Raw genomic sequence first — 134,209 nt, forward strand, 5'->3', positions numbered from 1 at the left:
CACACACACACACAGTTCAAGTTTCCGCTTCTGAGGGAAGAAGGGATTTGAACAGGGATTGCTCCCTTCCACGGGATTGCCGTAACCATTTGGCTATGGACCCATCTCTCTCCAGCTCAATCAATATGTAAATATTGCATTTTAACAAAGTGGAACAACTTCACCAGGAGAGCTCGAGGGAGATCCACCTCCAACTATTCATAGGCTAGTGGTCCGGGCAGTCTCCTGCTATGTGGCAGATCCCTGTAAAAATCCCCTCTCTCCTCAGGCAGAGGTGGGACATGAAGTGGGGGTCTCCCAAATCCCATGCGAGTACCCTATCCACTAAGATGAAGATTACAAGGGAGCAGTTCCTCTTTCCACCCCACCTTGTTTTGTTTCAGGTCCTGCACCTAATGTCTAACTTCCACCAGTTTATGGATCAGTGGCAGAGCTGCACGTAGCCCAGACTTAGGCTCCTATCTTCAAGAGAGGACTGGGGCTTAGGACTTGCCCCTCTGGTCAAAAGAAAAGGAGTACTTGTGGCACCTTAGAGACTAACAAATTTATTAGAGCATAAGCTTTCGTGAGCTACAGCTCACTTCATCGGATGCAGTGTCTCCCATTGGGTAGCTGAGGTAATTTGCATGCTAGCTTTGTGAATCGCATTCTTAAGTGCCTGTCTCTCCCCATTCAGTGTATAGGCACCTCCGCACCTAACAGGGCTTTGTGGATCACAGTGTTGTTCTGGTGATTGCCTAGGCAACTAATCACTAGGCAGTGTGACCCCGAGCATTGCAACATCTAAGTCCCTTTGTGAATCCTGCCCACAGTATCTTGTGGGATATACTCAGCACCTCGCAGATTAAAGACCTAAGAGGCACCCATTGCATTCAGTGAAATCCCTAAATGATGTCAGCTGGACCAGGACTGATCCCTGCTTCCTTCGCAATTGGTTGAAACAGGGAAACTGTCTTCAGACAAAAAGAAAAGGAGTACTTGTGGCACCTTAGAGACTAACAAATTTATTAGAGCATAAGCTTTCGTGAGCTAAAGCTCACTTCATCGGATGCATTTGGTGGAAAAAACAGAGGAGAGATTTATATACACACACACAGAGAACATGAAACAATGGGTTTATCATACACACTGTAAGGAGAGTGATCACTTAAGATAAGCCATCACCAACAGCAGGGGGGGGAAGGAGGAAAACCTTTCATGGTGACAAGCAGGTAGGCTAATTCCAGCAGTTAACAAGAATATCAGAGGAACAGTGGGGGGTGGGGTGGGAGGGAGAAATACCATGGGGAAATAGTTTTACTTTGTGTAATGACTCATCCATTCCCAGTCTCTATTCAAGCCTAAATTAATTGTATCCAGTTTGCAAATTAATTCCAATTCAGCAGTCTCTCGTTGGAGTCTGTTTTTGAAGCTTTTTTGTTGAAGTATAGCCACTCTTAGGTCTGTGATCGAGTGACCAGAGAGATTGAAGTGTTCTCCAACTGGTTTTTGAATGTTATAATTCTTGACGTCTGATTTGTGTCCATTCATTCTTTTACGTAGAGACTGTCCAGTTTGGCCAATGTACATGGCAGAGGGGCATTGCTGGCACATGATGGCATATATCACATTGGTAGATGCACAGGTGAACGAGCCTCTGATGGTGTGGCTGATGTGATTAGGCCCTATGATGGTATCCCCTGAATAGATATGTGGACAGAGTTGGCAACGGGCTTTGTTGCAAGGATAGGTTCCTGGGTTAGTGGTTCTGTTGTGTGGTGTGTGGTTGCTGGTGAGTATTTGCTTCAGATTGGGGGGCTGTCTGTAAGCAAGGACTGGTCTGTCTCCCAAGATCTGAGAGAGCGATGGCTCGTCCTTCAGGATAGGTTGTAGATCCTTGATGATGCGTTGGAGGGGTTTTAGTTGGGGGCTGAAGGTGATGGCTAGTGGCGTTCTGTTGTTTTCTTTGTTGGGCCTGTCCTGTAGTAGGTGACTTCTGGGTACTCTTCTGGCTCTGTCAATCTGTTTCTTCACTTCAGCAGGTGGGTACTGTAGTTGTAGGAATGCATGATAGAGATCTTGTAGGTGTTTGTCTCTGTCTGAGGGGTTGGAGCAAATGCGGTTATATCGTAGCGCTTGGCTGTAGACAATGGATCGAGTGGTATGATCTGGATGAAAGCTAGAGGCATGTAGGTAGGAATAGCGGTCAGTAGGTTTCCGATATAGGGTGGTGTTTATGTGACCATCACTTATTAGCACCGTAGTGTCCAGGAAGTGGATCTCTTGTGTGGACTGGTCCAGGCTGAGGTTGATGGTGGGATGGAAATTGTTGAAATCATGGTGGAATTCCTCAAGAGCTTCTTTTCCATGGGTCCAGATGATGAAGATGTCATCAATGTAGCGCAAGTAGAGTAGGGGCATTAGGGAACGAGAGCTGAGGAAGCGTTGTTCTAAGTCAGCCATAAAAATGTTGGCATACTGTGGGGCCATGCGGGTACCCATCGCAGTGCCGCTGATTTGAAGGTATACATTGTCACCAAATGTGAAATAGTTATGGGTCAGGACAAAGTCACAAAGTTCTGCCACCAGGTTAGCCGTGACAGTATCGGGGATACTGTTCCTGACGGCTTGTAGTCCATCTTTGTGTGGAATGTTGGTGTAGAGGGCTTCTACATCCATAGTGGCTAGGATGGTGTTTTTAGGAAGATCACCAATGGACTGTAGTTTCCTCAGGAAATCGGTGGTGTCTCGAAGATAGCTGGGAGTGCTGGTAACGAAGGGCCTGAGGAGGGAGTCTACATAGCCAGACAATCCTGCTGTCAGGGTGCCAATGCCCGAGACAAACACACACACTTCGGCTGGCATGTGTCAGTGGCTGACTGAAATGGGAGGGAGTGCTCACTGTCCCTTTGCTGAAGTATGCAGGTGCCAGATCACCAGGTTTCTAATGACCACAATCAGCTTCTATCTCCCCAATTACTCTACTTGTGTTTTCCAGGAAGAGGCTCCTCAGTTTGACTATGAAACAGTGATGCTGCAGTGCACGGAGACCTTTGATGATGAAGATTTGTAAATACAGGTGTCTCCGTTAACTAAAGTATTACAGAGCATTGTTTGACGTGCCTGGCCCGTGAAGAGATGCTGCACCTATGTCAGTGAGCTGCTTCAGGGCATGGATGGAGAAACTGTGTTGAAGTGATTTGTTACTGTTTGCTGTACATTCCCTCATCAGTGCTTTTGTGCATCAGTTATATAATTTATATGTTAAAAATATTTTAGATTGCAGCTATTTATAAAGTTTTAAAGAAAAGATGGTGTAGTGCATCTGTTTTCCTATGATACTTTTTGTTTGGGTATTTTTTTTTTTTTTGGTGTACAGCGGAATTTGCATTTCCTCAGCAATAAGGTTTTGTCAGATCTCTCATTTTTACAAATCAAGGACCAGCGCCAGAATAAAAAAGTATTACATATGCAGAAAAACTTCCAAAGGGGGGGAGGGTAATTTATACCGATCTAATATATCAACTTGACCACTAGTCATGTCTCTCATATTCATAGCATTTATGGCCAGAAGCGACCATTAGATTATCTAGTCTGACCTCCTGTGTATCACAGGCCATTAAATTACACCCATGTAACCCTGCATTGAGCCCACTAATCACATTTGACGAAAATATAATTTGTGTTTGGTTACGAGGCGTAAATTCTGGAAAGGCATCCCGTCTTAATTTGACAACATGAAGAGATGTAGAGTCCACCGCTTCCGTTGGTAGTTTGTTCCATGGTTACTTACCCTCACTTAAAAAAAAAGGTGCCTCATTTCTAATTCGAATTTTTCTGGCTTCAGCTTCCAGCCCTTAGTTTCTGTTATGGCTTTCTCTGCAAGATTGAAGAACTCTTTAGTACCTGATACTTTCTCCCTGTGCTTATACACTATAACCAAGTCACCTCTCAAGCTTCTTTTTGATAAATTAAACTGATTGAGCTCTAAGTCTCTCAAGGGAAGGCATTTTTTTCAGCCCTCAATCATTTTTGTGGCTATTTTTTGAACACACGCAAATTTTTCAACAGAGTGGAAACATATTTTTTTTGGAGGGGCTGGGAATGAAGCAGTAAAAAACTGCAGCCAGTGATAGTTGGGATAGTAAGCAATCTGACTTAACAATGAGCTATAAGCAAACAAAAACCAAAACAGGATTGGCCAAATGTGCTCAAGCAATCGCCTCTGCTCGGTGCATCATGGACAGGTTGCTAAAAGAGGACAATGTGTAGAGATCTTCTCTAAAAATAGTGAAGAAATAGTTCTCTTTTGCACTTACAAAGCACCTGTCAGTCAGTGAACTCAAAGTGCTTTACCAACATGTGAATTAATCACCATCCATTTCATACGTAACCTAAGGCCCAGAGCAGTTAGGTGACCTTGCCCACAGTAAGTCTATGGCAAAACGTGAAATAAAGAACAGCAATGCCATCTCCTAGGTCCCTACTCTAACCAATAGATTAGTCGTTCCCAAACCATGGCCCACAACAAGCACAAGGCACATCATAATTTGGAGACCCCCCGTGGCTCCACATCTCTCTCTATGCCCTCCCTCACAACTTGGAGTGGCAAGGGCCCCGCCCCTCCTCTTCCAAAGAAGCAGCAGCATAGGGCCCTTTTCCCCCTTCAAGAGGGACAACAGCTGTGGTCCCCAACTTTCCCTGAAGAAGCAGGGGTGATAGCATGGGGGATCCTCAATACCTTAACAACCAGAGTGCATCAGCCTGGGGGGGTGAGCCAGACCCATTACGCACATCTGCCACACATGGTCCTGTCTGCTGATGTTGGCAGGGGCACCCCAGAGTAGTGGGGTCTTGGAGTTAACATCCCCTTAGGATAAACAGGGCCACTCACAACTCAGAGCTATTGTTTGAGACCTCTGCAAATTCAGACAAATGTCACTCAGTTTACATTTTTGAATTTTTCTTTGCAGCCATGAAGGCTAAAAATCATTAAAAATGAAAGAAAGAAAAAGAAAGCTGATAGAGTTTACTCCTGGGGGAATTTTGTGCCACTGCACAAGTGCAGAATTAATGTCCCCCACAGATTTTCCCTCCCCTCCCCCTGCAGAATAATTGATTCTGACAGGGAGATGAAGGGAAGCTGCAATTACACCTTTTGCCCACCAAAGGCTGATGTGGTGCCAGAAGAAAGGACAGTCAGCTATGGGCCAGGACAGCCAGCCGCTGCAAGGGCGGGGGCAGAGGCTGCCTTCCTCACAGCACCCTGCCTGCAGGGCTAGATGAGGCAGCATGGGCTATGGGGGGGATGGACTCGGTGGGGCACACAGGACTGCTGTGGGGGTCATACAGATGGTTCACTAGGGCTTGTGGGGGGGCAGACTGGGGCAGAGGCACAAGAGCTGCTGGGATGACAACACTGAGCCAGAGCTGAATGGTAGTGGGGGGTGCAGAGCCACAGACAGGGACAGCTGTGTTTGGCTGAGAGAGGGTGCAGGGACACCTGGATACAGGAGAGGTGGGAATGCAGGGCCACATGGGGACAAGGGCAGATGTGCCTAGCTAAATAGGACAGGCTAGGGGTCAGCCAGGGGCTGCATGGTGGAGGCACCCCCATTCCCTAACAATCCCTCTTTCCGTCCCCTCAAAAAAACCCTGTTACATACTTCTCCCCCCACCAACAAGCCTCCAGATTCACCACCAGGCTCCTTCCCAGCAATTACTTCTCTCTCCCTCAACTCCTCCAATACCCCTGACTCCCCCAAGCCTTTGCACTGCTTCTGAGCAGTTCAGGAAATACGGTTCTGTACTGTAGTTTAAATGAATTATTACTCAAAGTTCTGTATTAATATGCCTAGTAAGGAATCTAGTTGTCAAAAAACATTTCCTGAATCTTTTTTGTTGTCTGTATTGTTACAGACATACTTGCTGGCAGGTATTTTGAAATAAATCACCAACATAATTGAAACTAGTGTGATTATATTGTGTTATTTCTACAAATAAAATATACAGAATTTTGCAGAATTTTAAAATATTGTGCAGACTTTTTAGGCCCAGAATTTTTAATTTTTTCGCACAGAATTTCCAAAGATGTTCCTGCTTGACAACAGGAACAGGGACCTATAGGGCATTGACCTATAGGCCTAGATGCACAAAGGTACTTAGGCATGATACTGAGCATTGCACCACCTAACTTTGGGGGCCTAGAAACTCACAGCGACACACTGATTCACAAAGCCTGAGTTAGGTGGCTAGGCTCCCTATATACTGAATGGGGAGATAAGTGTCTTAGGCTGCAATTCACAAGAGCCAACACCATAGGCACGGAGCTGCCTAAGCTAGCCAATGGGAGTTGCCAACCAGAGAAATGTGTCCTAAGCCCCGTGCATGCCCAGAGATGGGCACCGAATTCTGGGCAACAGGGATGCATCTGTTTCTGCTAGTGATTCATGAACAGGAGCCTCTCTCCTGGAATCAACTTGCTTAGGCATCTAAATCATTTCTTGAGGGAATGAGTTAGGCTCCTACCTCACATCACACAAAATGGCCGTGGGAGGGGGATGTCCACCTCATAGCTTTCAGCCCAGCTGTTTGAGCACTCAGCTGGAACGTGGGACACCTGGGTTCAGATCCTCTCTCTCTTCCTCAGGTGGAGAGAGGAGGAAATTGAAGTGCTCAACTGCTGACAAGTGCTCTAACTGCTGGGCTGAAAGACTAAAGCAGGTCCCGCATGCGACTTAGGCAGACAAACGCCTATCTTGCCCCTGTTCATGGATCACACTAGGGTTTAGGCAGGAGATGGACACCTGGCTGCCTAAGGGGAGATAGCAGTGCACATGCCCAGAGGCAGAAACTTAGGCACCCAGGGAATTTTTACCCTGGGCGAGTGGGCGGAAATAACTTAAGTGCAGAGTGAGTTTAGGCACCTGAAGGGTTAAACAGTTTTGTAGATCAAAACAGAGCCAGAACTGGTACTTAGGTGCCTAAATCCAGACTTAAGCAACTCAGTACCCTAGTGAACCCAGGCCACAGTGTGTGTGTGTTAATCCAGCACTGAAACACACTGCATCAACAAGAATGGCTCGCATTTTAGTAGCAAGTGGAGAAGTTCTATCCCTGCTTTTTTTTTAAACACAGAGCATCTTACATACATAGCACCACACACTGCTTTACAGGGACAGGATCAGTTTTAAGGTAATGGAGACTTGAAGGTGAAGTTTAAACCAAGGATGGACCTGGGTAGGGTTGTCAGCTTTGTGGAAGGAGGCTAGAAACAGTAATGGACACAGAAAAATGAAAAGAAGGTTATTTTGTTCCTCCAACTGAATGATTATCTATTGAGCACCAATAGTGTATGGTCTGTATCACACAGACCCTACAGTCTAAACGGACAGTGCACAGTGCTAACATACAATGCACCAGGTGAGATGAGGGTCACTATCACAAAGCAGGAAAGGATTTTTAGTTTCTGTCATGGTCATTTTAAAATGTTTTACAGTGAGTCTTGGTTTGGCAGATGCAAGGTGGTCGATTTCATAAGAGATGCGCGAATCTGAGAACACAGGGTGGCAGCCTGGGACACTTGGGGAGGAAGGGAGTTTGAGGCAGACGGACAGCAGGGAAGGAGACAGGAAGAAAAGAGTGGGTGACGCAAACAAAAGTAGGAGGGTAGGTTACACAGCTGCAAGAGGTTATAACTGGGGCATATGATGATGGCCACTAGAAATTAAACACAAGGCAATAGTAATAATGCATTACAGCTCTGCTACAGATTTACAGTGCTGAGATTTCTCTTTGTAGATGTGAGAATTAGCAAACAATAAGCCATAGAGGCTAGAGCACAATATGGGGCAGCTAGTTACATGCAAACACACCTCATGGCCTGTGTTATACGGGAGGTCAGACTAGAGGATCACAATGTTCCTTTCTGGCCTTGGAATCTATTTCTACAAGGCCAGCAACAGCCTTTGCCTATAGCTCATTTACTAGAATCCAGTCCAGTGCCCAATGGGCTCTCACCTGGCTGAGGCCCCTAGGCATTACTACAAGATAAAATGATAAACAAGAAGGGGCAATATGTTTGACAGTGAAACTGGTGTTTCACAGGCAAGCTAAAGGTCTGGTCTAGATCCCAGGAATTCTGTTTTACTCTGAGGATGCAAATTTCAATGTACAAGATGTATCATAGAAACATAAACTGAGATTTTGCTGTGAATTGAAATCTGTGTTTATGAACCTCAAGTCATTTGAATCAATAATAGGGAGTGTTTTTGACACAGTCTACAGCTGGCAGAATTTGATTTTCTTAATCATTTGGATGAATAGCATCAATGTTTATTTATAAAGCATTTTTATTTTTATCAATCACTTTTCACAGTTGAGGAAAATTATGTGGCATGGCAGACAATTATTTAATGACAATAGAGCTTGAGATTCAAAAAGTTAAAGCTTTATAAACCATTAAAACACAAGTTTTCATCATCACACCAAAATATACAAATTAAATATCCTTAAATCAAACTCTAATAAGTTCTCAAGCAGCATTTTTCTTACGTTGCCTATCTGTACATTTCAGTTAATAGAAATATTTTGTTGTTGGCTTTTGTGTGTATGGTGAAATTCACATTTACCAATAAAAATCTAATCCTTCCAAATCTAGCTCCAACAAATATAACATCAGAGATTGAAAATGAAAAATTTATTGGTTTTACTCTGAACTAAGAGAAGAGATTTTCAGAAAACACCACACTAAATATTAATAGGACCAGATGAAATTCTGAAACCCTCTAGCATTCCATACCAAGAATTTTCTGCCTCCTCTTGAATTCTTTTAAATAAGATCTAGGTTACATTTATTATTTGTAGTGCAGTAGTTCCTTAAAGGCCCAATCAGGGATCTGGGTCCCATCATGCTAAGTGTCATACAAATATAACAAACAAACAAAAAAAACAACAGGTGGATACAACAGACAGAATGGGGAAGAACAAGTTAACAGTGAGACAGTAATGCTAAGTGATATGCAGTGATCACAGCAGTGTTCATACAATGAAGACTGACTCTCTCATGAACCTCCTATATCATATTTTCTTTCCATCAGATCTAAATCAAATCTGTATCAGAGTTTTCTTTCACATCATGCTATATATAAGGTCATTTAATTAATGTTGCCCACTTCATGCCTACACTGCATACATAATGTGCCTCACTAAAACACACTCTTCAAACTCTAGACTTTCAGCCCAATGAATTGTTAGGAAAACAAACACTCATACCTGCAGTCTCCAATATTACAAGGAGCTTATATAAACACTGAATCCTTACAGTACATTCCTCTTGTTCTATTTCCACTATATGGTGATCCCAATTTAAACAATGGCAGCCCTGTAGGAAAACATCTCACACTGAAGCTTCCAAGATGATAGTAGATAGTCTATCTAATATATCAGTCCTGGTCTCCCACATAGCTGTTTATATCCCGCCTTCATGATCTGTAATACACCCTTCTGTTCTAGTCTTGGGTTCCCCAAACAACTTTGCCAGTGCACCTCAATTTTGACCTGCAGCACCTCTGATACTCCATCCTGAGCAAAGGCTTTGTGATGTTCATAGATTTTAAGGGCAGAGAGGACCACTGTGATTGACTCATTTGACCTCCTGTTTAAGACTGGCCATAGGATTTCACTTTATTAATTCATGCATCAAATTCAAGGGCAGCTTTTTAAAGAAAAAAAACACCCAATCTTGATTTTAAAGTTTTCAGTGATGGAGAATCTACCACAAACCTTCAAAGATTAATTACCCTCATTGCTTAAAATTTGTGCCTTATATCTAGTCTGAATTTGTCTAGCTTCAACTTCTAGCCATTGGTTCATATTATATCTGTCTGCTAGATTGAAGAGCGTACTATTACCAGATTTGTTCCTCACGGAAACATCTATAGATTGATCAAGACATCCCTTAACCTTCTCTTTCATAAGCTAAATAGATTGAACTCCATAAGTCTTTCAATATAAAAACATGTTTTCCAATCCTTCAATCATTCTTGTGGCTCTTCTGTGAACCTTCTCCAATTTAGCAACATCCTTCTTTTAACTGTGGACACCAGAAGTGGACACAGTATTCCAGCAGCAGTGGCACCAGTGCCACATATATAACCTCCCAACTTCCTTCTAGAGATTCACTTGTTTATACATCCAGTGACATTAGCCCTTTTGGCCATAGTCTTACACTGGGAGCTCATGTTCAGCCGATTCTCTTCCAGGAACCCCAGGTCTTTTTCCAGAGTCACTGCTTCCCAGGATACAGTCCCCCATTCTGTAAGTATGGCCTGCCTTCTCTGCTCCTAGTCTAGTCTTGGGTCCCAGTTCTGCAAAGACTTATGCATGTGCTTAACTTTACACACTGTGAGAAGTCCCATTTTTCAATGGAACTAGTCACAAAATTAGACAGTTGCATGTGTTTTTGCAGAATCAGGGCCTTGGACTGTAAGATCTTCAGGCAGAGTCTGCCTTTATTTTACGTTTCCACTCAATGCTGCAATGCCTCACTGATCTTCAAATGAGATTTAGACCTGCTCTAAACTGAAAAATTAAAATCAACCTAGCTATATTGTTTAGGGGTGTGAAAAATGTACACCCTGGAGTGCTGTAGTTAGGTTGACCTACCACGCCCTCCCCCGCCGTGGTGACACTGTTAGGGAAACAGAAGATTCTTTTCTTGCCCTTTCTATTGTCTCTCGGAGGGGTGAAAAACCCCCTTCTGTCACTGCAGGAAGTGTCTACACTATGGCACTTCAGTGGCAAAACTGCAGCGTGTAACTGTGCCGCTGAGCTTCTGTAGTGTAGACATGCGCATAGGCTCCTAAGTGCCTCTATCACTTTTGAAAGTGAGACTTAGGCACCTAAGGGTCTGTCTACACTGCAATCAGAGGTGTGACTGTAGCACATGTAGATGTACTGGAGCTAGGTTTGATCTAGCTAGCACCAACAAAACTAGTAGTGAAGCCAGGGCAGCATGTGGTGTACAAAACCTCCCCATGGGCACTGGGCATATACTCAAGTAGCTAGCCCAGGGATGGGCAAACTTTTTGGTCTGACGGCCACATGTGGGTATGGAAATTGTATGGCGGGCCATGAATGCTCACGGAATTGGGGGTTGGGGTACAGAAGGAGGTGAGGGCTCCGGCTGGGGGTGCAGGCTCTGGGGTGGGGCCAGAAATGAGGAGTTAAGAGTGCAGGACGGGACTCCAGGCTGGGGCAGGGAGTTGGGGGCAGGGCGGGGCATGGGTTCTGGCTAGGGGTATGGGCTCTTGGGTGGGACTGGGTATGAAGGGTTGGGGGTGCAGGAGGGTGCTCTGGGCTGGGACCAAGGTGTTCAGAAGGTGGGAGGGCTGGGGCATGGGGTTGGGGCACAGGAGGGATTCAGGCTCCAGGTGGTGCTTACCTCAAGGAGCTCCTGGAAGCAACGGCATATTTCCCCTTTGGCTCCTACACGGAGGTGAGACCAGGTGGCTCTGTACGCTGCCTCGTTCACAGGCGCTGACCCCGCAGCTCCCATTGGCCTCAGTTCCCAGCCAATGGGAGTTCCAGGGGCGGTGCTTGGGGCATGGGCAGCATGCGGAGCCCCCTGGCTGCCCTACATATAGGAGCCAGAGTGGGGACATGCCACTGCTCCCGGGAGCTACACAGAGCCACGGAACACGCAGAGCAGGACAAGCCCCGACCCCGCTCCCTGGCTGGAGCGCCAGAGTGGAGCAAGCCCTGGACCCTACTACCTGGCGGGAGCTCGAGGGCCAGATTAAAACATCTGAAGGGCTGGATGTGGCCCCCGGGCCGTAGTTTGCCCACCCCTGAGCTAGCCCACGGTGTCATGACTTCACTGCTATTGTTATTGGAACTAGCTAGATCCATTGCCATTCAGAGCGGCAGGTCATAGTCTTTCATAATTCAGTCAGCCAGTTATTGAGCCGTGGAAAAATTGAGAGTGACTCTTTCCTGGTAGCTGGGGCACTCACCTGGGAGATGGAGCCCCATAGTCAAGTCCTGGCTCCAGTGATCAATTATTTATATAAAAGTGGGACAGCTTCAAGAGGAGAAACAGAGAGAGTCCCATATCAGAATATGCCATAGGCCCTTGGTTAGAACCTGCTTCTGCAGTACAGGAGACCCAAGTTCAAATTCTGCCTCCCCATCAAACGGGGGCAGGAATTAAACTTGGGTCTCCCACAAACCAGGTGAGTACTCTCACCACAGGGCTAAAGCTTATAAGGGAGGTGGTGGAAGGACCTCCTCTGGCTATTTTATGTCTCCTTTGCTTTTGTCAAAACACTTGAAAGTCAAACTGAAAGGTTTCATTTCTGTATCACCAAAACATACTGCTCATCTGCTTGACTTTTCAATTCATCCCAAAATTTTGAAAAATGTCATTTTCGTTTCCCTTCCCCCAGCCCAATTTTCAAAACTGCTTGGAAACTGAAAAGTCTCCTCTTCAGCCACGTCGGTCACAAGGCCGCCTCTCTCTAGAGCAGTGTTTTGGAACCTTTTTGATACCAGAGACCAACTTGCTGCCTCCTAAACTGTGTCAGGGAGATCTCAGGGACTAGTGCCAGTCAGTATATTCTTGCTACATCTGGATAAATAGAGGCAGAAAGAGGTGAGGTGACTTGCTCAAGGTCACACAAGGAGTCAGTGACAGAGCTGGGAATAGAAAAACGTTTTATCATCTATTCTACTGTTCCAACTTCTGTCAGGATGTCTGTAAACCTGGTTTTCATGGCACGTGCTTTGTAAACGAGATCACCTCCTAACCATGAGCTTATATTCTTGTATCCATGTCTATCTCTAGTTCTCTTTCTGAGCTAGTTTTGAAACTGTTTTCCTGTTTAAGGTTCTTTGGTTCTTCCTTTCTCTTGGATACAGATAGCCTTTTGGGGCAAGTTGGGAGGTACTGAACCCAAGAGAAGATGCAGAACTTGGTGCCTATCCCAAATGGAAGATTGTAGACTTCCATAACACGAATCTCGTCACACTCCTCCTGGTGGGTCTCTTTCCAGGCTAAGAGTCCTCGCTCTTCCTGGCTTCCTACCGAAAGGAAATGAGAGGAAAGCTACTGAGGAACCATTAACACAGACTTAAGCACATATATAGTGCAGTTCCCTAATTACACACAGTTCTGGTATCGTACTACTCCCAGCATAGTCTTGCAGTGCAATACGATATATTGATACTTTACACTTCTTTCTATGTTCAAAGCATTCAACAAACATTAACTAAGACTATTGGAAAATACTTTTCTTCCTGATACAACAGCATCATAAGCAGGATTCTCCATTGATTACAGTGTGGATCTATCACATGCAATGCATGTTGACTACAATTAAAATAATCCCTTTTAAAACTAGCCTGAGTGCACATTTGCTCTCCCCTCTCCTCATGTCCCCAGCTCCCCACTTAAGCTTGCTCAAAACAAAAGCCTTTCTGTTATCAGTAGACATTACAGCCTATCTTGCCAGGGCTTTGCACACAGTAGGTATTTCTCTTAACATGTCCCACCATTTTCAGTGTAAACCCCTCGTGGGGGTGTGTTACAGGTCCCCCTTTGTGCTGGTGCACAGAGAATATGAGTTGTCACAGCCTCCTAGCTGTGAAGGTTTGACTTTTTAGCTCAACCTGTAGGTCCATGGTGTGTCAGGCAACTCTGGAGGTCCCTGATGTGTCAGGCAAGATGGCAGCCATGATCACACCATCCCCAGCTCTGCCTCAAATGACTGTTGACATTTTAAATGCCAACAGCAACCAGGGCCCTGTCTACACAAGCACTCTCACTGTTATTGACACCAGTGGAGCTTAATAGTTGGTAATTATGGTGGGAGACGGTAGGAAGCAGAGCGTTAGACCGCCATAGCTGATCATACCCGGAATCGTGTTATCAAGGATAAATGCCAGGAATCCACCCACAAACATGCCAGTAGTGAGGAGCACTTGGATCATTTGGTCAAGCTGGAGAATTCCTAAAAGAAAAATAAAACTGCAGTAAGGGACCCAAAGACATATTTGACCAACAACAGAACCAATGACAACCTGCCACAAGTCACTCACTCGCCAAGGAGAGACATGCAGCTCAAAAGCAGAAAGTACCATGCTCCTCCTTCCAAACCAGGGCATGAGATTTTGCTATTTTACAATTTAAAATAGCTTCATCCTGCTGATAGTTTCATGTGTATGTTTTTATTCCATGTTACTAATTTATATAATGGCCAGAGCATACAAGGTGACTTACTAATTCATAAAACGACACTTGTAAGATCTTTGGGGCAGACACATTAACTGCAACTATGTGTGGTACTAACCGTTCAAGGACAAGAAAGTGACTAGAGTCACCCTGTTGTAATTAGCAGGAGGTTCTGGCCCTTTGTTTTTCCAAAGGCAGTATTTTACTGCAGGTAGATAGCCACAAGGATGCTCCAAAGACAGAGATTCCAATCAGAATTCAGACATGATAAGAAGCCAATTCTTCCTCTAATTGCTTCTCATACTGGAACATTCCAAAATGAATGGGAGCCATGGATTTCTTGCATTGCAAAGTCTATATTTGTTAACATGTATTCATTTAGCAGCGAGAGACTGCTACATCTTAAAGATTCCTTATAATGAAAATGCTACAGCAGCACGTCCAAAAGGTAGGAGTGCCAGCCACTAGGCAACTTTCATGGGTTTAACCCCTAACATTCGTAGGCAGAATTTCAGGTGACGTTTCTGTATCTGTATTGACTTCAGTTTCATACTTGGGAGGATGGTCCCAATAAATGAGGATGCTCATTGTTACCTGTTTCTAGCACTTGAGAATTTTTGTTTACCCAGTTGGGAATTGCCAGACCCGCATATATAGAAAATCCAAAGATAAACAGGTTTCTTGAGGAGTTCATGTCCACATACTGTACAGAGAGATTACATGTGTTAATACATACTGCTCAAAATGATCAAAATCTATAAACTGCTTGAACCTGCTGATGAATCTTTGTACCTGCACACACATATGCAGTGATAGTTACTAGGGGCAGAATTTCATACGCTATTGCAGAAACAGCTGTTTAAAGTAGAATTGAAATTAACAAATGTATACAGAAATACACTGATATACACAGAGCCATATCAGCAGCTGGCATTCCTTAGTACAGAATCAGAACTGTAGGGCTGGAAGAAACCTTGGGAGTCCAGCTCCCTGCACTGAAGCCGGACCAAGTAAACCTAGACCATCCCTGACAGGCGTTTGTCTAGCCTGTTAAAACCTCCAGTGATGGGGATTTCATAACCTCCTTTGGTAACCTATTCCAGTGCTTAACTACCCTTACAGTTAGAAAATTTTTCCTAATATCTAACCTGAATGTCCCTTGCAGCAGATTAAATCTATTACTTCCTGTCCTCCCTTCAGTGGATATGGAGAACAATATCACTGTCCTCTTTATAACAGCCCTTAATGTATTTGAAGGTTGTTATCAGGGCCTCCCTCAATCTTTGTTCCTCAAGACTAAAGATGTCCAGTTTTGTTTTGGTTTTTTTTTATAAAGTCTTTCCTCATAGGTCATGTTTTCTAAACCTTTTATCATTTTTGTTGCTCTCCTCTAGACTCTCTCCAGTTTGTCCACATCTTTCCTAAAGTGTGGCACCCAGAACTGGACACAGTGCTCCAGCTAAGGCCTCACCTGTGCTGAGTAGAGCAGGGCCGTTATCTCCCTTGTCTTATGTACAACCCTCCTGTTACTACAGTGCAGAATGATGATAGACTTTTTAGCAACTACACCACATTGTTGCCTCATATTCAATTTGTGATCCACTGTAACCCCCAGATTGTTTTCAGCAGGACTACCACTTAGCCAGTTATTCCTCATTTTGTAGCTGTCCATTTGATTTTTCCTTCCTAAGTTAAGTACTTTGCATTTGTTTTTATTTAATTTCATCTTGTTGATTTCTGACCAATTCTCCAATTTGTGTAGGTTGTTTTGAATTCTAATCATATCCTCCAAAGAGCTTGCAACCCCGCTGAGCTTGGTGTCACCTGCAAATTTTATAAGCACGCTCTCCATTCCATTGTCCAAGTCATTAATGAAAATACTAACTAGTATTGGATCCAGGATTGACCGCTGTAGGAAGCCAGCTAGATACATCCTCCCAGGTCAACAGCGAACCATTGATAGCTTTTGTTTGAGTAACCGTCGTTCAAGTGGTGGTGCACCCACTTTATAATAGTTTCATCTAGAGCACATTTCCCTAGTTCACTTATGAGAATGTCATGTGGGACCAAACCAAAAGTCTTACTAGCATCAGGATATACGATTCCAGTGGAACTAATGGAATTAACCAGAAAAAAAAAAAAAGATCACAACAGCAGCAATCCAGGCCTCCCTCCTGCCTACACCAATGTGCTTCAAATCAACCCATCAGGAAAGACTGCCTCTGGGGTGACAGTAGAGATCACCAGGTGGTATAACCATGCCACGGTAACTTTGACATCACTGGCCTATTAGCAGTGCTGCAGTCCCATGATAAGTTAACCAGGGGACTCAGTTTCTGGTGACCCCACTACAGTTGAGCCTTCTTCTGATCCATTCATTGGCCTCTTGGATGAAATTGCCAACATGACTGCTAACTAGTATGAATTACAGCAGTGGTTTTTGTGATGAGGCACTTGTCTCAGTAAACAACTGCACTGAACAGGAACTGACTGCCAACCAAAATTCTCTCTCGAGAGTATTTGGTCTTGTAAATTAAATCCTTTGAGGCCATTACCTGCAAATTGGAAACTCCCACAGCAGTGATGATTCCAAACATCACAAGGAGCAGTCCTCCAATCAGGGGTGTTGGTATGCTGGCGAACACAGCGCCGATCTTCCCAAACATGCCTATCACAAGCAACACGCAGCCACCAGCAATGATTACTGTTCTACTTCCTACCTGTGTCAAAGGGGACAGCACAGAATCACTATTTAGAATATACAGAACTTGAGAATGGAAGGCTGTAGAGATTGCACAGTCTTACCATGTCCAGATTTACAAATTAGATTACATTGTTCAATATCAGGTCAAATTCCAGTACTCAAACAACAGCCTGAGAGGTTTTTACTGTCATAGCAACCTCACAGGATCTGGTTGGTACACAAACTGCACAGTGATTGCAGATTTCTAAAGAATACTGTTTAATTAACACATAACCTGGACTGAGAACAATCATTGATTTACCTTGCTGCATGAGATCTTTCTCATTATCTACATTGTCTTCAGCTTAACTATCAATGCTATAAGAAAAGGAGTACTCGTGGCATCTTAGAGACTAACAAATTTATTTGAGCATAAGCTTTCGTGAGCTACAGCTCACTTCATCGGATGCATTCAGTGGAAAATATAGTGGGGAGATGATTTATATACACAGAGATCATGAAACAATGGGTGTTATCATATACACAGTAAGGAGAGTGATCACTTAAGATGAGCTATTACCAGCAGGAGTGGGGGGGGAGGAGGAAGAAAACCCTTTGTATCGTAGAGCTTGGCTGTAGACAACAGATTGTGTGGTGTGATCTGGGTGAAAGCTGGAGGCATGTAGGTAGGACTAGCGGTCAGTAGGTTTCTGGTATAGGGTGGTGTTTATGTGACCATCGCTTATTAGCACCGTAGTGTCCAGGAAGTGGATCTCTTGTGTGGACTGGTCCAGGCTGAGGTTGATGGTGGGATGGAAATTGTTGAAATCACGGTAGAATTCCTCAAGGGCTATAGCCAAGCTCTACGATACAACCGCATTTGCTCCAACCCCTCAGACAGAGACAAACACCTACAAGATCTCTATCAAGCATTCTTAAAACTACAATACGAACCTGCTGAAGTGAAGAAACAGATTGGCAGCTCCAGAGAGTACCCAGAAGTCACCTACTACAGGACAGGCCCAACAAAGAAAATAACAGAACACCACTAGCCATCACCTTCAGCCCCCACTAAAACCTCTCCAACCCCTCCTGAAGGACGACCCATCACTCTCACAGATCTTGGGAGACAGGCCTGTCCTTACTTACAGACAGCCCCCCAACCTGAAGCAAATACTCACCAGCAACCACACACCACACAACAGAACCACTAACCCAGGAACCTATACTTGCAACAAAGCCCGTTGCCAACTCTGTCCACATATCTATTCAGGGGACACCATCATAGGGCCTCATCACATCAGCCACACTATCAGAGGCTCGTTCACCTGCGCATCTACCAATGTGATATATGCCATCATGTGCCAGCAATGCCCTTCTGCCATGTACATTGGTCAAACTGGACAGTCTCTACGTAAAAGAAGAAATGGACACAAATCAGATGTCAAGAATTATAACATTCAAAAACCAGTCGGAGAACACTTCAATCTCTCTGGTCACTTGATTACAGACCTAAGAGTGGCTATTCTTCAACAAAAAAACTTCAAAAACAGATTCCAGCGAGAGACTGCTGAATTGATTTGCAAACTGGATACAATTAACTTATGCTTGAATAGAGACTGGGAATGGATGGGTCATTACACAAAGTAAAACTATTTCCCCATGTTATTCCTCCCCCCACCCCCCACTGTTCCTTAGACGTCTTGTCAACTGCTGGAAATGGCCCACCTTGATTATCACCACAAAAGGTTTTCTTCCTCCCCACTATATTTTCCACTGAATGCATCCGATGAAGTGAGCTGTAGCTCATGAAAGCTTATGCTCAAATAAATTTGTTAGTCTCTAAGGTGCCACAAGTACTCCTTTTCTTTTTGTGAATACAGACTAACACGGCTACTACTCTGAAACATATCAGTGCTATAATGAAGTAATGACTAATTGCCTTATGTGAATGAATGCAACTAGTTTACCTGTGTATGCATAGGAAATAGGAGATGAGCTTCAAAGAAAAGATCTGCATTGTCTATTCTTTTCTCAGGGGAAGGCCCTGTTTTGACAATTTCTGCGAGGAGTTTTGTCAGCCTGCTTAGAAGAGCTATAAAGGAAAGCTTTGGGCCTGATCCTTTCACCTGCAGTCTGCTTAAACTTTTAACAGGGAAAGTCATAAGACAGAGATCGTCCCAATTATTATTTGGAATAGCCTGGAAAATGCATGGAAGGACTAACAGACTGTACACCTGGGTTGCTTATTGGTCTATAACCCTTTAAATTGATTCCAGAAAGACTTTTACAAATCAGTAGCCTCACCATTTCGCCGATGACACAGACCTATGGACTGTACATGTATATTGATCTTTTAACCATTTACAACTCTCTTCTTTCTTTTTCCTTTTATTATTAAACCTTTAGTTTTTATTTACTAAAAGACTGGCATCAGCATGATTATTGGGTAAGATCTGAGACTCATATTGACCTGGGGCTAAGTGTCCGGTCCTTTGGGATCGGTAAACCTCACATATGGTGAATCAGGTATTCAGTAACCCTTCACTATATTCCTTAGCTGTCTAGGTGGGAACCAAGGGCTGGGATGCCTAAAGGGGACTGTGTTTGCCCTCTTGTTACCCAGTGTGGTACTGCAGAAGCTGTATTGCTACTAGCTTGGTCAATCCAAGTATAGAATAATCTACCACTTTTAGGAACTGCCTGCCCTATTTCTTGCAGTCTGCCCTGAGTGAGGCACTCAGTATGGCCCATCCACACACCCCGGTCAAACTACAATTATCGGGAACCTAATATTTTTAATATACTCCAGTGACAAATTATACTGACACCGAGGTCAACAATCTACTTCACTGGTGCCATGGGCTGGAGATCTTGATTCCAAAGCTTGTAGTTAACAGTCTGTTTCAATCGCGTCAGGGAAAGAAAAGGAAGCCCAATTATCTTGCTTAAGTTCATATTTTAATGGGGTGAAATATATCTAGTTTACTGTTTGTTTGTAAGGTGATTCTGAAGTCTTCATCAAGACTCTGAAATCCTATTTATGCTTTGTTAGAAGTTATGGCTTGACATTGATGTCTTGTTTCTATATTTATTACTGAAAGATATTTCCTGTGAAATGATAAACAAATAAAAACCAAAATTCAAAATATACTTTAAGGGCCAGCTCCAACTCCCACAGAAGTCAATAGAGCTTTTCTACTGACTTCATAAAGATTTGGATCAGGCTTGAAATTAAACTGGTCCCCAAATTTGTGGAGCTGACTAAACTTACAAGAAATGGGTCCCAAAGGAAATTTCTGTCCTAACTCAGAAGGACTGATGTTACTGCACTGAAACTAGATCATGCTTATGAAGAGAGGGAAAGTGGGCTACTTGATAATATTGAGTGCATTTTCAAATATGTTCATATCCCATATATATGAAGTATGCACAAATCACACATTTAATGAATCATTTAGCCAATGCATAGGAAACATCACTGCATTGACCAGCTAGTAACCGTGTACACTGGATTACAGAGCAGACTGCCTTCCATGCATGTGCCCACATACCAGCTATGCTGAAAACAACCAGCAGTTGGTATCTGTGGAAATGAGGATTCTTCATGGGGTTTATAAAATACAGTGAAATAAACTAGTTTGTGACTGCCAACTTCTGCCTCCACTTCCCCTATGCAGCTCTCCTGACAACATTACATAATTTGTTCATGAATGATTTAAGTGTGGTCACCACAGCCAAAGCTTTCTGATTGGCTGTCAGATGTATCAATCCCATAAAGTTGTGAATAACTCAGAGCTGACCGTTAAAGTGAAATTTATACACACAAATGAATTTAAGAATGCAGTGTAGTTGTAGCTGTGTCAGTCCCGGCACATGAGAGATGAGCTAGGTGAGTAATTGGACCAATTTCTGTTAGTGAGAGAGAGAAACTTTCTTTCTAGTCACACAGAGCTCTTCTTCAGGTTAGGGAAACATACTCCTAGCATCACAACTAAATGCAAGGTGACACTTGGAGTACTTTTCCCTGACCTGAAGAAAAGCTCTGTGTGAGCTTGAAAGCTTGTCTCTCTCACCAGCAGAAGTTGGTCCAATAAAAGATATTACCTCACCCACCTTGTCACTCTATAAGAATGGGAGTAAAACAATTCAGAAAATAGTGCAAGTTCAAAATGATTAAAAATGCTTAACCTTATGGTTTGACATTTGTAGTTATCAAGAAGTATGCCACCTTTAATATCCCTGTCATTGCTTACTTCTAAGCATCATGGAACATGAGCAGCTTTTAAAGACTATATATTTCTTATTTCCACTTTTTCCACAATATTTTTGTTGAATTTGGCTCTCAGAGAAGGTCCGAGCTTGCCAGCCTCACAGCATGAAGGCCTCTCGTTATCCCCAGAAGGGGTGCAGAGCAGATAATCACCATGTATGCGTCTCATGTATCACCCCAACAACATGCCTCCCCCAAACTAGAGCAACCCCCCGCCTCTAGGAATGGAACGATAGTTCAGGTCACGTGGCCCATTTGAGCCTTAATCTCCCTGAGAGCCAATTAGAAATGAATGTGGTAATGTTTTTTGTGATGAGGACATTTGTACTTGAGATGGACTGAGATCACTTCATAGACCCAGCACTAAGACATGTTGTAAATGTGTGTAATATATTTATAAAAACCACAAGTATAAGCAGTCTTTGAAAACTATTGCACTTTTCCGTACTGGTGACCTAACCCAGCACTCCATTGCTGTGGGCTGGTGGCACTGCAGTCAACCTTACCCGGGTGATTCCCAGCGCGCCAACATTCTCACTGTAAGAAGTGGTGCCATTCCCTGTTCCCCACGCCCCAGCCAGAAGACAGCCAATTCCCTCAATTCCAATTCCACGGTTGATAGCATGCTTCGGAGGGGGTGGGGCACCAGACAGTCGGGCGCAGGCATAGTAATCGCCTACTGACTCCACCATAGAGGAAATCACTCCAGCAACGATACCAAATATCCCAGCCAAACTGATTGTTGGAACTCCCCACTGGCCTGCAAATTTAAAAAAAAAAAGAGTGAGTCAGATAACTTGGGCTAGTTTTGCTGTAAAATCCATTTGAGTAAATCACTAATGACTTCTCTAAGTGTTGGCCTGTGCTTCTAGGCCAGCCCCACCTGAGCTTTACCATTTGGGTTCCTCAGTGTCCTTATTTTCCACTGTCATTCAAGATCATTAAAAGCAAAAAGCATACACACAAAACAACAATGAGAAAGAACATCAAATAATTCACAACATGCTACTAAAACTATACCTGGGTACGGAAACCGGAACCAGGGTGCTTGGGAGAGAACGTCTCCTTTGATGTCAGTCCGAGCCAGATAGCCATAAACTGCCGGGTCCGAGGGGAAGGCATTGGTAACAGTGAGTGCAAAACATATCAGCCAAGTAATGGCGAGGCCAAGAAGAACCTAGACAGCCACATAAAGTGTATTCTGATTAATGGCCATCCTCATTTCCATGATAGAAGTATTCTGCCTCCTGGAGCACAGACAAACAAAGCCCCATTGCATTCTGAAAGCATATTCTCTTTTTTGTTCCCCCACTTGCTTGTTCATTCAATAAGATGAAGGTGAAATGGCAGAGTCTCCCCCCGTGCAGTTTTTTGTCTGGTTTAGAAGCTTAACTGAAACAGTGGCTCTCAACCTTTTCAGACTACTGTACCCCTTTCAGGAGTCTGATTTGTATTGAGTATCCCCAAGTTTTACCTCACTTAAAAACTACTTGCTTACAAAATCAGAGATAAAAATACAAAAAAGTGTCACAGCCACACTATTACTGAAAAATTGCTTACTTTCTCATTTTTACCATCAAATTATAAAATAAATCAATTGGAATATAAATATTGTACTTACATTTCAAGTGTATAGCATATAGAGCACTATAAACAAATCATTGTCTATATGAAATTTTAGTTTGTACTGATTTAGCTAGTGCTTTTTATGTAGCCTGTTGTAAAATTAGGTAAATGTATAGATGAGTTGATGTACGCCCTGGAAGACCTCCGTGTACCCCCAGGAGTACATTAACCCCAGGTTGAGAACCACTGCACTGGAGAATCCAATTTTCCCTGTTATCCAGAAAGTTTTGTTGGAAGCAGCTGTGAATACTGACAAGCGATTACTAGCCAGGTTTACCATCATCACCTTGTAACAGACTCTCAGAATCCTTAACTACACTGCAGTGCATTATGTCATTACTCAGACTTGGTAAAAACATCAGTCTTGTGAGCACAGTCATGGCAATGAACTGCTGCTGACTATTGTTTTAGAAAGAAATAGAAGTGCCCTTGGTTTGTGGTACACACCAACTGGGTTCAGTTACTCGTAAGGGCCAGTGTCCACAGTATGGTGACCAAATATCTCGAGTCAAGAAGTAGGAAGCACCTATTTTCACTATGCATGCGCACTTACAAGGCCAGGATAAAAACACCTACGCTTTGGGGAACTTCTACCACAAAAATGAGTTTCTAACAGACTAAACCAAATGCAAAACATAGTAGGAGTCAAATAGTAGGAGTCAAACTGTGAAGCTCTTTCTCCCATTGGGGAGCAGTTACTCAGCCAAGCAATCTCACCGACTCCAGTGGAAGTGAATGGGAGGAGGATTATTTGGGCGTCTAAACTGAACATGATTTAGTCCTGTTCTAGTAAAAGTGGATCAACTGGTCACCCAAATCCAAAAATGATAACTCACGGGGAAGATCTGGAAGAGGTAGACCTTAGAGAAGTGGCACTTCCTGGATCCTTGGTACGATGGCAGTGGCACAGGCACATTTTTCAGGTACTGAGAGAACAGAACTATGAAGAAAATGGCCCTGGAATGAGACCAAAAAAAAAAAAAAAAAAAAAAGATCTGGGCAAAAGAACAACTGCCTCGTTTGCTTCACCACACTCAGAGGACCCGACTTTCAGAAGTTCTGAGCATCTTCAGCTCCAACTGATTTCAAAGCGCCTCTGACAATAAGGCTCTAAGCGCATGTCTTCACTAGAGCTCAAACGGTGTCAATTCCAGCTCAAGACGACACTGAGCCATTTGAGCTAGCGCACTAAAAACGGACGTGTAGTGCTGCAGTGGTGGGAGCAGTGGCAGAGGCTAGCTGCCTAGGATCTCAGACGGGATCATACATGAGGTGGCTAGCCCCTCCCACTGCTGTACCACCATGACTTCACTTCTATTTTTGGCATGGATATGTCCCTTTGAGATGTAATTTACATCATCCACCCCTAGTTTAGACATTCCCTTAGTGTCACGGGAAGACGCAAACCAAAGTTGAGGTTGAAACAAGCCTTCGGTTATATTTTAAATATAGTTTTGTCAAGGGTTTTGTTTTCAATTCTGATTTTTTTGCCTCAAAAACCAGCTAAACATAATTACATACAATGAACTACTGAGTATGATATCTGCCAGAAGCTTAAATGTGATGTTAAATAGAATAGAGGCAGAATAGAGAGATCAGTTATGTCCAGGCAGGTTGTATAGGAAACTATTCTTGGGCCCCAGTATTGTCATCAGAAGGAAAGGACATTTGTTTCATAATTTAAAGTTTATTCAATGTCCATTTTTTTTTAAATGGCAAAGTGAACCCATATGGAAAGGAGAAAAAGATCAGTTGAGAGATAAATCTCAGGTTTTCAATTTCCCACAACAGGCAGGTAAGGCCCAGTTCTGATATCACATCCAGATGGTCCAATAATACCTGTGCAAGTTCTTGTTTTGAAAGAAACACAAGAACGAAAAACAAGTGTCCGTATGTTCTACCCAGTTCTCGTTTTTCTTCAGAGAGTGATTTTAGTTTGATTTCCAATTTTTAGGTCTATATTTGTGATTACTGCCCATTTATAGCTGTTTCCTACAGTGTGATCTGTACTGCTGGATTTATGTAGCTAATTCTCCACTGGGGCATACAACCTTGCAGGCCATAACTTCCCCAATTAGATGAGAATGAACAAACAAAAATATTTATCAAACAGATGCTGAGCCGATGGGATATACTGGTAGACAAATGAAGACATTCTATTACTGTGTGTTAGTTAAACCTTTGAAGAGCCATGCAGTTTTTTATACCCAAATTTAATGTATGTAAAATTAAGGGATTATTCCAAATAGGAATCAGTGGGGAGTTGATAACAGAACCTGGCCCCAGCACTAGCACCTGCTGCAGTTGAATTATTGAGGTACTATTAGGACCTGCAGTTGTGATGCAGCAGCATCAAATGGCCTGGGAAGGGAACAGCCAAAGGGACAGTAGTAGCTCAAGCTGTGGCAGGGGCTCAGATGATGGTGGAAGGAGAGGCAGTTGAGACATGCTGTTGGTAAAGGAGAAAAATCTAGCTGTGAGTTAGCAGATGAACTGGAGTTTAGGAGGAGGTGAGGTGATAAAATAAAAACAGGAGAATAGAAATTGGGGACTTGGAAATGAGATGGAAAAGTAGGAGAGGTTTCAAGTCAGTAGAAGCTGAAAAAATTTGAATAGGGTAAGCGAGCAGACACTATTAGAAATGGGAAGTAGTGAGAAATAAAATCTACAGCCGTACTGGAGAGAGCAACTCAAGGGAAAGAACTGATTTGGACACAAATCAGACGTCAAGAATTATAACATTGAAAAACCAGTTGGAGAACACTTCAATCTCTCTGGTCACTCGATTACAGACCTAAGAGTGGCTATCCTTCAACAAAAAAGCTTCAAAAACAGACTCCAGCGAGAGACTGCTGAATTGGAATTAATTTGCAAACTGGACACAATTAATTTAGGCTTGAATAGAGACTGGGCATGGATGAGTCATTACACAAAGTAAAACTATTTCCCCATGTTATTTCTCCCCCCAACCCCACCCCCCACTGTTCCTCAGATATTCTTGTTAACTGCTGGAATTAGCCTACCTTGCTTGTCACCATGAAAGGTTTTCCTCCTTCCCCCACCCCCTGCTGCTGGTGATGGCTTATCTTAAGTGATCACTCTCCTTACAGTGTGTATGATAAACCCATTGTTTCATGTTCTGTGTGTGTGTATATAAATCTACCCTCTGTTTTTTCCACCAAATGCATCCGATGAAGTGAGCTGTAGCTCACAAAAGCTTATGCTCTAATAAATTGGTTAATCTCTAAGGTGCCACAAGTACTCCTTTTCTTTTTGCGAATACAGACTAACACGGCTGCTACTCTGAAACCTCTCTTATGGAAAAACTCAGTGAAGAGAAGGATGGCCCCAGGAACATCGAATCTAAGGAGCATTTCTAGCCAAAGAGAGACAAAGGATAGGACAGCAAGAGTGGAGCTGGACTTAGAACCAAGGAGAGGAAAAGTTAATATACTGTGTAATTTTGGCAAAGAATCAAGTAAATTTCTTCATTCTTGGTAAAAACAATGCATTTGGTGTTAACTGCACAAAGGAAGAGTAGTGTGTACAAGCTTGCAAAGGTTAATGTGTTGGTAACATCTAGTTTATTAATATAAGTAGTCAGTACTCAGTAATATTCTATGTTATTTATGCTTCTGCTACAATCTTTGTGTTTTCCCTTATAAAGTTCTAAAAATTTAAAACTCTGTCGTTTGTCTTGGTTTGCCTCTGCCTCTCCACACAGTTGGCATAGCCTAGTTTAGCCTGGGTCACTGCAATAAATGTAATAATGTTCTAAGCACTATGAAGTGCATGGATATAATGAGACGAAGAGGTTTTCTAAGAGACAAAACGTATAGATAAAACATTCAAGATAAGGAAAGATATTTAAAGCACTAACAGGAATGGCTATACTTGTTACTATATAAAAATATGCCACGACACAGTCAGACCATTGAATAACTGGTTGTCATGGAGTCACCGGGCGATGCTCTGGAACGACTCCATATGAAGCCAGTCAGGACTCTGGGGGAGCCTCCTCTCTCTGAGCAGACTGTCTCCAGGGCAAGAAGCTTACACAGCTTCGACATTCCTGGGTCTGACCTCAGAGCATTCAGCATCCCATTCCACACCGGGCGCTTCCCACAGCGAGTCCACACCAGCGGGGCTCCTGGGGAAGCCAGAGGGCCCTGCACCCCACCTCCGCAGTCACATGTGATTCTTGGCTAGCCAGTAAAACAGAGGGTTTATTAGATGACAGGAAAATGAGCTTGTAGGTACAGAGAACAGGAGCCCTCAGTCCGGTCCATCTTGGGGGGCAGGGAGGCCAGAGCCCCATCTGGGCCTCCCTCCATTTCCCCAGCCAGCTCCAAACTGAAACTCTCCCGCCCCTCCTCTTGCCTTTGTCTCTTTTCCAGGTCAAGAGGCCACCTGATCTCTTTGTTCTCCAACACCTTCAGTTGGCACCATTGTAGAGGAGGGGCCCAGGCCATCAGTTGCCAAGAGACAGGGTGTCGGTCATTCTCTGTGCAGACACCATCACACTGAGCCTCTAGGGCTCTGCAACAATCACATACCCTTATCCCACCACCTAGATACTTAAGAAATGCCTAAGGAAAACTGAGGCACCCACAAAGTATTCAGAGAAAACATTAAGAACATTCCCACTTCATCACATCTCTCCCCCCTTCGAGACCAAACTGAGTGGGGTCACTTTAGCCAGTGACCTGGGGAAGTTCAAACCCACCAACTTCCCATGGATGCCCCAGCATCTTTCCCATTCCTTGGCGGGAGTTTCACCAGGCCCTTCTAGTTTCATACCCTCCCTTAGGTCGGGTGTGCTCGACTGGCACTCAGAGGCCGCATTTTGGGAAGGTTTATGCGGCCCGTGCCCTTTTGCCACCCCAAAACCCCTGGGGTTCAAACTGGGATCAGGTGTTCTCCTAGAGCTCCAGTCTGGAGGGCTGTGAGTCGGGCTCTCTTGGTTAAGAGCCCCCATCTTGACCTTGGCCACTCTCTGACCAGGTGTCTCTGTCACCAGCATCTCAGCATCAGCCCTTTCATTTGATGCAGCCACATTGGGGCAGAGTGGTCAGTATACACATAAAGCGCCACCCAAATAGAAACAGCTGCAGCTTTTTAAGGGCCTGCACCATGGCCAGGCATTTCTTCTCTATGGCCACATAGTTCTGCTCCCAGGGCAGCAGCTTTTTGCTCAGGTACCCAATGAGGTGTCTCTCCCGCTTAGCATCGGCTTGCATCAGCACCGCACCCAGCCCTGCGTCTGAGGCATTAGTGAACACTGTAAAGGTCTCGGCAAAGTCCAGGTTTACCAGATTTACCGGGCCCTGGATTAGAGCCTCCTTCAGTGCACAGAGAGCCCTCTGGTACTGCTTGGTCCAGACCTCATCTGGCTTTCCCTTCTTACATAGCTCAGTGATGGGAGCAGCTAGGGAGCTCAAGGGAGTACAAACCTCCGGTAATACCCTGCCAACCCAATAAAGGCCTGGACCTGTTTCTTGGTCTGGGGAACAGGCCAATCTCTGATCTTCTCCACCTTCTGGAAAGGTTTCTCTATGATGGGCAGGGGTCTCAAGGGAGCTTCACCCTTATCCCGGGCTTTCCCCACCCTCTGGCAGGGGTCGCAGGACTTGCTGGACTGTGTCACAGACTCCGGGCCAGTAAAAGTTCTGCAGCAGCTGCTGCCTGGGATGCTGGATCCCCTGGTGTCCTGAGAGAGGGACATCATGGACGAGGTACAATAGCCTGTGGTGATACTTATCGGCACCCCTAGCTGCCTCCTGATCCTCCACAGTTCTACTTCCCCTTGGGGAGCCCATTCCCGGTACAGAAATCCCTTCTCCCACAGGAATCTTTCCCTGCAGCCTTCCCCAAGGGAATTTGCAGCACTGTGACCAGCAAGTTCCCTCAGCTTCTCCAAGGAGGGATCCTTCTGCAGCTCAGTCTGGAATTCAGCTGCTGGAGAAGGGATGGGGACCTGTTCCCTCTCGCTGGCTGGGCTGGGGTCACAGCCCTGCTGAGCTCTGTACCTGGTAGCTCCCTCCCTGCCGTGGGATCACTTCCCAGCAGCCCCTCTGGACCAAGCAAACTTGGTTGGCAGCCGTCCTGCCCTGCCTGTGTCTCTCCCCACACAGCTGGGGTCTCAGTTCTCCCCATGCTCAGCGCTGCCCTTGCTTTCCCAGTGGGGGCAGGCAGCGAGCTCGCTGCTTTGGTCATAGCATCAGAGCCAGCGTGAGCACCCTCTCAGGTATGCAGGGGAGTGGGGAGCATCTCTCCATCCCACTCAGCCCCAGGGGGCTGATTACAGGCAGGCAGGCATCGGGAGCTTAGCAGCTCCTCCCCCTGGCCAGCCAGGTCATTTACATTTTCACTGACCATTTCCATCTTAGCCAATAGTTTCCCTGGATTCAAATTCAAATCCTCAGCCGTTACAGGAGCTCGGCCTGGATCCTGTCCCAAAGAGAGACAGTTATCCCCCAACAAGACCTCACAGTTGATATCCTGGAGAACCGCAACTACTAGCCAGCCCGACCCCTCCTGTGTCTTCACAGGGATCTGGGACAAAGGCAAGACGAGGGGCTTCATGCCTGGGACCTTCACCCAGTTCACAAAGCCCCTCAATATCTGGTGGGCCTACACCACCCAGGGTCAGACAACAGTTCTCTCTGTCCCAGCATGTCGCTACCCCAGGAATGTCTCCCCATTGACCACCACCTTCCACTCCCACTGGGGGTCTGAGGGGCCTGAGCCCAGGAAACTCCATGCTAAGATATATAGGCTGAGGCCAGGAGGGGAAGCCTGTCCACCACCCCACCCATCTGGCTGATGGTATCTATGGCCTTGGGACTCAGCAAGGGAGTTAGATACCGGGGCTTTTCCACAGAGTCCCCCTGGTTCAAATCGCCAGCCTGCTCGAAGGCAGTGAGGTGGGCATCCACATCCCCCCACTCCTTAACCAGGGGCAGCAATTTAGTATCAAGATTCCCTGCGGAACAGGCACCCCGGGGTCTATCCCCACTCACCCCTGGGAAGTCCCCTGTGCCTCTCTGCTCCACCATCGCCCATTCATGCTGTTGCTGCTTCTTCTGCAGCTCTTCCTTAGGCTCTCACTGTCTCTCATGGTCCTCTCGCTCCTTCGGACTCTGCTCCAGTACCGTCTGTGTCTGACCCCCCTGATGGAGACCCAATCGTGAAGACCCCAGTCTGGTCGGGGACAGGAGACTTGGGGATGCCTGGTTACCACTCCAGTTGCTCCCAGATCCTCTTGTAGCCCCATCTGGGTCAGGAATCTGCTCCTTAGAGCGGTCTTCATCCTCCAGCTGCACAATTAACTGTGCTTTGGTGAACTTTCCAACCCATAACCCTCTCTTTTTGCACAGATTTACAATGTCCTTCTTAAGGAGATGGTGATAGGCCATCACTTTGCTGCTCCCAAGTTGCTGTGGACTCGCAGGTCTGTGTGCTCTCAGCTCCCCACAGTTTTAAGGAAGAACCCCTAGTGTGCCAGCCCTTCTCCAGGTCACCACCTCTCTCCCAGGGTCGAGCCGCAGACTCCTCCACCCCTGAGACTGTTCACCGCAGTCCTCAGGGGGACCCTGTTACTGCAACAGTCCTTCTCGCTGGTCACACTCCCAGGGGTTAAGCCTAACTCCTCTGCCCCCCAAAACCACTCCTCTCTGAGTCTTCAGCATGCCTTGTCCTCATTAATCCCCTTTCGTTTTACTGCTCCCCAGTCACTTACTGCAAGAAGCGCCATTCACGGGGTGCAGTAGAATCCATCTCTAACACCAGTTGTCACAGAGTCACCGGGCAATGCTCTGGAACTACTCCATATGAAGACAGTCAGGACTCTGGGGGAGCCTCTGCTCTGTCAGTAGACTGGGAGGCTCCCCCAGAGTCCTTACTGGCTTCGTATGGAGTAGTTCCAGAGCACTGTCCAGTGACTCCGTGACAACTGGTGTCAGTAGTGGGATAAGGGTGTGTGATTGTTGCAGAGCCCTAGAGGTCCAGTGTGATGGTGTCTGCACAGAGAATGACCGACACCCTGTCTCTTGGCAACTGATGGCCTGGGCCCCTCCTCTACAAAGGTGCCAACTGAAGGTGTTGGAGAACAAAGATCAGGTGGCCTCTTGACCTGGGAAAGAGACAAAGGCAAGAGGAGGGGCAGGAGAGTTTCAGTTTGGAGCTGGCTGGGGAAATGGAGGGAGGCCCAGATGGGGCTCTGGCCTCCCTGCCCCCCAAGATGGACTGGACTGAGGAGTCCTGTTCTCTGTACTTACAAGCTGTGTTTTAGGCCATGTTCCTGTCAGCTAATAAACCTTCTGTTTTACTGGCTAGCCAAGAATCACATGCGACTGCAGAGGTGGGGTGCAGGGCCCTCTGGCTTCCCCAGGAGCCCCGCTGGTGTGGACTCGCTGTGGGAAGCGCCCGGTGTGGAATGGGATGCTGAATGCTCTGAGGTCAGACCCAGGAATGTCGAAGCTGTGTAAGCTTCTTGCCCTGGAGACAGTCTGCTCAGAGAGAGGAGGCTCCCCCAGAGTCCTGACTGGCTTCATATGGAGTCGTTCCAGAGCATCGCCCGGTGACCCCATGACACTGGTTAGGCATGAAAAGCTCTCACAGACACTGGTTTCTTTTTCCCAATTTCTAAAGCTACAGAACCCAATGTATCTGCCCTTTTGTTCATGGACTTCTTTTGTGCACTTGAACCAATGAAGATTGTTGGCAGATTTATGAATTGTTTGAAAAATGGTATTTTAGGTGAGGCTGGTAGTACTGCCTGTTAAGGTTACCCAACACCTCCTATTATAAAACTGGCCAAGTTTTATAAGCAACCAAAAACATCCTACAATCATTCAGGCTGAAGTTTTGCAAGCTGCTTGTCTGACTCAGGATGCCTACATTTGAAAAATTTCAGCTAAAACTGATCAGCCATTTCCAAGAATGAGCTAGGGAAACTAAGTTGTTTCAGCCATAATAAAAAGTTCTGAAGACCTCTTCTTTGAACAGCTCTAGCATGACTATGCTTTGAAATTTGCCATTGGGTCAGGAATGTGCCTTTTGCCATCCTGTGAAAATCCACCTAAATGTAGCCAAGTTATTAGCCTTTGGGGAAAAAAGATTACAGTTTGCATATACTCATTAGAAAATTATTTGATTTTAGCAGCTAACATTTCTGAAGATTATATCCTCACTGAGCATGCTCCAGCCTCCCTCAGCTCCTAGTGCTGACCCGACAGCATATGCACCATCCCCACAGAGCAACAGAGCAGGCTTTCACTGAGGCATACAGGGACAAAGATAGAGTTGCCCTGAAAAGGATGTTCCCAGCTGCTCTGGGCCAGGGTGAAGCTGGGCACCAGAATGGAGAGAAGGGAGCCTGTCTCTCCTGTACTCTCAGTGCCACCCCTCCCCCCCTGCATCCAGGCACTGTGGAGGAGGAAGCCGTCTGATGCAATTGCAGAGGGGACAAGAGCCACATCTGCGGGGAGGGAAAGGAGTAGATTGGGACAAGGGGGTCTAGTGAGACTGGCACTAGAGGGTGGCAGGACAGAGGCGGTTGGTAGACTAGGAGCCAGTGAGGGAAACAGAGGAAGGAATAGGAACTAGTTGTCTTGGAGGAAGGGGCAGGAAGACCAAGAAGAGACTAGGAATTGGAGGGAGGTTAGGATTGGCAGGACAAGGAGACTGGGGCTAGGAATGTGGTGGAGGGGACCGGGCTGGGGGACGGGGACAGGGACGGGGACAGGACAGATCTAACAAGAATCTGGGCTGTGCAGGGAGAACTAGGACTGGCTGGGCAAAGCCTGAGACAAGGATGGGGAGGGGGGACAGACTGGATGAGGACCCTGGGGAGAGAAGGTAGGACAGAGCCAGTCTGTGCAGACAAGGAAGAGAGACAAAGAGCCAGGAGTGAGGGGACTAAGACTAGCTAGGCAAGGAGACTAGGCCTGTGGTGAGAATCCTGAGTGGTAGCGCCTGGTACTGGCTAGGTGAATGGGACCGAGACAAGGAACCAGGGGTGGGGAAGAGACAGGGACAGGTTGATGGGGACAGGGCAAAATATTAAAACATTAAGATTGTAAATTTAAGCACTCAGAAGTTAGGAAATGCCAGCAGTAAGGCTGCCTGTGCAACATTAATTCAGCCACCTATGCATATGCATTATGATACAGCCTATAGTCACATGCTCTTTTTTTTCCATAGGACCCTAGCCTCATTCAGTGCACAGGGTGGACCTGTTCTGGGGATGAATCAGGGCTGTTATCTGTAGGACCCCCTGCTACAACGGTTGCAGAAGTTGGAAGGTGTAGATCTGGGACAGGTGGGTCTCAACTTGCCCAAAGCTAAAGGCCTCCCACCCCCAGCTAAGGGGGAGAAGCTGCTAAGCCCAAGCTACAAGTGAGGGAGTGGGACAATGCAGGGGGAGGGGCAGAGAGAAACAGGAACAGGAGTGAGGTCATTGGTTGAAAATCAGAGAACCAAAAGAAGCCATCAAGCAGAGAACTCCGGACAGCACCCACTGCTTTTCAAAGGCACTGAAGGAGTCAGTGGACACCACCGAGAGGAACTCAGCCTGGAGGCATGATTGAACAAGGAAATGGAAATAGGCCCCAGAGTTGCAGAGTATTGCCCCCATCTGCCTTCCTCCTCCTGGAGGGATGGATGACCATCTTGGCCAGCCCCAGGAATAGGTCAATGAGGAGATTCTGCAACTTTCTGGGGGAGCACAGATCAGGAGGTATGGGGAAAGTACAGCCAGAACCTGAGCCAGAGGTACTGAAGAGTCGGAAGAGGGGCTGCCACCTGATGCACCCTGCATAGATGTGTGACAGGGTCTCCTTTTCACCTCAAAAGAAACAGCTGTGGTGGAGCCTGTGAACAATGCCAGGTATATGCCTGTGCTCTCAGCTCTGTAGAGGAGCTTCCAATTAATATCCCTGGCAGGCTGTGGCATCAGAGTGGAGTATAGGCTAGTCCCATGGGGTTCCTTGCCCTCCTCAGGTGGCATCAGGTCCCACCACTTGGCGTCAGGGGAGGACACAAGGGAGAGGAAGTCAATGGAGTGAAACATGAGTGCATGAAGATGTTCTCTAGGCATGGTACAGGATGGAACAGCTGAATTGCAAGGTGTGTAGTGAAAGAAGCAGGGGATTGCAGGAAAAGAAAGGATGGTCTCATGGTTAAGCAATTGAATGCTGTCCTGGTGAACTGGATGCTATCCCTGCCTCTGCCACAGAGTTATATGATGCTGGGAAAGTCAGTTAATCCAGACCTTTCACAGGTAGACATTAAGTGGCTGTGTCATTTTTGGATGCCTGACTTGAGATCCCAAGGTCTGTTTTCAGAAATGCTGAGCATTCACAGCTACAACTGAAGTCACTGGGACCTGTATCAAGTCCCAGGTGTCTCAAATTGGGAACCCAGACTTAGTTGACACTTTTTAATTTGATCTCTCTGGGCCTTAGTTCCCCAGCCATAAAATGGGGATAACAGCTCCTCATCTCACCAGGGTGTAGTGAAAATAAGTCCATTAGAATTTGTGAAACACTCAGATACTATAGTGATAAGCTCCACAGAAAAGTCCAAGGGAAAATAAATAATTCTCTCTGCAGAGTATGGCTTGAATAGTGGGCAGGAAATAAAGACTAGGGCCACGCTATTGACCAATGAGAAGACTACACAATATTGAGTAGCTGCTTGTTAAGTGAGCACCATCCTGTACAATGAATGAGGCAGGTTCCTATGGGAAAAATATATGATCATAAGAATGGCCATACTAGGTCAAACCAATGGTCCATCAAGCCCAGTGTCTGGTCTTCACACAGAGGCCATCACCAGATGCTTCAGAGGGAATGAAAAGAACAGGGCAATTATAGAGTGAGCCATTCTCTGTTGTCCAGTCTCAGGTTCCGGCAGTCAGAGGTCTAGGGACACCAGAGCATGGGGTTGCATCCCTGACCATTTTGGCTAATAGCCATTGTTGGACCTGTCCTCCAGGAACTTGGACCTGTCCTCCAGGAACTTATCTAATTCTTGTTTGAACCCAATTATACTTTTGGCCTTCGAAACATCCCCTGGCAATGAGTTCCACAGGCTGACTGTGCATTATGTGAAGTACTTTCTTCTGCCTACTAATTTCACTGGGCGATACCTGGTTCCAGTGTTATGTGAAAGGATCAATAACATTTTCTTATTCACTTTATTCACCCCATTCATAATTTTATAGATCTCTATCATAGCCCCTTTGTTTTTAGCTTTTCTAGGATGAACAGTCCCTGTCTTTTTAATCTCTCCTTGTATGGAAGTTGTTACACGCCATTAATCATTTTGTTGCCCTTCTCTCTACTTTTTCCAATTCCAATATATCTTTTTTGAGATGGGATGACCAGAACCCATGTAGTATTCAAAGTGTGGGCATACCAGGGATTAATATAGATGCATTATGATATTTTCTGTCTTATTATCTATCCCTTTCCTAATGGTTCCAAACATCCTGTTCACTTTTTTGACTGCTGCTACACACTGAGCAGATGTTTTCAGAGAACTATCCACAGTGACTCCAAGATCTCTTTCTTGAGCGGTAAAAACTCATTTAGACGCCATCATTTTGTATGGATTGTTAGGATTATGTTTTCCAATGTTCATTGCTTTGCATTTATCAACACTGAATTTCAATTTGTTGCCCAGTCACCCAGTTTTCCCTTTGTAACTCTTCGCACTCAGCTTTGAACTTGACTATCCTGAGTAATTCTGTATCATCTGCAAACTTTGTCCCCTCACTGTTTACTGCCTTTTCCAGATCATTTATGAATATGTGGAACAGCACTGGTTCCACTAAAGAATCTTGGAGGACCCTGCTATTTATCTCTACCCACTGTGAAAACCAACCATTTATTCCTACCTTTTGCTTCATGGCTTTTAACTAGTTACTGATTCCCGAGAAGATCTTCCCATAACTGATTACTTTGCTTAGGAGCCTTTGGTGTGGGCACTTGTCAATCTTTTCTGAAAAATCTAAGTGCACTATATCCACTGGATCACCATTACATGCTTGCTGACACCTTCAAAGAATTCTATTAGATTGGTGAGGCATGATTTTCCTTTACAAAAATTGTGTTGACTCTTCCCCCAACATACTATGTTCATTTAGGTATCTGATATGTCTGTTCTTTACTATAGGTTCAACTAGTTTGCCCAGTACTGAAGTTAGGCTTACCAGCCTGTAAATGCCAGGATTGCCTCTGGATCTCTTTTTAAAAAAATCAGCATTACCTTAAGTATCCTCCAATTATCTGGTACATAGGCTGATTCAAGCAATAGGTTATATACCACAGTTTGTAGTTCTGCAGTTTTGTATTTAAGTTCCTTCAGAACTCTTGGGTGAATGCCATCTGGCCCTGGTGTTTTATTACTGTTTAGTATATCAATGTGTTCTAAAACCTCCTTGGCTGACACCTCAATCTGAAACAGTTCCTCAGATTTGTCACCTAAAAAGAATAGCTCAGGTATGAGAATTTTCCTCACAGTGAAAACTAATGCAGAGAATTCATTTAGCTTCTCCACAACAGCCTTGTCTTCCTTGTGTGCTTGTTTAGCACCTCTATAGTCCAGTGGCCCCACTGATTGTTTGGCAGGCTTCCTGCTTCTGAAGTTTGTTGGTTTTAGTTTTTGTGTCTTTTGCTAGTTGCTCTTCAACTTCTTTTTTTGCCTAATTATACTTTTACACTTGACTTGCCAGAGTTGATGCTTCTTTCTATTTTCCTAACTAGGATTTTACTTCCCATTTTAAAGGATGTCTCTTAACCTTTAACTCCTCTTTTACTCTGTGTAGACATGTGGCACTTAGTACTCTTACAATTTATTTTAAAAAATTGGGTATACATTTAGCATGAGCCTCTATTATGGTGTTTTCATTCAGCTTGCAGGCATTTCATTCATGACTGTTCCTTCTAATTTCTGTTTAACTAACTTCCTCATTTTTATGTAGTTCCAGCAAAGTAGCTTTTAACTTCAAAAAGGGGGTTTCTTTGGTATTTCCCCCAGCCCACACACACAAGGATCGTGTAATTGAAGACTCTCATAATGCATACGAACAAGGGGGCTGAATTAAGATTGCACAGGCAACCTTATTTCTGGCATTTCCTAACTTCTGACTGCTTGACTTTGCAACCTTAATAATGTTCTTTTAATGTAGTTTTTGTGGGTAATACACATACCCACCGGTCACCCGCTCTGGCCTTAAAGGGCTTAAAACAGCCCAGGAGAGGGCTGTGGCTGGGAACAAGCAGTTCCCAGGCTGACTGGTGGAAGCAGGCTCAGCTGTGGCCATGCCCCAATCAGGGCTCAGCTGGCCCTTATAAGAGGGCAGTGGGCCAGGAGCAGACAGAGTCTCTCTCTACCTTTAGAGGGAGAGGGGCCTGGCTGCTGGGGAGCATACCTGGGTACCTAAGGTGAAGCAGGGCTAGGGAAGGCCAGAGGAACTGGGAGGCTCCAGACTGGAAAAGCCCCAGGCTGCAGGCCTGGCTGATAGCCTAAGATAGGTACTGGGGTTGCAGGGGGCAGCCCATGGGTAGGCAGAGGCAGCAGGTCCAAACCGCCCTTGCCTGTGATGATTGGCTTATACACTGCAGTCTGCCCCAGTGAATGGGGGCTAGATGGTGACTGGGCAGTAGCCAAAGACTGAAGTGAGGTGAGGGTTCCCTGGGGAGCGGAGACCCAGAGACTGTGGGGCACTTCCAGGGAGCAGCACCCCAGGGAAAGGGGCACTGGGGTCTGGGAGGGACATGGGGGCCAGTGGCAAGTGGGACACTGGCCTGCAAAGGGTGCTCTGGAAGCTGGAAGAGCTAATTCCCTGAGAGACCAGCAAGAGGTGCCATAGAGGTGAGTCTCACACTGTTACACATACATATATATGCACACATGTAACAGAACAATTATGACAGAGCATTTGTACACTGAAGATGCCAAACAAAAAATGACAATTAGTTTGCTTGTTACTGGTGTGGAATTTTAAAAATCAAATGCATTTTCTGTTTGTGGGATGTGTGTAAATGTAAAGGCTATAATCTCTTTGGAGCAGGGTCTGTGTTACCATCGGTGTCTTGTGCAACGCTCGATACCCTGACAGCACTTAACAGTGCATTTAGAATCCAGAGGTCATAGATTCATAGATTCATCTTCATCCAAAAATAGTAAAAGAATTGGCACCTGAAATTGCAAGCCCATTAGCAAGAATTTTTAATGAATCTGTAAACTCAGGAGTTGTACCGAATGATTGGAGAATTGCTAATATAGTTCCTGTTTTTAAGAAAGGAAAAAAAGTGATCCGGGTAACTACAGGCCAGTTAGTTTGACATCTGTAGTATGCAAGGTCCTGGAAAAAAATTTTGAAGGAGAAATTAGTTAAGGACATTGAAGTCAATGGTAAATGGGACAAAATACAACATGGTTTTATAAAAGGTAGATTGTGCCAAACCAACCTGATCTCCTTCTTTGAGAAAGTCACAGATTTTTTAGACAAAGGAAACGCAGTGGATCTAATTTACCTAGATTTCAGTAAGGCATTTGATACCGTGCCACATGGGGAATTATTAGTTAAATTGGAAAAGATGGGGATCAATATGAACATCAAAAGGTGGATAAGGAATTGGTTAAAGGGGAGACTACAACAGCTCCTACTGAAAGGCGAACTGTCAGGCTGGAGGGAGGTTACCAGTGGAGTTCCTCAGGGATCAGTTTTGGGACCAACCTTATTTAATCTTTTTATTATTGACCTTGGCACAAAAAGTGGAAGTGTGCTAATAAAGTTTGCAGATGATAAAGCTGGGAAGTATTGCCAATTCAGAGAAGGATCGGGATATTATACAGGAGGATCTGGATACCTTGTAAACTGGAGTAATAGTAATAGGATGAAATTTAATAGTGAGAAAAGTATAAGGTTATGCATTTAGGGATTAATAACAAGAATTTTAGTTATAAGCTGGGGACGCATCAATTAGAAGTAACGGAAGAGGGGAAGGACCTTGGAGTATTAGTTGATCATAGGATGACTATGAGCTGCCAATGTGATATGGCTGTGAAAAAAGCTAATGCGGTTTTGGGATGCATCTGGAGAGGTATTTCCAGTAGGGATAAGGAGGTTTTAGTACCATTATACAAGGCACTGGTGAGACCTCACCTGGAGTACTGTGTGCGGTTCTGGTCTCCTATGTTTAAAAAGGATGAATTCAAACTGGAGCAGGTACAGAGAAGGGCTACTAGGATGATCCAAGGAATGGAAAAGTTGTCTTATAAAAGGAGACTTAAGGAGCTTGGCTTGTTTAGCCTAACTAAAAGAAGGTTGAGGGGAGATATGATTGCTCTCTATAAATATATCAGAGGGATAAATACAGGAGAGGGAGAGGAATCATTTCAGCTCAGCACCAATGTGGACACAAGAACAAATGGGTATAAACTGGCCACCAGGAAGTTTAGATTTGAAATTAGACGAAGGTTTCTAACCATCAGAGGAGTGAAGTTTTGGAATAGCCTTCCAAGGGAAGCAGTGGGGGCAAAAGATCTATTTGGCTTTAAGATTCTACTCAATAAGTTTATGGAGGAGATGGTATGATGGGTAATTAATTGATCTTTAAATATTCAGGGTAAATAGGCCTAATCCCCTGAGATGGGATATTAGATGGATGAGATCTGAGTTACCCAGGAAAGAATTTTCTGTAGTATCTGGTTGGTGAATCTTGCCCATATGCTCAGGGTTTAGCTGATCGCCATATTTGGGGTTGGGAAGGAATTTTCCTCCAGGGCAGATTTGAAGAGGCCCTGGATGTTTTTCGCCTTCCTCTGTAGCATGGGGCATGGGTCACTTGAGGGAGGATTCTCTGCTCCTTGAAGTCTTTAAACCACGATTTGAGGACTTCAATAGTTCAGACATAGGTGAGGTTTTTCGTAGGAGTGGGTGGGTGAGATTCTGTGACCTGCGTTGTGCAGGAGGTCGGACTAGATGATCAGAATGGTCCCTTCTGACCTTAGTATCTATGAAGTGTTACTTACATGGCTGATATGCCCCAATGTGAGCCAGCCTCTTCTCCTGCAGAGTTGAAGAGAGGCAGCGCAACCAAGGTTATGGTTGGGGCAATGGTCAAGGGACCAATGAATTGCATCAGAAATCCAATCAGGCCAGAAAATCCAACAAAGATTTGGAAACAGGAAGCGACCATGATGGCTCCCTGCAGCTGAAAAACAGAGGGAAAGAAAGATTTAAAGGCTTTCTTTCTGAGTTAGTCCATTCTAGTTAGGTGGGCTCAAAGCACCTTATGGGCCATGATTCAACTCCCACTGAAGACAGGGGAGTCTTTCCACAGATTTCAATGGGAGTTGGCTCAAATCTTAAATGAAGGCAACACTCACACAGGAATGCAGGCCCATTAACTCTCCACCTAACTTACCTCCTCTGATTCTACCTCCCTAATTGCCAGCTGTCCAAGGGGAGCTGGACTGTCAGAAGCCCAAGAGCTCTAAACAGAATCAAGTCAACCTGACATTAATAAAGGATGGGTGAAAGACTGAGCACAGGTTAGCATTCATTAAAGGGAAATTAAGTAGTAATTACTATTATGGGCATTGACCAAGGGTCAGATACTGCACAAGCGTCCCTAACCCAGCTCTTCCAGCACCTTAGTCCTGATCAACCAACTCCACTGTTCTAGCCTTGGATTTTCACCCAGCTCTGCCAAAGCACCTCATGGGGAACTAGAATGTGTACCCACCTAACTCATTTCTAGTCAGGTCCTGATCAGGGCCCTGAGCCTGCAGATGCAGATTCGCACGAGTCAAGGTTTGCAGAGTTAGGCCCAGTGATTGCGTGACAAGCCAGTGCTCTGATCTCCTGAGGATCAGCCAGGGAAGCTGTTGGATCATATTAAAGTTTTGTATTAAAATCACAAATGAGTTTGACTCCCCATAGTTTAAATTCCAGGGTATTACTAATTAAGAGGTCTCTTGGTTTTGGTCTCTCGTTTTTACTGTTTCTCGCCCTCTCTGTGTGAAACTTGCAAGCTGCTAATTGTGTTAGTATATCCTAAGACTGAGTCTGTTCTCAAAGCAATACTTTAACTACTCACACAGCGAGAGACTCAAAGCGATAGAGCCTGGAGAGCTGGCTGTATTTTAAAGAATCTTTATTGAGGTTACAGGGACAAACCATCCTGATGTGCAGAAAGAATAGCAAATATGGCAGGCGACCAGCTTGGCTTCACAGTGAAATCCTTGCTGATCTTAAACACGAAAAGAAGCTTACAAAAAGTGGAAGATTGGACAAATGACCAGGGAAGAGTATAAAAATATTGCTCTGGCATGCATGAGCGAAATCAGGAAGGCCAAATAACACCTGGAGTTGCAGCTAGCAAGAGATATTAAGAGTAACAAGAAGAGTTTCTTCAGGTATGTTAGCAACAAGAAGAAAGTCAAGGAAAGTGTGGGCCCCTTCTGAGTGAGGGAGGCAACCTAGGGACAGAGGATGCAGAAAAAGCTAATGTACTCAATGCTCTTTTTGCCTCTGTCTGGGAGCTGACCTTGTTCGTGAAGACGACTGCACTGGGAAGCACAGCGTAGGGAGGAGGTGACCAGCCCTCTGTGGAGAAAGTAGTAGTTCGGGACTATTTAGAAAAGCTGGATGAGCACAAGTCCATGGGGCCAGATGCGCTGCATCCGAGAGTGCTAAAGGAGTTGGCAGATGTGATTGCAGCGCCATTGGCCATTATCTTTGAAAACTCATAGCAATAGGGGGAGGTCCTGGACGACTGGAAAAAGGCTAATATAGTACCCATCTTTAAAAAAGGGAAGAAGGCGGCTCCAGGGAACTACAGGCCAGTCACTCTCATCTCAGACATGGAAAAAACATGGAGCAGGTCCTCAAGAAATCAATTCTGAAGTACTTAGAGGAGAGGAAAGTGATCAGGAACAGTCAGCATGGATTCACCAAGGGCAAGTCATGCCTGACTAATCTAATTACCTTCTATGACAAGATAACTGGCTCTGTGGATGAGGGGAAAGCAGTGGACATGTTGTTCCTTGACTTTAGCAAAGCTTTTGACACGGTATCCCACAGCATTCTTGTGAGCAAGTTAAAGAAGTATGGGCTGGATGAATGGACCATAAGGTGGATAGAAAGTTGACTAGATTGTCGGGCTCAATGGGTATTGATCAATGGCTCCATGTCTAGTTGGCAGCCGGTATCAAGTGGAGTGCCCCAAGGGTCGGTCCTTGGGCCGGTTTTGTTCAATATCTTCATAAATGATCTTAAGGATGATGTGGATTGCACCCTCATCAAGTTTGCAGATGCCACTAACTGGGAGGAGAGGTAGATACGCTGGAGGGTAGGGATAGGATACAGAGTGACCTAGACAAATTAGAGGATTGGGCCAAAAGAAATCTGATGAAGTTCAACAAGGACAAGTGCAGAGTCCTGCATTTAGGACTGAAGAATCCCATGCACCACTACAGACTAGATCGAATGGCTAGGCAGCAGTCCTGCAGAAAAGGACCTAGGGGTTACAGTGGACAAGATGCTGGATATGAGTCAACAGTGTGCCCTTGTTGCCAAGAAGGCCAATGGCATTTTGGGATGTATATGTAGGGGCATTACCAGCAGATCGAGGGATGTGATCGTTCTCCTCTATTCGACATTGGTGAGGCCTCATCCGGAGTAGTGTGTCCAGTTTTGGGCCCCACACTACAAGAAGGATGTGAAAAAATTGGAAAACATCCAGTGGAGGGCAAGAAAAATGATTGGGGGACTGGAACACATGACTTATGAGGAGAGGCTGAGGGAACTGGGATTGTTTAGTCTGCAGAAGAGAAGAATGAGGGGGGATTTGATAGCTGCTTTCAATTACCTGAAAAGGGGTTCCAAAGAGGATGGATCTAGACTGTTCTTAGTGGTAGCAGATGACAGAACAAGGAGTAATAGTCTCAAGTTGCAGTGGGGGAGGTTTAGGTTGGATATTAGGAAAAACTTTTTCACTAGGAGAGTGGTGAAACACTGGAATGCGTTACCTAGGGGAGGTGGTGGAATCTCCTTCCTTAGAAGTTTTTAAGGTCAAGCTTGACAAAGCCCTGTCTGAGATGATTTAGTTGGGGATTGGTCCTGCTTTGAACAGGGGGTTGGACTAGATGACCTTCTGAGGTCCCTTCCAACCCTGATATTCTATGATACTTTGCAACAGAAACAGCACACAGATTCCCTGCCCTTTTGTTGTATTCCTCTTGTTTTGTTAACAATTCTGATCTAAAATAGAGATAGAGGATGTATGTGGATGGATGCTTGATGTGGATAATTTAATGATCAGGGAGGTGCCAGCCCAGGAGTTCAGTACTGATCGGCCGAAGAATGTGCAGAGTGGAAATAACCAGATGGCCCCTGGAGGGCAGACTGGAATCCACCCAACAGCCTCAAGGATGGGAGAACCAAAGAACAAGATAACATCTGGCAGCACAGAGCCGTCAGGAATGTGCCATCTGCTGATCGATTCAGCAACAGCATGATGAAGCAATTCCCATAGACTAGCATAGGAATAAATTCCTATAAAAATGGACTCTAGAAACTGAGAACTTTGGGGTCTGATTCTGCAAACCAACTTCCAGGAGCATCAGATGAGCATCTGACAAGGCCCTGCTCCCTCCTGGTGTCCAGGCCACCTGGCCAGTGGCTTGGCATGGGCAACTCTAAGGCTGGTAACTATAACAACTTTGCAAAATCGTGTGTGTGTGTGTGAGAATGAATGTGTGAATAAATATGAAATTGAATGGAATGTTATAGCTATAACTGCTTACTATGATTCTTTCTTTTCAGAGTAGCAGCCGTGTTAGTCTGTATTCGCAAAAAGAAAAGGAGTACTTGTGGCACCTTAGAGACTAACAAATTTATTAGAGCATAAGCTTTCGTGAGCTACAGCTCACTTCATCGGATGCATTTGGTGGAAAAAACAGAGGAGAGATTTATATACACACACACACAGAGAACATGAAACAATGGGTTTATCATACACACTGTAAGGAGAGTGATCACTTAAGATAAGCCATCACCAACAGCAGGGGGGGGAAGGAGGAAAACCTTTCATGGTGACAAGCAGGTAGGCTAATTCCAGCAGTTAACAAGAATATCAGAGGAACAGTGGGGGGTGGGGTGGGAGGGAGAAATACCATGGGGAAATAGTTTTACTTTGTGTAATGACTCATCCATTCCCAGTCTCTATTCAAGCCTAAGTTAATTGTATCCAGTTTGCAAATTAATTCCAATTCAGCAGTCTCTCGTTGGAGTCTGTTTTTGAAGCTTTTTTGTTGAAGTATAGCCACTCTTAGGTCTGTGATCGAGTGACCAGAGAGATTGAAGTGTTCTCCAACTGGTTTTTGAATGTTATAATTCTTGACGTCTGATTTGTGTCCATTCATTCTTTTACGTAGAGACTGTCCAGTTTGGCCAATGTACATGGCAGAGGGGCATTGCTGGCACATGATGGCATATATCACATTGGTAGATGCGCAGGTGAACGAGCCTCTGATAGTGTGGCTGATGTGATTAGGCCCTATGATGGTATCCCCTGAATAGATATGTGGACAGAGTTGGCAACGGGCTTTGTTGCAAGGATAGGTTCCTGGGTTAGTGGTTCTGTTGTGTGGTGTGTGGTTGCTGGTGAGTATTTGCTTCAGATTGGGGGGCTGTCTGTAAGCAAGGACTGGTCTGTCTCCCAAGATCTGAGAGAGCGATGGCTCGTCCTTCAGGATAGGTTGTAGATCCTTGATGATGCGTTGGAGAGGTTTTAGTTGGGGGCTGAAGGTGATGGCTAGTGGCGTTCTGTTGTTTTCTTTGTTGGGCCTGTCCTGTAGTAGGTGACTTCTGGGTACTCTTCTGGCTCTGTCAATCTGTTTCTTCACTTCAGCAGGTGGGTATTGTAGTTGTAGGAATGCATGATAGAGATCTTGTAGGTGTTTGTCTCTGTCTCAGGTGTTTGGAGCAAATGCGGTTATATCGTAGCGCTTGGCTGTAGACAATGGATCGAGTGGTATGATCTGGATGAAAGCTAGAGGCATGTAGGTAGGAATAGCGGTCAGTAGGTTTCCGATATAGGGTGGTGTTTATGTGACCATCGCTTATTAGCACTGTAGTGTCCAGGAAGTGGATCTCTTGTGTGGACTGGTCCAGGCTGAGGTTGATGGTGGGATGGAAATTGTTGAAATCATGGTGGAATTCCTCAAGAGCTTCTTTTCCATGGGTCCAGATGATGAAGATGTCATCAATGTAGCGCAAGTAGAGTAGGGGCATTAGGGGATGAGAGCTGAGGAAGCGTTGTTCTAAGTCAGCCATAAAAATGTTGGCATACTGTGGGGCCATGCGGGTACCCATCGCAGTGCCGCTGATTTGAAGGATTTGGACACAAATCAGACGTCAAGAATTATAACATTCAAAAACCAGTTGGAGAACACTTCAATCTCTCTGGTCACTCGATCACAGACCTAAGAGTGGCTATACTTCAACAAAAAAGCTTCAAAAACAGACTCCATCGAGAGACTGCTGAATTGGAATTAATTTGCAAACTGGATACAATTAACTTAGGCTTGAATAGAGACTGGGAATGGATGAGTCATTACACAAAGTAAAACTATTTCCCCATGGTATTTCTCCCTCCCACCCCACCCCCCACTGTTCCTCTGATATTCTTGTTAACTGCTGGAATTAGCCTACCTGCTTGTCACCATGAAAGGTTTTCCTCCTTCCCCCCCCTGCTGTTGGTGATGGCTTATCTTAAGTGATCACTCTCCTTACAGTGTGTATGATAAACCCATTGTTTCATGTTCTCTGTGTGTGTGTGTATATATAAATCTCTCCTCTGTTTTTTCCACCAAATGCATCCGATGAAGTGAGCTGTAGCTCACGAAAGCTTATGCTCTAATAAATTTGTTAGTCTCTAAGGTGCCACAAGTACTCCTTTTCTTTTTATGATTCTTTCTGTGTTCACAATAAATGTGGCATTTTGCCTTATTCCCTTGACTAAGATCCTGCTGGTTTTTATTTTATTGGTATAACAAAGCAAAGGGAATCTTCAGCTGAACACAGAAATTACATTTTTCTATTTAAATTTTCAAAGTGCTGGATGACCTGGAAGTCCCTTCTGTTTCTCTCTGTGGGTTGCAAATATATTCACAGGCAGACCAGTACAATAAACTCCTTAATTATCAGAATCAGTTGGGCAATACCAAACATGTTCAGATTATCAGGAGGAGACAGCCAGGGAACTACAGCACACCAGCACTTAGATTAGGAGATAAGGCTAGAGGGCATGCAGTTAGCCAGGCTTCTGATTTATCGGAGTATTGCTTTCCTCTGCAGGACACATTCATCACCATGCAATCTGTGTGTGCTTGGTAACTCTTGTGTATTTAAACAGTGTTTATTTACCCTACATATGAGTTATTAGTTAATACCACTAAATAATGAATGAATTACTAAGTGCCTCTGCTCTCGTGATGAGGCTTGACCCTGTGAGGTGCTGAGTGCCCTCAACTCCCACCAGCTATAGTGAGATGAAGTTTTTAACACCTTGAGGCTCAAACCCCTGAATTAGTGGTTTCCTACCTGGGGTCTGCAGACTATGCCTAAGATTTCCAAAGAGGTCTGCAAATGAGAAAAGGTTGAAAATCACTGACCAAAATGAGAAGGCAAGAAAACAGTTATCCTGTGACTGCACTGTATTTACTTGGGTCAATAGTGACCGTAATACCAATGCTCTGCACTGTACTGCAGCTTTCAGCCAGGATCTCAAAGCTCTTGACAAACATAAGCTGTTTCACACCGCTCCAGCAGGCAGGTAAATAGAGGCACAGAGTGGCTAAGCAACTTGTTCAAGGTCAAACAGTGACTAAGTGACAGATCTTAGATAAGGTCATAGGTGGCCTGACTACAAGTCCCCATGCTTTAGCCAGCAGACCATATTCTTTGCCTTCTTGTTTATGAAGATTTGTGTCCTCCATGTTCTGCTAATGACCAGTAGCTACAATGGTCTGGATTACATCTCTCAGATCAATACACAGGGAAGGCCCTCTGCAGAAGGGGATGGAAGCATCAGCCACCTCTAAACTACCCTCCTCCTTCCCTTCCTTAGGGGGAATTCCTCCCTCCATGCCAATCTCCACCGAGGGAAGAGCTGGGGGTTGAACAAGGGGTATGATTCCCCAGCTAGCCCAGTAGAGATTACACAGAAAGTGTACTTCAGCTCTAGGCTGCATATTCTTTTCTATGGACCCTCTTCATGCTGAAGAACCCGCTCCATTGAGGGATGGTGTTCAAGGAAACCACAGCAGGGGAGGAGCACTGCTATAGTGGAACTCTACTGGGGGAGGGGTCCCTAGCATAGATGGCTCTGGGATGGTCACTAGTTACCACAGAAACAGCCCTGACATGGAATATGTTTTCCCAGAAAATAAAATACTCTAACAGCATTTCCTCAGCCTTCAGGACAAGTTCATGAGCGAAGTCTACAAACCACAGATGTCTGCAACGGTTCAAGTTAGAATGTAGCCTTGTAAATACAAGTAAGCAGGTATCTCTCCTGGGACCTGATGTTCCCTCTAACATCTCAAGGCCCATTCAGATGATACGCCTCAGGTTTTTATAGCTGCCCTTCTGGCAGTAGCTCACAGGGATTACCTCTCGCATCCTTGACTGCCAAACTTCGATGAACTCCGGTGAAGTAGCATTCACCTGGCTGGCATTCTGCGTCCACGCAGGGCATCTCCAATTAGGGAGGGAGAGCATGGCAAGGGAAGGAGTCAAGAACGCAAAAGTCCCTCCTTGGAGAATGGGCAACCTGGAAACAAGCCAGAGGGCAGAGAGTTAAGCTATTTGATCTCTAGGAACGCCACCTCAGGCAGGGCAGGGGAAGTATTTGGTTAGTAGTACTGTCTTCCTCCAGTGAGATTCAGAAAGGATATTTCAGAGTAATTGACTTGGGTGGATGAGATGGATCAGTAAGCACCTCAGCATGCAGAGAGTCGGGGGAAATCCAGAGGTCTCAGCAGAGATCTGACAACAAAGAGGTGTCTTTAAGCCACACAATTACGCTAAAGTTTTATTTCAAAAGGGGGACTCTCTCATGTTTGCCTTTGGCAATGTCCTCTTCAAAACACTGATGTTTCTGGGAACCCTGTTGCCAACAATACTCAAGAGTTGGTATGTATTTTGACACAATAGTAGTACCCCAAGCATTGGGAAATGCTGCTTCTGGATTCAAACTTTGGGTCTCACCCCTATTTGTGGTAGCTTTTAAGGAGGGAAAACTGTATTCTTAAAGCATGTGTCTGCATGTTTCGGATCAGATCTTTGTGCTACAAGATGGTAAAAGAACAAGGGAAGAGAGAAGAGAAGAGGAAAGGAACCAAAGCAGAGAGATTTCAGAGTAGCAGCCGTGTTAGTCTGTATTTGCAAAAAGAAAAGAGTACTTGTGGCACCTTAGAGACTAACAAATTTATTAGAGCATAAGCTTTCGTGAGCTACAGCTCACTTCATCGGATGCGTTTGGTGGAAAATACAGAGGGGAGATTGTCTCCCCTCTGTATTTTCCACCAAACGCATCCGATGAAGTGAGCTGTAGCTCACGAAAGCTTATGCTCTAATAAATTTGTTAGTCTCTAAAGCAGAGAGAGTAACTGACTGACAGAAAGAAAAGGAGTACTTGTGGCACCTTAGAAACTAACAAATTTATTTGAGCATAAGCTTTAAGCTGTAGATAACTAAAGCTTATGCTCAAATTTGTTAGTCTCTAAAGCTTTAGTGAGCTACAGCTCAAAGCTTATGCTCAAATAAATTTGTTAGTCTCTAAGGTGCCACAAGTCCTCCTTTTCTTTTTGCAAATACAGACTGACAGAAGTTTGTGGCTAAGTGTGACCGGGCAGAGGAGGAAGTTCTAGGAAACAGCAAAAGGGAGGGGAAAGATAAGGGGCCTGATTCTCCGTAAACAGGCTACAAATAACTCTCAGTGAAGCAGTGATCTACTGGAGGGGGCTGCTGAGGGTCCCTGGTTAAAATTCTGCCACCAAATTGAAGGAATATTGGGGTGATGGCCCTTGACAGAGTCATCCCCTCTGAAGGTGGTTCGTGACGTCTCCAAAGTGCAGATTGCACCAAGTCCAGAATTCTCTGACAAGGTTTCCAGTGTTGCAACTCTCACCATTTTATTGTGATAGCTGGGATTCTTTTTTTAAAGCCCAGTTTCAGGGATCAAGAGACTGCCTGAAAATATCAGCTTTCATTAAGTTTCTGCCCCTCATAGTTGCAGAGAAAATCAAAAGCAAGTGCACTCTAAAGGCTCAGAAAGCCAGAAGGAAAATAAATGATCCTCAATTTCTTTACTTAAAAAAAACCAACAACCTTGTGACTCTGGCAGAGCTGACATGATTTTTGAGTGTGGGGGGCTGGTAATATTGCGTTTCCTAGAGGAGGATGCCACTACCTCACCCAAGAACTACTACAGGGGTTTCACTCCCAAGTAGCATATAATTAATTCTGTGGCCCCTCAAACCTTCCTCTGCAACACCCACACTTCTGTCCATTTAAGGTACTTATGTGGCCCCCATTACTGTAGTATCTGAGCTCTTCACAATCTGTACTGTATTCATCCTCACAACACCCCTGTGACCTAGGGAAGTGTTATCAATGCCATTACACACCTGGTGAACTGAGACACAGAAAACATTAAGCGGCCTGCCCATGGAGCCTGTGGCAGAGCAAAACCTAAATCCCCAGAGTCTCAGACTAGAACCCTAGCCACTGGACCTTTCTCTGTATACTTCTGGCCCACTAGGCCTATCAGAAGCTAGAAGGGGAGACATTTTGTGGTATCTGCATGTGAGTGCACCAAAGTGAATGGAAATTATTTGTATCCTGAAGCGGGAGAGGAAAACTGAGCCCTTCATCTCTCACATAGCAATGCCAAATGATAACACAGGGCTTCCAGGCTGGCCTAAATGCTCCAATTTCCCACCCTACATACACTACAATTTTGAATAAATAATAGTACTTTGCCTTCTATAATACCTTTCAACTTGGGATCTATACTTTACAGAGATTAAACAATCGTCAGCCTGACACTATACAAACAGCTTCATTTTTTTTTAGGCCTTTACCACTTACGTTAAATTGCCTCCAGGGGGGACTTCATTTACATGCTAGTGGGATACCGATGCTCTCTCCTTAAATCAGACCTCCCTGTTCTTTTGCCCCCACCCCACCCTTCAGCCCTTGCTCCAAGCTTTATTACCTTGTTATCCCACAGAACAAGGCAGTATCCACACTGAGCTCTTTCTGAAAATGCAGCACCAGACCAGGGCCATCAGAGCTACTTATTGTGGGAGCAATAGCATACACAAGGCTCAGGGAGTTTTACCACCATGTCATCATATAATGCTGCTTAGAGCAGGTCTTGACAATATGATGATATAAATGCTATGTAGGCCCCTCAGCATAGCTTAAGCCCTCTTCTCTCCCTGGTGCTTGCTAAGACCAATATTTGGAGCAGCTTCTCCCCTCTTCTTGAACAGATCAGGTCCTGGGTTCCTCTTCTTGACTCATGGTTCCTCAAATGACTTCTTGCTGTGCCAGATACACAGGGGCGCTGTCCCTTGAGAAATTAATGGCCATGTTTGTAGCTGGCAAGGGGTGCCAAGCCCAGGGGGACAATAAAGTAAATAAAACAAACATCAACGAAATGTTACACACCAACATAACCCTATAAGTAGGACAGGGGAGGAGAGACAGGAAAATAGGACATGGTGAAGGAAAGGATTAAAAAGGTTAACTAATAGTTAACCAACATTTGTAATTAAACCAACTCCCCACCTCCTAACACTCAAACTTTTCCAAACCCCTGCTTCCTCCCTAACACCGTCCCAAGGTGAATGATAGGCTGAGGTTGAACATCCTGGGATTCCGTATTGCAGTGCTGGGGCATGGGCCTGTTTTTAAATAAACGTCATTTTTCTTCACCCTTGGGTGGGTCAGGGTCCTCTCTCAACTGGGCTTATCTGTTCTTTGGTCTGGAATCCTTCTGTGGTGTCAGCTGGCTCTCAATAGCTGGTCAAATCTTTCCCTGGTGGATTCTCATCACTGCAGTGCTGGAAATACCTGGTCCAAGCAGCTAAAATCTCAGCTGTACAAACTCCTTTCAGGGAAGTGGGAATTTAGCAGGGACTCCCTAAGCCATGTCACATCATTCTCAGCTTCCAAACAGAAAATCTGCAGCCCTGACTTGACTTTGGTCCAGTGGATGGCTCATCCAGACCATCCCATGCAGAAACCTCCGTAACCAGTCCCAGCAGGGGTTTCTAGTTCCTTCTCTCCCCATCTCTGACTCCAAGCACTCTGGGAATGGGGTCTGAGGGCTCTGGCAGCCAACTTAGTCGTAACCCTTTCAACAGGGCTCCATAAGGTATGTCTACACAGCCCACAGCGGCGAGTCTCCCAGCCCAGTTGATAGACTTGGGCTAGCGAGGCTCATGCTAGAGCTCTTAAAAAAAAGCTGTGTAGCCAGTGCTTTGGAGTTGCAACTTGGGCTGGAGGGTGGCCCACCTTCCTCCTTGGGCTTCAGACCCCACGCTCCAGCCCAAGCTGCAGCTCCAAAGCACTGGCTACGCAGCTTCAAGAGCTCTAGCATGAGCCTCACTAGCCCAAGTCTATTAACTGGCCTGGGAGGCTCACTGCTGTAGACTGTGTAGACATGCCCCTGGAGGCTCAGCCCAGAGGTCCTGGGGACAGGAAACCCCAAGAGAGCAGGGGTGGCCAACCTGAGCCTGAGAAGGAGCCAGAATTTACCAATGTACATTGCCAAAGAGCCACAGTAATACCTCAGCAGCCCCCCCATCAACTCCCACCCCCACCCCCCCACTCCCAGCGCCTCCCACCCACTGGCAGCCCCACTGATCAGCACCTCCCCCTCCCTCCCGACACCTCCCGATCAGCTGTTTCATGGCATGCAGGAGGCTCTAGGGAGGAGGGGAAGGAGCGAGGGCATAGCAGGCTGAGGGGAGGGGGCAGGAAGGGGTGGAGTGGCGGCAGGGCCCATGGCAGAGCCGGGGTTGAGCAGAGAGCACCCCCTGGCACATTTGAAAGTTGGCGCCTGTAGCTCCAGCCCCAAAGTCGGTGCCTATTCAAGGAGCCACATATTAACTTCTGAAGAGCCACATGTTGCTCTGGAGCCACAGGCTGGCCACCCCTGCCAATAGAGAGTTACGCCATTCCCCACCTGAGAAAAATCCAATGTCATTATCAAGTATTTCAGCATAAACATAAGGTAGTACATAATACAATCAAGATATACTTTTGAGCTCATATTCTGATTAAGAATACCACAAAAACAGACAATATAACATACACAAGCACAATGTCCTACTAAACTTTGAGGATAACAGAGGGATTTTCAGTACTGGGCTGCACACTCCCAACACCCATTTGTGGAACACAAGAGGCACCATCAAGAGACGGTCCTGCTTTGAGGAGGGGATTGGACTAGATGGCCTCCTGAAGTCTCTTCCAAACCTAATATTCTATGAGAGCCATAGGTTAACCAGATGATGGGCTTCAGTTCTCACCCAGAGCACCTGGGTATCGATGGATCTCTGAGGTAACAGGTCATGTACTCCCTACTTCAGGCTCCATGCCACTGTCTGCAATTCCTCCCTCGGTAGGCTCTTCCATGCTATCCAGGGCTGTTCCCTCTGGATACTTTGGTGGTGTGAAGGGTTTGGCTACAGGGTTCAGCTCATGCTATGGGCATCACAGATGGACTGATCACAGTGTCCTTCTGGACCTGGGATTTCAGATTTTACAGGGAGCCTGTACCTCAGAACACCAAATAAGTGATGCATTCATAGACTAGCCTTCCGCATGGGAAGCTGCACTTTGTGTCATCTTCAGAAGCAAAAGGTTCCTCCTCCTCAAGTGTAATGAGCTGAACAATGTTAGATAATACAAATTCCATCAGCAGATACTCCAAAGCACAAGTCCACAGGCAGTCTATTCTCTTCCAAACATTTGATGTTATGGGGAATATCAAGTGGACTAATTCCTTGTGCAGTGATTGGCATGTTTTAGGAAGCTGACATGCTGACTCCACTTGGGTTTCTCAACAGAGTTCAACATGCCCCCCAAATGTGTTTAATAAGCTTTCTGGCTGAGGGTCTCCCTGGAGAGGATACATTCTGGATTTCCAAACCCCCACTATCTGCAGTAGCTCCTTGATAAGGTGACTCTTGGGATCTCTCTTGATCTAAGTGGATTCTACAGAACAGTTCATAGAAGACAAAAAAGTTTTCTGACAATACCTTTGCAACGGTGGTCCTCAGTGGGGAAACATGAGCATACTAGACCAGACAGTCTATGACCATTCGTATGTGTCTAGTATTTGTACTGTCTTTCTCCAAACTCAAAGTCCATACAGACCAGGTCCAATGATCCACAGCTGATGTTGACCAAAAGGGAAGATTTTTTTGAACAATGTCTTCCTCTGTATGTGCCAAGAGCAAGCTTTGCAATGCTTCTCTATATTGTAAGTCCTATGAGGCCAATAGAATCTGGATTTTATCAAATCAAGTGACTTGTCCACTCCAACCTATCCCATGTCTTCATGGAGGGAATACAGGATAAGCCTAAACTTAATAGGGAGCTGTCATAAATATAAAGGGAAGCGTAAACACTTTTAAAATCCCTCCTGGCCAGAGGAAAAACCCTTTCACCTGTAAAGGGTTAAGAAGCTAGGACAACCTCACTGGCACATGACCAAAATGACCAATGAGGAGACAAGATACTTTCAAAAGCTGGGGGAAGGAAGAAACAAAGCTCTCTCTCTGTGTGATGCTTTTGCCGGGGACAGAACAGGAATGGAGTCTTAGAACTCAGTAAGTAATTTAGCTAGATACGCATTAGATTCTGATTTCTTTAAATGGCTGAGAAAAATAAGCTGTGCTGAATGGAATAGATATTCCTGGTTTTGTGTCTTTTTGTAACTTAAGGTTACAAAGGCCCAGATACCTCCCAGATACCCTTGGAGCGGAGGGAAACTGTGAGTGTGGACGGGAAGGTCACTGCGTGGAGGGACACCGGAGCACAAGTGTCAGGTATCCATGTTTCCTTAGTGGACCCCAATTTAATCAATCCAGAGATCCAAGTGATGATTCAACCCTTCAAGTCCAACTCTTTCAATTTGCCTACAGCCAAGTTGCCTGTCCAGACAAGGGCTGGTCAGGAATGTGGACTTTTGCAATCTATGATGATTATCCCATCCCCATGCGGTTGGGGGAAGACTTGGCCAATCGTGTGAAGCTAGACAACAGGGTGGGAATGGTCACCCGCAGCCAGCCATCACTCCTAGCTCTGTTCCGAAAACTTCTACCAGGACCCGGTCAGAGGTGATGGACCCGAACCCCAGGCCAGTGTCTGCAACAGCAGTAGTAGATCCAGTCCCAGAGACCCAGACAGAGCCAGTCCCAGAACCGGAACCAGCGGAACAACTAGCACCAGACCCATTGCCAGCACTGAACCCAGTACTTGCAATCCCACCACCAGAGGGCCCCACCGAACCTGAACTGGCAGCAGCCGATAACCCTACACAAGAGACTCAACCGGAGCCTGAACCCCAACATAGTGCACCAGCGGAGAGCGGTTCACAGTCAACGGAAGCAGCCCTATCCCCTACATCGCTTCGAAAGGGACCAAGCATAGGTCCACAATCCAACGAGGAACTGATGTCTCCAGCATCAAGGGAACAGTTCCAGACTGAACAGGAAGCAGATGAAAGCCTCCAGAGAGCTTGGTCAGCGGCACGGAGCAACCCAACGCCTCTCAGCTCTTCTAATCGATCCAGGTTTGTTGTAGAAAGAGGACTTTTATACAAGGAAACTCTTTCTGGTGGACACCAGGAAGACTGGCATCCTCAGAGACAGTTGGTAGTTTCAACTAAGTACCGGGTCAAGCTCTTGAGCTTAGCCCACGATCATCCTAGTGGCCATGCTGGGGTGAACAGGACCAAAGACCGATTGGGGAGTCATTCCACTGGGAGGGAATGGGAAAGAATGTTTCTACCTATGTCCGGTCTTGTGAGGTATGCCAAAAAGTGGGAAAACCCCAAGACCAGGTCAAAGCCCTTCTCCAGCCTCTCCCCATCATTGAAGTTCCATTTCAGCAAGTAGCTGTGGATATTCTGGGTCCTTTTCCGAAAAAGACACCCAGAGGAAAGCTGTACATACTGACTTTCATGGATTTTGCCACCCAATGGCCGGAAGCAGTAGCTCTAAGCAACACCAGGGCTAAAAGTGTGTGCCAGGCACTAGCAGACATTTTTGCCAGGGTAGGTTGGCCCTCCAACATCCTCACAGATGCAGGAACTAATTTCCTGGCAGGAACTATGGAAAACCTTTGGGAAGCTCATGGGGTGAATCACTTGGTTGCCACCCCTTACCATCATGAAATAAATGGCCTGGTGGAGAACTTTAATGGGACTTTGGGGTCCATGATACGTAAATTTGTAAATGAGCACTTCAATGATTGGGACCTAGTGTTGCAGCAGTTGCTCTTTGCCTACAGAACTGTACCACATCCCAGTTTAGGGTTTTCACCATTTGAACTTACATATGGCCATGAGGTTAAGGGGCCATTACAGTTGGTGAAGCAGCAATGGGAGGGATTTACACCTTCTCCAGGAACTAACATTCTGGACTTTGTAACAACCCACAGAACACCCTCCGAACCTCTCTAGCCCTTGTTAAAGAAAACCTAAAGGATGCTCAAAAAGAGCAAAAAGCCTGGTACGATAAACATGCCAGAGAGCGTTCCTTCAAAGTAGGGGGCCAGGTCATGATCTTAAAGGTGCTTCAGGCCCATAAAATGGAAGCATCGTGGGAAGGGCCAGTCATGGTCCAGGAGCACCTGGGAGCTGTTAATTATCTCATAGCATTCCCCACCTCCAACCGAAAGCCTAAGGTGTACCATATTAATTCTCTAAAGTCCTTTTATTCCAGAGAATTAAAGGTTTGTCAGTTTACAGCCCAGGGAGGAGATGATGCTGAGTGGCCTGAAGGTCTCTACTACGAAGGGAAAAGTGCTGGTGGCATGGAAGAGGTGAACCTCTCCATGATCCTTGGGCATATGCAGTGACAGCAGATCAAGGAGCTGTGCACTAGCTATACGCCGATGTTCTCAGCCACCCCAGGACTGACTGAACGGGCATACCACTCCATTGACACAGATAATGCTCACCCAATTAAAGTCCAACCTTACCAGGTGTCTTCTCAAGCTAAAACTGCTATAGAACGGGAGATCCAGAATATGCTACAGATGGGTGTAATCCATCCCTCTGGCAGTGCATGGGCATCTCCAGTGATTCTATTTCCCAAACCAGTTGGGGAGATAAGTTTTTGCATGGACTACCATAAGCTAAATGCTGTAACTCGCCCAGACAACTATCCAATGCCACGCACAGATGAACTATTAGAGAAACTGGGACAGGCCCAGTTCATCTCTACCTTGGACTTAACAAAGGGGTACTGGCAGGTACCGCTAGATGAATCCACCAAGGAAAGGTCAGCCTTCACTACACATGTCAGGCTGTATGAATTTAATGTACTCCCTTTTGGGCTGCGGAATGCAAGCGACACCTTCCAAAGACCTGTAGATCGTCTCCTAGCGGTATTAGGAGAATATGCAGTCGCCTACCTTGACGATGTAGCCATATTTTCAGATTCCTGGGCAGAACACCTGGAACATCTACAAATAGTCTTTGAGCTCATAAGGGAGTCAGGACTAATTGTTAAGGCTAAGAAGTGTCAAATAGACCTAAACAGAGTGACTTACCTTGGACACCAGGTGGGTCAAAGAAATATCAACCCCCTACAGGCCAAAGTGGATGCTATCCAAAAGTGGCTTGTCACAAAGTCAAAGAAACAGGTTCGATCCCTCTTAGATTTGGCCGGTTATTACAGGCGATTTGTACCGCAATACAGCCAAATCGCTGCCCCACTGACAGACCTAACCAAAAAGAAACAGCTAAATGCTGTTCAGTGGACCGAAGAGTGTCAGAAGGCCTTTAACCAGCTTAAAGCGACACTCATGTCTGATCCTGTACTAAGGGCCCCAGACTTGGACAAACCTTTCCTAGTAACCACAGATGTATCCGAGCGTGGTGTGGGAGCACTTTTAATGCAGGAAGGACCGGATCAAGAAATCCTTCCTGTAGTGTTTCTCAGCAAGAAACTGTCTGAGAGGGAAAGCAACTGGTCAGTCAGTGAAAAAGAATGTTACTCCATGGTCTGTGCTCTGGAAAAGCTATGCCCATATGTTTGGGAACAGCGTTTCCACCTGCAAACTGACCATGCTGCGCTACAGTGGCTTCATACCATCACGGGAAATAAACTTATTCGGTGTAGTTTAGCTCTCCAAGATTTTGATTTCGACATCCAACACATTTCAGGAGCTTCTAACAAAGTGGCTGATGCACTCTCCTGTGAAAGTTTCCCAGAATCAACTGGTTAAAATCGTCCTTGAGATGTGGAAAATATTGTTAGTCTTTATATACTTGGTAGTATATTTAGAGATGCATGTATCTTATTAACTCTGTTTTCTCTTAGAGCTCCAGGAAGAAATCGCAGCCAGCGTTTCACCTGATCTCAGATTTGGGGGGTGTTTCATAAATATAAAGGGAAGGCTAACCACCTTTAAATCCCTCCTAGCCAGAGGAAAAACCCTTTCACCTGTAAAGGGTTAAGAAGCTAAAGATAACCTTGCTGGCACCTGACCAAAATGATCAGTGAGGAGACAAGATACTTTCAAAGCTGGAGGGGGGGGGAAACAAAGGGTTCTCTCTGTCTGTGTGTTGCTTTTGCCGGAACCAGAGCAGGAATGCAGGTCAGAACTCCTCTAAAGGGCTAATAAGCAATCTAGTTAGATATGCGTTAGATTCTGTTTTGTTTAAATGACTGATAAAATAAGTTGTGCTGAATAGAATGTATATTCTCGTTTTTGTGTCTTTTTGTAACTTAAGGTTTTGCCTAGAGGGATTCTCTATGTTTTGAATCTTATTACCCTGTAAGGTATTTACCATCCTGATTTTACAGAGGTGATTCTTTTACTTTTTCTTCCATTAAAATTCTTCTTTTAAGAACCTGATTGCTTTTTCAGTGTTCTTAAGATCCAAGGGTTTGGGTCTATGTTCACCTATGCAAATTGGTGAGGATTTTTATCAAGACTTCCAAAGGGTTTGGGAGGATTTTGGGAGGAAAAGACGTTTCCAAACGGGTTCTTTCCCTGTTGTATATTTGTTAGACGCTTGGTGGTGGCAGCAATAAAGTCCAGGGGCAAAAGGTAAAATAGTTTGTACCTTGGGGAAGTTTTAACTTAAGCTGGTAAAAATAAGCTTAGGGGGTTTTTCATGTAGGTCCCCACATCTGTACCCTAGAGTTCAGAGTGGAGAAGGAACCTTGACAGGTGCTAGAAAAACTATTTGTAGCATAGCTTTTGATTATGATCCCTGGAATGATAAGGAATGGGAAAAAGCTGTGGAGGAGTGGCAGAAGGAAAAATCATAAGAGAAGGTGGAGGAATATGTAAAGCCAAGTCTGGCAAAAAGTATGGGAATGAAGCAGTGAGTCAGCTACATACCATAACATTGATATACCTGTAAGGCGTCCACAAGTGATTAGAAAACAGAGATACAGAGCTAAATACAACACTGATGGTACAATGGTGAAAGATCAAGAGGGAAGTTTGAACTCCTGGATGAGGAGGATGAGCCTGTTAAATCATGGGAAGAAATGGAAAGACAGCCAGCAAGGGTGGTTCAGATACCTAAATCCCCAGGCTATGTATTGGAACAGACAACGTCAGTTGACCGAGAGCGAGAAGCAGGCGTTAGCAAAGCAATTAGGCCCCTTGACTCAGAAAACCTGTCTGACCTGGGTTAATGGGATACACTGTTAGAAAGTATTTGGATTCAGGAGGCCTAAGAGAGTTGGTAATAACTTGTGCTGTCCCTACGGACGGGGTGGCAATGTTAGCAGAGCTTGAAACGGAGTCAAATCGAGAGGACAGAGAAGCGGTGGTACGAGGATAGTTCGATATTTCTTAACCCCTTCTGAGTTAAGAAGGCAGTTTTGCTGATACATCAGAGGGAGGGAGAGTCAGTTATAGCTTATTGCGCTAGACTGTGTTAGCAGGTTCTCTAGCTGATAAGGAGGAAGGACAAGTAACGGATTTATCATCTGATGGTTTAAGGGAACCTTGTTAGGTGTTTATAGGATCTCGAGAGGAGTTGGATCAGGCCAGATTAATTTAAATGACTCAGGTGGCAGAAAAGCTAGTGAGCAAAATAAGTGGTTCCTCCCAGAAGGCAGTCAGCAAGGTTGCTTACAGCACCAAGCAGGCTACAGCAGTCCTAATCATGCTGGCATGGGACATGGAGTGGGGCAGTCCAACAAAGGACATGGAGGACCCGGTGTAAATTTACTTTGCTTGATTCTTATACTCTTTTTCCCTCAAAGGAGTCATGTCTTAAAAGGCATTCAGAAGGCTAAAAGAAGCAGTTATGACTACACCAGCATTAGCATATCCAGATCCAACTAAGTCTTTTTTACTTAATTGTATCGAACAGCTTGGAAGCTACAGGTGCAGTACTACTACAGGAAAATGTGGAAAGCAACACCCTGTTGCTTATGGAAGCTGCAATTAACACCGCATGAGTCAACATTTTCTCCATGTGAACTGGAATGCTTGGCTATTATATGGACCTTATAAAAATGGGAATACAAAACAGGACAAGTGCCTATTATTGTAGCCACAGTTCACACCCCAGTGAAACTGATTCTGCAAAGGAAGACTTCTGATATTAGAGTAAATGATCATCGTTTAGCTAAGTGGGCTCTGATTCTACAGAGCCGCAGGCTTGTGATGAATAAAGTAAAGGAACCCTCGCTACTTCTATGATAAATGAAAGGTGGGGTAGTTCCCTTTTATGGACACCCACCCAGCCAGTTAGCTATAAAGTCCCCCTTAGTAGCTATTCTCTACTTGCTTTACCTGTAAAGGGTTAAAAAGTCTCCCTGCATAGGTAAAAGGAAGGGAGTGGGCACCTGACCAAAAGAGCCAATGGGAGGCTAGAACTTTTTAAAATTGGGGGGAAAACTTCCCCTTGGTCTGTCTGTTCTTTTCCAGAGAGAGGCAGACAGGGCAGCAACTATGCTGTAAAAAGCTTTGGGACAGGTATGAAAAATCATCTGAATCAAAACTAGAAACTACTCACTTGAAATCCCCAAATATGTAAGTAGATCAGGAAATGTCTAGGAAGATGTGATTAAGTTTCTCTCTTTTTATGTCTTTATAGCTTGTGGACTCCTTTGTGCTAACCCCAAATGGTTTTGTTTCACTTGTAATCTTTAAGATGGACCTCAAGAAGGTTATTCTTGATGCCTAATTCTTGTAAGTGGGTTTTTTAAAATCTAGCAATAGCCTGAGTTTCCAAATGTATGTTCTTTTTGTTTTTAATAAAATTTACCTATTTTAAGAACAGGATTAGATTTTGTGTCCTAAGAGGTTTGTGCACATGTTGTTTAATTAGCTGGTGGCAACAGCTGATATCCTTTGTTTTTCTCTCTCGGCTCTTCTCCGGAGGCAGGATGAAAGGGATTGAGGATATCCCACAGGAAGGAATTACCAAGTGCTCCTTCCTGGATTCTCAAAAGGGTTTTGCACTTGGGTGGTGGCAGCATCTACCCATCCAAGGTCAGAGAAAAGCTGTAACCTTGGGAGTTTAATACAAGCCTGGCGTTGCCAGCATTAATTTTTTAGAATCCTTGCAGGCCCCCACCTTCTGCACTCAATGTGCCAGAGTGGGAAATCCGCCTTGACAACTTCCATATGCTCTAATAATAGAAGGGGAACAACATGAATGCCTGTACCCAAACAGACAAAGTACAAGTGGCCTGTGCAAGAAGCAAGGGACCTACTACAGGCAATATTGGATCACAAGTGGGTATGGTTCACAGATGAATCTATTCAGGAGTGCAAATAAGGTGATATGCTCCAGTACGCAGTACCAGCAAGAGATTTTTAGTGGGTACGGTGTACCAGAAAGACTTGGGGAGGCGCTAATAGCCCCCACCCTGGAGTAAGGGTAGAGCTGCACTCTGCTCCTTAAAAGGAGCAGAACTGTGGGTAGGGAGGGGCATTCATTCTTTATATGGGTTTCACAGCACAATACATATGCTAACAAACTTAAACAAAGGCTTTGATCCTTTGCAAATGGACTTATGAGTAGGATATGGTATAAAGTCTGTTCTAACCTTATCAATTGCTGATTTCTCCCTTGCAATGGATAAAGATCAGATGTCTGCTGACTTTCTCACATGAGTTAGGAGCTTTTGATACCTGTGGTATAAGCAACATAGCCCTTGCTTGAGTGGTTTTGTTCTTTGCTCTCCAAATGTCAAAGCCTGTTCCCATTGAACTCAATAGAAAAACTTTTGATTTCAATGGGTACAGGATTTGGTCCCAAGAGATCAGAGAATGTGATTCTTCTAATCAATTGCTTATCTGTCCAGAGACAGTTCTTATGCATGTTCTGCCAAGCTGATTTTGATTGCCCCTACTGTATGTCATGCTGAGGAAAATAATAAAACCATTTGGGCTGTAGTTCTATCAAGATGCACATGGCGCACACAGTTTGATGCCTCTTTTCCATCAAACCCAGATGGCACAGAATCTTTCCTTTCCTAGTGCCTTGCGGAGAGCAATGCTTAGGTCTTGTCTACACTGCCACTTTACAGCGCTGAAACTTTTTCACTGTAGGGTGTGAAAAAACACCCCCCTGAGCAATGCAAGTTTCCGCACTGTAAAGCGGCAGTGTAGACAGTGCACCAGCGCTGGTAGCTGTGCCCCTCGTGAAGGTGAAGGTTTTTTACAGCATTGGGAAAGCTCTCTCCCAGCACTGGTGCCATGACTACACAGCCACGTAACATTGATAGTGAAGGCATACCCTTAGATAAAGGTAAGCTGGCAGAAGATTAATTTGGACATAAGGGAGCCATTGATAGTGTGTTAAGGGAAATAGGATGATTGTCCTTCCTAGCCTTCCTTCATTTCAGAAGTTTTCAATTTGGGGTGCTGCTGGGTCCTCAATGACACCTGGAAGTACAGGTGGCCCCAGGAGCCCAAAGCATCATTTTACAACTGCATCTGTTTAACAGATGCAGTTGTAAAATTTTAGACCGGTAAGGAGGGGTGTTAGAGGGTACAGGGAGAGTGTGGGGGCCCCAGGCTGGGGACGGGGTGCGGAGGATTCACATGGAGAGTCACGTGGGGAGGTCACATGCCCCCCTCTTGTGTCCCTCCCCCATGAGTGCAGTACCGGCAAGAAATTATTTCTACTTGCACTACTGGATCTAGTTCTTACAAGGAAAGTCAACTTGTTTGTTCAGCAGCAGCTGTTTGTTTCCAGAACAAGAACTGGCGATCCCATGTTAAAGGATCTCAGCCCAAGGATGCAAAGTGGCAGCAGTCAAACGGGCATTTGAAGCAATTCCCTTGGACTGTGATGTAGTCATATGCTCTTATTCTCAATGGACTGTGCAAGGAGTGAGCATATGGGCACCCATATGGGAACAACAGGAAGGCAAAGAAGTTGCATACTGGGATTACTGGAAAATCATTATTGATACTATTGGGAAAAGGACTGGTTCCATAGAAATCAAGCATGTTAAAGCTCAGGCTAAACATACTCTGGAAGGATACTACAACGCTAAGGCAGATAACGTGGCTAAGGAAGCAGCAGCTACAACATCTTCTGGTTCACAGTGACATCAAAGTGGTAACTTGATCTCGAATGAAAGAGGCAGCAAATCTAGGAAAACTGCAAACAAACACTGATACAGCTGATCCAAACCTTTTGGAACAATACAAAGCATTCATACAGTATGAAGAACAAGAATGGAAACAAGTGGGACAAAGGATAACAGGAGTAGAAGGAGAATGGGAAATAAGAGAACAAGATATGATCATTGCAAAGCAAGGAGATCAAGAAAGATGGTGTGACAGTGCACCCCGTAAGGCTTTATGGAAATATGCTTATGAATGTGCGTGTGTGTGTGTGTATATATATATATATATATATATACACATACACACACACACACACACACACACACACACAAACATATATATGACACAACTGGAATATATTTTATGCTACATATGCCATGTAACATCTCTCTGTAAAGTTTATGATCTACTGAATCTATTCATCCTATTTGTATGCATGTATCATTTTTGTATTCAAAGTTATGAATATTGGCTGTGTACTTGCTTGATTTTTAAGTAGCCTTAGTAAAGCATTTGGTCAGCTTCTTGAGAAAGGAATGTGAAAATTAAGTGCCCAGTCAAGAAACACTTAATGAACAATGGATCTTGGAAGGCTACAATCCACATAAGAAGTCTACATGAGGATGTTCAAGGTAGCATGTGAACCATGGCTGCTACCTGTAAGTTCCAAGTCATGCATGAACATGTGACTGGCCCATATGACTCCAAAATTCCATCTTGTAGCTGGAATTCTACACAGGGGGAGGAAGGGGTATACACCCACAAGAGAGAGTCTATTTAAACCCGTGGGAGACCTCTCCATTTGGTCTTCAGCTGGCTAAAGAGAGAGCCTCTCCACCCCAAGGATACCTGAAAGAAACTGGAACAAAGGACAGTAACTACAGGGAGTGTGAGTGATTGCTGGACCCAGACTAGAGGAGACTAGTCTGTAAAAGGAAGCTTACTGGAATACCTCTGAGTGTGAGGTTTTATCTGTATTCAGTTTTCTTACTGTATTAGGCATAACTTGCATGTTTTATTTTATTTTACTTGGTAATTCACTTTGTTCTGTCTGTTACTACTTGGAACCACTTAAATCCGACTTTCTGTATTTAATAAAATCACTTTTTACTTATTATTTAACACAGAGTACGTATTAATACCGGGGGAGGGGAGGGGCAAACAGATGTGCATATCTCTCTATCAGTGTAATAGAGGGATAACAATTTATGAGTTTACCCTGTAAAAGCTTTATACAGGGTATAACAGATTTATTTGGGGTTTGGACCCCATTGGGAGTTGGGCATCTGAGTGTTAAAGACAAGAACACTTCTTAAGCTGCTTTCAGTTAAGCTTGCAGTTTGGGGGACGTGGTTCAGACCTGGGTCTGTGTTTGTGGCCGGCAAGCATGTCTGGCACAGCCAGGCAGGGCTCTGGAGTTCCAAGCTGGCAAGGAAAGCAGGGGCAGAAGTAGTCTCGACATCAGTTGGCAGCCCCAAGGGGGTTTCTGTGATCCAACCCATCAGAGATGGGTACCTCCAGAACAATATGGAGAAGAAATAATTCGATTTGCACATGAACAAGGACATTTTGGGGCTAAGAGAACATTAGTACAAGTAAAAAAAAAAAAAAAGTAATGTGGTGGCCAGGAATGGACATGCATATTAACAGATTTTGTCAACAATACTTAGTGTGTGCCCAAATTAATCCTAAAAGCAGGAAAGAAAAAATACTGAGACACCAACCTGACACTAAGGGCCCATGGCAAAGTTAACAAATGGATTACACTGGACCTTTGAAAAGAACTACAGGAAAAACCTTTTGCTTGGTGGTCATAGATTTTTCAAGATGGGCGGAAGTAATCCCCACAACAGATAACACAGCTCAAGCTACAGCTCAGGCTTTATGGATCCAAATACTCAGCAGATGGGGTATACTCTTGACCACAGATAGTGACCAAGGACCTCACTTTATGGGAGCAGTGGTAAAAGCATTATTATTGATGATGGGAATGAAACAAAAATGGCATGTAGTCTACCACCCACAGAGTGCAGGAAAATTGGAAAGGAAGAATAGAGAAACAAAAGCAGCCTTGACCAAGCAAATTCAAATACAAGGTCAAGATTAGGAAACTGCTTTACCTGCAATCCTAATGACCATGAGAGCCTTGGGACAAACTGGAAGTAAGTACTCACCCTTTGAGTTAATGACAAGCAAGCTATGAGAACCCCTGAATTCCTACTCCTACCTAGAAAAGAGATACCTTAATGGGCAGAAAGAAGTTTGGATAACAGATTTGGTACAAACAATTGAAGAAATTTGGGCACAAGAAAATCATCGAAGACAAAGGGAAGAACAGAAAGGGCCATCTGTGTAACAATGGAAGATAGGAGACCAAGTGATGCTCAAAGAATTGGTGAGTAAAGGTAAGCTAAAACCCACATGGAAAGTACCATTCCCTATGAAATATGTAGCCAGTCCTATAGTCATTCTGGTGGCCATTCCAAATGGGGATGTATGGAGGCATTCTGATCAAATCAAACTGTATCTATCAAGAAAGTAAGTAAAATAGTTCATGAATATATAGGGTAGATATAAAATAGTATATAGTCATGTAAGATGTACTAACCTATAAGGTTAGAGGCCTGTGTTTTGTTTGTTTATTTGTTTTCACAGACTGATCCATGGAAGCAAGGAACATACTGTTTCATTGGGTCATCTATGGGTTTGTCTACCACATGGCTATTGAATCACCATCTATTTGTCCATGGGAGAAGCAACCAAAAACTGTGAGATCAAGCAATTCCAACAGCAATGGGGGCTTACACATAGGAATCATATGGATTTTCTCCTTCGAATTGGGGGTACCAATGTTGATTGGGTAAAGCAGCGAGAAATAGGACTGAGTGTTATAATCACCTCTCATGGAAAGGTGATTAAAGCAAAGGAAAGATATATGACTTGGGACTGGAATGTCACAAGACTCTGGAGTAGAGGTCCTGTATGGTGGACCTACCTCTGACCAGGAAGAAGTTCTTGTGAAGATGGTCTCCAACTTATTTGGAGATGCTTGGAGAAATTTGAAGTAGTATTGTAGAACCAGGAGAGTATCTGTATAGGAAGATAGAATGGGGATTCTGATATGAGTGTCCATTTACCTTAATTCCACCTTTTATAGGATGCAGACCTATAACACCTCTTCCAACTGAAAAAGCAGGAAGGGAAATTCGGAGACAGTCCTTAACTGCTGAGGATACTATAGATTTAGGCACAGTTCCAGTTGGCATGAACCTTACAATAAATAACGGTCCTGAGATGACTTCTGTAGTATTGTCCAAAGGTTATTTTTCAACACCACTTATCTCCCCAGAGTTAAAGGAAAAGGAGAATGCACAACTTTTTATCCAAGCTGCGGATTCCTCAGTTCAGAGACTGGAAAGAGTGGGCAGACCTGGTAAAGGTTATGATGAGGATGAACTAGATGTTGGAGATGGAGAGCTTTGGCACTGTATGGTAACAGAATCTGTTAATCCCTTTAGGACCAAAAAGGACACGCAAGGTATATGGACCTTTCATGTAACAGATAGAGATGTATGTCCATATGGATACAAGGGTTCAACTCTAAAATATTGACAAAAGGCGAGCAAGGAACATCAAAAGAACACACTTTGGTAGTTGAATGGGAATATGATCCAGATAGTAAACAATGTGTCTGTACCTCAAATGTAACTAATTGTATACATAAGTCAGGAATTCACGAATCCCAAGTTATCAATACTAGAACCGGGGAACTATGGAAATCAGATGTACACCAAGAAAAAGTCCTTGGAACCAAAACACCCCAAGAATGTATAATTCAAGGAGCTTGATTTGAAAATGGGACTGAGGTTCCTGCCAATAGATATAGGAGCAACTGTGAAATTGTATAACATCTTGTATAACATGAAAATATGGACATGTGTCAATGGGAATGTAATTGGTGTACCCAGACCACATCTTCATTAGGGTATGGCAGTGAATCTGTATTCAAATGGGAATTAGAAAATGAATGGATAATGATGAAGGGACATCGCCATAACACCCGATTTGAGGGCTGGGAAATATCTAGACAAAAACATCCTGAAGAACGTCAATGTGCTTTAAAAAGAAAAGGAGTACTTGTGGCACCTTAGAGACTAGTCTCTAAGGTGCCACAAGTACTCCTTTTCTTTTTGCAAATACAAACTAACACGGCTGCTACTCTGAAATGTGCTTTAAGATGCCATACCTCATATATAGGGAGTAAACAATGTATAGAAGGTAAAACATGGATTAATGTAAGCAAAGTGACCCAGAAACATCATAATGTAACCAGTTGTTCCCCTGAATGTATGGAATGGTTAATTCCAGACCATGACCAAGGAAGCAGATACATATACAAAGGGTCCAGATTCAAAGTTTTTATAAACTTACTCCCAGAAGATTGGATGATCGACATTCATTACCCTAACTGTTCTAAATGGATTGCACAATATAAAACATATGGGGTCTGGGATGTCGAAAGAAGAGGAATGTATAACTCTTAATGTATAGTTCTTTAATGTCTAACATAGCAGTTATGTGCTTAATGTAACCTTTTACCGCTTTGTGTAATTCCTTCTCAAATAAACTGCAGTGTATGCAAGTTAATTCCTGTGGACCTTTTTCATTGGTATGACAGTAATCTGCTCCGCTGGGAGCTATTAAAGATCCATCCAGCAGTAGTAGCCCCCAGGGCCCAATATTTGGTAGCAGAGGATGGTTATGAAGAGGAATGGTCAAAAGAGATACCATATGGGAAACGCTAAACACTGGAATGGGATTGTGAAACATATGGAGCCTCTCTACCCTAAGGGAAAGAATGAGAGAGACTTTAAAGCAACTAATGCAGTCAGCACATATTGGGGAACAAGGGGAAATAATGTATCAAGAGATGGGACATTCTGTGATGGAATTGAGTGAATTGTTAGGGGAAACTGTTTTGGATATTGTTAACCAAATAAGGACTATTCACTCAGGATCATCCTGAGGAGAAGTTTGTATGGAAGCCCAGGGAATCTTGGGAAAACAATGGAAAGATATCTTGGAACAGAGCCAAAAAGGAACTTGGCCTCAGAGTCTTAACTGGGCATTGAGTTACTACTCTTACATTAATCAATCATTCCAAGATACCCGGAAAGTGCAAGTGTGTACATGTACCTTACGTCAGTGCACTCTTGTCCTTTCTGATGTAGCCAATGGAAAGACACAGCAAATGTATCTGGTAATATATGCCAGCGCGTGGGAAAATGAAAAAGGGTAATATGAAATAGTACCAGAAGGGAATGGATTATGGTGGATACCTGGATTAGGAGGGAAGCAAATACTAGGAGCCCAATGGGAATGGGGTACCTTCATTAAAGAAGGAAATTGGAATTTGGAATGGAAAGGAGGTAATCTCACCATGACTTTATAGTGGAAAAATGGTTGGTGGGGATTATATGAAATAAACCAAGATATATGTTGGAATCAAAAGGAAAAGGGTAATGTAACAAACAAACAAACTTGGTTTATGGACCAAGGGATGTGGTGTACTCGTGGAGACATAACTGATTTCCAGTATGAACAATATCAATGGCACCTCAAATTACTAAAACCTTTATGACTCACCCTAGATCAATGGTTCCCAAACTTTAACAGCCCTCAAACCCCTTTCACTAAATTGTGAAATCTCATGACCCTCCTCCTAAAAATGAATATTTCTAGGGATTTAAGTTTAAATTTCCACCGCTCTCCGTGGGGCTCCTGCTGCTGGACCCCGTTGACCACCCCGATCAACTGAGCTCCACTGAGCTCAGGCTGCAGGTCCCTCTGACTGCCAGGACTCAGGCTGCCAGCCCCAACTGCCTGGCCCTGCTTTTCCTGGGGCTTGGGCTGCCAGCCCCCTGCGGAGCACTGGGGTTCGGGCAGCTGGCTCCCCCACTGACGGGGGCAGGGCTCGGGCTGCCAGCCCCGCCCAGAGGGCTGGGGTTCAGGTGGCCGGCTCCCCCACTGACAGGGGCAGGGCTTGGGCTGCCAACTCCAACTGCCCTGCCCTGCTCTTCTTGGGGCTCGGGCTGCCAGCCCCGTGCAGAGCACTGGGGTTCGGGCTGCCCGCTCCCCCACTGATGGGGACAGGGCTCAGGCTGCCAGCCTCAACTGCCCTGCTCCACTCTCCCTGGGGCTTGGGCTATCTGCCCTGCAACCGGGTCCCACCTGCTGCCTCCAATGCCTGGGGTCCTCTGGCCGCCATTAGTGAAAATTCGTGAACCCCAGCTTGGGAACCACTGCCCTAGATTAACATTGTGAAGTTTGAGGGAAATTGAGTGGAATGATACAGATTGGGATATGGAGATACAAACTAATCAAGGCCCACTGGACCAAATAGAACGGTCAACTAAAGTGATAATATCTGTAAAAGGAATGCTTGCTCGAAAGTATAAAATTGTTGAAAAAGCTGTAGAGAAAATAAGATCTCAAATATGTGCTTGGTATGATGTCGTATGTCAAGTAACAACATAGAATGGAGTTGAATGGGCAATATTATTTTGGATTTCTGGAACTGCTGTATTATTCCTTGTATGTTTCTGTTGTGGATATCAGATGTGTAAGCAATAGAAGAAAAAGCAAGCTTTGCAGAAAACTTACAAGATTGAGTTGTTGAATTATGCTACTAATAATCATAAGATAATGCTTTAAGTTTTATAGAAACCAGAAAAGGAGACACATGATCTAATAATTAGCATACCAATTGTGGGTAAGATTGATGCGATATTACAATTATCTTTGGTAATTGAATATCGAATGGGGAACTGTTGGGATGGTGCCAAATTGGTGTGGTCATGCAGATCTGATAAAGGACTGGAAAAGCCTCCATGTGTGATCGATATTGAACCTATTGGTCAGTAAATATGGGTCCATGCAAAAGTGAATATCACATGCACAAAGTTCCGGCATGGAGCACAGGCTGACCTGGTTATAGTGACCCTACAGCAACGACACCATGCAAAGAGTCAGAATGAATGATTGATGAGTGAGTAAACGTGGAGTGGTCTTTGTTTGGTACCCCACCCCAAGCCCCTTCCAAAATACTCAGCACTCTGTCACATACCTCCCTCACTTCCCTAACAGCAGACTTTCACCCCACCCCCATCCCCACACACACCCTCCCCACCTTGCAAGAGGTACTTGCCTCTTTAGATTCCCATTTGCCCCCAGGGTGGGCTTGTAGGGCCCCATTTCTGGTCCCTCCATCTTCCCCCAACAGAAATTGCATTTTGAAGGTAGGCGATCCCCCATAACAGTGTCTCAGCCCTCAGAACTTCACATCATGGGCATCCTGTAGGTCCACTCTTTTTAGCCTCTTCCTCCTGGTCCTGGGGTAGGGCATGCTGTTTTTGCCCATTCTCCTTCTTCTAAGGCAGAGGTCCCCAAACTGGGAGGTGCACGCCCCCAGGGGGACGCAGAGGAACCTTTTGGGGGGACATGGTGAGGCCCAGCCCAGCCCCACTGAGGGAGCGCCACCCAGCTCCTCCACCCCCCCCCCGGCTCCCAGCCCCGTGCCTTGTCCCGTTCCCAGCCTCACCGTGGCTCCACTCCTAGTCCAGCCTCTGCCCCCCAGCCTTGGCCTCTGATCATGGCTTTGGCTCTGCTCCCAGCACCAGACCACCCCCAGCCTTGGCCCCCTTACCTCTGTCCATGCCCCCCTCCCCCAGACCCGTGGCCCCACTCCTGGCCCTAGCTCAGTGGGGCAGGTGTGGACAGGGAAAAGGGGGGCATGACCTCAAAAGTTTGGGGACCACTGTTCTAAGGCCTCCAGTTCTCCTAGCCCCACCTAGTCCCTGGGTTCTTCCCCTCACCTTTGCTGTGGCCTAGTTCCCTGGACTTCCCACCCCCTGGGACAGAGCTTGAATTTCTCTTTTCAGCCCAGTTCTACCTTTTCCTTTTCACCTAGCCTGGTTTTATTTTCCTGTGGTTTATTTCATTCTATCTAGGGCAGTCTAATTCTGCTAACTTGGGCCTTCTTCATTATTTCCCCCTTTTTGTTCCATGTTGGGTCCCGAATCCCCTGTTTCTTCCTATAAGGGAAGATGGTCCAGTCAATACCCACTACTGCTGGATGAGACATTCTCTCCACTATTCCCACTTGCTTCCATGCAAATTTTCCTTTTACTTCTAGGGGTACCTCTGCTATTTGGCTTCTCCCCATCAACACATTTTATCTCTACTTTCTTATCCAGGAGCTTCACTAAATCTCCCTGGATCAATTAACATCCCAAGGCTCTAGCCACTCTCCCCTTTTGAGGCCTCCATCTCACTTTTATAGGGACGGTCAGCATTTTTCTTTTAGCCACACCCCTGAGAGCCCCAGTCCATGTGCAGAATTCTGCAATCCCACATTCCATCTCTGGGCAGTCCCATTTTATACGACAGGCCTTCCACATTGAATGCACACAATCCCCCTTTTCCCTGACGGTCCCTTTTGCCTCCTCCCTTTTCTTATCAGAGTTCTTATCACTACCCCTTCTCCCCAGTTCCAGGCACACAGGTGGGCAAACCCCTTTTCTGGGAAAGTCAACTTCCAAGAACTCTTCTGAGAGTCTAATTGCAGCCTCCAAAGTGGTAGGCTGATGCTTGCTCACCCAGAGTCAGGTACTCCCTGGGAGGCTCTGGAGAAATTGTTCCACTATCACCTGGTCCATAATTTCCCCGATAGTTCAACTGTCTAGCCTTAGACCAGGCTACATGCTGGTTGGCAGTTTTTGGTCATGTGCCCTAGGTTGTACCACTTTGGTCCATCTAGCAGCCTGAAGTTTCTGCTAGTATTTTTTGGCAGAAAGCCCGATCCACTTTAAAATGGCCACTTTCACAACCTCATAGTGCCAGGCTGTTCCTTACTCAAGGAGACAAACCACCAGACCCTCCCCCATGAAATTTGGCACCACCTGGAGGACCTCAACCAGTTGCTATGGCTACTTTCTCACTTGTTAATAGAATGCTGCAGAGTAATCAGTTAGGCCCATCTTGCACAAGACCCATCCATGTAAAGGACTCCCACGCTCCCCTCATTGGACTTGCCACTTTCTGGACCAACTGTTGTTGCACCTGGATCTGCTCCCTGATGAACTCCTGTAGGCTCCACTGTTGCTCCACCTCCCAAGCAATCAGGGATTCTCTGTCAAATTGGTGGCACTCCTGGAAGGTCTACATCATCCATTGCAGCTCCTTCTGCTGCACACTTACCAACTGCAGGGTCTTTTCCATGCCCAGGTACTGAGTCTTTACCCCAGCTTTCCCCAACAAACTTTCAAACCACAAGATGCAGGGAGAATCAGGATCACAGGACAATCCCCAATTGCAACAGTGCAATGCTCTGACCCCATCCTTTGATCCCCCAGAAACTACTCAGACCCACTTTCTTTTAGTGTCCAGTCTGTATTTTATTCTAAATCCTTCCACTGGCACCAGTACAGTGCAACATCACAGATTTTAATCCCTATGGTCTTTCAGTCCCCTTTTACCAGAGCCCTAGGAAGGAGATCATCCTCTCTTAGGGGGGCTCTTTCAGTCTGAGCTCCTTCCACACCTTGTAATGCTTCCTTCCTGGCTTTTGTCAGGTGAGCCAGCTGAGAGCTAGTTAGTGCCTTACCTCCCCCAGCTTCTCTTTCTGATTAGCTAATTGCTCAATCAGCCATCTCTGGAGAAACAAATTGAGGCTTCAGTGATCAGAGTGCTGACCCACCTGTCAGGCCTCAGTGCTCTGTCACACCCTGGAATCCCAGATTAACAAGTGGTACAAAAATACACACAAAGAGTATATCATCTTCACTACAGAATTAATCAGGTCTCTTACTTGAGTGTTGCCCCTACCCCGCACCACCCACATGCAAAACCTTCTCACCCAAGTTTGGTGGTACTTCTAACCCAGGCTAGCTCCGCTTTCTGGGGCTATAGGCTAAAGTACAAATGAGGCTTTCAACTGGGTACGTAGCCTGCTGCGGGTGGGTAGCCCACTTTGCAGTGATGATGCAGGCTAAATCACTCAAGTGCTGCTAGTCTTCCAGCACCTTCCCACAATTCCCCACATGTGCCCAAAAGAACAGACAAGTTCTGCCACAATTGGCTGGGAACTCCCATAGGACTGCTATGTCGGTCAGCTCCCAGACTGCTGTGCTGGGCAACACAAAATGGGGAAGAGATGGCCAGCCCTCTGTAGAGATAGAGGTGGTTAGGGACTATTTAGAAAAGCTGGACATGCACAAGTCCATGGGGCCGGACGAATTGCATCCGAGAGTGCTGAAGGAATTGGCGGCTGTGATTGCAGAGCCCTTGGCCATTATCTTTGAAAACTCGTGGCGAACGGGGGAAGTCCCGGATGACTGGAAAAAGGCTAATGTAGTGCCCATCTTTAAAAAAGGGAAGAAGGAGGATCCTGGGAACTACAGGCCGGTCAGCCTCACCTCAGTCCCTGGAAAAATCATGGAGCAGGTCCTCAAAGAATCAATCCTGAAGCACTTAGAGGAGAGGAAAGTGATCAGGAACAGTCAGCATGGATTCACCAAGGGAAGGTCATGCCTGACTAATCTAATCGCCTTTTATGATGAGATTACTGGTTCTGTGGATGAAGGGAAAGCAGTGGATGTATTGTTTCTTGACTTTAGCAAAGCTTTTGACACGGTCTCCCACAGCATTCTTGTCAGCAAGTTAAGGAAGTATGGGCTGGATGAATGCACTATAAGGTGGGTAGAAAGCTGGCTAGATTGTCGGGCTCAACGGGTAGTGATCAATGGCTCCATGTCTAGTTGGCAGCCGGTGTCAAGTGGAGTGCCCCAGGGGTCGGTCCTGGGGCCCGTTTTGTTCAATATCTTCATAAATGATCTGGAGGATGGTGTGGATTGCACTCTCAGCAAATTTGCGGATGATACTAAACTGGGAGGAGTGGTAGATACGCTGGAGGGGAGGGATAGGATACAGAAGGACCTAGACAAATTGGAGGATTGGGCCAAAAGAAATCTAATGAGGTTCAATAAGGATAAGTGCAGGGTCCTGCACTTAGGATGGAAGAATCCAATGCACCGCTACAGACTAGGGACCGAATGGCTCGGCAGCAGTTCTGCGGAAAAGGACCTAGGGGTGACAGTGGACGAGAAGCTGGATATGAGTCAGCAGTGTGCCCTTGTTGCCAAGAAGGCCAATGGCATTTTGGGATGTATAAGTAGGGGCATAGCGAGCAGATCGAGGGACGTGATCGTTCCCCTCTATTCGACACTGGTGAGGCCTCATCTGGAGTACTGTGTCCAGTTTTGGGCCCCACACTACAGGAAGGATGTGGATAAATTGGAAAGAGTACAACGAAGGGCAACGAAAATGATTAGGGGTCTAGAGCACATGACTTATGAGGAGAGGCTGAGGGAGCTGGGATTGTTTAGTCTGCAGAAGAGAAGAATGAGAGGGGATTTGATAGCTGCTTTCAACTACCTGAAAGGGGGTTTCAAAGAGGATGGCTCTAGACTGTTCTCAATGGTAGCAGATGACAGAACGAGGAGTAATGGTCTCAAGTTGCAATGGGGGAGGTTTAGATTGGATATTAGGAAAAACTTTTTCACTAAGAGGGTGGTGAAACACTGGAATGCGTTACCTAGGGAGGTGGTAGAATCTCCTTCCTTAGAGGTTTTTAAGGTCAGGCTTGACAAAGCCCTGGCTGGGATGATTTAACTGGGACTTGGTCCTGCTTTGAGCAGGGGGTTGGACTAGATGACCTTCTGGGGTCCCTTCCAACCCTGATATTCTATGATTCTATGATTCTATGACTTGGAAGCCTCAATCTCATTGAGGATCTGGGCCATTGTAACTTGGATATGGCTTTGTGGTGTGGCTGCTCAGACCCAGGCTAGGCTAATGCAAGTGCTCAGATTTGGGTGCTTATCACCCTTTCCTTTGGGTGAAACTCCTGCTGCTCCACAAAATGCCTCTGGAGGGATCTTTTCCAAAATGTGATTCTGAAGTAGTTGCAAGGGGTGGCCATTAACTGAGCCATTGACCTTGCCCACGCTAGGAAAATTTAGTGGCTGCTGACAGTGGGTGCTGCTAACCCAGCACTGAAAATAGTTTCAATGTAAATAAATGGAATAAAACTGCATCCAGCACCAGTTTAGCAACTAGTTGAGGCAAGTCTTCTTAAGGCAATATTGATAATGGTTTTATCCTGTCTACATTAGCACTTAAACCAGTGCAGCTGCCTCCCTTGTTGATAGCCCAGACTGAAGGACAGTTCCTCAGCTGGTGAAAACTGGTGCAACTCCTCTAAAGTCAGCAACACTATGCTGATTTACACCAGTTTACAATCTGCCCCACAAGGGTAATCAGAGTGAAAATTCTCCCCCTTCCACTTCTTCATGCCTCATTCATTCCCCAAGGCCAGCTACAACCCGTTGAAAAGGTGGCATGATTTCCATCTCTCCCTTCCAAAACCTGCCCAGCGTTAGCTTAAGAGGAAGCTTTCCGAGCTATCAAGAAGGTTGAACTTTGCCCCAGCAAGGTGCACATCATGCCATCCCTTTGCTCTACTCCACATCCCTGGTCTTCTGAGAAATCTTTTCACAGGCTTATCCCATAACCATGGTCAATTCTTTTGTCTTCTTTGCTGGATACAGAGAATGTTTATTATTTAGTGATTTAGTCCTAGTGCCGGTACTGGATGAAAGTAAATGGTCCCTGGTATTGTTCCATATCTCAGAGCACAGAGCATGGTAGCAGGGTTTCTCTTTCCAGCTGTCACTCAGAACACCATTTTATAAGTCGTTGCCCCACTGATCTGTGGCAAAAGGAAGTTCCTATAGTTGTGTGTGCTCTGGAACGTGGCCTAACAGCCACAAATGGCAAATCACTCTCATTCATTAACATACATCACAATTAAATAACTGGAGAGCCTATAGCAATTACAGCCTCCAAATCACTTTTACCACCTTTAGATAGGTTATATTGCAAGGATTTTGCCTACCTGACTCCAAAGAGGACTTGAAGGAGGGTACAAATTCCCGAGACAAAGAAGATGGTGCTGATCAGGTGACCCTGGGTCAAGGGGTCATGCTGCAGGCAAAGCTCTTTGGACAGGATCAGAGGGATGGCTACAAGACCACCCAGAGCTGTCAGGTAGTGCTAAGAACCACAGAGAAAAGACCGGCATGAAAAAGGACTCTGTACCTACCCAGTATAACTATTCTACTGTTGAGGGAAGGTGAAAAGCCACTCGCAGATCAGGACTCAAATGACACCAACACTAATTCTTGATAACCTTAGTTTTTTCTTACAAGTTTTATTTTCTGGTGGGGGCTTTTCTAAAGTGTCAGTCAGAGCTTTAACAACCTGTCCCAACCTTATCCATTTTTCTCACCTTACCACTACTCGGCACTCTGTAGAAACAACAGTACCTAGTTCCCAAGGGGCTATTCAATGGGAACTAGCACATTTCCAGGGTCTGGAGAAAGCTATTTTGAGGGCTCTCTACCAGGAAAGGGGGGCAAGTTACTAGTGGGAAGTATCAGGTTGGATTTCTGCCAAATGTGTGTTTCAAGCCACTCTGCTTTTCTCTAGGGCACCATCAACTTCCCTCAGCCTGTAGTATCCCTAATGACACTGCTCATGCTTCCTTAGGCCACAAGCCAGTACTGGGGGAAATCAGCAAAGTGGGTGCAAAATGCTACCAGATTAGAACTGTCCACTCATTTACCCTGGTGGTAGTTTTATATACTTTGTTTGCATAGGTGTAAATAGCAACATAAGATGCAAAGAAGTGGAAAAATCAGGCCCCACCTTTTTAATAAACCCAGTATACATATGTGTGTAAAGACCTTTCATTAGTCAACACTAAAGAATCTTTAAAATCCAATTTTCTTTTCACTATTAATGCTGATTGTGCACTTCACTCAGCTTGGGCAATGAAAATACAGCTTTTGTTCCTTGTCAACATCACTTTCTGATTCCCATGTACTAGTATGGTGCTGCAACGTTTGTGATTCTAACATTGCAGGAAATGTTAAAGTTCCCCCAAAATAACTGTTGCTTTCATTAGAATCTTTTTATTAAAAAAATGATGGAAATATTTCCAGTCATCTTGGATTTCCTAAAACCTTGTTTTTACAGAGCCCAAAGTTTGAGTCTAAACTAAACTGACAAGATCACTTTACGAAATGAACAAAGCACGAATTATCCATCAGTGTCCAAACAAAGTCAGCATGACTGTCTTAGTTTAATCATTGGTAAGCATCTTACCATATAGATATTCTACTCCATTGGCCTGCACTGTATCACCCAAGTTGGGTGTATTTCTCTTGCGCAGTTCTATAAACTGATAGAAGCTGTACTGTTTCTTTTTCGTGCTACTTCTGCTTAGCTTTTATTGTAGTAGAGTCACACAGGGCCTGGAGTCTTTTAGATATTTTCCATAACACTAACACTGGTGTTATTCAATGGGCTGTCTGTTACTGTTTGTCCTTAGAGCACAAGCTCGCTGGGTCTGGGACCGCATCTACCTGCATGTACTGCATTGAGCACAATGTAAATATATATCAAACAAAAACAATCTGACCCTATGCACTTAACAGGGATGACTTGACAGCACCAACAGCCAATCAGATGGTTTCAGGCATAGCCAGTAAATATGAGCCATTTCCTAATTCATATTTTATTTTTTGTGCAGGGCTATGAATAAACCAATAAACCTCCACCCACCCCATTCCACCATGTTCTTGCTGGTCTCACCTGAATCCCTAGCAGGATGCAGAGGTACCATGGTGGAATCTCAGTGACAGAGTACACTAGTGTACTGCAGTTCTTGCCCTGGTCTTTCTTCTTTTCCTTTAGGCCCTGGGCATGGAGTTGAGACAAGGCACTGTATTGGTCTCCATCTTCAACCTGTAGGGACCAGGACAGAACATTCCTCAGTTAGAGCCTCATTCAGAGAGGTATTCATTACCTGCAACTCTCATTGACTTCAGTGGGATTGACTTCAGTGAATGTCTCTCAAGTTCTTGTCAACATGTGGGAAGGGGGGTAATTTAATTCACACTAACTCCAACCTGGCTGGGAGAGGAACAAGAAGTGCATTTAAAAACAATGTGAAAACTCTGTGTGGGGGGGGGAGAGAAAGAGGATCCAATGAAACTCATCATTTTGGGAGGTGCAGTCCTCTGGGTTAATCCCCATTTCTTCTTTTTATCCTTCCCCTTCTTACCAAGCTGCACTGTGCACTGACCCACCTTTGTAGCTGAGAAAAGTCGCACATGCTGCCTACCCTATGTGTTGTGATACCAGTCAGCTCTGTGTTCTTGGGGAACCAGGGCACAGTATCTAGCCTGTCTCACTCATGAAAGACAGTAGCCCTCTCCCCCACCCCAGCTCCCCCAGTCTCTGCTTGAACCAAAACCGATCAGAGAAAAGACTTGCAGAGAGCAGTGAAGGGCACTGGGAGACGCATTTAGACCCCTCCTGATAAGGGTGACAAGATTAAAGCATCTCCATTAGCATACTGAATGAAGAACCGAGAACCGCACTGAACTCTGGGACCAGAAAAGCAGGGAAGCACTGCATCATGGGGGAGCTCTGCTCCAGATGTTAATGAACTTACGCTTGCACACACCCAGCTCAGCAGTTATCAGACCAATTCTAGTAATGAATCCTTGATTGATATCCAAAGTACTGAAGCAGTGTAATTGCATCGTTAGCTTCCTGGAAGAAAACACCCATAGCCAAGAGTGATCAGTTCCTATTGTCTAGCCTAAAGAAAACCCTTGAGTCATCAGTTTACCTATAAACAAATCTAGTGTTCTCCCTTGAACCATTGTTGTTTCTCTACAAAAACCCCTACCTATATTCAAGTGTTCTGATGCATGAACCCAAACTTCGAATGAGTTCCACTGGGACTCCATCTCCTGACTGATCATGGTGGGGGCTCTGCCTGTCTCCAGCACGCAGGACCCTGAGCTACCATCATCACCTGGGAACCCCGACCAGTTTAAGCCTCATGGAGTGGGTGAGATCCCTCCCTCTCTCTCTCTATTTTTCTACCTCAGCTATTAACCTTTAATAATGAAAAGGTTTAGAATGTAATAATGTAAACTGTTTGTTTAGCTGTCCTTGTGTAGTTATCACAATTATTTTATAAATAACTTTTATGGTTAAGCTGATTGCTTCTCTCTCTGAACTTTACTGTTTTGTGTTTTTAGCTTCCCCATTTACTCTGCAGCAACACTTCTTTTACCTAAGCTAAAGATCCTGTAGCGCCCAAAAACCCTGTGGGGTTTGCTCATCAAGTGGGTTACTACCAGTACAATTGTGACGTGAAGGTGGGATAGGGACATGCTGAACCTGTGGCATATAAGGGCGGCAGCTGAAAGTGCTGCTTGGCCCATCCTATTGAGACCAGGGGCATATAAGGGGGTCAGCTTGAGAGTGCTGATTGACCCAGTCCACTCGGACTTGCTCTGTTAGTGTGCATGCGTGTGTGTGTGTGTGTGTTCATCTGATTGTGGGACTGAAGGAACCCAGTCCTGGGGAACCTAGGGCCTGCAGGATAGCTCCATTGGGAGGGTATTTGCAGAAGGGAGAAGTAGAGCTCCACATGAACACACAAGTGACACAAGCAGTACATTAACAGAATTACAGAATATGCCCCCCCCCCCCAGAAGAATAACCCTAATAAATGAGCAAACCCCAAAGCACTGGGCAAATCTGGTAACAGTTGGACTATGGAGATGGTTTTGTACCACCACAAGGCACGTTCTTCCTCCTTCCCAATCTCCCTCCATGGCCAAGCATACTGTATGCACAGACAACCCAATGTCCACCAACCCAGAACTCTGCTCAACCAAGAAACAAGACACCCAATGAGATGTTGGCAGGGGAGCGCTTGTTAAAGCTGCACCACCTTACTAAAGGCAAGATGGGAGCAACTGCCCTGCCGCATTCCTAGGGCTAACCCAGCCCTGACGAGAAAGAAAGGCTCCTTCGTGGAACATCCCTCTACAGAGCAGTTCACCTTCCCTTTCAGCCAGACCTCAGCATGCACAGACTGTGGGGTGTAGTGGCGGTGGGAGTATCTTGCACTCCACGTGAGCAGCTTTCACAGTAGGAGCTGGGACTTTGGGGAGAGGAGAAGCAGCAATGGCTGGGCAGGGCCTGGAGTGGGTCTCTATGATCGCAGGCATTAGGGAGCTGGGTAGGTGTGTCTGAAACAACCCCCCACAGAGAAAGTCAGAGTCTCCCCCTGAAGGGAGCAAAGCAAATGATACTGTAGAGTGAAGAAACAGGAGCAGAAAATATAACTTTTGAAGTCAAAATAAAAAAGACAAACTGTGCACATATATCAAATATGTAGGTGTGACATGGCATTATTTGCATCAAATATCGAGATTTCTGGGCCTTCATCCTCAATAGACAAGCTCGTCTACAGTAAGCGCAAAGGCCTAAAACATATTAACTAACACATTTTAAAACCTTATCTCTTGTCCTTATGTAGACAGTCTGGGAGCATTAAAAATAGCTGGATCCAGACAGAAGCAAGTTCACTTTCTGGAGCTCTTGTTCAGAAAAGAAGCTTATGGCAAAGTAACTAGTACAGTGTATGTACCGTTGCCAATTCCACATGAATGCCTGATCCTGCCTGGGAACCTTGAGAAGGAGAGAGCACGAGGCACTGCTGAATGGAATCAACCTCTCATTTTGGGAGAAGCAGGAACAAGCAGAAGTCTCTGACAGGACAAGCCCTTGCCTCCTGCAGCAGGGGGCCTGAGCAGGACAACTCTTGGATTCTGTCTTGTTGCCTGCAGCAGAAGATTCATTACCTATCCATTACAATGATCAGCCTCAATCCTGAGAGCTCAGACATCCAGATCGACCCCCGCGATTGCCTGTTCTCAGCATAAAATCGGAGTCATCATTATTTTGAACAAAAATCTTGACAGAATAAATATGAACTTCTTGAAACACAAAAATCCAGATGATCAAGGTAAGGGAGGATTCAATCTTTAGGAAAGATAGAAGCCTGAACTGAGCTGTGGCTGGGAGCATTTTAATAATAAAAAGAATAACCTTTTGCATTTCTACAGCACCTTCCACATGAGGATCTCAAAGCATCTTACCAGTGTTACCATATTTACCCTCATAGCCTTCCTGGAAGGGAGCTAAGTTTTATTTTTCCTGCTTTATTTTTCCAGATGAGGAAACTGAGGCATTGAGCAATAACTGATTTGCCCTAGGTCAAACAGAACAGTCTGTGGCAGAGCAGGGAACAGAATCCAGATACCTAATTCTTAACCCTCCCTCAGGATATGAGCAACTCTTCTTGATTTTAATGGAAGTTACTTGTATCCTGAAGGAGAGAACAAAGTTCCCCATCTCCTTAGTTCCCAGTCCTGTGGTTTATCCACAAGACCATCCCTTCTCCTTCTCCTGCTCCTCCTATGGTTTCCAGTATTTCCAGCACAGTTACACAGCTGCTAGTGACACCGCATATAAGTCACTCATGAATTTGCTACTGTACTGGAAATCTGCAGGGCACTGTGCCTAGTTCACCCCAAATTCTCTCCATCAACCTCTCGTCAATTTACCTCTTTTGAAATAGACCCATTCCAAAAAAAAAATCCTTCACCAGTTTTAATTTTCCCTGCCCTTGTCATCACATAAAACCTCCAACCCAGGGAACAAGAGGCAGAAGGTTTAATCCCTTCTGAAACAGATACATAAACTATAGAAGGTGCAATGTCAGTTCATCTCCTCTCATATTTTCTCTTATTTATAGAATACAAGAAAGGAACTCCAAAGTAGCAAAACAGGCTTTAAATTACTATTGTACAAGCAACAGGATTTGGTGAAGAAGATACCAGATCATGTCAGCCTCATCTTTACAAAGGACCCTAGAAAGTCTGTTCAATCTCTCTCTCTGCCCTCCCCCTTTCATTCACTCTCTCTCTCTGCTGCTTCTTTTCCCCCTTTCCTCCCTTGCTCCTGTTAGCTTTCCTTCTCAGAACTCATACAAACTTTATGCAAGCTATACTTTTCTTAAAGCAATAAACTCACCATAAAACTGGGGTTCTCCAGCCCATTGCAATCTTTGACTGCTGAGTGTGTCATTCCTTCCAATTTTCTTCAGTGGCTCACTTTAAACAAGAAAGATTACAGGAAGGGAATCTTCAAAAATCATTTTGTGCTCCAATAAATAAAATCCTGAACAAACAACTATTCAGCAGCACAGGAAGCCTGACTTGTAGGAGCCCAAACTCAGTCCCAGCCGTTCATATAAATAGTATTGTCAAGGAATTTTCTTTTATTTATTTGTCCATCCTGTGGAAATTGTTCAACTAATCGTTGCTTAGAAAATCAGTGTTTGGAGCACACTAAGAGGCTGCTCTCCCGTCACAGATTGCATCATGATGCAAGAAAATCCTTCCTTGCTAGGTAAGGGATCACGGGTAGGCAGAACATTTCCTTGTTTGCAACATTGTTGATTCAACTCTGATTAACATTTTCTACCTGGATTGGATCCTCTGAAAAAGCTTTTATTGCTCTTTAATAAACTCAGTTTGCAGACAGCTTTCCTTACTCTGCATGATGAACAGGGTGGAATGCATTATTGTGTTTTTTGACTCAGGTACAACCCAGTCATCCTGTATGTGAACCTTCTTGCAACATGAAGAGAATGAAGAACATAGACATACTGGATCCTATCTCAGACCACAACCAATATCTGAGACTTGAGAGGAAGAGGGGAAAAAGAACAATGCACTTGGTCAATGGTGCAACTCTTTACATGGATGTGGGCTCCTGACCACTGACATAGTTAATGACTTGAAGCATGAGATTTATTTACCCTTTTCTTAATAAATGTAGCGATACAATTTGATTATTGCTTAAATTCATTGAGCCCCTTTAAAAGTCAATATTTAACTCACTGGCTTCCTAAGACTATGAACTACATAGATTGATTGTCCCCTGTCTGAAGCAGCACTCCGCCTAAATATACTGATCACTAATTTGGAATGTCTCTTTACTTTCATATTATGAAATAGCATTTAAAAAAAAGCAGTTTTGTCCAACATTGACTAAATACCAATCAATCATAAATGTTCAATCATGTCTCCTGTAACTTGTCTCCTTCTCAGGTTAAATAATCCTATGGCAACATTTTCAAAATTCCCCACTGATTTTGGGTGCCCAACCTGAAACACCCTTGGCCTGAATTCCAAAGCTGCTGACTATCCACACCATTTATTCAATTGGCTTCAGATGTTCTGAGTAGCCACAGCACTTTCTGAAAACCCAGGCCTCCAAACCTTGAGGTACATGAAATCAGGGAACACTTGTGAAAACGTTGGCTCTAGACTTTGCACTCTTATCAGATAAGCCTCTCCTTATATCTCTAACCACATGTATTGCCCTTTTCTGGAACTTTGAAGTTACAGCTATACCTATCTTTATTTGAGGCGACGAAAACTGGATATGACACCCCAGGTCAGCTCCATTTCCTTGTGCACCAACTCTGAGATCCTCAGGAGGTGACTAAGCAACTTTGAGAATCAGAGCCCAAGTAACCACTCTTTAATCATGCAAATCCCTCAGAACACCTCATCCATGAAGCCAATCAATGCTAAACCACCCTAAAAAGAGCAAATATGCATATGATGGTGGTGGGAGCATGGAAACTACACTGGTTTTGAGAATGGACCATCTCCTGCCTATCCAGTGCACTGTGTGTCCAAACCACATTGCTACTTCTTGTTTCACACAACTTCAGGTACAATAATAGTGCTTAATAACTAACACCCAGGAGGTTGTATCATTGTTAAATTACGAGACTATGATTAATGCTTCTTTTTTTAAAATGCATCCACCCCTCCCTATGTGTTCTTTCATATGTTGTCACACCCTCAGCAGATGCCCTCATTATCCTTCTACGTTGACTCCTTAATATTAACCTCTTTCTATTTAAAGAAGCAGTCATTTGCTGTGATGTTTCCCACCTCTTCATATTTTTTCAGTCCTTCACAAGACTTTGCTCCTTCTGTGATTATTCAACCTCATTAACACTATTTTATGAAAGTCGTCATCAAAAAATCTTTGGCCTTACTCCAACATTTAGCCAATTATTATTTCAGAAAAACAAAGTCTTGCCACAACAATCTCTCCAACTGACATTTGGACTCTAATTAGCCAATGTTCCTTTTTTTCCCCTTTGATAATTTAACCTTGCACGTCCGCACAATACAAATGCATAACATCCCCAGCTCCGTTGTCAGGTCCTCTCACTTAACTGTCCATACACCATTACTAAGCAAATTGCAGGGGCGGTTGGGGTGGGGGGGGAAGGATTATTTTTTAAACTTTTCTCATTAGTTACAATGTTAGCCAGAGAAGATTTAAAACTGAGCTGTTCCTGACTGCTCCTTCTTATTTAAGACCCCAAAAGGGTGTCCTGGCCAAATTCCACCCTGGATAATTCCATACTGGTGAACTAAAATGCCCCTGCAGTTTAGAATGGATATAGCAGTCATCTTCACTTTGTGTCTCTTATGGGATACGTGCTCCCCAGTTGTGAAAAAATTGAATTCTAAGGCAGTCAGATATGAGAAATAAAAGTAATGTGGCTTGGAAGAAGAGCTAGTTGAAAAAATATGCAACAAAAAATAGGAATAGTTTCATGGAAAATGTTTTGTATTTTCTCAGCAGCTCTGGTTGGTTTAGATGAGGAAAGAACTTTAAATATGCTTCCCATAGCTATATGGGAATAGACCTGAGCAAATAATTCACAACAAAAAATGTATCCAATAAATGTAGCCCTGTTCTTTTACTTTCAGAACTTCTGCAATCAGGATTCCCTCAGACATACCTGAAGTTAGTAAATAATGTATTTTATCTATTTTTAAACTCTATTGCTTGTTCAAGAGTATATCCTAGCAGAGCTGCAATGATCTCTTGTGATAGGTCAGAGAATCCACATGGTATGTCCCCTGATTGGATAAGTGCACAAACATTTGCAGTGTGTATATTTTTTCATTGATATTTTAAATTTTTATTTCTGCAAACTCCCACATGTGAAGTTTCAAAATTAGCTGTCAGTAAAAAGCAAAGCTTGACTGCCTGAATGATCACAGAAAGCAAACCCAATTAAATAGTCAAAATTCAGAGCTTTCATAATGTTTGTCCATTACTAAGGGTGTGGGTGTGACAACATATGAAAGAGCACATAGGGAGGGGTGGATGCATTTTAAAAAAGGAAAAGTATTAATCATAGTCTCATAATTTAACAATGATACAACCTCCCAGGTATTATTTATTAAGCACTATTTACTGACAGTAACATTGTAGTAAGAGACAGTTCCTGTCCAAAGAGTTCTAAATAGAAAACACTATTATCCTCATGTTCAGATGGTGGAACTCGGGAACAGAGTGATTAAGGGCATGTCTACACTAGCAAAGTTACAGTGCCAGCAGTTACAGTGCTGCTCAGAGAGCACCGAAGGAAAACCGCTGTTGTGTGTTCAGACAGCTGCCTGCACAATAGCGTGTTCACACTTGCAGCGCTATTCAGAGTGGTGCACTCTGGGCTGCTATCCCACAGAGGACCTCTTTCTCTTTTGCTGCTAAGACTTGTGGGAAGGCAAAAGGGGTCACGCGGCATCCTGGGTCCTGTCCCAATGCCCCATGATGCATTGCTTTGCATCCCAGCAATCCCTGTGCTTCTGTCCGCATTTGGAGCCATCTTTCAACGGTTTGTGTACTGCGCGCCCTGCCCTGCCTCTTTCTGGCTGCAGAAATGGATCCCGAGCTGTTGACCAGTATGCTGCTCACTCTGACCAACATGTCACGAGTGGCAGTGGAGTTATTCCTTAAACTACAAAGGCAAGAGGAGTGCAACATTGATCTCACCACGCGTAGTAGCTACGACACAAGATTGTTTGTGGCATTCACGGAGGTGCTGACCATGGTGGAATGCCACTTTTGGGCTCGGGAAACAAGCACTGAGTGGTGGGATCACATCGTCATGCACATCTGGGATGATGAGAAGTGGCTGCAGAACTTTTGCATGAGGAAAGCCACATTCATAGGACTGTTTGATGACCTTGCCCCAGCCCTGCGATGTAAGGACACGAAAATGAGAGCTGCCCTGTCACTGGAGAAGTGCATGGCGATAGCACTGTGGAAGCTGGCTACTCCAGACTGCTACTGATCAGTCACTAACCAGTTTGGAGTGGAAAAGTCGACCGTTGGTCTCATGTTGACAGAAGTGTGCAGGGCCATTAATCGCATCCTGCTCCAAAAGACCGTGACCGTGACTGGGCAACATAGATGCTGACTCCGTGCATGCTCTGGGGCTGGAGCACCCATAAGGAAAAATTAGAGGGTGCTCAGCACCCACCAGCAGCCAAGCTCTTGCTGCCTCCAACCCTTCCTTGCCTCCTCCTTCCCTAAGTGCGTCGCGTCCCTGCTCCTCCCATTCCCTCCAAGCGCTTCCCACCCCCACCCCCCACCACCTAACAGCTGTTCGGCAGCGCTTAGGACTTTCCGGGAGGGAGGGAGAGGAGGAGGAGGAGAAGAGGCAGAGCAGGGGTGGGGACTTGGGGTAAAGGGGTGGAATGGGGGCAGGGCTGGGGTGGGAAAAGGCGGGGTGGGGCAGGGACTTTGGGGAAGGGTGGAATGGAGGTGGGGCTATGCTTGGAATTGCAATGCTTGTAATGCTAGGAGGTGATTGGTGCACATGATGCAAGAGGGGCCTTAACATAATTGTATGTTGCTTTGCAGTGCTCCTTTTGCTTTCACTTAATAGAATCTAATGAGGTTCAATAAGGATAAGTGCAGGGTCCTGCACTTAGGATGGAAGAATCCAATGCACCGCTACAGACTAGGGACCGAATGGCTCGGCAGCAGTTCTGCGGAAAAGGACCTAGGGGTGACAGTGGACGAGAAGCTGGATATGAGTCAGCAGTGTGCCCTTGTTGCCAAGAAGGCCAATGGCATTTTGGGATGTATAAGTAGGGGCATAGCGAGCAGATCGAGGGACGTGATCGTTCCCCTCTATTCGACACTGGTGAGGCCTCATCTGGAGTACTGTGTCCAGTTTTGGGCCCCACACTACAAGAAGGATGTGGATAAATTGGAAAGAGTACAGCGAAGGGCAACAAAAATGATTAGGGGTCTAGAGCACATGACTTACGAGGAGAGGCTGAGGGAGCTGGGATTGTTTAGTCTGCAGAAGAGAAGAATGAGGGGGGATTTGATAGCTGCTTTCAACTACCTGAAAGGGGGTTTCAAAGAGGATGGCTCTAGACTGTTCTCAATGGTAGCAGATGACAGAACGAGTAGTAATGGTCTCAAGTTGCAATGGGGGAGGTTTAGATTGGATATTAGGAAAAACTTTTTCCACTAAGAGGGTGGTGAAACACTGGAATGCGTTACCTAGGGAGGTGGTAGAATCTCCTTCCTTAGAGGTTTTTAAGGTCAGGCTTGACAAAGCCCTGGCTAGGATGATTTAACTGGGACTTGGTCCTGCTTTGAGCAGGGGGTTGGACTAGATGACCTTCTGGGGTCCCTTCCAACCCTGATATTCTATGATTCTATGAATAAAGATTGCTTTCAAACAAACAGTTCTTTTACTGAAAGACAACCACCAGAGAAGAGAGTCAAACAAAAAAGTTCATCAGGAGGGAGGTGGATGCAGGAATGGGGGAATGGAAGGTCTCAAGCGGAGGAGCGGTCCTGGGACAGCTACAGATTTGTGTATGTCCAGGGATCATACCCAACTTTCTCCTATGGAGTACGATGCAGTGGGTGCTGTACTTCAGCAGGGCCAAACTTCAGATGGATGGGTGTTGAGTGCAGTGGGTAGTGGGAGTCCACACTGCCGGACTGTGAGGAGGTAGGAGTGGGTAGAGAGTGGAGCCAGGAGGTTGATAACAGTGTGTTGGCGGCGTAGGGTGGGGCGCATGGGAAAGAGTTTTGCGACAGTGGCTGCAGGGGAGGGTGGGCGTGGAGCTGCTTGGTTTGAAGAGCTAGTATCACCTGGAGCATGTCCACTTGATGCTCCATAACTGGTAAGAGCCACTCCCTGGCTTCTTTCTGGTTTGCCATGTTCTCCTTTCAGTCCCTCTTCTCACTGTCCTGCCACTCCTTCAATTCCTTTTTCTCAGCAGCGGAGTGCATCATAACCTCACACATAAAGTCCTCCTTAGTTTTTCTTGGAGGCTTCCTAATTCTTCACAACCATTCTGCCACCAATAATAAAGGAGGCGGTTGTGCTCACAAGGTCATCTCTGTGAAGTTTAAATGCAACATTTTACAGAAACAGTATTGTTTGCAACACAGACAACACTGTTTCAGTGCTTTAAAACACAGCCAGTCACAAACTGGCTGACCCCAGGCAAGCACACATAAGCCACAAGATCCCCAAAATGGTGAGTAGCCGCAGGGGCAGGGTAAATCACTGCTCCTGGACCCTGTTGTACACTGCTTCTTGGGCACTTGGGGAGAGCCAGCCCTGTAGGGTGGGCCTGGTAATCATTCCTGTCCCCACACTTTCCACAAAAGGTGATCATTATGGAAGATCTCTCGCTGCTGTGGGTGGCACAGTGGCGCAGGAAAGTTACCATTAATAGGGCAAGAAACAAAGCAGCTCTGCTGAGGAACCTGCGATAGCAGATTGTCCAGCATCTCCACAAGAGTTTTCTGGAGATCTCTGAGGGAGATTCCCATGAAGTGAGAGAACGTATCAACAGCCTGTTCTGCCGCTCAGACTAGGCACGAAGTGGGAGACTAGCCTGCTTCCTGCAACCCTCCTGTCTCCAACAACTCGCTTCAGCAATTCCCAAAATCAGATCCACTTACCAGGGGCCTCCTCTCCTGTTTGCACTTCACCAAGATCCGACTGCTGTGACTGGCTAGGCTTCTCTGGGGTAGAGAAGAGGTCCTGGCTGCATGCATCTCTGATCTCCAAGTCATCCTCGGCCTCTGGTTCCCCCTCCTGCTCTTCATCCAAGATTGCCTCCTCCTGGCTCGGCCCACTCTCGACCTGCACATGAGCCACTGAAGTAACCACAGTGGCCTTTGCAGTGGAGGTGGGGTCACCACCGAGTATCACGTCCAGCTTTTTGTAGAACTGGCAGCTCGTGGGCGCAGCACCAGAGCGGTGGTTTGCCTCCCACGCCCTGTGGTAGGTGTTCAGCAGCTCCTTCTCTTTTATCCCACACTGCAGTGTGTCCCAGTCATGGCCCCTTTCTGTCATGCATCATGAAATCTGTCCGTAGGTATCATAATTCCAACAGCTGGAGCACAGCTGGGACTGCACAGACTCCTCTCCTCAAATGCTGATGAGGTCCAGTAGCTCGGCATTGCTCCAAGTGGGGGATCGCCTGGTGCGTGGAGCAGGCATGGTCACCTGGAAAGATGCGCTGAGATCACTGCAAGCATCACTGAGCAAACAGGAAGGGGACTTTCAAATTTGCAAAGGAATGTATGGGGTGGGGTTCACGGTGGGTCACCTGAAGGCAGGGCAGTAGAGTTCAAACTGATAATCAGAGAAGTGAGAACAGGCTTTGTGGGACACCTCCTGGAGGCCAATTGCAGCGCTGTAATCACCACGATGTCTACACTGGCACCACAGCGCAGAAAGCTGTACACCTCTCGTAGAGGTGGGTTTTTTAGAGCGCTGCATCTGTGCAGCTTCCATGCACTATGTTGCTTGGCAGTGTGTACACCTTGGGAGTTACAGCACTCAAAGCTGCTTTACTATGCACAAACTTGCCAGTGTTGATGGGCCCCAAGTGTCTTGGCCAAGGTTACACAAAAGTATCTGTGATGTAGCAGAGACTCAAACACAGATCTCCTGTGTCCCAGTCTAGCACCTTCACCACAAGGGCAGCTAAAGTGTGATTAGGCTTTTTTTAAAGACACCAATTACATTAAAGACAGTTGAAATACATAAATACTTCCTCACTTTTACTTTTCATGTAGGCAATTGCTGTAGATGACACTGGGAGACTGCACAGTCTCATATAGGAGACTCACATAACTGACTAGGTCAAAATGAAATGCAGTGGGCGGTGCATAGGTATCCCCAGCACAAGCCTATAATTCACCTCAATCTTCATTGGCAGTTCCAGTCCCAGAATATCTCCTCCCTCTGGAACTGCAAGATCCACCTCATCCCCCCCCACCCCCGCTGTCCTAGAGCGGGGATGTCCCCTGCGTGCATACACATACACACCTGTCAGCATACCTCCATCCTCCTTTGCACCACCACCAGTTAATCTGATCATGGGTATCTCACACATTGTTGCCAGTGATGTTATGAATTTTCTCATCTCCATTCCACTTCCGATCCCTAGCACCTCCACCTCATCTGCTGCTCCTCATTCTCATCCCCATCCTGTTCTTTTAGTCTCCTACCCAGTCCTGTCTGCTGTCCATCCCCATGCCAGTTCAAGTCACTTTGTGCAGTGCATCAAAAATCAAACCCAGGTGGCTGGCAGACAGCAAAGCCCTGAGTAGCCTTTTATCATGATCAATAATGTTTATGTACCTGAGCACCTCAATCAAGCTTCCCTCAGAAGTTCTTGTTCTTGCAGTGTGGGAGAGAGGTGTTTGCTTTCTTTCAACATTGTGCTTTTTGGCATTATAGGAACTTTTCTGCACTGGAACACGAGAACAAATTAGAGAGCTACCAGGCTTGAGGAACCATGTCAAAAACTGACTAGTGTTATGTGGGCGTGGGCAGAGATGGACGTAAAAACCTATATCAAATTAAAGAGGCCTCTGATTTGTTTGTATGTGGGATCGGCAGATGAAGATAGCTCTCTAGTTACCCCATCTGTCTCAAAAGGAAAGTAGGTTGCCCTACTTTCCCAAGAAAGGTGTGTCTTTGTCAGTCAGACGTAAATTGCATTTTTGGCTGCAGGAGGAAAAGTGCAGCTACCTGAGAGGGGGAGCATGAGAGAGCATGGCCTGGGAACATTAGTGTGGGACATTAAATAGACATTATGCTCATGGGAAGAGCAGCAATTGCTTGCTGTGGAACTGCAGAGCAGGAACTGGGGGATCATGTGGTTGGAAGACCATGGTGGGGACATTGGAAATGACTGAGCTCTCTCATGTAGACATGGCCTAAGTCAGTACCAAATGCCCTTGGATCAAACCTCACCTCCTCCCTGCCTGTTGGTTCAATCAAAGCGTCTCTATCCATCACTTTGTCATCCCAACCTTATCTTTAAGAGGAGTCAGTGTGTCCTTGTACCATCTTCAGGAGTGTGTTTACACCATATCTGGTATTGGGGTGTCCTAGTGCAACCCTTTCTGAATGTGTTTATGTGAGTGTCCTGTGCCAAACACTTCTTTGCAATACCAGCCCTTTTCTTTCCAGCTTCTGTGAACTTGCAAGTAGGCATGTTTTGTAACAGAGCCTGACTTTTGCTAACCTTGCTTTATATCAGCAGGGCCTGACTTTAGTTCAGGACTTAGGCCTTACACCACGCCTCCTTATACTAGGCCTCATGTTTCAGGCTCTCTCTTTCTACTACAGTTACATAAGACCATTTGGTTTTGTTTTCCTTCTCAGAGTGAACATGAGCATGAATAAAACCCTGCAGTTAAGAAACATGTGGCCAGAATGGCTGGTCTCCGATTGCTGCTAAGCCAGCTGATCCCATTCTCTGTACAGACCCCTTCCTTTCTGGCTTCTCCATAATGAAACAAACGACCGAAGAAAGGGTCTTTAGCCACTTGCGTCCCCACCCACCGCCCCTCCATCTGACCTGTGATTGGATCCCCCTCATTAGGATAATCCACTTCCACCTTTTACACAGCAAGTGCCCAGCTGTTGGTATTGGATCAGGTGACAGCAGCTGGAGGTGGGAGGAAGCCAAACTTTGAAGTTGTACTGGCAGCATGTTAATTCTGGAATAAATGAGCCCTTTCTCTCTGTTGGGTCCTGGAATAGCTTGTAACAACTTTAATGAAAGAAAAATCCATGTTATTATCTACTCAGCATTTTGAACACAAGATCAATAATGGTTATTGTCTCCAGGCCTTTAGCCGGGCTGGCTCACTCTTGGCTCATGTGACAAGACTTAGCTCTGCCTGTGCAACACAGGCCAGATTTGTGCTTGCTTAACCAGCTACTTAATATCAGAAGAGCTCAAAAGGGGTGGGAAGGAGAGTGGTTTGAATTCCAGCCTAATGCTCGCCTTGTGCCAGTGAGGAGGTGCTAGACCCAATCCTTCCCACACTGCCTCCCAATCACTCCAAATAATCAGTAACTGGGGGCTGAGTCTTGGGTGTTCTCCTTGACTATTCTGACTGGATTTGGGGAGATGTAGTGACTCATGAAAATTGGGGACTGGTAGCACTAGCTACAAACAGGCAGAGTACAAAGTTGGGGTGAACAAGTTTCCCCAGGCTGCCACACCTTCTGGTTCCTGACCTGGACCTCTTCACCTTCTGCCTGGCTGTTATGCCTGAGCAGAGAGCACAAGGCATGTGGAATTGTGGCATGCATTTTGTGATGTCAAGTAGGGACAACAGGTGGAGGAGCTCCACAGACTAATTTCCAGCTGTGACCTGGACACACCTGAACCCAGATCTCCAGACGTGTGAAAGGCCGGAATCTTGCATGCACCCCCAGCCTTGGCCCCCGATCGAGATGTGGGATAAGCAGACTTAGCCCGGCAGAATCCAAGTGTGGAGGGGATTAGTGTGGGGGGATCCAGGTGGGGGGTGAGAGCTTCTGTGTGGGTCAATCTGGGTGCAGGAGGCTCAGTGGGGGGTCCAGGTGAAGGGGAATGGGACTCTAGAGGGTGGTCCAGGTGAAGGTGGTTGGAGCTCAGCAGGAGGGGTCAGGGGCTTGGCGGGAGGTCTGGGTGGCTCCAAACGCATGGGGGCTGGGCGGACAGGGGAGCAACTCCCCATACAGTGAACCCTCCCGCCACCGCTGAGGAGTGGTGGAGACAGGATATGGGGGTGGGGGGGTGTGAAGTTTCCTGCAGCCGGGGAGGTTTCTGGGGGTGGGTCTGACATGGCCCCAGCCCCTCTTTGCAGCTAAAGAGGAAGTCCCACCCTTTCCTGCCCCACCCAGCCAGGACCGGCAGCTGAGTCCAGCGCAGCATAGAAGCCATGGGCCAGGACCTCCCCAGCCCCACTCATCTGCCCACCACGGTGATTTACCTCTCTTCTGGCTGCTCCAGGCACCCAAAACACCGTGCCAGCACTGCAGGGGAGAGGCGCGTGACCACTCTTGCAGCTTCCCTTTGCTTCCCCATCAGAAAGTCAGTTTTCTGCAGGGAAGCAAAGAAATTTGCAGGGAAAACGAATTCTGCACCCACCCAATGGCACAGAATTCTTCCAGGAGTAAATAAAAGATATTATCTCACTCACCGTGTCTCTGTAATAGTCTCAGAAATCTCAGCAGTCAACAGGTGGTCACCAGTCTAGCCTATACTATTTATAAAGCATTCAACAGGTGCTAGACAGATGTGTAAAAGACACATGAACACAGCAAGGGGAAAAAAATTCTCAAGGAGAAAAGGAAATTTATTGTTTGAGTGGTTCCCCTGCTGGTGTTGTTGAATGAAGTATCATTATAAAAATCTCTTGTGAATCAGAGACAGCGTATTCAGCTTTACTGATTTTATAGAAAATTAACCCTGAGCTTTGGTGGACGGGGAGGAAAGGGACTCAGGAGGATCTGAGGGGAGGAAAGGACACCAGGAGAGTGCATTCTGTGCACAGGATCAAAAGAATTTGATGCAAAACTTTGAGATGTTTTTTCACCTCCATTTACATGCACTGATTTTGGCAGGCAGTGGCGGGGGGGGGGTGCGCCTCTGAGCTGCTGCGAGAACAGCCAGCAAATTCCCAAAGACTAAATGGTGAGACCCAGTCCCTGCAAGAGAAGACTGGAAATTACTCTTCCAGCCACTTATTACTTCTCACTTCCTACGCAGCTCCGGAGTTTCCTGCACTGGCGGCAAGTTTTGATAGTCACTGAACTACTGCAGTGGGAAGGGAAAGGCAAAACCACTGGCTGTCTGCAAGTCTGGTGGAGCAAGGTGTTGACTGGAAGGAAAAGAATGGGCGAGTAACACTGTGCAGCATTCGCAGCGGTTAGCAGAGGGGGACAAGTGGCTCGGCACAAGGCTTGCGTCAGAGTAAGTGAAGCAGAGACAATCCTTTGGAGAACAACTACTCTCTTGCTCCTGGTGGCTTAAAGTTTTAAGGACCCAGTTCGTTTCTTGTGGGCCTATCCTAGATTGAAGGAAAAAAAACCACAGGCAGTGAGGGATCTGGGACACGTCTGGGATAGTGCCAAGGATGCTGTGTTTCCTGACAGCATGAAGGAACAAAGGTCTGGGAAATGTCCAGCCCTTTGCATGCTGGCTTGGAGTTGCCTCCACTTTGCCTGGAGTGATGCCATCAGTTCCGGGGCCACTGGAGCTGGAAGTATTGGAAGAGGCTTCCCGAGCGACGTCACCAATAGAACCGACGTCCGTGGCAACCTTTCAGGTACTGTACTCAAGCCAGTGTCCCTCTCTCCCTTATGCTGCAGAACAAATGTGGGGAGGACTGGGGCATGGTGGGTGAGGGTCTCACTTGCCCATATAATGGGTTGGCATGAAAGGCACAAGTGGGTGAGAGGAAAGTCCAGAATATTAGTGCTGTTATGCACATTTGCTGGCAGACTTGGTATCTATAAGTGGGAAGAGTCACTCTGCTCTTAATGTGTATTTATTCCATACAGGTTTCAGAGTAGCAGCCGTGTTAGTCTGTATTCACAAAAAGAAAAGGAGTACTTGTGGCACCTTAGAGACTAACAAATTTGTGTTATTACACAAAGTAAAACTATTTCCCCATGTTATTCCTCACCCCCACCGTTCCTCAGACGTCTTGTCAACTGCTGGAAATGGCCCACCTTGATTATCACCACAAAAGGTTTTCTTCCTCCTCCCACCCCTCACCTGCTGGTAATAGTTCATCTTAAGTGATCACTCTTCTTACAGTGTGTATGATAAAACCCATTGTTTCATGTTCTCTGTGTGTGTATATAAATCTCCCCACTGTATTTTCCACTGAATCCATCCGATGAAGTGAGCTGTAGCTCACGAAAGCTTATGCTCAAATAAATTTGTTAGTCTCTAAGGTGCCACAAGTACTCCTTTTCTTATTGCTTACAGTCATAGCCCCAAGCACCATGGCAACATCCCTGCAGTGGGAGAGCTTTGTAATTGAATAGGCAAAATTTTCAGGTGAGGTGAAAGCTCTGATCCCTTTATTTATAGGGGAGATTCCTCTGTGCTACTCTGACTTCTCCCTCCACCCCATGACAAGCAGCCCATTGGTCAAAGAGGTCTGAAGGGAGCATCCTCAAGAGTTTAACACTGCTATGAGCATCCAGTCACCCAAGAGCACCAGAAGGCGCTCTGAACGTTAAGGGGAGGAGCACACTGCCTCCCCAACACTTCCAGCCTATGTCACACTGATTAACTCATCTATTCTTCTCCTAATCTTAACCTTTGTCATCAAGGGCTGAGGCCAGACTGTGAAAAGGGGAAAGAGTACAAGACAATTAAGATGATTCTCAAAAAGATTTAACATACTTTTCTTAAGCTTTGGCCACTGTAGTACCTTAACTTGGCCACTCTGTCCGTATGCATTCTGATATGGGCTTTAATTACACGATCATAGACTATTTTGCCCCACAGGAACAGTCTCACAAAGAGGCTGAAATCCAGGCTGCATGTGCAGCCATAAGCAGGGTTGGAATGTTTAGAGCCACAGCGCATGAGATCACAAAAGCCCTGGGCACGGAAGGCTTTTAAGTGGATTTTCCATGAGAAGGGGACGCAGACATGTTGCAAGCCAGCACAGGAATGCTGAGACTCAGGAATGATGTGTTCAACTCCAGGTTTTGTGCAGGAGCGTGTCTAGTGGCCATGGACCCTTCCACCCCTGTTGTCCCCCAGCCTTTCCCCGTCTACTCCTGACCACTATTCTCCCTTCCTCCTGACTTCTGGACCCCCCCCAGCTCGCCTATCCTCAATGGCTCCTGCCCCTTCCCCTTGTTCCTGTTCCTACATTGTCTTCTCCTTGCTTTCCCTCCTCCCTCCCCCACATTTGTCCCCCTCCTCTTGCTCCTAACCCCTTCCGCATGCATTCCATTCAGGTTGCTTCTTCCTTCTCCTCCATGCTGCCTGGCCACCAGTAGGGGGTGAACTGCACAGTCTCCCTGCTCTCAGGCCCTGGCCTCAGGGCCACATCAGCCAGGAATACCTATTGCAATAAAACCCTGCTCAGCTAGCCCCTGGATCCTTGGGACGGAGCATGCTCCCTCACTCAGCAGACATGATGCCTGTGCAGTCCCAGCGGCACACAGGAGGTGGGAAGGGCTGGAGCACGCTCAGTGTAGACTGTGCCTTCACAGCTGTTATCTGCCAAACTCTAAACAAGCCTCTGCTGAGCATGTGCAAACAGCTTTTTTTGGATGGCTTATAAACTTAGCCAAACTTGGGCAAATGTTCACAAGAACACCAAAAGATATTTCTGACACCAGGAGGAGCCCTGCCCAACATCAAGGCCCTGTTCCAAAGCATGGAGTCACTAGAGCTTCTCAGCTAAATGGTCTTAAGATATATTTTTTAATATGGGGAAAAGAAAATCTCATTTTGGGAAACAGCTGAATTATTGTAGCTGAAACTTCCTCCCCCCAAGAAAAAAAGAAAAAAAAAATCAGCCTCTGGCAGACACCCAGTGTGGAAAATTTCAGCCCAAACAAGTTAATTTTTCAAAAGTTAAATAACTAAAAGTATGGTTGTATAATGGAATATGTCAGGCAACCTTAACTATAGATGTCACTAATTGTAACACCAACATGATGTATGCACACCCGCACACATGAAATTCAGGTCTTGGTGACTTGGCCTTGAGTACTGTAGCCATGATTCAGACTAGCATGGAAGCACACGCTTAACTGCTTTCCTCCATCAAGGCCGCTATTGGCACAGGCCAACTGGTGAAATGACTTAATTGGAAGCAGCACATGGAGCAACTGTGAGGGGAAGAGATTTTCCAGGCAGACTAACTGATGGTAACTAAAATTACCATTGTGGTAATTTTAAACACATGTAACTTCAGTGACTAATTAACATACTGAAGAAAAGGAGTTAAAGATCCGTCATCTCTTCTCTTTCAATAAGGTTTGAGGGCTCATAATGTACATCCCTGAAGCCCCTAAAGGGGTCCTCCCATGAAACACAAATTCTGATTATTTCTAAGGTAAAAATAGCTTCTGTGTAATCATCAGCATTGATTTGCTGTGTTTCTCTCCCAGTTCAGTGTGTGACGCTTCTCCCTCCACCTTACGGTTCCTATTACATCGAGAAGGGCACCGGCCTCTCCCTGGGCTCAGTCATCGTGTACTGGTGCAGAGACGGGTATCAACTAGTGGGCAGCGAGAAGCTGACCTGCCTCCTCCGAGACAGCACCTCTTACTGGAGTCACCCAGCACCTCAGTGTGAGGGTAAGGCGATGCTCAATGAATCAGTCACTTCACTTCAGCTAGCACTGGCTTAACAGATTCTTTACACTAGTGTCTTACAACTCCTCTAGCCTTAAGCAATATCAGTCCACTTTTCCATGGACACATCTTTCCGCCACTCAAATCACAAGTATGGGCTGCAATGGCTATTCATTGGCTATTTCGGGAGGAGTTTCAATAAAACCCAACCCTAGGAAATTTGAACTGTCAACACCCTTGGAGGTGGGGCCTCCAGTTTTTAAGGCAGATGAGGGGGTACATTATTGAAGCAACATGTGAAAACTACACCCAACTACTGTCCATGCTACACCAGTTATGTGGCGAGAACAAGGGGACTTTACTTTGCAAGACTAGCAGTTGGCACTACTCCCAAGTGCTACATTTGTTAAAAGAAAAACGAGGGAGGAAAAGTCTTAGAAAACTCCTCAAGTTTCAGGATACTCAGACCCAAGCAACAAGGGAACAAGGGTGTGAAAGGTGTTGCATTTTTTGGCAACTAGGCAGGTTGAGGGCAAAGGCTATGTGTCATTAATCTAACAATATTCCCTTTCTCCCACCATTAGTCTATCGGGTCTATTTGGACTGTGAGCTCTTTGGAGCTAGGCCTGTCTCTTCCTATATGTATGTACAGCACCCAGTACAAGGGGGTCCTTGTCTCAGTTGGGGTCTAAGAGACTACTGTACTGCAAATAAATGGCAGATAGCTAGAGGCATGAATGGCTGGGTAGCCGTACAGCTGAGTGAACAACTGGGTGGAGAGAGTCAAAGAATTTCTCTAGGGGCAGTTTTATCTTGGGACTGCAGAGCTCTTTCTGCTCCCAGCAGCTCGTGGGCACGGGCAATTGCAGAGGCACAGCTGCTTGTGACGCAGGCCCATATCCCACAGTACATATACCATGCTTCAAAGTCTGACACTTCTGCAGAGTTTTTTCCCTAGAACGTAATCAGGGAGGAGGGCGGAGGAAGGAAGTGAGAGGTAAGCAGCCGCTGAGACCCCGTAAAACTCATTTCACAGAAGGGTGGCTCAGCCAACTCTCACCAAGGGCCCAGAAAAGCTGCACGCTCTTAACTACAATTCAGTGCTCACAGCAGACAGTTTGCAGCAGTAAAGAAGTGATGTAATAAAGAACCGGGGCGGGAGGGGGGGAGGGAAGAGAAAGACTGCAATAGGGAAGGTTTGAGGAAGCAGCCTTCCCGCTCCCTAGGGTGGTGATTCAGTGACTGCAAGGGGTTGCCTCAACTGGAAAAGCCACCCAGTGGAAGGGTAGCAGGAGAGAAAGAGCTGCTGCCCCAGGGGCTAGAGCCAGAGGGCAGTTGTGTGAGGCCATGGAGACCTGGCCCTGGACAGAACAGAGAAAGGATGAATGAGAGCCAGTGCCCATGTGACAGTCGCTCTGTAGAAAGGGCTCTCGGTAGCCCTGTGAGAGGGCTGCTTAACTCCACCAAGGGATTATCCTCAATCTGTCCAAACTATTATTGTGCCAGCCTCAAACTCCTTACAGGCGTGTTCCATGTTTATCTCCCCAGCCATCCCAAAGCCCCTTGACAAAGGGTTCCGGGTAGCAGTCATAGCCTCTCTCATCAGTGGCGTGATCATTCTGACCATGTCTGTCTCCTTCGCTGCGTGCTGCTTGCAAAACAGGCTGCTGAGAAACAGCGCACAGCGGCTGAACACCAGGGAGGAGTAAGTACCTTTGGATTTTGGACAGGATCCTGTCATATTATATTATCATAAATACTAATTCTTAGTGCACGAGGTCTGATAAGGCGGCATGACAAGTGATGGGGGGACAACAAATGAGTCAGGTTGGTTTCAGACTGAAAAAGATTTGGGGCTTGTGGGGGACAATCAGCTGAACATGAAGTCCCAGTGTGATGCTGAGGCCAAAGAGCTAATGCAATCTTGGGACGCATAAATAGGAGACTCTTAGTAACAGTAGAGAGGATATTTTACCTCAGTGTTTGGCACAAGTACGACTCTTGCTGCAATAGTGTGTCCAGGTTGGAGCCCACAATTCAAGAAGGATGTTGATAAATTGGAGAGGGGTCAGAGAAGAGCTGCAAGAATCATTAGAGGATTAGAAAACCTGCTTTATAGTGATTGAGTTCCTTAAGTCAGTCTATTTAGCTTAACAAAGAGAAGGTTAAAGGGTGACTTGATTATGGTCTATAAGTATCTACATGGGGAACAAATATTTAATAATGGGATCTTCCAACTAGCAGAGAGATGTATAACATGATCCAATGGCTGAAAGCTGAAGACAGATAATTTCAGACTAGAAAGAAGGTGTAAATTTTTAACAGTATAACACTGGAAAAACTTACCAAGGGTTGTGGTGGATTCTCCATCACTGACAGTTTTTAAATCCAGATTGGATGTTTATCTAAAAGTTCTGCTCTAGGAATTATTTTCGGGGAGCTCCCTGGCCAAAGGTGCGGGAATGGTGTGGGGGGGGAGAGGGCAGGAAGGTCATGGCCCCATCACTTTTAAAAGTGGGATGGCTATGTCCTCCCCCTTTTTACCAGCTGTAAGAGTGAGCAACGGGGGGGATGGAGAGAAGTGAGTGGGGATGGGGTCACAGAGATGGGGGAAAAGGCAGCAGGGGAGTGGTGCCTAAGAGACAAGGGGAGGGACAGGGAAGGGCCACAGTTAAGCAGCAGTGTCCCCCCCCCCCCCCATCATCACCTTTTAGGGCACTTCTATCGCTCCTGTCCATGGCCTGTGTTACACAGGAGGTCAGAGTAGATAATCACAATGGTCCCTTCTGGCCTTGGAAACTAAGACTAAGAGGATGGTGGTGGCAACATCAGCCCTATCTTTAATATACTCTTCATTGGCCCTTCAGGAGCAGACATCAGATAGCGTTCCTCCACATCACATCAATGCAACAGCAGCAATGGCCACACAGTGCCTAGCTACAGGGTTCCTTGACTAGAGTTCCCTCTGCTTTCTGACTGGTCTCTGCATTTGGAAAAGCAGGAAAAAGTCAGGACTTCAGACTTCAGAGTAGCAGCCGTGTTAGTCTGTATTCGCAAAAAAGAAAAGGAGGACTTGTGGCACCTTAGAGACTAACAAATTTATTTGAGCATAAGCTTTCGTGAGCTACAGCTCACTTCATCGGATGCATTTGGTGGAAAATACAGTGGGGAGATTTATATACACACACAGAGAACATGAAACAATGGGTTTTATCATACACACTGTAAGGAGAGTGATCACTTAAGATGAGCTATTACCAGCAGGAAGGAGGTGGGGAAGGAGGAAAACCTTTTGTGCTGATAATCAAGGTGGGCCATTTCCAGCAGTTAACAAGAACATCTGAGGAACAGTGTGGGGGGTGGGGTGGGGGGAGAAATAACATGGGAAAATAGTTTTACTTTGTGTAATGACCAATCCATTCCCAGTCTCTATTCAAGCCTAAGTTAATTGTATCCAGTTTGCAAATTAATTCCAATTCAGCAGTCTCTCGTTGGAGTCTGTTTTTGAAGTTTTTTTTGTTGAAGGATAGCCACTCTCAGGTCTGTAATCATGTGGCCGGAGAGATTGAAGTGTGTTCCGACTGGTTTTTGAATGTTATAATTCTTGACGTCTGATTTGTGTCCATTTCTTCTTTTACGTAGAGACTGTCCAGTTTGACCAATGTACATGGCAGAGGGGCATTGCTGGCACATGATGGCATATATCACATTGGTAGATGCGCAGGTGAACGAGCCTCTGATAGTGTGGCTGACGTGATGAGGCCCTATGATGGTGTCCCCTGAATAGATGTGGACAGAGTTGGCAATGGGCATTGTTGCAAGGATAGGTTCCTGGGTTAGTGGTTCTGTTGTGTGGTGCATGGTTGCTGGTGAGTATTTGCTTCAGGTTGGGGGGCGGTCTGTAAGCCAGGACTGGCCTGTCTCCCAAGATCTGTGAGAGTGATGGGTCGTCCTTCAGGATAGGTTGTAGATCCTTGATGATGTGTTGGAGAGGTTTTAGTTGGGGTCTGAAGGTGATGGCTAGTGGCGTTCTTTATTTTCTTTGTTGGGCCTGTCCTGTAGTAGGTGACTTCTGGGTACTCTTCTGGCTCTGTCAATCTGTTTCTTCACTTCAGCAGATGGGTATTGTAGTTGTAAGAATGCACGATAGAGATCTTGTAGGTGTTTGTCTCTGTCTGAGGGGTTGGAGCAAATGCAGTTATATCGTAGAGCTTGGCTGTAGACAAAGGATCATGTGGTGTGATCTGGATGAAAGCTAGAGGCATGTAGGTAGCAATAGCGGTCAGTAGGTTTCCGATATAGGGTGGTGTTTGTGACTATTGCTTATTAGCACCGTAGTGTCCAGGAAGTGGCTCTCTTGTGTGGTCTGGTCCAGGCTGAGGTTGATGGTGGGATGGAAATTGTTGAAATCATGGTGGAATTCCTCAAGGGCTTCTTTTCCATGGGTCCAGATGATGATGTCATCAATGTAGCGCAAGTAGAGTAGGGGCATCAGGGGATGAGAGCTGAGGAAGCGTTGTTCTAAGTCAGCCATAAAAATGTTGGCATACTGTGGGGCCATGCGGGTACCCATCGCAGTGCTGCTGATTTGAAGGTATACATTGTCCCCAAATGTGAAATAGTTATGGGTGAGGACAAAGTCACAAAGTTCAGCCACCAGGTTAGCAGTGACATTATCGGGGATACTGTTCCTGATGGCTTGTAGAGCATCTTTGTGTGGAATGTTGGTGTAGAGGGCTTCTACATCCATAGTGGCCAGGATGGTGTTTTTAGGAAGATCACCGATGGATTGTAGTTTCCTCAGGAAGTCAGTGGTGTCTTGAAGATAGCTGGGAGTGCTGGTAGCGTAGGGCCTGAGGAGGGAGTCTATATAGCCAGACAATCCTGCTGTCAGGGTGCCAATGCCTGAGACGATGGGGCGTCCAGGATTTCCAGGTTTATGGATCTTGGGTAGTAGATAGAATACCCCAGGTCGGGGTTCCAGGGGGGTGTGTGTGCGGATTTGTTCTTGTGCTTTTTCAGGGAGTTTCTTGAGCAAATGCTGTAACCCTCAGTGGGATCAGAGGGTAATGGCTTGTAGAAAGTGGTGTTGGAGAGCTGCCTAGTAGCCTCTTGTTCATATTCCAACCTATTCATGATGACGACAGCACCTCCTTTGTCAGCCTTTTTTGATTATGATGTCAGAGTTGTTCCTGAGGCTGTGGATGGCATTGTGTTCTGCACGGCTGAGCTTATGGGGCAAGTGTTGCTGCTTTTCCACAATTTCAGCCCGTGCACATCGGCGGAAGCACTCCATGTAGAAGTCCAGTCTGTTATTTCGACCTTCAGGAGGAGTCCATCCAGAATCCTCCTTTTTGTAGTGTTGGTAGGAAGGTCCCTGTGGGTTAATACGTTGGTTAGAGGTGTGTTGGAAATATTCCTTGAGTCGGAGACGTCGAAAATAGGATTCTAGGTCACCACAGAACTGTATCATGTTCGTGGGGGTGGAGGGGCAAAAGGAGAGGCCCCGAGATTCTTCTGCTGGGCTAAGAGTATAGTTGGACAGATTAACAATATTGCTGGGTGGGTTAAGGGAACCACTGTTGTGGCCCCTTGTGGCATGTAGTAGTTTCGAGAGTTTAGTGTCCTTTTTCTTTTGTAGAGAAGCAAAGTGTGTTTTGTAGATGGTTTGTCTAGTTTTTGTAAAGTCCAGCCACGAGGAAGTTTGTGTGGAAGGTCGGTTCTTTATGAGAGTATCCAGTTTTGAGAGCTCATTCTTAATCTTTCCCTGTTTGCTGTAGAGGATGTTGATTAGGTGGTTCCGCAGTTTCTATGAGTGTGTGGCACAAGCTGTCAGCATAGTCTGTGTGGTATGTAGATTGTAATGGATTTTTTACCTTCAGTCCTTTTGGTATGATGTCCATCTGTTTGCATTTGGAGAGGAAGATGATGTCTGTCTGTATCTGTACGAGTTTTTTCATGAAGTTGATAGATTTGGCTAAATTCAGTGCCTTGCATAATATCAGGTTTCAGATTAGCAGCCGTGTTAGTCTGTATTCGCAAAAAAGAAAATGAGGACTTTTGGCACCTTAGAGACTAACAAATTTATTTGAGCATAAGCTTTCGTGAGCTACAGCTCACTTCATCGGATGCATTCGGTGGAAAACCTCTGAGATGAGAGTATTCAGTAAAGTCTAGAATGTGCATTAACTTCTGTTATTCAAAAATGATCTTTACAAATGTATGGATTGTATTCACTTATTGTGGGGGAGAGGGGGAATCAATGTACAGCACCTGGTGTGATTTAGCTCTATACATGTGGCAAAAAATACCTGTATTTTGGCCCTTCTCCATACATTGTGGAAGTCTCTGTTAAACACTGGACTGCTTTGCTGCTCCAGAATGATTAATCCAGCATTCCAAGCACCTTACTTCTCTACAGCAGGGAGGGTTCACCCCATAAGGTCCTGGGGCAAGTTGCCTTTGGAACAGACTACGTTGCAGTAACAAGTAGCTATTTTAAAAATCCTTGTCTGTTCCAAAGGCAACTTGCCCCAGGACCTTATGGGCTGCGGCAGCTAATCCAGTTGTGCCAGTCTGTGCAAAAGCTGAACTGCTCTCAGCTGAGATGAGGGAATTGTATAGGTTTGCAGATTCCCTCCCGAGAACATATACACATACTTAGGTCTGGTCTACATTTCAAAATTAAATCAACATAGCTACGTCACTCAGGTCTGAAAAATTTTACACCCCGAGTACCCTACTTAGGTTGACCTAACCCCCAGCATAGATGCAACCAGGTTGACAGCAAATCCCATCAACCGAGGGGTGGATTGGCTATGTTGACAGAAAAACCCCTTCTGTCGATGTAGGAACCGCCTACATTACACTGGAGTAGCTGCAGCTGTGCTGCTGTAGCATTTACTGTGTAGACATAGCCTCTGGTAAGTATCCGAGTGTGTGTGTTTGCTTGCTGAGGAAGTATCCGAGCGTGTGTTTGCTGGGAGGGCAGGGAGAGAGCCTGAGTGAGTGTCTGATTGGCTGCTAGCCTGCAGGGGGCGGGCATTAGGGTGTCTGTGTGTTTGCGTCAGGGAAGCCTGGCTGTTTAAAAATAGCCAGAGCCTCGCGAACCAGCTGAGCGGCAGCGGAGCAGCGGGGACAGCAGAGCAGCTCACAGCAGGAGTTTGCCTGGGAGTTCGCCTGGAGTGAGCCCAGTGAGGCTTACATCTTGCCAACGTCTCTGAGGAAGCTCCATAGTAGGTAGGTGATATGGAAGGGGGGGATTCAGCTGTTGTGACCTGCACTGGATGTGCCATGTTTGTCTTTCTTCCACAGGACAGAAGCGACTTTGTCTGTACAAAGTGCAAGCTGGTCTCCATATTGGAAGAGAAGATTGAAGGTCTGGAGCAACAGGTAACGACCCTGCGTTGTATACGAGAGACTGAGGATTTTCTGGACCAAACTCAGGATAGCCTTCTAGGGGCACAAAGCTCTAAAGATATAGAGCAGGTTGCACAGAGAAGCCAAGAGGCCAGTGAAGAAGCTTGGCAACATGTGACCTCCAGAAGAGGTAAGCGGAATGTCCGGGTTCCAGTAACACAGACACAGGTAACTAACCGCTTTCATGTTCTCTCCACAGGTACCAATGCGGAGAGTGGACCAGATGATATGTCTGGGGGGAGAAAGCGGAAGGAGACTCCGCTGGTTGGGAGGCATGAGATGCGATGTCCTGAGGTTGGGGGTTCCACGACCACCACTCCCAAGAGGAGAAGGCGGGTGGTGGTGGTCGGGGACTCTCTCCTCCGGGAGACTGAGTCATCTATCTGCCGCCCTGACCGGGAAAACCGAGAAGTCTGCTGCTTGCCAGGGGCTAAGATTCGTGATGTGACGGAGAGACTGCCAAGACTCATCAAGCCCTCGGATCGCTACCCCTTCCTGCTTCTCCACGTGGGCACCAATGATACTGCCAAGAATGACCTTGAGCGGATCACTGCGGACTACGTGGCTCTGGGAAGAAGGATAAAGGAGTTGGAGGCGCAAGTGGTGTTCTCGTCCATCCTCCCCGTGGAAGGAAAAGGCCTGGGTAGGGACCGTCGAATCGTGGAGGTCAACGAATGGCTACGCAGGTGGTGTCGGAGAGAAGGCTTTGGATTCTTTGACCATGGGATGGTGTTCCATGAAGGAGGAGTGCTGGGCAGAGACGGGCTCCATCTTACGAAGAGAGGGAAGAACATCTTTGCCAGCAGGCTGGCTAACCTAGTGAGGAGGGCTTTAAACTAGGTTCACCGGGGGAAGGAGACCAAAGCCCTGAGGTAAGTGGGAAAGCGGGATACCGGGAGGAAGCACAGGCAGGAATGTCTGTGAGGGGAGGGCTCCTGCCTCATACTGGGAATGAGGGGCGATCAACAGGTTATCTCAAGTGCTTATATACAAATGCACAAAGCCTTGGAAACAAGCAGGGAGAACTGGAGGTCCTGGTGATGTCAAGGAATTATGACGTGATTGGAATAACAGAGACTTGGTGGGATAACTCACATGACTGGAGTACAGTCATGGATGGTTATAAACTGTTCAGGAAGGACAGGCAGGGCAGAAAAGGTGGGGGAGTAGCACTGTATGTAAGGGAGCAGTATGACTGCTCAGAGCTCCGGTACGAAACTGTGGAAAAACCTGAGTGTCTCTGGATTAAGTTTAGAAGTGTGTGCAACAAGAGTGATGTCATGGTGGGAGTCTGCTATAGACCACCGGACCAGGGGGATGAGGTGGATGAGGCTTTCTTCCGGCAACTCACGGAAGCTACTAGATCGCATGCCCTGATTCTCATGGGTGACTTTAATTTTCCTGATATCTGCTGGGAGAGCAATACAGCGGTGCATAGACAATCCAGGAAGTTTTTGGAAAGCGTAGGGGACAATTTCCTGGTGCAAGTGCTAGGGGAGGCAACTAGGGGGAGCGCTTTTCTTGACCTGCTGCTCACAAACCGGGTAGAATTAGTGGGGGAAGCAAAAGTGGATGGGAATCTGGGAGGCAGTGACCATGAGTTGGTTGAGTTCAGGATCCTGACGCAGGGAAGAAAGGTAAGCAGCAGGATACGGACCCTGGACTTCAGGAAAGCAGACTTTGACTCCCTCAGGGAACAGATGGCCAGGATCCCCTGGGGGACTAACATGAAAGGGAAGGGAGTCCAGGAGAGCTGGCTGTATTTCAAGGAATCCCTGTTGAGGTTACAGGGACAAACCATCCCGATGAGTCGAAAGAATAGTAAATATGGCAGGCGACCAGCTTGGCTTAATGGTGAAATCTTAGCGGATCTTAAACATAAAAAAGAAGCTTACAAGAAGTGGAAGGTTGGACATATGACCAGGGAAGAGTATAAAAATATTGCTCGGGCATGTAGGAAAGATATCAGGAGGGCCAAATCGCACCTGGAGCTGCAGCTAGCAAGAGATGTCAAGAGTAACAAGAAGGGTTTCTTCAGGTATGTTGGCAACAAGAAGAAAGCCAAGGAAAGTGTGGGCCCCTTACTGAATGAGGGAGGCAAGCTAGTGACAGAGGATGTGGAAAAAGCTAATGTACTCAATGCTTTTTTTGCCTCTGTTTTCACTAACAAGGTCAGCTCCCAGACTGCTGTGCTGGGCATCACAAAATGGGGAAGAGATGGCCAGCCCTCTGTAGAGATAGAGGTGGTTAGGGACTATTTAGAAAAGCTGGACGTGCACAAGTCCATGGGGCCGGACGAATTGCATCCAAGAGTGCTGAGGGAATTGGCGGCTGTGATTGCAGAGCCCTTGGCCATTATCTTTGAAAACTCGTGGCGAACGGGGGAAGTCCCGGATGACTGGAAAAAGGCTAATGTAGTGCCCATCTTTAAAAAAGGGAAGAAGGAGGATCCTGGGAACTACAGGCCGGTCAGCCTCACCTCAGTCCCTGGAAAAATCATGGAGCAGGTCCTCAAAGAATCAATCCTGAAGCACTTAGAGGAGAGGAAAGTGATCAGGAACAGTCAGCATGGATTCACCAAGGGAAGGTCATGCCTGACTAATCTAATCGCCTTTTATGATGAGATTACTGGTTCTGTGGATGAAGGGAAAGCAGTGGATGTATTGTTTCTTGACTTTAGCAAAGCTTTTGACACGGTCTCCCACAGCATTCTTGTCAGCAAGTTAAGGAAGTATGGGCTGGATGAATGCACTATAAGGTGGGTAGAAAGCTGGCTAGATTGTCGGGCTCAACGGGTAGTGATCAATGGCTCCATGTCTAGTTGGCAGCCGGTGTCAAGTGGAGTGCCCCAGGGATCGGTCCTGGGGCCCGTTTTGTTCAATATCTTCATAAATGATCTGGAGGATGGTGTGGATTGCACTCTCAGCAAATTTGCGGATGATACTAAACTGGGAGGAGTGGTAGATACGCTGGAGGGGAGGGATAGGATACAGAAGGACCTAGACAAATTGGAAGATTGGGCCAAAAGAAATCTAATGAGGTTCAATAAGGATAAGTGCAGAGTCCTGCACTTAGGATGGAAGAATCCAATGCACCGCTACAGACTAGGGACCGAATGGCTCGGCAGCAGTTCTGCGGAAAAGGACCTAGGGGTGACAGTGGACGAGAAGCTGGATATGAGTCAGCAGTGTGCCCTTGTTGCCAAGAAGGCCAATGGCATTTTGGGATGTATAAGTAGGGGCATAGCGAGCAGATCGAGGGACGTGATCGTTCCCCTCTATTCGACACTGGTGAGGCCTCATCTGGAGTACTGTGTCCAGTTTTGGGCCCCACACTACAAGAAGGATGTGGATAAATTGGAAAGAGTACAGCGAAGGGCAACAAAAATGATTAGGGGTCTAGAGCACATGACTTACGAGGAGAGGCTGAGGGAGCTGGGATTGTTTAGTCTGCAGAAGAGAAGAATGAGGGGGGATTTGATAGCTGCTTTCAACTACCTGAAAGGGGGTTTCAAAGAGGATGGCTCTAGACTGTTCTCAATGGTAGCAGATGACAGAACGAGGAGTAATGGTCTCAAGTTGCAATGGGGGAAGTTTAGATTGGATATTAGGAAAAACTTTTTCACTAAGAGGGTGGTGAAACACTGGAATGCGTTACCTAGGGAGGTGGTAGAATCTCCTTCCTTAGAGGTTTTTAAGGTCAGGCTTGACAAAGCCCTGGCTAGGATGATTTAACTGGGACTTGGTCCTGCTTTGAGCAGGGGGTTGGACTAGATGACCTTCTGGGGTCCCTTCCAACCCTGATATTCTATGATTCTATGATTCTATGATTCTGGAAGCTTTCCTTTAGACTGCCACAGTTTTGCTCTTCAGGTTTGCTGCTACTGGGCATGCTTAAATTAAAGCTTCTGAAAAGAGAAATCCTCATTGAATTCCAATTTCATCCCTGTGAAACATCTTGGTAAGCATTAGCTCATCAGTGGTGGTTTGGATGATCCTTGGTCACCCTTTGCTTTTTTATTACAGCAACACACAGTAGTCTACCTTATCTTGAACACTGCAAATGTACTAGGTCATCTCACTAGAGAACAAGCGCCACTGTTATTGAGCCAATTGATAAACTGGTAATGCCACCTGCTGGCCAAAGAGCTCCACCAACTTGAAACTCACAAGTGTTACAATTGATCCATTTGCTCAACTGCACTTAATTAGAGTTCATATTTTCCATTGAAATAACATTGGAGTTGTAGATCTATATCATTTGGCTCTACCAAATGTTTTGCAAGCAAAGAGAGCTTTGGCTGAGTATAGACAAGATGCAATCAATGTATTATATTAAAACTTAAAAAACCTGTTTTGAAAAAAAAAATCATGCAGGAGAAATCCCTCTACACCTGTATCACTAGTAAGAGTGAAGTACTGCTAGAATTTTAACAAAGGACTCCTACAAGCATCTCACCTTTAGCCCATGATAAAGCCTATGCCACAGAGAGGAAAGCTACGGTACTGGACGAATCTATTTGTTTTCCCACTTTAAAAGGAAGGAGGTAACATAACTAGGGTACTGAATATGCTAAATGCATTTGCTGGAAATATTTATGTTTTCTTTGTGAAAAACAGACAGAGTTCAGTGATAATACAGCACAGTGCTCAACTTCTGTAATCACAAGTGAGGGTTGGGGTGAAGGGAAGCTAAGTATCATTCTCCAGGAAGGATTTTTAAAATAGCTACTTGTTACCGTAAAGTGGTCTGTTCCAAAGGCAAACAATTGCTCTTCCAAAATGGTTATGAACCCCAGCAATCAGTCAGGACCGGGAAAGGGGTGATCCAAAAACAGGGAAGTCACTACAACACTCCATTATACAGCTTGATGGCAGGATTGTAACAAGAGACTCCCACAAATTTACTGCAGCATAGGCTGCAATCCCGGCAGGCCTCAAAAGCTAAACAGGGTCATAACATTGTGGGCTAGGATGGGGGTTGGTGATTCAGTAGGTGACACTCTTCCCAGGTGGAAGTCACTACTGCACTAACGCCCAACACCAGGTCAGGGACACCATGCTGCTGGAAGAACTCTCTTTCAAATGAGATACAACACTGAGGTCTTGAGCACCTGTGGTCATTAATCACATGGCAAAGTAGGAGATTAGATACACTGGCCCTCAGAAATTCCAGCCTGTGTAATCACATTCTTCCTACATACATTCGCACTGCAGTTAGATACAGTATTTAACCCTTCCCCCTTTAAAACTAATATGTAATAAGTAATATGGCTGTTTACTGTTAAACAGCTGCTGCATTCTACAAAGTGGAGTGTATATAGACTCAAATTACCCAGTGGTTTCAAGTAGGCAGGAGTTGATTTGCCTCAGATTGAGAGAGAAAAAGTGAAGCACCGATGCCAGAAAAATAGTCCAAGGCAAATGGAAACACAAATGCTCTGTACACCTATGCAAAGGGCCTAAGAAATCCTTCCTTTCCTCTACAGCAACTGCCAAAACATGCCCAAGAGAGCTACACAGGGTGATGAACGGCTTCATCAAGCCAGAGTGACTAGTCAACAACAGAATGCACCATCCCTCATGGCGAGGAGCCTCTTTCCTGCTGAGAACACCACATGTATCCAGGAGGCCCCTTAGGACACCTAGAACCAGACACCAAGTGTATGCCCAATATCTGACACTCTCTTTGAACTAATTTGATCCATTCATACAATAGAAAGCCCTAGATATCCTGAAGTAGACAGGAGTCACCACCTTTGTGAATCAAATCCTTGCTCTGGTTGACTAGTGAAGTACAACCAGAAGTAACTAGAATCCTTTCAAATAGGGTCAGCTCCTTGTTCCAAGAAACATTGAATGAGGATAAACTGAACTGGTGACAGGAAACACATTTTTGCATCATGCCATAGTTAAACCTGCAGAACTCACTGCTGCAAGATAGACTAAGCACTTGGCTGTAATACTGATGAAAAAAGGATTAGACATGAACACGCACAATGGGAACATCTACAGCTAGGTTAGTGAGGATATTTTTAAAGAGATATTAAACCTCATGCTTCAAGGTACAAGTCAATCACTGAGTGGTGGGGGTCAGGACACTTTTCCTAGAAGGCAGGTTATTCCATAATTGTGTAATGGGATTTTTTGTGTTTGTTTTTAACCTAGCTTTGAAACATCTGGTACTGCTTACTACCACAGTTCAGACACTGGACAAAGTATCACAGTGATTCATGTGGTTTAAGAGTCTAACTAGAATAAATTTGAGTTAAAGTATCTCCTTAATGACCTATATATAAATAAAAAGCCTGAGGAAGCAAGAGGGGCCACAGCGAGAGTTAACCCATTCATTTCTTGCACAGTCTCACTTCACATAAGTCCGAATAGGGCTTGATGCTACACCCCCTTGCAGCCAGATTCCTGAACTTACAGACTGCCTGGAGGAAATGAGAGGAGCTGAAGGGAGTCCCCTTCTCGCAATGATCACATACAATGTCTACGTAGTGCTCCTTACCTTACCAGGCCTGGGATCGAAGACCCAAAACAAAGCTGGTTGAAATTTTGCGAATAAAAATGAAGTTTTCTGTCAAGAAATGTTCTATCAAAACCAATGTAATTTTCTGTGGATAATCAACATTGGCAAAATGTCTCCTGTTTAGCAAAGTCAGCCTATATTCTCTGTGATCGAAGTTTTCCAGCATTTTGATGAAATGGCCCTGAAAAAATATAAAGTAACAGATTGCAGTTTGTTTTCTGCAGTTCTCAACCAGCCCTACTGAAAAATATTCATAAACTTTGATTCTCACCAAAACGTGAGTGCAATACAACGTTTTGCTTTACGTCTCATGGTTTCTCTTTTCACTTTTTAGGCAACAGCAGGGCAGGACGTGCCGGGGTGCAAGGCAAGCTGATTCCACTAACAAGGAAATGGAGAAGCAACAAGGAGCTTTTGGGAAACTGAAGCACCATCACAGGCTTGATTACCGCATCTCTGCCCTCCGTAGTTCTGTATACCCTGGGGCACTTGCAGGGTGCAGTAACCAGGGATTCCAAAGGTACTTGTTGCCATTACCCCATAGGGACTACTCACCCATAGAGGTTGCATCCAACAATGTTGAGGAGTACTTGTGGCACCTTAGAGACTAACAAATGTATTTGAGCATAAGCTTTCGAGAGCTACAGCTCACTTCATTGGATGCATTCGGTGGAAAATACAGTGGGGAGATTTATACACACACACACACACCATGAAACAATGGGTTTTATCATACACACTGTAAGGAGAGTGATCACTCAAGATGAGCTATTACCAGCAGGAAGGAGGGGGGGGAAGGAGGAAAACCTTTTGTGGTGATAATCAAGGTGAACCATTTCCAGCAGTTGACAAGAACGTCTGAGGAACAGTGGGGGGTGGGGTGGGGGGGGGAGAAATAACACGGGGAAATAGTTTTACTTTGTGTAATGACCCATCCACTCCCAGTCTCTATTCAAGCCTAAGGTAATTGTATCCAGTTCGCAAATTAATTCCAATTCAGCAGTCTCTCGTTGGAGTCTGTTTCTGAAGGTTTTTTTGCTGAAGAATAGCCACACTCAGGTCTGTAATTGAGTGACCAGAGAGATTGAAGTGTTCTCCAACTGGTTTTTGAATGTTATAATTCTTGACGTCTGATTTGTGTCCATTTCTTCTTTTACGTAGAGACTGTCCAGTTTGACCAATGTACATGGCAGAGGGGCATTGCTGGCACATGATGGCATATATCACATTGGTAGATGTGCAGGTGAACGAGCCTCTGATAGTGTGGCTGATGTGATGAGGCCCTATGATGGTGTCCCCTGAATAGATGTGGACAGAGTTGGCAATGGGCTTGGTTGCAAGGATAGGTTCTGGGTTAGTGGTTCTGTTGTGTGGTGCGTGGTTGCTGGTGACTATTTGCTTCAGGTTGGGGGGCTGTCTGTAAGCAAGGACTGGCCAGTCTCCCAAGATCTGTGCGAGTGATGGGTCGTCCTTCAGGATAGGTTGTAGATCCCTGATGATGCGTTGGAGAGGTTTTAGTTGGGGGCTGAAGGTGATGACTAGAGGCGTTATTTTCTTTGCTGGGCCTGCCCTGTAGTAGGTGACTTCTGGGTACTTTTCTGGCTCTGTCAATCTGTTTCTTCACTTCAGCAGGTGGGTATTGTAGTTGTAAGAATGCATAATAATCAAAAAGGCTGACAAAGGAGGTGCTGTGGTCATCATGAATAGGTCGGAATATGAAAAAGAGGCTACTAGGCAGCTCTCCAACACCACTTTCTACAAGCCATTACCCTCTGATCCCACTGAGGGTTACTAAAAGAAATTACAGCATTTGCTCAAGAAACTCCCTGAAAAAGCACAAGAACAAATCCGCACAGATACACACACACACACACACACACACACACACACACACCCCTAGAATACCCCAGGTCGGGGTTCCATCTGCTACCCAAGATCCATAAACCTGGAAATCATGGATGCTCCATCATCTCAGGCATTGGCACCCTGACAGCAGGATTGTCTGGCTATATAGACTCCCTCCTCAGGCCCTACGCTACCAGCACTCCCAGCTATCTTCAAGACACCACTGACTTCCTGAGGAAACTACAATCCATCGGTGATCTTCCTAAAAACACCATCCTGGCCACAATGGATGTAGAAGCCCTCTACACCAACATTCCACACAAAGATGCTCTACAAGCCATCAGGAACAGTATCCCCAATAATGTCATGGCTAACCTGGTGGCTGAACTTTGTGACTTTGTCCTCACCCATAACTATTTCACATTTGGGGACAATGTATACCTTCAAATCAGCAGCACTGCGATGGGTACCCGCATGGCCCCACAGTATGCCAACATTTTTATGGCTGACTTAGAACAACGCTTCCTCAGCTCTCATCCCCTGATGCCCCTACTCTACTTGCGCTACATTGATGACATCATCATCTGGACCCATGGAAAAGAAGCCCTTGAGGAATTCCACCATGATTTCAACAATTTCCATCCCACCATCAACCTCAGCCTGGACCAGTCCACACAAGAGAGCCACTTCCTGGACACTACATGCTAATAAGCAATAGTCACAAACACCACCCTATATCAGAAACCTACTGACCGCTATTCCTACCTACATGCCTCCAGCTTTCATCCAGATCACACCACATGATCCTTTGTCTACAGCCAAGCTCTACGATATAACTGCATTTGCTCCAACCCCTCAGACAGAGACAAACACCTACAAGATCTCTATCGTGCATTCTTACAACTACAATACCCATCTGCTGAAGTGAAGAAACAGATTGACAGAGCCAGAAGAGTACCCAGAAGTCACCTACTACAGGGCAGACCCAACAAAAAAAACAACAGAACGCCACTAGCCATCACCTTCAGCCCCAAACTAAAACCTCTCCAACGCATCATCAAGGATCTACAACCTATCCCGAAGGACAACCCATCACTCACACAGATCTTGGGAGACAGGCCAGTCCTTGCTTACAGACAGCCCCCCAATCTGAAGCAAATACTCACCAGCAACCACGCACCACACAACAGAACCACTAACCCAGGAACAAAGCCCGTTGCCAACTGTCCACATATCTATTCAGGGGACACCATCATAGGGCCTCATCACATCAGCCACACTATCAGAGGCTCGTTCACCTGCGCATCTACCAATGTGATATATGCCATCATGTGCCAGCAATGCCCCTCTGCCATGTACATTGGTCAAACTGGACAGTCTCTACGTAAAAGAAGAAATGGACACAAATCAGACGTCAAGAATTATAACATTCAAAAACCAGTCGGAACACACTTCAATCTCACCGGTCACTCAATTACAGACCTGAGTGTGGCTATCCTTCAACAAAAAAACTTCAGAAACAGACTCCAACGAGAGACTGCTGAATTGGAATTAATTTGCAAACTGGATACAATTACCTTAGGCTTGAATAGAGACTGGGAGTGGATGGGTCATTACACAAAGTAAAACTATTTCCCAGTGTTATTTCTCCCCCCCCCCCACCCCCCACAATTCCTCAGACGTTCTTGTCAACTGCTGGAAATGGTTCACCTTGATTATCACCACAAAAGGTTTTCCTCCTTCCTCCCTGCTGGTAATAGCTCATCTTAAGTGATCACTCTCCTTACAGTTTTCAGAGTAGCAGCCGTGTTAGTCTGTATTCGCAAAAAGAAAAGGAGTACTTATGGCACCTTAGAGACTAACAAATTTACTAGAGCATAAGCTTTCGTGAGTTACAGCTCACTTCATCGGATGCATTTGGTGGAAAATACAGGGGGGAGATTCCACCAAATGCATCCGATGAAGTGAGCTGTAACTCACGAAAGCTTATGTTCTAGTAAATTTGTTAGTCTCTAAGGTGCCACAAGTACTCCTGTTTTCTCCTTACAGTGTGTATGATAAAACCCATTATTTCATGTTCTGTGTGTGTATATAAATCTCCTCACTGTATTCTCCACTGAATGCATCTGATGAAGTGAGCTGTAGCTCATGAAAGTTTATGCTCAAATCAATTTGTTAGTCTCTAAGGTGCCACAAGTACTCCTTTTCTTTTTGCAAATACAGACTAACAGCTGCTTCTCCGAAACCAACAATGTTGGTAGGAAGACCCCCTAAAGTCAAAGACTGGCTTCTTCACTGGGGAAAGTGTTAATTCTAGATCACTTCTCCTTTGCAGCACACATGCCCCAAAAGGTTTTTCAATCCAAATCATGGACAGAACATAACATTGACCTTTTTCTCCCCTTTTTTGATCAGATTGGAATGAGGTCTGCTATTATGCTGCAATGCCAAGCTGCAACTGTCCCTGCTGTTCCAGTGCTGGGTTCTGCTAAAGCACCATAGTACTGGTTTGTAGCAACCCTTGTTGCAAGACTGGGTCTCTTCTGTTTTGGAATTTAGTAATTTTCCTGATTTATCAGATGTGGTTATTTTGCAGTGTAACTAGAACACTTACTAGGGACTAACCCAAAAACTAATTTTCCTTTGGTCTTACACCTAAGGACTGGAAGGCACATTTGCAGTGGGGAATAGTTAATATGTTTACCCACTTCCTTACTCAATTCCTCCTCAGCAATGCAGCAAATTAAATGCACTTTTGCCTGCTGCCTTTTGGAAGGTTGCAACATGCTGCCATCACGAGAGAAATGATAATTCTCTGCTGTCCTTGGATATTTCTAATAGAATGGAGCAGGATTGGTTGGATTGAAACAGAGGGAGATGTCCTATTAGCAGAGTGTCTTGTTCTCACTCGTCTCACTTTTGCCTTTAACAGGAGTCAGGAGAATTCACACCAGCCGTCCATGCAAAGGCTATGCTCTGAAATCCACGTCTTCCCACAAGTGGTTCTGCAGCCGGGTGCATCACCATCTGCCTCCTCTATGTACATTCATTTGCCCCAGAAGCCAGGAGATATCTCCCTGGCTATAATGCCTTGTCATGCCAACTCCCCCAGAGATGTAGCCACAGCCTACTACCGAGGATATGAAGAACATAAGCCCTTAAACCTATATTGATAGTGATCAGCTTACAATTTTAAGCTATTACCCAATTCCTTATTAACACCAATTCCTTGGAAGTCTCCCAAGCTCAGCGAGCAGAGGCATATGATACAATCAGTGTGACTGGATTTTCAAGCAGTTATTGCAAACAGGTGGAAAAGAGTGACATTTCATGTTGAAAGTATATTTGACCCCACTCTTGTTTTCTTCTGCACCCCGGCTGTTTACGTGCTTGTTTAAAATGTAAGGTCATGTGCTATAAGGATCCTGATTGTTTTAGTGAGAAAGTAAACAGCTGAAGTCTCAACTGCTCCAGATTACAATGCAGCCCGAGCATGTACACTTATAGGCATTTCATTACACAACATTCTGACCATCTATTCTGTGGATAAGTTTACATGCTCATCTGTGATGGTTCTCAGGGTACCCAGGGCGATGAGCCACCTTGTCACCCCCCTGCCCCAGCCTCCAGTGAGGAGACTTGCTGGTGCTCAATTGGGTGTCAGCTCTCTGACTCCACCAGCCTTTTAGCTACCCATACACTCTCCTCTGGGCTATGCCAGCCTTCATTGTGCCTTGCAGGTTCACAATAGGTACACCCCAATCGCCGAGCCCCTCTGAAATGTTCCCCCATAGCACCCAGCCCCTTAGCCATTGAACACTCACAGAAATACCAGGCCTGCTGTCCCAAGGGAACAGTGCACACCCCAGCTTGTATGACTGAACTCACGATCAGCTTCTTGGATAACACCACAGAACTGAGATATTTTTATTGTGAAAACAATAAGTTTATTAACAAAGGTTCAAAATTCAAGAGAATAATGGGAACAAAGGGGTTACATAGAAAACACAAACATCATTTCTAGAGATTAAACCTCCTGACTAAATTTTCATTTCACTCCAAATGTCCTTGGTAGCATTTCAACCAAGCCTGGTTGATACCCTGCTTTCATTAAAGTAATTGCACTGCCTAATTACTTCCTAGATGCAGAATAAAGGGTGTCTCCTTGTCATCTTTTTATATTCCCAAGGTTCACAGTCAGTCCTCAGAGAGAGTAACCCCCTGCCCGTCACTTATTTTCCTGAGGCCTGCTTCTTCCTGTGGATTTCACATCCTCCTAGTGGGGCTTCTGCTGTGTTGGCTTACAATGCCTAATTTAAATGCCAACCAAGAGATAGGTCTGGCAGAAAACCTGCTTGTCAAGTCTCCCTTGATACAGGCATTTGGAACATATTTTCAGCATATGTATGCAACTCCTTGGACATTGTATGTACATTTCATGATATTCACAACCACTCTGATCCCGGCTTTCATTTAAGACCTCCCATGATATTCTTTAGTGAAAGAGAATCCACACACCAGGATCAGGATATTTTGCAATGCCCTGGCCAGTTGGTACTGAAGGATTCCTGGGTCACATCATCAATCTCCAAAAGAAAAGTGTCCAAAGAGGAGGGTTTTTAGAGGTGGAGATGTAACTGGAACTTCTTTGATCCTAGTTTAGGAGTGTAGTTTTGGACTAAGTGAAACAAGGGGGGTTTATTTTAATATTTATTCTTTACAGCTCATCACTTCTACTTAGAGAATCAAGGACCAACAGCATAAGATCATAAGAACGGCCATACTGGGTCAGACCAAAGGTCCATCCAGCCCAGTATCCTGTCCTCTGACAGTGGCCAATGGCAGGTGCCCCAAAGGGAATGAACAGACAGGTTATCATCAAGTGACCCATACCCTGTCACCCAATCACAGCTTCTGACACCATTCCTGCCCATCCTGGCTAATAACCATTGATGGACCTATCTTCCATGAATCTATCTAGTTCCCTTTTGAACCCCGGTATAGTATTGGCCTTCACAACCCCCTCTGGCAAGGAGTTCCAGAAGTTGACATCAGTAACAAATGCTTAAAGGTGACAGCAAAGGGGAAAAATGGGTGTGTGCCCTTTTTGGTTTTTCATGAAGGATGAAGTGAGCTGAAAGTCTCCCAGTATTTTTCTTCCTGCCTTAGAAATTCACTTCATGTCTAGTCTACCAAACACAATGGGGACTGCTGAAGAAAAAGCAACATGAACATTTTGATTAAAGAAACATTTACAGTTACACAGGCGTTAACCAAAACAAAGTTACAAACAAACAGTCGGGCTAAAGATTCCTTCCCCTCTTAACAGCTCAACTGGCACTCGGATTTTGTGATCGTAGAGTCAACATCTCATTTCTTCAATTAAGACGAGAGCCGACAGTACATATAGCGGCTACTCCAGCCAAAGCCAGAGAAGACTAGAGCTGATATAGAAATATTAGCTATGTTTAAAAAAATGCAGGGGAAAAAGAAAAAAGCATAGGAAAGCCCACCTTTCAGGCCTTTCTTTCACACCACAAAGGAGCAGAAAAAGGGCCAAAGCACAATTAAAAAAATCCTTTGCAGGTTACCATTGTTAAAAGAAAAAAAAAATGTAGACCCTTCGAATGAGATTGTAACCACAGCTGTGCTGTAGGAGAAAATACAAGTCTTCCATCCTTCTAAAAAGCTGGGAAAATGACTAGACAAGCTGAACTGGCACATGCTGCTCTCTCAACACAGAACTCCCCCGTGACCGAGAAACAATCACTGGGACTGCTTGTGTTATCAGTAATAAAGGCCATTGCCCAAGAGAAGAATAAACTTCAAGAAAGGCATTCTGCTCTCCAATAGCATGCCTGAAGCTTGTGAAACAGCTCTGTTCTTGGCAGAGGACAGAGCAGCATTCCCTAATCACAGCTGTCAATATGAAATGATTCCTAGAAGGTGTAAATCTAGTGAGAGACAATGGCATTTTGAGCCATCAAAGGTATTAGATGATGTTTGTGCCTAGATCCCACCAAGACCATGTTAAATAAAAGCATAACACACAGATTTGATGGGAATCAACAGCTTCTGCTGTGAAAACTACACCATTCAATTCCTCAGTCACTTAGATGAGATTTAAGCCAGTCAAAATCACAAAAGGAGGAGGAAGTTTTCACATGGATTTCATATTTTTATGGCCTTTTGGGGAGGTCAAAGTTAGAAAAATGTTGCATTTTTTTTATCTGTTCTAATGAAAGTACTCTCCCCCACCCCAACCCGTACACACAATTGTTTTTTTTTTAATTCAAGAGCGCCTTTGGGACACGCTCTGGAGCTAGCAGTGTCTCCAGTTCAAAGAGCTGGAGAGAAAAATGGAATTTCCACCCTGAACGAAATTCAGAGATCGATGTTTGTTTACACCCAGAATTGGGACAAGCAGTAAAATATTTCCAAACAAGTGATAAAAATATTAAGATTAGAAACTTCCAAACGAAACTTGCTGGAATTTCCCAAACAAAAAGTTGACATTTTGAAATGAACACTTGTGGTTTCAAACTGATGCTTGGAAATGCGTTTTGTTTTCAAACTGCCTCTTCAAAAACAAAAAACTTATTTTCCTGACAGAAAATGGAAGAATTTCACGGGAATTGACATTTTCCTGCAGGATTCTGGTTTCAGGGAAGCCACATTTTCGGACAAAAATGTTGGTCAAGAATTTTTTTTTGACCAACTCTAGTTCTAAAAGCAGCACAACTCAGTGAAAGGGAACAAGTATGTGAACTGCCTTGAGTCCTAGCACATTGTCCACAACACCTGTAGAGAGAAGCAAAACACCTGCTTCAGGTGAGAGGAGACAAGTATGAGAAAGCATTTTGCTGCTTGGGGGTTATTTATCAAAAAAGAGAATGGAGGAGGACATGTTGGAGTTCAGGAATGTGGGATTAATCTTTATTAAACTCTAGGAGTAAACCTCACTCCATGCAGGATACCTTCCACCACCATCTCATCATACAGTGGGGTTAAATAGTGATTTGGGTTTAAGTTACACAATTTACAATTTTCCACCTGCCTGTGGCTTCTGCCAGGAATGTTTCAGTCCTAGTTTGTACCATGATGAGAAGCACCTTTAGAATAGCAGCCCAAGGTGAGAGAACTCCAATTACTTAATGGAAACTTCAAAACAATGACCGGTATTTCTAAACTGCTGTGCAGTTTAATGTGCTCTTCACTAATGTTTTTATGGTTCTTTGGCAAATGTTATATGAAGATGAGTCACTCCTCAGAGAGGCAATATATTTCCCTAGCAATGATTTAAGAGGATAATATTTATTTAGCGTGCGCATTGTCTTCTAGCCAAGCGATGGCATTTTCAGTGGCATGATGCAGTTCTGCTAGGCCACCACTGAACCTAGTGAGCAGGCATTCATCGATAATGTGTGCCATCGTCTGTGTTGCGCCGCAGCTGCACAAAGGGCTGTCACAAAAGCCCCAGCGATACTGGTTGGCTACACAGAGACCTTGCCTCGTCTGGAACCTGTTCAACAGGGCCCACTGGAGACGGGACAGGTCAAAACCAGGTGGGCAGATTGTGGGGGTCGGCGACAAGGGACCGGTTGGGGATTATAACAGATATCCATTCCTCTCACCAGAGTGTTTCTGCCCTAACATCCTGGCGTGGCAGTTGAGACCATAATGGACAACACGATGGCAAACATGCAGCTAGTGATTTAAAAAGGTCATTGTACATAGGCAGGTTTGAGTTAGCGCGTACTTTCTCCAGTAATTTGCCAGTGGCAACCTCTCGTCTGATATGAGGAGGAACAATATTGCTCAGAACTGGAAGCCATGGGAGTGAAGTCGGATGCATGGTGCCAGAGAGGATACACACGGCGGCATGTAACTGCATCTTTGTCACTCCACCCACCAGTACCTGACAGCAGTCAGGGAAGCTAATGATCCAATCAGCGAGCTGAATTCCACGAGCACCAGCTCAACAAATCCCGGCACTGTCATCACCGACAACCCCAACATGCATGTCATTGGTCTAGCTTTGCAGGTGTAACAACTCAATGTGGAAGGTTTGTCAGCCACAGAGTGTGATTTACTCGGGGTTTTTGCAGGATAATATTAAAAATATATTACTATTCAAAAATAGTTAAAGAGCTGTGGCAGTTTCTCTGTGCCTTTGGCTTACTCTTACGTTATCAACTGTATATTGCTATTTTCTGGGGCAAGGAAGAACTTGTATTTCATTTCTTCTATTACCCCTCATCTGGACTCTTCTGACCATACTCCCATGAGTAGGACTGGAAGAAGTGGCGGTAGCTATTGTCCATCTGCAGTGTCAGGAAGACAGCAACAATCAGCTTCCACATTCAAGTAGTTTTCTTTGCAAGAGGACAGAATTTAAACTTTCATTCCGGGAAACTAAAGTTCTACAGAAACAGATGGGCAAGAAGAAAAGTGCTAGTCAGGCATATCTTCATCATGTGACCTCTGTTCTCCTTCTGCCATTGGACAGCCATCTCTTTGCATTCATCTCCTACTCCACACACACACACACACACACACACACACACACACCAACCCACCTTTCCTTGGGAGCTTACCCTCCCACCTTAGACTTAGCTCTGATCTACACTATGGGGTTGGGTCGAATTTAGCCACATTAGGTAGATTTTAAAATGGATGCGTCCACACAACCAACCCCATTCCGTCAACTTAAAAGGCTCTTAAAATCGACTTCTGTACTGCTCCCCGGCAAGGGGAGTAGTGCTAAAATCAACCTTGTTGGGTTGAATTTGGGGTAGTGCAGATGCAAATCAATGGTATTGGCCTCCGGGAGCTATCACAGAGTGCTCCAATGCGATTGCTCTGGACAGAACTTTGAAGTCCAATGCACTAGCCAGGTACACAGGAAAAGCCCTGGAAACTTTCAAATTTCATTTCTTGTTTGGTCACCATGGCAAGCTCAGCGGCACAGGTGACCATGCAGTCCCCCCAGAATCGCAAACGAGCTCCAGCATGGACCGAAAAGGAGACACTGGATCTGATTGCTGTATGGGAAGAAGCATCTGTGCAGGCAGAACTCTGAGCAAAAAGAAGAAATGCCAATATATTTGCCAAAATCTCACAGGGCATGATGGAGAGAGGCTACAACAGGGACACACAGCAGTGCTCGGTGCAAGTGAAGGAGCTCTGGTAAGCCTACCAAAAGACAAAGGGGTCAAACAGTCGCTCCGGGTCAGAGCCCCATACATGCCGCTTCTATGATCAGCTGCATGGCATTCTGGGGGGGGGGAACCTACCATTACCCCACCACTGTCCATGGACACCTGCAAGGGGGAGTCTCATGCAACAGGGAGGAGGATTTTGTGGATGAGGAAGGAGGAGGAGGAGAATGCGCAGCAGGCAAGTGGTGAATCTGTTCTCCCCTGCAGCCAGGACCTTTTCATCACCCTGGACCCAATACCCTCCGAAGGCATGATCCCTGACCCTGAAGCTGGAGAAGGCAGCTCTGGTGAGCGCACATTTTTAACTACTGTACAGGGTTTAAAAGCAATAGTGTTTAATGTTTGATTTTCCCTGAAGAATTGGGATGCATTCGTGGCCAGTACTGCTATTGGAAAAGTTTGTTCACATGTCTAGGGATGGAGCAGGAATCCTCCAGGGACATCTCCATGAAGCTCTCCTGGAGGTACTCTGAAAGCCTTTGCAGAAGGTTTCTGGGGAGGGCTGCCTTATTTTGTCCTGCACGGTAGGACACTTTACCACACCAAGCCAGTAGCAAGTAGTCAGGAATCATTGGAGCACAAAGCATGGCAGCGAATGGTCCTGGATTTTGGTCACATTCAAGCAACATTTGGTCTATACCTTTCTGTGTTAGACTCAGGAGAGTGATATCATTCATGGTCACCTGGATGAAATAGGGGAATTTTTGTAAGGGAACAGTAAAAGGACCCCGTGCATGCTGGGCTGTTTGCACTTGGCTAAAAGGGATCATCACGGAGAGTAGCCACGCGGCAGGGGGAGGGGGAGGTATGTGCTGCACATCCACCCGAAAACTGCAGCCCCTCCTTTTAAATGTGAAACCCAACCCATTGTTTGCTATTGGAAAGGATGGCGCTGCAGTTTGAAACCATTCCCACATGTTATGCATAACATGTTATGCAACCCCGTGTACCCTGTGCCTTACCATGGCTGCCTGGAAACCAAATTCTGTTGCCCCGCTGTGTGTGATGTGTCACCATACCGGCAGGTGCTCAATATAAAAGGCAAAATGCAACCTTCTACCTAAAGCACATGTGCTGTCTGCTGTGAATTGCTTGATTCACTGTTCCAGAGTAGCAGCCACGTTAGTCTGTATTCGCAAAAAGAAAAGGAGTACTTGTGGCACCTTAGACACTAACAAATTTATTAGAGCATAAGCTTTTGTGAGCTACAGCTCACTTCATCAATGAAGTGAGCTGTAGCTCATGAAAGCTTATGCTCTAATAAATTTGTTAGTCTCTAAGGTGCCACAAGTACTCCTTTTCTTTTTGATTCACTGTGAAAGTATTCCTTTTATTCTCAGAAATGTATCATAAATTTTAATCTCCCTTATCTTCTCCCCCCCACGCAGGTGCAAAAGTTTCTATGCTCCCCCTCTCATCTCTGTCCCTGAGGTTATTGCAGACCAGAAGGCGAAAAAACCACTCCCGATGACATGTTTTCCGAGCTCATGCAGTCCTCCCGCACTGATAGGGCACAGAATTAATGCATGGAGGCATTCAGTGTTAGAGGCCAGGAAAGCATTATGTGAGCACAAAGAGAGGAGGCAGGAGCACGAAGAGCGGAGGCTAATGGGTGAGCAAACGGACATGATGAACCATCTGGTGGAGCTGCAGGAAAGCCAACAGGAGCACAGACCTCCGCTGCATCCATTGTATAACTACCTGACCTCCTCCCCAAGTTCCAAATCCTCCTCACCCAGATGCCCAAGAACACGGAGAGGGGGATGGGGAGGAAGGGTCCCGACACCCAGCCACTGCACTCCAGAGGATAGCCCAAGCAACAGAAGGCTGTCATTCAAACAGTTTGATTTGTAGTATGGCTACAAAAAGCAATGTGGCCTTGTCCTTCTCTCCTCCCCACCCCACCTCGGATACCTTGTCAGTTATCTCACTTTTTTTTAAATAAAGAAAGAATGCATGGTTTCAAAACAATAGTTACTTTATTTTGAAGGGGGGAGGGAGGATGATTTGGTTACAGGGAATTAAAATCAACCAAGGGGGGCAGGTTTGCATCAAGGAGAAACACACAACAGTCACACTGTAGCCTGGCCAGTCATGAAACTGGTTTTCAAAGCTTCTCTGATGCACAGCGTGCCTAGCTGTGCTCTTCTAATTGCCCTGGGGTCTGGCTGCTCAAAATCAGATGCCAGGCGATTTGCCTCAACCTCCCACCTGCCATAAACGTCTCCCCCTTACTCTCACAGATATTATGGAGCACACAGCAAGCAGCAATAACAATGGTAATGTTGGTTGCACTGAGGTCTGACCTAATCAGCAAACAGAGCCAGCAAGCTTTTTAACATCCAAAGGCACATTTTACTAACATTCTGCACTTGCTCAGCTTATAGTTGAACTGCTCCTTACTACTGTCCAAGCTGCCTATGTAAGGCTTCACAAACCATGGGAGCAAGGGATAGGCTGGGTCCCCAAAGATAACTATTGGCATTTCAACATCCCTAATGGTAATTTTCTGGTCTGGGAAGTAAGTCCCTTCTTGCAGCTGCTCGAACAGCCCAGAGTTCCTAAATAAGCACCATTGAGAAGTACCCTTTGCGGTTTATGTCCTGGTTGGCAAGGTGGTCCAGTGCCATAATAGGGATATGCATTCCATCTATTGCCCTACCACAGTTAGGGAGCCCTATTGCATCGAAGCCATCCACTATGACCTGCACATTTCCCAGAGTCACTATCCTTGGTAACAGAATGTCAATGATTGCATTGGCTACTTGAATCGCAGCAGCCCCCACAGCAGACTTGCCCACTCCAAATTGATTCCCAACTGACCGGTAGCAGTCAAGCATTTCAAGCTTCCACAGGGCTATCGCCACTCGCTTCTCAACTGTAAGGGCAGCTCATCTTGGTATTCCTGCACTTCAGGATGGTGGAAAGCAACTCACAGAGTTCCAGGAAAGTGGCCTTATGCATGTGAAATTTTCGCAGCCCCAGTGAATCATCCCATACCTGCAACATTATGCGGTCCCACCAGTCCATATTTGTTTCCTGCGCCCAGAATCGGTGTTCCACTGCATGAACCTGCCCCTTTAGCACCATGATGCCAACATTGCCAGGGTCTGTACTTGGAGAGAAGTCTGTGTCCATGTCCTCATCAAAATCCTCCTCGTGCTGGTGTCTCTTAGCCCAGTTCTGAATATACTTCAGGATAATGCACAAGGCGTTTACAATGCTGACAACAGCAGCGGTGATGGTGAGCTGAGTGGGCTCCATGCTTGCCGTGGTATGGCATCTGCAGGAGAGCAGAATTGCAGCGGAAGTGGTGGATGACAACAGTTAGCAGTCCTACTGCACTGTCTGCTGACAGCAGCACCCAGAACAATCGCAGTGACAGTGAGCTGAGCAGGCTCAATGCTTGCCATGGTATGGCATCTGCATGGAAAAAAGGCGTGAAATGATTGCCTGTCGTTGCTTTCATGGAGGGAGGGGCGACTGACAACATGTACCCAAAGCCACCCGTGACAATGTTTTTTCCCCCATCAGGCATTGGAAGCTTAACCCAGAATTAAGTGGCGGTGGAGACTGTGGGATAGCTACCCACAGTGCACTGCTCCGTGAGTCAATGCTAGCCAGGGTAGTGAGGACGCACTCTGCTGACTTAATGGGCTTAGTGTGGACATAGGCAAATCGACTGTATAAAATCGATTTCTAAAAATCTACTTCTATAAAATTGACCTAATTTTGTAGTGTAGACATACCCTTATAGTCAGTCAGAGCTCTGGCTTCCTCTCTCCCTTCCTTCAAACCACTTGAGTGACTCTGGCTTTCTCTCAGCTAGAGTGGGACTCTACAGTTTCAAGTAACCTGATCAGTTGCCCTGGCTATCCAGTGGGGAGATGTACGCTGAAGCAGGCCTGGGTGGAATAGGGAAGCTGTAAAATGTCTCATGCCATAAAGGTGGTTGAGAGACCAGAAAAGACCATGTGAAGGAGATGACCCCAGTTTCTCCCTGTTACAGAAGATTTCTGTCTCTAGGTAATAAGTGTGACCTTTAATATTGACTGTTGGATGTCCAAAACCTGGAACGAATGTCAGTGGCCTGATTTTCAGATGCACTCAGCATCCAATAGCTCCTACTGAAGTCACTAGGAGCTGCTGAGTGGTCCGAATGTTTGAAGAAATAAGGCCACGTAGGTGCCCAAATATGAAATTAAGAGTCTAATTGTAGGCTTCTTGCTTTGAAAATCTCAGTTCCCAGTGCTAAGTTAGAAAAAAAACAAAGCCATTGCTTTGAGCACAAGTTGTGATGATGATAAATTAAAACCAGTTCTATTCTCCTTCAATGCCTTCTGGACCACTTGTTGGTGTTTGCCAAGAAAGATCAGTCCCCTCTGTATGTGTTTGTCTTTAACTGGACAGTGTTGGTCAGGATAATAGTGCCACTTCTGCATGGAGTGGGGGAGACTTGGTGGTTTCAAGAGTTAGAAGGTTGGGATTCATCCTGGTATCTTCCTGGGAACATGCAATGGAAGTGATTTGCCACGCGTGAACCTTTAGAGAGCCCATCTTAAATGTCACACTTATGGCAGTAAGTGCTCTCTAAGTCCTAGTCTACACTAGGAGTTGAGGTCGAATTTAGCATTGTTAAATAGATTTAACCCTGAATCTGTCCATATGATGAGGCCTTTTTTCTCGACTTAAAGGGATCTTAAAATCGATTTCCTTACTCCACCCCCGACAAGGGGATTAGCACTGAAATCAGCCTTGCCAGGTCGAATTTGAGGTATTGTGGAGGCAATTAGACAGAATTGGCCTCCGGGAGCTATCCCAGAGTGCTCCATTGTGACCGCTCCGGACAGCACTCTCAACTCGGATGCACTGGCCAGGTAGACAGGAAAAGGCCTGCAAACTTTTGAATTTCATTTCCTGTTTGGCCAGCGTGGCAAGCTGCAGGTGAGTGCAGAGCTCATCAGCAGAGGTGATCACGATGGAGTCCCAGAATCGCAAAAGAGCTCCAACATGGACTGAATGGGAGGTATGGGATATGATTGCTGTATGGGGAGAGGAATCCATGCTATAAGAACTCCGTTCCAGTTTTCGAAATGCCAAAACATTTGTCAAAATCTCCCAGGGCATGAAGGACAGACGGCATAACAGGGACCCAAAGCAGTGCAACATGAAACTTAAGGAGCTGAGGCAAACCTAGCAGAAAACCAGAGAGGCAAACGGTTGTTCTGGGTCAGAGCCCCAAACATGCCACTTCTATGATGAGCTGCATGCCATTTTAGGGGGTTCAGCTACCACTACCCCAACCGTGTGCTTTAACTCCATCAATGGAGAGGGAGGCAACACAGAAGCTGGTTTGGGAAATGAGGAAGATGATGATGAGGTTGTAGATAGCTCACAGCAAGCAAGCAGAGAAGCCAGTTTTCCTGACAGCCAGGAACCGTTTCTCACTCTGGACCTGGAGCCAGTACCCCCCGAACCCACCCAAGGCTGCCTCCCGGACCCGCCAGGTGGAGAAGGGACCTCTGGTGAGTGTACCTTTTACATGGTTTAAAAGCAAGCATGTTTAATGATTAATTTGCCCTAGCATTCGCGGCCAGTACAGCTACTGGAAAAGTCTGTTAATATGTCTGGGGATGGAGCAGAAATCCTCCATAAGGGTGGTTAGCTTACAGGGAAGTAGAGTCAACCAAGTGCAGGGGGACAGGGTTTCATCAAGGAGAAACAGAACTTTCACACCGTAGCCTGGCCAGTCATGGAACTGGTTTTCAAAGCTTCTCTGATGTGCACCGCACCCTCCTGTGCTCTTCTAACTGCCCTGATGTCTGGCTGCGCATAACCAGGGCCAGGCGATTTGCTTCAACCTCCCACCCCACCATAAATGTCTCCCCCTTACTCTTACAGATATTGTGGAGTGCACAGCAAGCAATAATAACAATGGGAATGTTGGTTGCGCTGAGGCCTAAGTGAGTCAATAAACTGCGCCAGCGCACTTTTAAACGTCCAAATGCACATTCTACCACCATTCTGCACTTGCTCAGCCTGTAGTTGAACAGTTCCTGACTACTGTCCAGGGTGCCTGTGTATGGCTTCATGAGCCATGGCATTAAGGAGTAGGTTGGGTCCCCAAGGATAACTATAGGCATTTCAACATCCCCAACAGTTATTTTCTGGTCTGAGAAGAAAGTCCCTTCCTGCAGCTTTTGAAACAGACAACAGTTCCTGAAGATATGAGTGTCATATACCTTTCCCGGCCATCCCACAATGTTGGTGAAATGTCCCTTGTGATCCACTAGTGCTTGCAGCACCACTGAAAAATACCCCTTGCAGTTTTTGTACTTGCCAGCTTGGTGCTCTGGTCCCAAGATAGGGATATGCGTTCCATCAATGGCCCCACCACAGTTAGGGAATCCCATCGTAACAAAGCCATCCACTATGACCTGCACGTTTCCCAGGGTCACTACCCTTGATATCAGCAGATCTTTGATTGCGTTGGCTACTTGCATAACAGCAGCCCCCACAGTACAGTTGCCCACTCCAAATTGATTCCCGACTGACTGGTAGCTGTCTGGCATTGCAAGGTTCCACAGGGCTATTGCCACTCGCTTGTGAACTGTGAGGGCTACTCTCTTCGTATTCTTGCACCTCAGGGCAGGGGAAAGCAAGTTACAAAGTTTCATGAAAGTTCCCTTACGCATTTGAAAGTTTCGCAGCCACTGCGAATCATCCCATACTTGCAACACTATGCGGTCCCACCAGTCTGTGCTTGTTTTCCGGGCCCAGAATCGCAGGTTCCACCGCATGAACCTGCCCCATTAGCACCATGATGCCCACATTGCCAGGGTCCGTGCTTTGAGAGAAGTCTGTATCCATGTCCTCATCATTCTCATCACCATGCTGACGTCACCTACTCGCCCGGTTTTGTTTTGCCAGGTTCTGGTGCTGCATATACTGCGGAACAATGCGCGTGGTGTTTAACGTGCTCCTAATTGCCAAAGTGATCTGAGCGGGCTCCATGCTTGCTCTGGTATGGCATCTGCACAGAAAAAAGGCGCGGAACGATTGTCTGCCATTGCTCTGACTGAGGGAGGGGCGACTGATAACATGGCTTACAGGGTTGGCTTACAGGGAATTAAAATCAACAAAGGGGGTGGCTTTACATCAAGGAGAAACAAAAACAACTGTCACACAGAATGGCCCCCTCAAGGATTGAACTCAAAACCCTGGGTTTAGTAGGCCAATGCTCAACCCACTGAGCTATCCCTCCCACCGGTATTTCAGGCAGGACTGAATCTCCATTAAACTTTTCAAGGTGCCTCTGATAGACCTCAGTGAAACGATTGTCAGCCACTGATTTCACAGAGGAGGAGCAAATGAATACAACACAAATCTGGTGTATTGCTTGTTTTGATCCACTCCATCTATCTTTTACATCTTTGGCTGGCAGCAGACGGTGCAGTAGGACTGCTAGCCATCCTCATCTCCTGGCTGCTCAGCAGAAGACGGTGCAATAGGACTGCCGGCAGGACTAAAGAGAATGACCAGGTCGAGTCACTCCTATTTCAGTCCCTGCGCCCATGTCTGCCCAGGCACTTCTGACTGACCTTACCGAGGCAGCCAGGAGCACCTCGGACATGACAACGATGGTTATCAGGCCTATTGCACTGTCTGCTACCACAAGGCAATGAGCTGCTGCTGTGTAGCAATGCAGTACCGCGTCTGCCAGCACCCAGGAGACATACAGTGACAGTGAGCTGAGCGGGCTCCATGCTTGCTGTGGTATGGAGTCTGCAGAGGTAACTCAGGAAAAAAGGCGCAAAACTATTGCGTTGCTTTCATGGAGGGAGAGCCTGACAACATGTACCCAGAACCACCCGCGACAATGTTTTTGCCCCATTAGGCATTGGGATCTCAACCCAGAATTCCAATGGGCGGTAGAGACTGCGGGAACTGTGGGATAACTACCCACAGTGCAATGCTCCGGAAGTCTATGCTAGCCTCGGTACTGTGGAAGCACTCGGCCGAGTTAATGCATTTAATGCACTTAGAGCATTTTGTGTGGGGACACACACAATCAACTATATAAAAATTATTTCTAAAAAACAGACTTCTATAAATTCGACCTAATTTCGTAGTGCAGACATACCCAAAGTCACATCCTACTCTCACAAACACCATCTTAGAATTGACAGGGATTTGCCAGATTTATCTCAGGGCTGGGGGGGAAAAAAAAAAATAGAAATGCTGGTTTCGCAGGACTCCATGGCAATGAGCAATGAATCTGACACAGTGATCATTTAAACAGTAACAGATTGCACCTGTCTGTAGGACAGGATGCACCCTTCCCTCCCCAACACCCAGTGGTTTAGGATCCTGTCTAGAACAGTTGCCATTCTATACATTTTCTTCCATAGTGGCAGTTGCTCCTGATTCAAGAAGCTTGCAACTCAAGAAACCCAAATAGGCAGCTTGTACCAAGTCTGACATTGAACCACCAACACTTTCTCATTCATGAAAAATAAGTCTTTTCATGGCACACTCAGCCAATTCAGCAATCACGAAAGCAACTTGTATTGAATGGTGAATTCCCTGAAGTGGGCAGGTCAATCAATGCTTCTCACTTTTTGGGAAGCATCCTGCTCTGCCCCCTTGTTAGGATAAAGATCTTAATAAACCATGACTGTGCAGAGTCTCCTACCCCATTAAGTAGCCACTGCTTTGCTATGTAAAACAAACAATGGTATAATCTAGGGTTGAAATCAAGGAAGGAGATGGAGCATATGAAGGGAAGGCATTGACCATGTCAGGCCTCTTCAGCAAACAACGCAAAGATGTGTTTCACAAGCAATGCATTGAAGCAGTTGTAATACTGTATGCCACATCGATACCATTTGTATGGTTGGGGAGGCAGAATTAATAGTGTTCAAGTTTTCCTTCTCAGCACCATATCTTGTGTCTGGGGCCCTTGCTTAAAGCAATAGATTTAAATGCAAGACTTACCAGTGTGTAGATGGATGACCAGCTGCTGTTCTCAGCCAGCACAAGAGGAATTGCCAAGCTTAGGTATGAATGACCACAGAGTTAGGTTAGGATTTAGTGGGAAAATGGAGAAGTTGCATACATTAAGTCTGGCACATTTAGCTCGGAATACCACCCCAGACGTGATCAGTTCGGTGAAAGGTACTCCTAGTGCAGGGATGCAGCTAGGTAATGCTTGAATAATAAAAACAAATTGCCGAGCAACATGCAAAGGATCCCACCCTTCCCCCCCCCAAATCACATCATACAATCACATTCCATATATAGAAAATAATTCAAATTGAGTGAGAAGGGCAAGAGGAGCTCAAGGAAAGTTTTTATTTGAAAAACACTAAGTTTGCTAATGCCCCTCCATGCTGCAGTGGCTCCCATTATTCCAGTACTGGACCACTCCCTGCCTTCTCCCCTATTTCTGTCAATACACCTCATTTCTGAACTATTGCACCTTATATTATTCCAGTTCTCGGTCTCTCCACAGCAGAGAGGGCCAACCATGCTGCAATGTGTGGTGCTCTCAACGCATCCATGCATACTACAGACTAGGATAAGACTAAGATTTAACTCACCTTGGATTTAAATAGGATGTGGACCTTTATTGGGGGGGAGGGATAGCACAGCGGTTTGAGCATTGGCCTGCTAAACCCAGGGTTTTGAGTTCAATCCTTGAGGAGGCCATTTAGGGATCTGGGGCAAAAATTGGGGATTGGTCCTGCTTTGAGCAGGGGTTTGGACTAGAGGACCTCCTGAGGTCCCTTCCAACCCTGATACTCTGTGAAATATCCTGAGGCAAGAGGCAAATACAATAACTCCAATCACACTATCTTTTTATACAAATTTCAAATCTACTGTTCAGAAATATATCTGAAATCTGCCCCTTCCCCAGAAAAGTAACAACTGGTATGAGAATGTGGGGGAAATGTGTGCCGAAGCCAAAGAAACCTCTGTGAAAACATGGTCAATTCTTATGGCTTTATTACAAGTTTTGTGATAGTTCATGTTTTTCTTAAAGCCCCAGCTCCTGGAGCCATTGATTACATGACATTCTCAGCTTTCATTGATTCCCTCCTGCCACAATGTTTCTAGCACTTATGGTTGGGGAGAAAAACTTAAAAACATGAACCCTAAGGACTCAAACTAGAAGGTAAATATGCCAAATTTAAAAATATCTTATGATTTTTAAGCCAGTCACGATTTTTTGAATGCTTGGGGTTGGCAGCAGTGTTCTGGCCTGACTACTGGAAAGATATGCAAATAGTATAATAAATTAGCCACTGAGAACATTATAGCAAATAGCAACAAAGCATGTACAGATCGGACGTAAGGCCAGTACACAGATGAAAATGTAAACTGATCTTTCAATAAAAGAACTGGTATGGAGTTTGATGCAAAAAGAAAACCATATCGGTAACCAGAGTCTCATGAGAATCTAATAAAGCCTCACATTGCTTTTCCGGTGCAATACACTTGAACAGCGTAGAAACACCCTGGGCTTATCTCCCAGTCAAGGAATCAACCATGGACAGCAGATGAGACAACTAGACAGCAAACATATTAAGCCCATCTGATGTATTGTCTGTCAATTTGCAGCATTATCACTCTGTTAAATCTAGATTTGAGAAAGGTTACAAGTAAATACCATACACTGTCAAGCTGGATGCAGTAACATCTGTGTACTACAGTACCCAAAAGTTACCAGCTAGGGAGTTTGCTTTTGTGAGCAGGCAGGTGAAGCCCCAGGAAGAAAAGAATGCAGCAAGCATGAAACTTCTGAATGGTACGTTTACTCTCATAGGGCTAGCACAACACATTGTAAACAGCTAGAACCTACACAATGCTTGGCATGAGAATTTGACATGCAGGTTGTTTTAAACGTTCCAAACTCTGAAGTGGGACTGAATCCAAATACATGGAAATGGTCAAGCTTTGTGAGTTGCTAACTTAAGTAGCAGTAACTAATTGCACCAGCCTTTAAGAGGGTTATTTATAGGGATTTATAGTCCTTTAATAGAAGTTTGCAAGTTTTGCCAATGATAGAGGTCGTCTCTCAGAACTAACCCAATCCTCACCATGATCTCAATAGGGAGATTAAAGCTAACCTAGTTTCTTTTATTTTCTTCACCTAGAATTCATGCATCTGGCATGCTTATGAAGGAATTTCTTGCTGGGGAGCAGCAGGGGGCGCTCACACACTTATTTGAGTCCACAACACCAGCTTTGATATTCAGTTTTTGTTAAATGAAGGTTTTAATCCAGAAGCCACTAAACAACCTGATAGTTTTCAGGCAAGTGATTTTTTTGGCACGAACAGGTTGAAAAGTATTCTTCTGAGCACTGCGAGCACAAGGCTTATTTTCAGTTACGACTGGCTAGAACCAGTAACCTCAGTTCAGTTAACAAGCCTTAGTAAATAAATGCTCCTAGGAAAAGCAGCCACTATGAAAACTGCACTGAAGGGAATGTGGTATGAGAAGAGAAGAAGTAGCTTTTCTAAAGTCACCATCACTAAAAAGCTTGCCAAGTTTGCAGCTGCTTTGTGGACTATGGGGCTATTAGAATGGAAAGCCTCCTGCAGAGGACATGAAGTTAGGGCTTGAATCATGGATTGAAAGTGTCATCCCCTAATCTCGTCCTGCACCCCATCAAAAAGTTTGCTTATTTTAAATACTGTGACTACCAAGGTTGGGCTCCCTGGCAGACCTCTTAGGGTACATCTACACAGCCCATGGCAGTGAGTCAGAGTCTGTTGACTTGGGTTTGGAGACTCATTGCTGCTCACTGTGTAGATGCACCCTTAGAGGTCTCGCGTAAACAAACAACTCTTGCACACCTGCATCCAAGAGGAGGGGTGTTGAGTCTTTAAACAAAGACATCCCTTTGCCAAATGTTCACTAGGCATTGGGA

The 134,209-nt window shown here is 45.5% G+C and overlaps 2 protein-coding genes and 1 long non-coding RNA gene across 3 annotated transcripts; 1 reads left to right on the top strand and 2 right to left on the bottom strand.

The window, feature by feature from the left end:
* Positions 1-14,736: 14,736 nt before the first annotated feature.
* LOC119858058 (solute carrier family 23 member 2-like) lies at positions 14,737-77,990 on the bottom strand. Its single transcript, XM_038407964.2, has 10 exons — positions 77,940-77,990; positions 77,468-77,620; positions 75,708-75,865; positions 47,492-47,651; positions 39,841-40,022; positions 23,628-23,748; positions 22,186-22,342; positions 21,672-21,925; positions 16,765-16,929; positions 14,737-14,912 (listed from the first exon to the last, which is right to left on the bottom strand). Exons 1-10 carry the CDS (start codon positions 77,988-77,990, stop codon positions 14,757-14,759), a joined length of 1,557 nt encoding a protein of 518 aa, XP_038263892.2. The 3' UTR covers positions 14,737-14,756.
* Positions 77,991-90,295: 12,305 nt separating this feature from the next.
* LOC122457801 lies at positions 90,296-93,020 on the bottom strand. The gene is made up of 3 exons (XR_006277475.1): positions 92,909-93,020; positions 91,541-91,695; positions 90,296-90,384 (listed from the first exon to the last, which is right to left on the bottom strand). It is a non-coding gene; the product is annotated as an uncharacterized LOC122457801 (long non-coding RNA).
* Positions 93,021-93,657: 637 nt separating this feature from the next.
* LOC119858099 (sushi domain-containing protein 3-like) lies at positions 93,658-116,393 on the top strand. Its single transcript, XM_043503917.1, has 5 exons — positions 93,658-94,246; positions 97,068-97,256; positions 98,802-98,958; positions 111,541-111,726; positions 115,984-116,393. Exons 1-5 carry the CDS (start codon positions 94,075-94,077, stop codon positions 116,222-116,224), a joined length of 945 nt encoding a protein of 314 aa, XP_043359852.1. The 5' UTR covers positions 93,658-94,074; the 3' UTR covers positions 116,225-116,393.
* The last annotated feature ends 17,816 nt before the right edge of the window (positions 116,394-134,209 follow it).

This window comes from Dermochelys coriacea, chromosome 1 (assembly GCF_009764565.3).
Source record: "Dermochelys coriacea isolate rDerCor1 chromosome 1, rDerCor1.pri.v4, whole genome shotgun sequence".
Taxonomy (NCBI): Eukaryota; Metazoa; Chordata; order Testudines; family Dermochelyidae; genus Dermochelys; species Dermochelys coriacea.

Bases quoted from the DNA above. Each gene is read 5' to 3' on its own strand.
- LOC119858058 (XM_038407964.2), bottom strand. From the start codon at position 77,990: ATGTGCGACTTTTCTCAGCTACAAAGGTGGGTCAGTGCACAGTGCAGC. The intron at 77,621-77,939 runs GTAAGAAGGGGA...TGGTCCCTACAG, and splicing joins TCAGTGCACAGTGCAGCTTG to GTTGAAGATGGAGACCAATA. The intron at 14,913-16,764 runs GTAATGGCCTCA...CTCTCTGTACAG, and splicing joins TGGGAGTTTCCAATTTGCAG to TATGTGGACATGAACTCCTC.
- LOC119858099 (XM_043503917.1), top strand. From the start codon at position 94,075: ATGAAGGAACAAAGGTCTGGGAAATGTCCAGCCCTTTGCATGCTGGCT. The intron at 97,257-98,801 runs GTAAGGCGATGC...TTATCTCCCCAG, and splicing joins CCCAGCACCTCAGTGTGAGG to CCATCCCAAAGCCCCTTGAC. The intron at 111,727-115,983 runs GTACTTGTTGCC...TGCCTTTAACAG, and splicing joins AGTAACCAGGGATTCCAAAG to GAGTCAGGAGAATTCACACC.